The 144179-nt window shown below is 39.7% G+C and overlaps 1 protein-coding gene across 1 annotated transcript; it reads left to right on the forward strand.

The window, feature by feature from the left end:
- Window positions 1-61200: 61200 nt before the first annotated feature.
- Window positions 61201-106298, forward strand: LOC126235590 (Down syndrome cell adhesion molecule homolog). Its single transcript, XM_049944303.1, has 3 exons — window positions 61201-61449; window positions 101042-101279; window positions 106216-106298. Exons 1-3 carry the CDS (start codon window positions 61201-61203, stop codon window positions 106296-106298), a joined length of 570 nt encoding a protein of 189 aa, XP_049800260.1.
- The last annotated feature ends 37881 nt before the right edge of the window (window positions 106299-144179 follow it).

Here is a 144179-nt window from a genome sequence, read left to right on the forward strand (position 1 = left end):
AATTGCCTCCCACAGATGGCAAAAATTAAAATTCTAAAGATTAAGTGCTGAGGCATTTGCAACAAATTTCTGGGGTTTCAAGTGCTCCTGAAAAGCAATGAAGCTCACATAATACTAGGTACAGAAATCTGAGTGAAACCTGTAACTGATAGCTGTAAGAGATTTGGGGGAAATTTAAGTGTATATCAAAAGGATATGCAAATGGAAATGGGGGTGATGTATTTATTACAGTAGACAAGTAACTCAAATCTCCCCATATAGAAAGTGAAACTATGGCAAGTGTGATTGTTTGGGCAAGACTCACTAACAGGACTGGACATAACATAACTGGATCCTTCTGTTGACGACCAGACTCATCTCCCAGTGTATCCAAAAATTAAATCTCAGTTCACTTGTTTGTAGGTTCCCCATTCAAACCGCTATCATTTCTGGAGACTTTAATAATCCAACAATTAATTGAGAAAACTACAGTTTTGTTATTGCTAAGACACGCAGAGAAACATTACTAAATTCCTTAGATGAAAACTGCTTGGAACAAATAGTAAGGAATCATACTAATGATGGAAATGTATTGGATCTAATGGCAACAAAGAGACCTGACCTCTTTGAGGATGTCATCATTGAAACTGCTATCAGCGACCATAACACATCTGTGGCAACATTGGTCACCAAAATACAAAGTATGACAAGAATAAGTATAACAATGTATATGTTCAGTAAACTAAATAAAAAATCAGTAGAATCATATCTCATTGAGGAACTTGACACTGTCAGCACAGGGCAGGAGAATGTAGACGAAGTAAGGCTTAAGTTGGATGGATGGATATGGATCTAGTAGAACAGTTCTTAATGGTCTGCAGCCACTGTGAAGAAACTTATAAGGAAACAGAGATTATTCCATAGTAGTTTTAAAACAAATCAAAGGATGTAGTTAGAGATATGCTGAATAGAACATGTTTGGCTTCCAAGAGAGCAATGCTTGATGTCTTCAGTGACTACTATAGCAGTGTTTTGTCAAATGATATTTCATAAAACCGAAAGAAATTCTGGTAGTATGTAAATGCTCTTAGTGGCACTAAAGTTAGTGTCCAGTCCCTAGCAAATGACACAGGAACTGAAATTGAGGGAAACAAAGCAAAAGCTGAAATGCTTAACTCCAGTTGAAATGTTCCTTTACAAATGAAAACGCTCGAAATTACCATGCAATATCCTCCACATTGTTTTGTTGTAGAATATATTTTGAGCTCAAACAAAGTGAGATTCCTTGAACAGTGTGACCTCCTCATTGCCAACAAGCACTGAACATGGGAAACCCAACTCACACTTTTCTCACGTGACATACTGATGGCTTTGCATCAAGGCAGTCAGATAGACACAGTATTTCTTGATTTCCAAAAAGCATTTGACTCAGTACCACACCCGTGCTTAATGTGAAAAAGTACAAGCATAGTGTGTATCAAGTGAAATGTATAACTGTATTGAGGCCTTTTTGGTAGGGAGAATGTGGCATGTTATCTCAGATGGAGGGACATTGTCAGATGTAGAACTTCAGGTGTGCCCCAGGGAAGTGTATTTGGACATTTTATGTTTATGTTGTGTGTTAATGACCTTGTAGACAACATTAATAGTAACATCAGGCTTTCTGCAGATGATGCATTCATCTATAATGAAGTGCTGTCTGCAAGAAGCTGAGTAAATATTCAGTTAGATCTTTATAAGATTTCAAAGTGATGCAAAGATTGGCAACTTTTATAAATGTTTAGAAATGTAAAATGGTGCACTTCACAAAACGAAAAAACATAGTATCCTGTGGCTATAATGTCAATGTGTCACAGTTGGAATTGGTCAACTCAAACAAATATCTGGATGTAACACTTTGTAGCGGTATGAACTGGAATGATCACATCGGCTCAGTCATGAGTAAATCAGGTGGTAGACTTCAGTTTATTGGTAGAACTTTTGGTAAGTGCAGTCAGTCTACAAAGGATGCTGGTTACAAATCAACCATGTGACTGGTTCTAGAATATTGCTCACATGTTGTCAAACAGGACTAATGGGATACTGAATGTGTACAGAGAAGGGCAGCATGAATAGTGATATTTGTTTGTTCCATCGAAGGGTGTTATGGAAATACTAAAGGAACTGAACTGAAAGACTTGAAGATAGAGGTAAACTATCCCAAGAAAGTCTGTTAACAAAGTTTCAAGAACTGGCTTTAAATGATGGTTCTCAGGATATACTACAAACCCCTATGTATCACTCACATAAGGATTGTGAGGATAAGATTAGAATAACTACAGCACACACAGAGGCATTCAAACAATCATTTTTTCCTATTCTCCATACATGAATGTAAGGGGAAGATACCCTAATAAGTGGTACAATGGGACTTACCTTCTGCTATGCACCTGATGGTGATCCCAGAGTATAGATGTAGACATAAGTGTTGAGTATCTGCATACAGCATCTTCACTGCACTTATCACATTTACACATCTGTGTTGGGAAGTATCACTGTACCCTTGCGATTCTGCTTGTTCTTGTTTTGTTTTGCTATTGTGGGATGTGTACATCTTTTGTTTGTTTTTGATAGTGTGGAGGTATCTGCTGTTGCTCTGCGAGTGTTTATATTTTCCGACTAGGAAGAGAGAGAGAGCAATTGCTAATTTGTGTGTGTGTGTGTGTGTGTGTGTGTGTGTGTGTGTGCACGCACGTGCGCCCATTTTTCTTATTAGTTCTTTAGATTTATTTTAACTGTGTGTGTGTGTGTGTGTTTTGTGCATTTAAGTTACTGCTTTATTATGCTAGTGGTGGATGATGGGTGGGGATATTGATAGTTTGTGGTGTCTTTGTGGGTTGTGTATTTTTATTTATTTATTATCTATTTTGCATATAGTCACCAACTGGTGACTTTTGCAAACATCATAGTATTTTTATACAATTTTTGTACAAACTGTACAAAAACTTGTTTGCCTGAGATGTAGTGCATCACAGCTGTTACACCGGAGTTAGTAATTGGCAAGTTTCTTTTTAGATGCCCATTTGATCTTCCCCTTTTAGACATTTCTTTATAGAGTTCTTGCTTTGGTATGCTATTTTTATTCCTTGTTTCTTGAGGATGTTTCCAATTCTGTATGTCAGTTTTTTCCATATGTGAGTGTGTACTAGCTTGCCTGTTGAGTTTGTATGTTGTTCTCTTGTTGTTTAGTGATGGTGGTGTGTGTGTCTGTGTGTGTGTGTGTGTGTGTGTGTGTGTGTGTGTGGTGGGTGATGTGATCTCTGGATTTATGTAGGGTTCTGTTTTTCATTTTTATGTTTTTCTGGATTTTTTGTTCAGTTATTTTACTAGGGATTTTAAGCATCCATTATTTTTTTTGTTATCTGAATAATTATTTCTAACCCTTTATTATAGTTACATTTGCCAAGTGATACTGTTTTTAACCTGTGGATCATGTATCTAAGGGCATATACTTTGTGGGCCTTTGGGTGGTTAGATGATTGGTGTAGTATTGTGTGTGTGGCAGTGTTTTCCCTGTAAATGTTGAATGAGTATATGTTATTTTTCTTCATGATGGCTGTATCTAGAAAATTTATTTGGCCTGTTTGCTCTGTCTCTGAGGTGAACTTTATGTTTTTGTATGCTGTGTTTATCTCTGCATGTAGTGGTTCTATTTTATTTTCTGTTTCATCTACCAAGCAGAGGATCTCATGCAAGTATCTCTGCCAATTCTGTATATTGTATGTTTCTGGTACTATTTTCTGGAATATTCTTTCTTCTATTTTGTTCATGAAGACACTTGCTAACTTTCCTGAAACTGGGCATCCCATTGGAAATCCTTCTTGTTGTTGAAATTGAAGTAATTTTGGTCAGTAATGAGATGTAGGAGTGTGCTTATCTCTGTTATGTGTTCTTGTGGTAACTGATTGTAAGTCTTCTTCTATTATCTTGATTGTTTTTTTGACTGGGATTGTGGAGTACATGTTTTCTACATCAAATGAGACCAACATAGCTCTATCTGGAATATATAAGTCTTTTATGTGGTTCATTGATTCTTCTGAACTTATCACTGTTCTGTCATTTTGTCTTTTGTACTGTTGTGTGAGTATGTTTAGCATTGCCTGGCAAGGGCATTTGTCTGGCCTTTTCTGTAGTTAAGGACAGGTCGCATAGGAGTTTTTTTTTTTCCTTGTGTCCGGGGTTTTGTGGCATTAGGTTTTGTACCTGTTGTATGAGATGACAGACAAAAATCACCATAACATATGCAATATTACATCAGTCCTCTAACCTCTCAAAGGCCCAAAAAGAATCTGCCTTCAGATAAATGATCCACAGATTAAACACAGTACCACTTGATAAATGCAACTATAATAATGAGTTGACATAATTATTCAAATAGGAAAAAATAATGGATACCAAGAATCCCCAGTAACAAAACCGAACAAAAAGATCCAGCAGAACATAAAAATAATACAAAAACAAAACACCACACAAATGCAGAGACCCACATCATCCACCGGAAACACACACATCAACATCACCACAACTACACAACAAGAGAATAACATAGAAACTCAACAGACAAGTTGGTCCACACTCACATATGGAAACAAAATGACACACAAAATTGGAAACATCCTGAAGAAACAAGGAATAAAAATAGCATACCAAAGAAAGAATTCTATGCAGAAATGTCTGAAAAAACAAGAAAAGGTCAAATGGACACCTACTACAAGTCCGGCACTTACAAATTCCAGTGTAATAGCTGTGATGCTCTATACCTAGGACAGACAGGCACAACTTTTGAAATAAAATATAAGTAATGCAAAACAGCATGGAAATATGGTACCAACCATTCAACATTTACGGAACAACCGTGACAAGGAAACCACCATCCGACTGCAATAGAAAAGGACATATCAGCAACCAGATACTATTTAAATTAATAAAACTAATACGCTGAGAAGGAACAGAAGACACCACAAAGTAATGTCACAAACTAGGCAATATCTCCACCTTAGCAGTGCACCAAAGTAAAGCAATAACTTACACACACACACACACACACACACTATCTCTCTCTCTTTCCCCCCCCCCCCCCCCTCTCTCTCTCTCTCTCTCTCTCTCTCTCTCTCTCTCTCTCTCTCTCTCTAGTTGGAAAATATAAACATGCACAGACTGATAGCAGATGCCTACACCATTATCAAAACAAACAAAAGATGAATAGCAAAAGAAAACTTGCAAAATGGCAAGAGGACATTGGTGCTAACACAGAAATGTAAATGTGTTAAGTGAAGTGAAAGTCCTGTGTGCAAATACTCAAAACGTACACGAGGAAGATGAAAAAGGATGTAATAAACAACAACAAATATTGTGAGTAATGAAAAGAACAAAAACTGTTCATAGTAAAAAGTAACGCATGAGAACTGTTACTGATCAAAACAAACAAAATTATAACCAAAAAAAACCTATATATACTGAAGATTAAAATAAAGCAAAACACCTCAGGTCTTAATAAGACTCTTATTACATGTGCTACAGATATCAATTAACCTTTAAAACTTGTAAATGTATTAGTATTTGTGCTTCTGTTCTTTGTAAGTGTTCAATATCCCCTGTTAGTTGTACTTGGTACGGGTCTCACACATTGACCTATACTCCAGAATGTGTTGCAGTGATTTGTAAGCAATCTCCTTTTAGACTGATTGCATTTTCCCAGTGTTCTACCAATGAAATGAAGTCTATCACCTGCTTTACCCACAACTGAGCTACCTGATAATTCCACATTATATCCCAATGAAGTGTTATACCCATGTAGTAGTTGGAGTTATTATTTACTACAATATACAATGTGACTCATTAATATTATAGTAGTCATGGGGTACTACATTTTTTTGTTTTGTGAAGTGCACTGTTTACATTTCTGAACATCTAAAGCAAACTGCCAGTCTCTGCACCACTTTGAAATCTTATCAAGATCTGACTGAATATATATGCAGCTCCAGTCACACAGTACTTCACTATTGATGAATGCATCATCTGCAAAGAGTCTGAGGTTACTATTAATATTGTCCACAGGGTCACTAATAAACAGCATGTGTCCCAACACACTTTCCTGGGGCAGCCCCAAAGCTTTAACCCAAAACCTCGGTCATACTGTAACAATAAAGTTTGTGAAACAAGGCTAAAAAAGTTTTTCAGTTACTTAGTACAATATAAAATGCTTCACGAAAAACCCACAGTTGAATCAATTTACATATATTCTGCTTATATTGTTGGCATATATGTATCTGAGATATTCTTGTTGGTGTTGGTTTCATAGTGACCCACTCTACTAATTTCTACTGCTGCTAATATTTTTCTGCTGCTGATAGTATTACTCTGTTTTCATTTCACTTCAGCAACCCCAACTATACCTAGATTAAGCGTCCGCATTTCTATTTTCAGATTTTCTAGGTTCCGAACCACATTCAGATTTCTGAAATTCTGCTGCTTGATTTGTAGAATGTTACCATTTTACTGGTTTTTTAATCATTTTGTCATTGTTACCTCCCCATAGCAGTGATGGGAGTCCAAATGGGGGACTCAGCCACAATATTTTGCCATTGGTGAGATCATTATGACACTTTCTCAATAGCATGCCACATTTCGTACGCATACCCATTATGTGTCTGTAATGCAAAAGTTTAATTGTTTTCCGCATCCTTGCGATGTTGACCATTGCTCATTCTTCCACCTTTAAGAGCAGTTTCTCACCTAAAGATGGTGTGCCCTAAAACCTGAAAGTGCTCTTCCTCACACTTTGACAGTGCCCTTGGCAGAATTAGTGTGACTCCGTATAGCAGAAGCCTTTGGCCTCCAATGCTGTTTTCTGTCACATTAGACATATTTTGTTATGAAACAGAATTGTTGGTCAGTACTTACCTTCATTAGTTGGACTTTTTAGTACTGCTAACAGACATATGAAAATAGGCGTACATGAAATTTTCTTAGCTTTTGGAATCATTAGTTTCTGTCTTGGGGAGGAAAGATAGAATGTTAAAAAGAAAACAGAAGTCATTCAAGCCCAAAATGAAAGGTATCCATCTCACCCATTGATAGTTTCTCTAGTTTTTCTATCGCTTTTCTGCATTTAGTTCTTGTTGTGGTCTTCAGTCCAGAGACTGGTTTGATGAAACTCTCCATGCTACTCCATCCTGTGCAAGCTTCTTCATTTCCAGCTAACTACTGCACCCTACATCCTTCTGAATCTGCTTAGTGTATTCATCTCTTGGTCTCCCTCTACGATTTTTACCCTCCACGCAGCTCTCCAATGCTAACTTGGTGACCCCTTGATCCCTCAGAACATGATCCACCAACCTATCCCATCTTCTAGTCAAGTTGTACCACAAATTCCTCTTCTTGCCAATTCTACTCAGTACCTCCTCATTATTTATGTGATCTCCCATCTAATCTTTAGCATTCTTCTGTCGCACCACATTTTGGAGGCACCTATTCTCTTCTTGTCTACACCGTCTGTTATCCGTGTTTCACATCTATACACTGCTACACTCCCATACATGGCTACACTCTATGCAAATCCTTTTAGAAAAGATTTCCTGATACTTAAATCCATACTTGATGTTAACGAATTTCTCTTCTTCAGAAATGCTTTCCTTGCCGTAACAAGTCTACATTTTATATCCTCTCTACTTCAAACATGGTTAGTTATTTTACTCCCCAAATAGCAAAACTCATTTACTACTATAAGTGTCTCATTTCCTAATCTAACTTCCTCAGCACCATCTGCTTTAATTTGACTACATTCCATTATCCTTGTTTTGCTTTTGTTGATGTTCTTCTTATAGTCTCCCTTCAAGACACTGTCCATTCTGTTCCAACTGCTCTTCAAGGTCCTTTACTGTCTCTGACAGAATTATAATGTCATCGTCAAACCTCAAAGTTTTTATTTCCTCTCCATGGATTTTAATTTCTTCTCCAAATTTTTTCTGTTGTTTCCTTTACTGCTTGCTCCTATATATAGATTGAGTAACATTGGGGATAGGCTACAACCATGTCTTGCTCCCTTCCCAGCCACTGCTTCCCTTTCATATTTCTTTATTTCTTTAGTTGTTTATTGTTCCGTGGGACCAAATTAAGGAGAAGTCTCCATGGTCATGGAACGAGTCAATACATGAAATTATAACACAATAGTAGAAACAGATAAAATGAAATACAAGAAACGTATTCAGGCGACAATTCATAAGTTTAAATAAAGAAAATCAACAATGTAACACTGGAATTTGCTTAACTTTTTAGCTCTTCCAGGAGCTCCTCGACAGAATAGAAGGAGTGAGCCATGAGGAAACTCTTCAGTTTGGACATAAAAGCGTTTGGGCTACTGCTAAGATTTTTGAGTTCTTGTGGTAGCTTATTGAAAATGGATGCAGCAGAATAGTGCACTCCTTTCTGCACAAGAGTCAAGGAAGTGCATTCCACATGCAGATTTGATTTCTGCCTAGTATTAACTGAGTGAAAGCTCCTAACTCTTGGGAATAAGCTAATATTGCTAACAACAAACGACATTAAAGAAAATATGTACTGTGAGGGCAATGTCAGAATTCCCAGACTATTGAATAGGGATCGACAAGAGGTTCTTGAACTTACACCACATATAGATCCAACAGCCCGTTTTTGAGCCAAAATACCCTTTTTGAATCAGAAAAATTACCCCAAAAATTAATACCACGTGACATAAGCGTATGAAAATATGTGAAGTAGACTACTGTTCATGTTGAACTGTCACTTATTTCAGATACTGTTCTAATGGTAAATAAAGCAGCATTTAGCTTCTGAACAAGATCCTGAACATGGGCTTTCCACAACAGCTTGCTATCTAACCGAACACCTAGGAACTTGAACTGTTCCGTCTCACTTATAACATGCCCATTCTGTCTGATCAAAATATCAGTTCTTGTTGAATTGTGAGTTAGAAACTGTAAAAACTGAGTCTTACAGTGATTTAGCATCAAATTATTTTCCACAAGCCACAAACTTATTTCATGAACTACATTATTTGATAATGTTTCAATATTACACACATGATCCTTCACTACCAAGCTGGTGTCATCAGCAAACAGAAATATTTTTGAATCACCTGTAATACTAGAAGGCATATCATTTATACAGGGTGTTACAAAAAGGTACGGCCAAACTTTCAGGAAACATTCCTCACACACAAATAAAGGAAAGATGTCATGTGGACATGTGTCCGGAAATGCTTAATTTCCATGTTAGAGCTCATTTTAGTTTCGTCAGTATGTACTGTACTTCCTCGATTCACCGCCAGTTGGCCCAATCGAAGGAAGGTAATGTTGACTTCGGTGCTTGTGTTGACATGTGACTCATTGCTCTACAATACTAGCATCAAACGCATCAGTACATAGCATCAACAGGTTAGTGTTCATCACGAATGTGGTTTTGCAGTCAGTGCAATGTTTACAAATACGGAGTTGGCAGATACCCATTTGATGTATGGATTAGCACGGGGCAATAGCCATGGCACGGTACATTTGCATCGAGACAGATTTCCAGAATGAAGGTGTCTCGACAGGAAGACGTTCGAAGCAATTGACCGGCGTCTTAGGGAGCATGGAACATTCCAGCCTATGACTCACAACTGGGAAAGACCTAGAATGACGAGGACACCTGAAATGGATGAGGCAATTATTCATGCAGTTGACGATAACCCTAATGTCAGCATCAGAGAAGTTACTGCTGTACAAGGTAATGTTGACCACGTCACTGTATGGAGAGTGCTATGGGAGAACCAGTTGTTTCCTGTTGTGTCTAGACAAGACAGCCTAGACACAATGAGAGGAAGCCGAAAGGCACGCGCTTAAACTCACGCAGGCTGGCGTGAGGTCTGAAACAGGATACGCAATGAATGCTATAAAGAAAAGTACGTAGCTTCTGGAATACTTAACTTTAATCCACATTTGTAGAACATCGCTGTTGATGATACATTAATAGACTCTCAATATCAATTGAATACGGCGCCTTGCTAGGTCGTAGCAAATGTAGCTGAAGGCTATGCTAACTATCGTCTCGGCAAATGAGAGCGTATTTGTCAGTAATCCATCTCAGGCAAAGTCGGCTGTACAACTGGGGAGAGTGCCAGTACGTCTCTCTAGACCTGCCGTGTGGTGGCGCTCGGTCTGCAATTACTGACAGTGGCGACACGCGGGTCCGACGTATACTACCGGACCGTGGCCGATTTAAATGCTACCACCTAGCAAGTGTGGTGTCTGGCAATGACACCACATTTCCGTACCATGTACAGCGTATGCAGGCACTATCAGCAGCTGATTGGCCTCCATGGGTACATTTCCGCGAATAGTTCATCCAACAATGTGTCAGTCCTCATTTCAGTGCAAATGTTCTCTTTACGGATGAGGCTTCATTCGAACGTGATCAAATTGTAAATTTTCACAATCAATATGTGTGGGCTGATGAGAATCCACACACAATTGTGCAATAACGTCATCAACACAGATTTTCTGTGAACGTTTGGGCAGGCATTGTTGGTGATGTCTTGATTGTGCCCCATGTTCTTCCACCTATGCTCATTGGAGCACGTTATCATGATTTCATACAGGATACGCTACCGTTGCTGCTAGAACATGTGCCTTTACAAGTATGACACAACATGTGGTTCATGCACGATGGAGCTCCTGCACATTTCAGTCGAAGTATTCATATGCTTCTCACCAACAGATTCGGTGATTGATGGATTGGTAGAGGTGGACCAATTCCATGGCCTCCACGCTCTCCTGACCTCAACCCTCTTGACTTTCATTTATGGGGGCATTTGAAAGCTCTTGTCTATGCAACTGCGGTACCAAATGTAGAGGCTCTTCGTGCTCGTATTGTGGATGGCTGTGATACAATACGCCATTCTCCAGGGCTGCATCAGCACATCAGGGATTCCATGCGATGGAGTGTGGATGCATGTATCCTCGCTAACGGAGGACATTTGGAACATTTCGTGTAACAAAGTGTTTGAAGTCACACTGGTACTTTCTGTTGCTGTGTGTTTCCATTCCATGATTAATGTGATTTGAAGAGAAGTAATAAAATGAGCTCTAACATCGAAAGTAAGCGTTTCCGGACACATGTCCGCATAACATATTTTCTTTCTTTGTGTCTGAGGATTGTTTCCTGAAAGTTTGGCCATACCTTTTTGTAACACCCTATATAAATAAGAAACAGGGGTGGCCCCAGCACCGACCCTTGGGGAACGCCCCACTTAACAGTGCCCCATTCGGACTGAACATCACTACCTCTCTCAATATTGCAGAGAATTACCTTCTGCTTTCTGTTCCTAAAGTATGAGGCAAACCAATTGTAAGCTACTCCGCTTACTCCATAATGGTCCAACTTCTGCAGTAATATCTTGTGGTCAACACAGTCAAAAGCCTTCGTTAAATCAAAGAAAACACCTAGCGTTTACCACCTTTTATTTAATCCGTCCAAAACCTCACAGAGAAAAGAGAATATAGCATTTTCAGTTGTTAAACAATTTCTAAAACCAAACTGTACATTTGACAGCAAATTATGTGAATTTAAATGCTCCAGTAACCTTGTATATACAACCTTCTTGATAACTGTAGCAAACACAGATGGCATATAAATAGGTCTATAATTGTCAGCATTATCCCTGTCTCCCTTTTTATAAAGTGGCTTCACTACTGAGTACTTTAATCGGTCAGGAAACCGACCTTTCCTAAAGGAAAAGTTACAGATATGGCTAAGTACTGGGCTAACATACATAGAACAATACTTAAGTATTCTGCTAGATACTACATCATATCCATGAGAGTTCTTGGTCTTTAGTGATTTAATTATTAACTTGATCTCCCTCTTGTCAGTGTCATGGAGGAGCATTTCAGGTAACAGTCCTGGAACACTTTTTTCTATGAGCGCTATATGATTCCCTGTTGGGACTAGGTTTCTACTTAGTTCACCTGCTATATTCAGAAAGTGATTGTTAAATACTGTACATATATGCGACTTATCAGTAGATGGACATTCCCACTATGCACTGATTCTGTATCCTCGACCTGTTTCTGCAGACCAGCCAGTTCCTTTACGACTGACCATATGGTTTTAATTTTATCCTGAGACTTAGCTATTCTATCTGCATACCACATACTTTTTGCCTTCCTAATAACTTTTTTAAGCACCTTACAATACTGTTTGTAATGGGCTGCTGCATTTAGATTTTGACTGTTTCTAACGTTTTGATGTAATTGTCACTTTGTTCTACAGGATATTTTTATCCTCTAGTCAGCCACCCAGGCTGCTATTATATCTCTTTAAAAAAATAATGTAACTATTTATTTTGAGGGAACACTCTCCTAGTAAATTTGTTTGTCCTTTGATTTATCGTGATCTGTTACTGATTTTTAGTGGAGTTAGTTTTTACTTTTAGCTTTCAAAAAAATACAAAAGAGATATAATAAGCAAAATAATGAATTTCGTAGGTTGCCAATTTCGTATTATATCTGGTTTTATCGAGTGCCAGGCTCCCTACAAATTACTGTAAATGCAATAGCGTAGTATTACTCAGCTCCAGTTCACTATCGCAGAAAATAGACAAGTTTTAATAAAATTATTTCACTGGATTACTTCAATTAATCTCACTGAATATTTTTACATAATTTCTTCCGCACCGGCTATCAGACATTGTGCTGCGAAAAAATATTTTTAAATGTACCGCGTAATGGCGGCTAATTGTTAACAGTCAGAGATCACTGTTACTCACTCCGCAGCAGCTGGAAACATGCTAAATAATTTTCATTAAATATTCTTTTCATAAGATAAATGTGGCGTAGGTTCTTGAAATAACACACGGAGATCACTTTATACTAATATATTCTTACTAGGACACAGTTTACACCATTAAATATTTGCAATTACGTTACGACAGAAACAAATGCTAGCGCAGCACAATAGCTTGCATACCTTATTCCAGCTAACACCAGAACGAACAGAACAAAACAGACTAGACAGAAGAATGAACATTGCATTGTGTTTTATACTCTTACAGAGATGATAATACTTCTTTTAATTACTTACACATTATAATCTCATACACTAAAAATAATGTCTTTTCTGCATTTATCGATATATATTGTATATTTTTACAGTTAAATCAATGATAAATCAATGTTTGCAATTCATTTTTGAATCACATACAGTCATTTTTATTTATGTTTCACCTCGATAATGGTGAATATTGCAAAACGGACACTACCGGTACACTGCCTGTTTGTGCTAGTACCCTGTTTTGAACGTTCTAATGGAAAGCAACTTTCAAAGAGCATGAGAAAAGTCTTGAGGAAAGCATTATATTTATTGTCTACTGTATCAGCACTATAAACATCTCGCCACTCTTGTTCCTTGATAAGGTTTACAAAGGGCTCTACAGCAACTGGATCAGCTTTCCTAAAAAGTTGATAACTATATTTAACGTGTGTTGCAGCCCAAAAATCTTTTAGAGTTAAAACTTGTGCATCATGATCTGAAAGACCATTCACTTTTTTGCTAACAGAATGCCCTTCTAGTAATAAGGAATGAACAAAAATGTGGTCTATGGTCGTTCTACTGTTCCCTTGCACTCTCATTGGAAAGAATACGGTTTACATAAGATTACATGAATTAAGGAGGTCTACCAGCATCCTTTTCCTTGCACAATCACTTATACAATTAATATTGTAATCACCACATATAATTAACTTTTTGTATTTCCTATAAAGTGAACCAAGAACCTCCTCTAACTTTAGCAAAAATGTTGTTAAATCGGAGTCTGGGGATCTGTAAATAACAACAGTTTGAAGTTTAACTCCACTAAATTTAACTACACATGCACAACATTCAAACACCTTTTCAGTGCAGTACTTTGAAACATCAATTGACTCAAATGGGATACCATTTTTCACATACATGGCTACTCCCCCACACTGCAAAGAGCTCCTAGAAAAGCTGCCAGCCAATCTGTATCCTGGTAAAGGAAGCCTCTGAATTATCTCCTTATTTAAGAAGTGTTCAGTATTACCAATAATTTCAGAGTCAACATCTATAACAGTTCACTAACTTTATCTCTAATACCTTGTATATTTTGATGAAATATACTAATTCCCTCATTACTCAGATACCTAAGCTTTGTCTAAAGTGGTTTCTTTGTTAGAGAGACTTCCCTTAACCAGGAATACCTATCAGCTGACTTCAATCTAAAAAAAGTGCAGCTCTAACAGCCACTAGTACAGGAATTTTCCCATGAGTGATCCCACCACCCCCACCTATGCTGTCACCTATAAGCTTTGCCAACCTCCCCTTTCCATACCTGTTGAGGTGCAGGCCATGTCTAGTGAAACCCGTCCTGCTGATAGACTCCACCGACACCACTGAAATGTGACTTCTGTCATCAACGCATCCCCAAGTCTCATGTTATTACACTTGACGGCTGTATTAAGATGAGGCCTATAGTGACGCTGAAACAGTTCCATGAAATGCACATTCGTGTTGCCAGTCTGAGTCACCATCTATGTCATACTCCCCATACCTATCAATACTATTACCAGCCCCACCCACAATCACTACCTGATCCTCTTTAGTAAAATTGCTACATAACCTCCCTATGTTAACAGTCACCTGAGCCAATCCTGCATTAGGCTTCACAATGCTGGTGACCTGGTACTCACTCCCCAACACTTCCTGCAACTACTGGCTTACACCTCTACCATGAGAACTACCTAACAGCAGAATCTTCTTCTTTCTCTTAGACTTTGCAACTGTCCTAGCCACTGTAACTGCTGAGGTCTGCTGCATACTTCCTACACCTACAGCTACTAGAGATTCCTTGCCACTAGACTCTGACAGTTGGTCATATCTATTGCAAACACCAATAGTAAAACTATCTGAAAATCTCCTCCTCCCATCAGATCTCTTTCCAACAGCCAGCTCCCATTCCCCAACCCCCTTCTCCCTCCTCATCCTATCTAGCTCCTCCTGTGCGTTTTTCAACTGCACCTGAAGGGCACAGATCTTATGCTCCTGCTCCTCTATCAACTTACTCCTGCTACATAACCTGCAGTTCCAGGAGCGGATCTCACCAGAATGCCTCAACTCTTATAACTGCCATCTGGTTTCTGTACAAATCGTAAATAGCCTTTCGCTCCCTATATTTTACCCCTGCCACCTTCAGAATTTGAAAGATAGTATTCCAGTCAACATTGTCAAAAGCTTTCTCAAAGTCTACAAATGCTAGAGATGTAGGTTTGCCTTTCCTTAATCTTTCTTCTAAAATAAGTCACAGGGTCAGTATAGCCTCATGTGTTCCAACATTCTATGAAATCCAAACTGATCTTCCCCAAGGTTGGCTTCTACCAGTTTTTCCATTTGTCTGTAAAGAATTCATGTCAGTATTTTGCAAAACGGGATCCTTTCATTGGCGTCTTCAATTTAGGAAACAACCAGAAGTTACAAGAAGAGTATGGAGAGTAGGGAGGTTGGCAAACGGCTGTAATACCATGTTTGGCCAAGAAATTTTGAATCAAGTGGGATGAATGTGCGGGGGCATTGTTGTGATGCAGTTGCCAGTTTTTCGCTGTCCACATGTCTGGTCTTTTGCACCGAACTGCATCATGGAGTCGCTGGAGAATATCTTGATGTAACTCCTTTGTCACTGCTTGTCCTTTTGGTGTGTATTTGTGATGCACAGTTCCACTGACATTAAAGGAGACAGTCAGCATCACCTTGAGTTTGCTTCACACTTGCCGCACTTTCTTTGGCCTTAGAGACTCTGAATGCTTTCATTGGAATGACTGTCTGTTTCTGGGTCGTACATGTACTCCCAAGACTCATCTCCAGTTATCATGGTGTACAGAAATCCAGGATCAGTGTTGGTCATGTCCAGATGGTCCTGTGCAATGTCAAAACGTAGGTGTTTTTGTTCTGGTGACAACAACTTGGGCACTCACTGCATGTTCAAATAATCGTGCAAAATTGCATGTGCAGAATCTTTAGTCACTCCAACCTCTTGGGAAATCTCCCGCATGGTCAAATGACAATCTGCCATTACCAAATTTTGCACCCTCTCAACTACAGCAGCATGCCGAATAGTTTCGGGCCTGCCAGAATGCTGGTCACTCTCCGCTCATGTGTGGCCATTTTTTGAATCAGTTCAACCACTACTTAATTTTTGTTACACCCATCGCATCATCTCCAAACGCCTGCTGAATCTTACGAGTTGTTTTGCGTTGAGAATCATCAAGTCTTTGACAAAATTTGATGGAGTATCTGGGCCCTACACATTTAGTCATCTTGGGAGATCAGTAATCCAATGAACATATTGTGTAGCACCTCACTCAGTGAACGACAGGCAGCGACTGACGTGCTGGAAGGTGGGGACAAAATTCACGCATGCACACTAAGTAATGTGGTGTCGGGCTATCATCTATATTTTGCACAGGATACTTTTTAGATAGACCTCGTATGCCTCCACATCCTTACATTTGTCCTCTAGCCTTCCCTGCATAGCCATTTTGCACTTCCTGTGGATCTCATTTTTGAAACATTTGTATTTCATTCTGCCTGCTTCATTTATTGAATTTTTATATTTTCTCCTTTCACCAATTCTTTTGTTACCCAAGAATTTTTACTAGTCCTTGTCTTTTTACCTACTTGATCCTCTGCTGCCTTCACTATTTCATCTCTCTAAGCTATCCATTCTTCTTGAACTGTATTTATTTCCTCTGTTCTTGTTAGTCATTCCCTAATGCTCTCTATGAAACTCTCTACAACCTCTGGTTCTTTCAGTTTATCCAGGTTCTATCTCCTTAAATTCTTACATTTTTGCAGTTTCTTCAGTTTTAATCTGCAGTTCATAACCAGTAGATTGTGGTAAGAGTCCACATCTGCCCTGGAAATGTCTTACAATTCAAAACCTGGTTCCTAAATCTCTGTCTTACTATTATATAATCTATATGAAACCTTCCAGTGTCTCCAGATCCCTTCCACATATACAACCTTCTTTCACAATTCTTAAACCAAGTGTTAGCTATGATTAAGTTAAGCTCTGCGCACAATTCTACCAGATGGCTTCATCTTTCATTCCTTACCACCAGCTCATATTCACCTACTACTTTTCCTGCTCTTCCTTTTCCTACTATCGAATTCCAGTCCCCCGTGACTATTAAATTTTCATTTCCCTTCACTATCCAAATTATTTCTCTTATGTCATCATACATTTCTTCAATCTCTTTGTTGTTTGTGGAGCTAGTTGATGTATAAACGTGTACCACTGTGGTAGGCGTGGGCTTTGTGTCCATTTTGGCTACAATAATGTGTTCACTATGCTGTTTGTAGTAGCTTACCTGCACTCCTATTTTTTATTCATTATTAACCTGTTCCTGCATTACCCCTATTTAATTTTGTATTTATAACCCTTTATTCACCTGACCGGATGTCTTGTTCCTCCTGCCACCGAACTTCACTAATTCCCACTATATCTAACTTTAACCTATCCATTTCCCTTTTTAAATTTTCTAACTTACCTACCCAATTAAGGAATCTGACATTCCCCACTCCGATCTGTAGAACTCCAGTTTTGTTTCTCATGATAACAACATCCTCCTCAGCAGTCCCCACCCAGAGATTGACTATTTTACCTCCAGAATATTTTACCCAAGAGGATGCCATGATCATTTAACCTTGCAGTAAAGCTACATTCCCTCAGGAAGAATTACGGCTGTAGTATCCCTTTGCCTTCAGCTGTTTGCAGTACCAGTACTGGAAGGCCGTTTTGGTTAATGTTACAAGGCCAGATCAGTTAGTCATCCAGATTGTTGCCCCTGCAACTACTGAAAAGGGTGCTGCCCCTCTTCAGGAACCACACGTTTGTCTGCTCTCTCAACAGATACCTCTCCATTGTGGTTGCACCTACAGTACGGCTATCCATACCGCTGAGGCACGCAAGCCTCCCCACTAACGGCAAGGTCCATGGCTCATGGGGGCCTTTTTTTTTTTTTTTTTTTTTTTTTTTTTTTTTTTTTTTTTTTTTTAAAGTTGAGACATCTTTCTTAATTTTGCACTTTTATCATACAAAATTGACTTATGTTGCTTGTTGGCCTCCTTTTCTCTCTGTGTTATTTATTATTATTATTATTATTATTGTTATTTTACACAAATTTTCAACATCATTTACTCCCTGTAACATTGACAAGAAAATTCTGTATTCCCACAAATTCATTGAACATCCTGGAATTAATTTATTTGTTTCAGCTTTCTTCTCATTGCCTACAATGAATAAACATTGTCTGAATACAAACTGATATTTATTTAGCACCTATTTCTTCTGTTCTTTTGTTCCCTTTTATATTATTTTAGACAGCAGTTGCAGACTGTCTCACTTACAAATACCGATCACCTTTCATTCTTGTAATTTCCTTTTTGAATCATCCTTCATTTCCTTTTGGAAAGGAGAGAGTGGGCCCTTGTACAATCTAGTTCTTTTGTGAATACATTTTTATATTAGATTTGTTAAATATATTGACTTGGTGTGATGGGTCCACAGCTCACTGTACGAGCAAGTCTGTCCATCCCTGTGCTGGAGTCTTGAGGATATCTGATACTTCGTGTCTTGTTTCTTACCAGTACATTATGAAAATCACATGAAGTAATCTTTTGTGTACTGTACCGTCACTATATTTCATAAATGCAAAGCTCTCTCATTTACTACCGATCATGTGAAAATTTTTTGTTTACTGCACCATCACTATATTTCATAAATGTAAAGCTCTGCCATTTACTGCTGATGAAGACTACTTTCAGTTCAAACCATCAACTACTCTATTAGATTCTGATCACATAACTGCATCACCTGTCTACATTAGAGACGTTTAGTTCTCTCCTGTCACCTATCATACTTAAAAGAGGGTTGTAACTTGTGGTTCGTACAGAGTGGCACACATAAAACCGGACTATGTGCTGAAAGAAATATGAATGAAGAAAGTCAATGTACTTGCTGTCTTACATTTTTATTGTACAGTTTCATTATTAACTATGTAATTAACAGTTTAAGTAGCAGATTTACTTTTATTATTTTAATAACCATATTTTAGAAAGGAATTTAAAAGTCTGTGTTCAAAATGTTCTCCACCAACACCCAAGCAAAGTTGTGCTTATTTATTTATTTTTATTTATTTATTATTTATTTGTCCCGTAGATAAAATCAGTACAATGGCTTGTACAACTGATATGGGATAAGTCAATACAAATATACAGTTTACAGGAGTCTAAAACAGTAAACAAGAACACAGAAGAATGATTATTTTACATTACCTACAAATTATGTTACTTAAAGTTGCAGCTTTACAGAGAATTGTTACATGATGTGACAAAATTGACTTAACAACATTCAGCTTTGATACATTATCATGCACTAAGACAATTTTGATTCCAAATATTCCTGGATGGTATAAAAGCAGTCTTTTATTAAAAGAGATTTCACTGTCTGTTTGAATTTATTTATTTCTTGGATTTCTTGTATAAAAGTTGGAAGATGGTTATATAATTTTATTCCCATGCACTTGACACCACTGTACAGTTTTGTTGAGTGGGGAAGTATTCTTAGAGAGGTTTTTGATCTTGTGTCATAATCGTGGTAATCCATATTTTTGCTAATTTTGTCGATACTTTTTTTGGTAAAGCATAATAATTCTAGTATGTATTGGCATGGGAGGGGCAAAATATTTAGTTTCTTAAATAATGGTTTACAAGTGTCTCTTTGTTTTTTGAACATAATTGTTCTGACTATCTTCTTTTGCAGTTTGAATATCTTAATTGATTCAGAATTTTGGCCCCAGAAGATGATTCCGTAGTTAAGTACAGAGTGAAAGAGTGCATGGTACATTGTGGTTAGGGTACTTGTGTTAGTGACGTTCCTTATTGATCTAATCATGAAGCGTACTTTACGAAGTTTTGTGCTGGTAACGTCAATGTGCCTTTTCCATGTGAGTGTATCAGTAATAATGACCCCCAAAAATTTTATTTCATTTTCAAGTTTAACATTATTTTTTTCCAGTGATATAGTTGGTAGTAATGGATTTCTGTTTTGGGCAGTGTGGAAGGTTATTCCAATTGTCTTTTTTGCATTAAGAAGCAGCCTGTTACTTTGAAGCCATCGACTTATTTGATCTGTGGTACTATCTATATTAGATTGGAGAATTTGTTCGGGCGCAGATATGAGTACAGAGGTGTCATCAGCAAACAAAAGGGTTTTTTTGTCTGGTGGGCTGTGAGGAAGGCCATTTATGTAAAGTAAGAACAGCAAGGGGCCCAGGACGGAGCCTTGGGGAATGCCTTGCTTGTTGAAGCATGTTAAGGAAAACACTTTTCAGTACTCTTTGAGGAATGTTCGAAATTTCTTTACACTAGTTGTTTTTTAATGTGTCGAGTGTTCTGATATTGCTGCAGTAGACTCCAGCCTTTAGAAATCCTCAGAGGTAAAAGTCACATGGTGACAAATCGGGAGAGTGGGGTGGCCACAAGCCCTTACTAATGGTCCTTTCTTCTGTAAAATCAGTATGTATAGGAACTAAGGACAAATATGACGTATGAGAAGTTGCCCCATCTTGCTGGAAATATGCACAACATTTTTCATTTTGAGTTAACAGAGTCTAAAATTCATTGTAGAGTTGCAGGTAAACGTGTGTTGACAGTATCGTTGAACAATGGCCCGATAATTCTGTTACCAGATACAGCACACCATTCACGAATTTTTAAATCGTGTAGTGGCTTTTGCATTATGCCATGGGGATTGTCTGTAGCCCAGTGTCTTGTTTTTTGTGAATTAACATAACCCGACAGATGAAACCAAGCTTCATCCGTTGGAAAAAGAAGGAATGGATCAAGATGTCCCCCAGTGACATTTTCCAGCAACCAATTACAGTAATGTGTACGTTTACCCTTATCCACTTATTTTATTTGCTGAACAACACTCTTACGGTAATGTTCCATTTTTAAGCCATGAAGGATGCACTCACATGACCTGCGAGATATTCCACATTGCTGCGATAATCGCCATGTTGACTTGCAGGGACTTGTTTCAGTGTGTACTGTCACGTTTGCCACAACTTCAGGTGTACGTACAGTCAGTGCCTTATTTCTCTTTGAATTAACAACACTACCTGTTGAATGCCACTTTCTCACTAAATCCTGATTCATTGATTTTGCAGGAATATTACTCTCAGGGAACTTCTCATGAAAAGTGTCACGAACAACTTTAATGAATTCAGACTGCACATATTCTTCAACAATGACATGTTCTTCAATGCAGTAAGGCATGACAATGAAGTACACAGTTTATAACAATTACTTTCCATATGAACTACTCACACGTTACTGCTGATGTAAGGCAGCAAAGAAACTGACAGTAATGCTACTCATGTGCATTTGCATTCCGGTTCAGGCCGGTTTTATGTGTGCCACTCTGTAGATTAGTATATTTGCTATTACCTGTGAATTTTTGAGACTGACTAATTCCACTATTGGCTTGTGAAGTCACTCGAATTAACTACTCTTGTATGGGAAACTAAAATTACATTGGCTGGATCATTCAAACATACTTGTATCTCCAGTACTTCAACTTATTGTTATTCCCTGATACATTTTAGTGGTTTGTAATTTTAACAACACAGTGAATCATATCTAAAATATTCATATCTGAAAAACTATATCTAATATTCTATTCACTCACTGAAAATTATCTGACAAATGCAATTAAGTGGACCTAAATTAGGGATTATTTGTAGAACACAAGTAAGTGGATCTAAGTTTTGTTTCTCCCCATGAATCATGGATCTTGCTGTGGTGAAGTGTTTTTCCATGCTTCACCAATACAAATACGCTTAGATGCAGCCACATTGGAGGGCTGTCTGTGAAGGGGGTAGACTATCATGATTCCTGAAAGGGGCAGCATCATTTTCAGTATCTGCAGAGACAATGATGATTGGCTAATTGTCCTTATAACATTAATTGGAGTGGTCATGTTATATATGGGTGCTGTGAACATCTGAAATAAACAGGAAACTACAGCCATTAAGTTTCCTGAGTACATGCAGCTCTACTGTATGGTTTAATGGTGATGGAAGCCTCTTGAGTAAAATATTTTGGAGATAAAATAGCCTCCATTTGGATGTCCAGTGGGGCCTATGTGGGAGTGTGTTGTCATTAGGAGAAACACATCTGGCCTTCACAGGTTGGAGTGTGGACTGTTAGCACCATTAATTTGGTTGCAAGGTTGTAAAAGAAAAAGTCAGTACAGAGTTGACAATGCAAAATGGGGGTAATGCAAGAGTAGGTTTAATAATGAATAAGAGAAAGAGAATGTGAGTAAGCTACTGTGTGTGGCATAGTGAATGCATTAATGCAGCCACAATAGATCTAAAGCCAACACCCACCACAGTACTACAAGTTTATTTGCCTATTAGTTCTGCAGATTATTAAGAGAGTAAATAACGTAATTCATTGCTTTTGTAGGCTAAAATTGCAGAAATTACAGAAAGGTAGGGAATAAGTGGCTGTGACCTGTATTGAAGGTACCACAGGTTGTGGAAAGTTTCAGAGAGAGTGTTAGGAGTCAGTAATACAATAGGGGAAAAATGGATAGAGATGAAATAGTGAAGGCAGCAGAGTAACAAGCAAAAGAGAAGACAAAGTATAAATATTAAATTTAATTGGATAAAAGAGTAAACATAAAAAATATTAAATAAAACAGGCAAAGGGAATTACAGATGTCTAAAAAATGAGAGTGACAGAAAATGTTAAATGGCAAAGCAAGAATGGCTAGCGGATAATTGTAAAGCTGTAAAAGCATGAATTACTATGGGAGAGATAAATGCCACCCATAGGTAAATCAAAGAAACCTTTTGAGAATAGATAAACACCTTAATGAATACAGGGTGTCCATAACTCAAGTTCCAGTTTCAAAACAGTAGAAAGAGAACCATTGCTCAGAATCTCAGTATGACATCAAATATAAAATTCGTATTATTTACACATTGGGAAATGTCGGGGGGGGGGGGGGGGGGGGCGAGATACAAAAATTTTACCAGTAGATTACACTGTAATCATCTTAATGTAAATGGAACTAGCTACAAATGATAGATGAATTGCAATAGGATGGCTACGGTTTGAGTTGCATATTACACCAGCCGAAGTATTCGGTGTGCATGACTGCACTAGTTTAGCAGTTATAGGAGTTATGAGACTGGCACAAGACATGTTCAGTAGGCTGTTCACCATTTTCTGCCACAAGCTGAAATCGGGGAAAAACATGTTCCAATACAAATCAGAATGTCTTGGGAGTCATGTTCAGAATGTGTTGCACAATGCAAGCAATCAATTAAGCTATGTTCATAATTGCAGCATTGAACACAACATATTTCAGGTAACCCTACAATCATGGGTATTAAGATCAGGTGACCTGGACGGGAAGCGACAGTTGAAAATTCTAACCTTTCCAAAATGCAGCATCTGCTTCACTGTCTCTGCAATGTGCAGAGTAGCATCTTGTGTGAACATGATCGTACTCGCACACATCCATGCTCTTGAAGGGTTAGAATGACATTAGTGTGCAGTAAACTATAGCATTTACTAGTTACTGTGAAGGTAACAGGACCCGCAGGACTCATCTCAAAAAAATACGGCACTACGGTGAACGATGTTGTCATACCTGCACCACACAGTCACCTTTGCAGTACGAAGTGGTACTGGTTGATGTGCATGCAGATTTTCTGTTGCCCATATTCTGCAACTGTGTGTATCGACATGTCCTTGGAGACAGAAATGGGTTTTGTCTGTCCGCAGAATGTTCTATGGCAATTCGTTTTGCATGTTCATGCGAGCAAGAAAGTCCGTAGGTAACATTTGTCTTGCTGGCAGGTTACAATGTTTGTATTGTTGGCATGTCAGCAGGAAGCAACGCCTGAACATGGGTGATGATGTATGGATAACATTGAAGGCTGTTTTGTGAAATTTTGTACACTGTGTTTGCAAGCACGTCCGGCATTAAGTCAATTCCTTGTCCACTGCATGTTTGCACATTGCCGCTCGACCCCTCCTCCAATGCTGTGGTCTCATGTTTGACAGACATTGTATCTACTGCTTTTCTGCCTTGGCCATATTGCACTTCAAAAGTACCTGCCTTTCTGAATTTTGTGATTATTTTCTCCAGACGCTTAGCAGAAATTGGACCAATGCCTTTTCTCATACACTTCCATGTTGGGAACTTCTGTAGGACTAATGGCACACAGACACTGTTTAAAAAAAAAAAAAAAGGCGCTTTACAAGTAGCACGTAATCCTTCATGGAATCAGTCATGTTGGGCATCTCAGATGTAAACTGAGGAACAGCCATGTCCTGTGCATCAGTTTGTGTGTTTATTCTGACTTTTGCAGCACCATCCATTGTTCAGAGTTTTAATGTTCTGACTTTTACAGCACCATCTGTTGCTCAAAGTTTAAACAAATTTTCTTTTTCGTTCCATGACATTTCACCCTGAATCAATAACATACTGTTCAAATTTGACATCATTCTGAGCAGTGGTTCTCTTTCTACAGCATTTTGAAACTGGAACTTAATTATGGACACCTTTCTTTAAGAGCTCAGACAGAAAGTCTATATTTAGCCAAGAAGGGAAGATAGAAATGTGGAAGCAATATGTAGCACAGGGTGTATACAACCTGGGACAACCGGGAAATCCGGGAAAAACCTGGGAATTTTTTAGAATTCTGGGAATGTTTCATTGTTTCAGTTTTCTGTTAAATTTTTGTAATTTTGACTGGTAAGAACCGATACTCTAACAAAGGATATTACTGTATCCTGCTACTGCAGAATAATACTTCAAAAATAAAATGTAAACGAGAGAAAAAAACGAAAATAACTTATATTGCAAAGGAAATGTGCCATATACAACAATGACACACAGTGCTCATGCAAACGTCTGACAACAGCAAAATGTGTCAAAGGCTTTAGGAAGACTGTGCAGTGCTTCATAACAACAAATTGCCTCCGATGAGTCTGAGGTCACAACTGTTTACATTAGATTCGATTTAGCAGTTACGAGCGGGCTCATGCGCATGCGCAGTTGAATCGCGTTTGAGTAGTAGATTCTCCCACTTCTGGCTACAGGAGTGTGGCTGTTGGATGTGCAAGCAGTCGCAGCAAGCAGCTAGATGCTACCAGGAAAAGGGGGCGCCAAATTCATATTCTTAAGAGGGGGGGCGGGAACACTTGCTTCACAAAGCGCGTAGCATCCAGCGCAGGTTGGTCTATCGATTATTCATATGATTTTGAAACACATCCCTGTTGGTTTTTGAACATTCTTGAACACATTTTATTTCTGAATGAATCATAAGTTGATTTTTGAATGCTTACATAGTGTACATGATGTCTCTGTCAGGAGAATCTTCGTCACATCTAGAAATAAACTTTCCGCAGGCAAAAGGGGACGGGGCTATACGAGCTGAGCAGAGTAAAGCTGAACGAATGAATGCCAATCCCTGTCAGATTATATGGTTGTTTTTGCAAATGATCAGCATTGTTATGATTACAAATGAGATCCATAGATTCAGACTACCAGAATGAAAATAAACGACTAACAGCAATAATAGGCGAGAAAGATTACGTATTATCTTCTCGGTGTATCCAAGAAAGTGAAATTTTGACAGAAAATTTGTGGGGAGATCACTACACTAATAAGGAGCAGTTATACAGTCCCCAGATAGCAGCCTCTTAAGTTCTATTCTGGAAGTAATGCGGATACGTAACAACTCCTAACCAGAGAGTAATCGTGAGATAACTAAACCTGTGATTCTGGCAGGGTTAGTGAAGTTAATCAGCGAATAAATTTTGACAGTGGCAGGAATAGCTACAGAATTGATGATGACAAGATGGTAGAACGAGGAAGGAGAAGAAACAGGGACATCATGCACATTACGGAAGACTTACGATGATTCAAAATTCACATAAATATTTCGTAATACCACTTTTCCCTCTCATGCTTGAGAAACTGGTGCATATGAAAGAAATGTGAAACTATTTCCGGAAATAAAGTTTTTTGCTTGTAGTAGGCCTAATAGGCATTTGATATTGGTACTTTGTGAATTATATTCTGTCGTAATTAAAGCTTCCGGGCTAAGAGGCCGTGGTCCAATAGTAGAAATACTTCTCCCTGACTTTTCGTTGCCAGCTGCGGGCAACATCATCTGAGGTGAGTCTATGACTGGCTGGTAGGCCGTGGAGGTCCTGTTTATATAGAGCGCGTTGAGGGTGCCACCACTCGTCACGTGTTGACAACACGTGACGAGTGGTGGCGCCCGCTATGCACTCTATATAAACAGGACCTCCACGGCCTAGCAGCCAGTCGTAGACTCACCTCAGATGATGTTGCCCGCAGCTGCAACGAAACGTCAAGGAGAAGTATTTCTACTATTGGACCACGGCCTCTTAGCCCAGAAGTTTTAATTACTGAAGATGCGAGCCGTGAAAGCCTACATGCTATGATTATATTCTGTCATTTTATAAAAATAACTATTTGTGTTAAAACAGTCTCATTTATTTGGTGTGTGTTACAAAATTGCTGCAATATTAGAAAAGCCTGTTTCGTTTTATCTAGCAGACAGTGACAAAATAGACGTAAACAGATCGAGAAACCACACCAGTCTTGGGTACTTTATTTGTGTTAACAGCTTTTTCAGTATTAGATAATGACATTTTGATTTTTCATGTAGCAAAACATTTGATGAACTTTGATGAGGTAATAGATTCTTTCGCAGAAAGGAAAGCACGCCATGTAAAGCTGTAGCAAAATTAGAGAGAAAAGAATGCTAGGAGCAAAGGATTGAAGAAATGTGTATTTCCTTGCTTGTCTGTTGTCTTTATTTTATGTATCCTATATTTAATTTTATGTCACACAAAACAGCACGTTATTGGCTAATAGGCAATAAAGAGTGCAAATTTTATGAAGAGTTCTTGTTCTTCCGATTACAAATAATCACATCCGCTATTAACTGCGAGATTTTCTTATTTTATTTTTTAAAAAAGGAGGGGCAGTCTGTCAAACCGGCTGAGTGGGAGGAGGAGAGGCACCACAGGACATTTCAGTTTCCACTGTCCTGAATATAGTTTGATGGCATCCATTATAAAATATACACGTTTCAATTCCACATAGTGAAATACAGTGACGTGCGATAGAAGAATGCTGTATGAAGAGGCATGGCACTGCACGTTGGCACACTTAAGACCAAATAACATGTCTTACATTTCCTCGAACACATTTGTTTTATGTTTCAGACTTTTCTGAAAGACGTGCTCTACAAGATAAACATATTTTTGAAAATTCAATTTTTGTAGTATTGACCCGGTTAGCAAATATTGTAGATCTGGGGCTGATCTGCAGAGCAGTCTGAGTTATAGTGGGTAGTCTCCACATGACCCATGTTTACATTTAGTGATTTTGCTATTTACCCTCACGTCAACTGAAAACCAAACGTAAATCTATGGCCAGGAGCTGTCAAGTGAATTAAAATACATTCACATAATTACTGAAGGCTAATATATGTTTTTAGTTTCAGATTTTGTTTTATTTCCACCTTTCTGACAGTCAAGCATTAATCACCTTCCAGGACAATGAAGTCATTTATGTCTGTTTGCTATAGAAATTTGACTTTTATTACCTTTTTCCGCAGAGTTAGTCAATGTATTTCAAATGAAATGTTTAATTCCACAGTACTGCCTAGTTTCAACTGTTCGCTGCATTTCAAGTGCACGTTTTCATCTTCTGGCATGTACTGCATTGTGACATAATAAAGAACCAAACATAATATAATACAGTACTGATGCTCCAAGAAAATTTACATCCCGAAAGCCACAATGAAAAGCTTAATATCAGGTTGAGGTCTACGTCATTGGGAATTTGAACATATGAATGTGCACTTTAAATGTGCACATTTTAGTATGGTTCATGAAATTAAAATGCTCTTGGAGTATCCTCTGATGTCTTGTTTCTTTTATGACATAATGTATGATCTTTCAATGTTTTACACGTATGTACATACGGGATTCCTACGTCATGGTAGCTGCGCAAACGAGGTGTCACCTGTTATCTGCGCTCTCCGGCAACTGCTGAAACGAACGTATTTCTAACAGGTTGCAGGAAAATATTGCGAATGGTGGTTTGAAAAGCATTACTTTCAAAGTAAATACCCTTTTTTGTAAGTTGAACTATGTTCGAGAATGTACCATGAATTTCTTAAATCTTGGAGTGTTTGACTTTCATTTAAAAATCAACTCTTTGATGACGAACCATTTAGAATTTCGAACCCTGAAGATCAGACATTTATGTCATTAAAATTTTACTGGCACATTTGTGTAATGTATCTTGAAGGGTAACACAAGTAAAAAAGTTCAACATTATATGCGAAAACTTAGCTTCTCTTGCAGCTTATTAACCTGAGAGACAATTATTGTAAATGAAAGCTTTTCTTTTCTTGTAGCTACACTACGTATATTAATTTAAACTATTAACTTTCCATTAACTTTCCCTGTTTGTGTGTTTGTGCTACTTAACAGTGAAGTTGCTGTTGGCTGACTACATCACGTGTCCTATGCTCTGAATATCCGCTGACGAGATCACGTGACATGAGCTATGACTGGCTTAGAAAAGTGCATCGCAATCTCAATTTCTATGATTCAGAAAGTAACATGCAGAATTTGATGGAATTCCAATGTATACTTTTGTAATACGAAAATACGCAGCGTACATGTTGCTGCACATCAAAGATATTTCCAAAACTTGTCTTTTTCCCTGAGTTTCGTTTTCTAAAGTGCCGGGAAAGTCAGTGCCCGTGTATAAAACCATAACCATTCAAAGTATTGATAAGTTTTGCAGTCCCAAGGGAAAATACAATGTGACTTAACACAGAAAAAGTGTGTTTTGGCCCGGGGCAAAGTGTATTTTTAACCGGGAAATCCGGGAAAAACCCGGGAATTTTTTTCCTTGTCCACGTATACACCCTGTAGCAGGACCATACAAAGGAAACAAACTTGAAGCTGAAGAAAATATTGTGGCATGGGAAGCAGAAGTAGATGAAGATGTGATTGGAGGGATTGTACTGTGGGAAGACAGAGCATGGAAAGATGTAAGTTGAGGCAAGGCACTGCCAGGAGATGACAAGACAAATGAAATAGCCTCAGACTTCAAAACTAATTTAATAATCTTAATTCCATAAAGACAGGTGCTGACTGGTAGGAATCTTACCAAGCCATCAGTTGAATAGATCATGGCTCGAGAATACTGACAACAAATACTGGTCCTATGAGTTACTGTAGAAGTTAAAGAAAGACAAGTCTACATTTATTGGTTTAGAGAAAGCTTTTGACAGTGTTGACTGGAATACACAGTTTGAAATTCAGAAGGTGACAGAGACAAAATACAACGATTGAAAAGTAATCTACAATCTGTGCAAAAGCCAGACTTCGACAATAAACAGCTGAGCCAACGAGATGGGTACCTCAAACAATGGAAAGTCCAGCCTGTAGCACCAACAATATTATCAAAGGATGGATTGCTACTCACTGTAAAGATTGCACATTTTGTTGCAGACAGGCACAGCGGAAAGGCTGTTGCACATTGAGCTTGGGCTGAATAGTCAATGTGTAACAATCTTTTGGTTGTGCAAGTCTGTGACTATATCCATAATCTTTATGGTGAGTAGCAGTCTATCCTTTTCATAAGTTGAAACAGTGGAATATCTAGGATGGAAAATTGACAATATTATGAAAAGGATAGATTACTACTCACCATATAACAGATATGCTGAGTTGCAGATAGGCGCAACAAAAAACTGTCAAACAAGTAAGCTTTCAGCCAAAAAGGCCTTCTTCAGAATTAGACCCCCCTCACACACACACACACACACACACACACACACACACACAAATGATCACAATCTCTGGCTGTTGAGGCCTTTCCTTGGCAGCCAGAGACTGTGATTGTGTGTGTGTGTGTGTGTGTGTGTGTGTGTGTTTTGTCTAATTCTGAAGTAGGGCTTTGGCTGCATCTATCCTTTTCATAAGCCTTTCATAAGATGGGTACATCGGATAACTAGTACTGAATCAAATAGGGCAGAAAAGAAGGAATTGAACACTATTCTCTTACTGTTTTTCCTCCACTCATTTATTTGCTATTAGTTTCAAAGCAACTGTAGATTCATCTGCAAGCACTTAAGTTCTGTGATCAATGTGATATACCACACCACTTATATCCTGTTTATGTACACCAGATGTCTATGGTGTTGCATAATTAACTAGCAATCCAGTGTAAAGAAGCTAAGGTGAAATGCCTGCTGGAAAAAGTGGAGAAATTGCAAACGGAATGGTTTTCATTAGGTCAAGGTTCCAGTCCTAGTCCAGCACACAGTTTCAATCTGCTAGAAATGGTCAAATAGGCATTGCATTCATTTCAAGCTTTGTGGCATTAACTCATCAAATCTGTGGTTCACTAAACGTATCATCTCACTACAATTAAAAAGTGGTTCTTACTTTCAATAAATGTTACTGACATTAATCACAATTTCTAAAAAGGGAAGCAAAAGTGAAAACTTGAATCACTTGAATGTAACTGACAGAGTAAATTTAAGTAAAATGATTGGTATAAAGGGGGACAGATAACTTGAAGTGATTTCATGTCGTAGCCATAAGTGTATATTATGTAATGAGGGTAGTCTGACAATTTCTCAGAATAGGAAGAAACAACTTACCTCAGTGAAGCTTTTTTATTTTTCAATGGAGTCTCCTTATTCAATAGTACACTTTGTCCAGCAGTGTTCAAGTGCCTTGATTCCATCTCAAAAATTAGATTTCCCCTACCTACAAACTATCCTTGAATTTCAACTATCAGTTCTTTGTTTGAAGAGATTGTCTGTTCACTGAGGAATATTTTGAGCTTAGGGAAGAGATGGAAGTCTAATGGAGCCAAATCAGGTGAATAAGGTGAGTGTGGCAACAATTTGTATCTTAGTTCATATACTTTTGCCGTGGAAACAACACTTACGTGTGGGTGCGCATTATGTTGATAAAAGGTGACTTTCTTCCTCGTCAAACCAGAACTTTTTTTTACAGATCTTTTGCTGTAGTTGGGCCCAGAGGTTAGTGTAGTATTGTTCCATAATTGTTTGACCAGTGGGAAGATAAAGTCTATCAGCAAAATCCCTTTCACATCCCATTAAACTGATGCTGTGACCTTCTATCTGACTGTATTTTCTTTTCTTCCTGTGGTGGTGATGGTGAATCAGCATGATGTTTCCACTGATTTGACTGTTGTTTTGTCTCTGTGATACAATAGTAGACCCAAGTTTCATCTGTAGTTACAAACTGGTGCAAAAAATCTTGTTGGTTGCTTTGAAAGCAGGTCAAATGTTTTTCGGACATGTCAATTCTGATATTCCAATTCTGTGTTACGAGTCGCAGCACCCTTCTGGCAACTAATTTAGTCATATCAAGTTCCACTGTTAAAATGCGATATGTCTGTTCGTATAACATCCCTACAGCTTTAGCAATTTCTAGCACTTTCAGCTGGCAATCCTCCATTACCATTTTATGCCCTTTTGCAGTAATTTCTGGGGTTTTCTTACATCTTGATTGACCACTATGTATCATCATCTAAGCTACCCTAATCAAATTTAAATTGTGTGTCCACTTGGCAGCAACAGTTGAATTGAAGGACCAGAGTCCCCTGGTGTGTTCCAAAAACTGGCATGAATTTCCTGTGCTTTCATACGTGATCTTAATGAAATAATTAATCAGTGCTCAAATATCAATTATTTCCATCTTCTTATATCACTACTTTGGAACAAGAATGGAAAGACATCTGGAATATGGATCTCTACATAGAGCACTGATGTGCCATATGTTTACCGATAAAGGATGACACATATGTGAGAATCTACTGTTAATACATGGAAATTTAACTTAAAGGATTAAAGAGATTTCAGTTAGGGGCATTCGTATATATGTAGACTGAATGCTTGCAACCAGTCTTAAATCATTGAAGGGAAGTGAATTCAACAGAATTATATCACAAGTGGCATACAGTAAAACAAGCTTTTCAATGTGACAATTAATTTATTTATTATATTATTAGTATTCCATCATAAAGGGATATGAATTGAGTGAAGTTATAAATTAAGAGAAGATACATTTTTAATTCTCTTCCAAGCTATGTTAGTTTCCATGTTTCTGCTGTACACCTAAATGTTTTGAATATGCATGGACGGAACCAAACCTAATTCTATGGTAAAGAAATAGTAGACATTGGACTTATTTGTTGATCATAATGTAAGTTAATAATTTCCAGGTTACTGCAAAATGGTAGTCTTGTGATATATAATACCCAGGCAAGCAACAAAGGATTTTACTTATGCCAAGCTACAAACGGCATTGGTGTTGGACTTAGCAAACTAGTCTTCCTCACTGTCCATGGTTAGTATGGATCTTTTCCTCAATTCTCTGTTATGAAACAGACACTCCAGAATTTATTTTGACATGACATTATGTCTGCATGAAATATGTTTGTTCATGGCATGTGTTAGCTGTCCTGTGTCCATTTGAACACTACTGTGTGTAGATACAGATTTCTTATCATTTGATCAATGCATGTACTCTATTTTCTGTGTTAAATGTATATATCAGTTTTCTAAAGTGTAGAGACCATTTATTGGGAATAATGTTTTTAAAATTTATTTGTAGCATCTTACCGTACAAAAAGTTTTTCATGCTTTTCATTTAATTCGTGTATTAATTGCGCCTGTACCAAGTAAACAAATTTGCATAAAGAAAAGAACATTTAATTCTAAGAAAAAATTGGCTGATCCTCAGTAGTAATGTGTATTTATCTGTTAATGACACAATTTTACAGGGTGTTTCATAGGTGTAGAAGCACCCTTCCGAACCAGAACAGATGGATTGACAGAAATTTAAATTCAAGTAATATTAGGTAGAAGAAACCTGTGAGGTTGTGTTACCAACAAGGCAGATATTTTGGAAACTACCATCCTGGATGCAACTCATAATTTTCAAGTGAAGAAAGCTTCATGGGGAATATCAAGCAGAAATACATGAAAAAAATGTTTCTTTTCATTTGAAAATAGCTTATTCATTCTCAAGTTTATCGCATTTTATATTGAACAGAGCCGATTCTGGTGATAACATATAAAAGCTATACAATGTGCTCAGTGTGCTGTCCAACACACTATAATGTTGTTATCTGTTGCATTCATTCCTCATGTACATAAATGAACACATGTATCAGAGTGTGAGCTCAGTGTGTTGTCCAGTACATGATAATCTTGTAAGTATTGACTTCATCCTTCAATGAACACGTGTACCACAATGAACACATGTACCAGAATGTGAGCATGAGTGTCAACAATCCAGTCCCTGAAACATGCAAAGTTTCTGATGCTCACCACATGCAAAGTTACCTTTACATGTCCTCACAGACAGAAATCTAATGAAGTTAAATCCGAGGAATGTACCCGAAATTTCACTGCCTAAGTAAAGGCTGAAATCCAATATTTCTTCCATTGGAACATCTCTCTCGGGACAGAAGAATTCAGCAGACCAAGACCTATGCCAGTTATAGCCTGATACAAGGTTGGAAAACCTTGTCCTTGGAGCTTGGGCTGATCTACATCACAAATATTGCATGTTCTACGTAACCTTCAGTGACCACTGTCACAGTGGTGCATTATGTATTTTGTATGGCAGGTATCTTGTCGTAACAGCTCATATCACATGGATAGTACCCATTGAAATATCCTCTTATTGAGGAGTGAGGCTTGCTGAAAAAAGACATAAACTTTTCGATAACAACTGTTTATTACAAGAACCAAACTTAGTACATTCTTCTGGGAATGAATGTCTACACAAATTAAGAACAACAGTACCTTGAGGAGCAGGGAATATTAATAACGACACAGTCCCATGAGACTATGAACTCATAGGCATTGTCCAGATGAGCAGCAGGTGCAGTGCGTACAGGGTCCTACAAGGCTGGGGACTCATAAGAAGTCGACAGGTGAGGAGAAAGATGGTGTAATGACACTGTCTCGCATGGCAATGAGCTTGTGGGCATTCACAGTGAATACTTTGAAGCAATGTCCTCAGAGTGGCTGGCTGGGAGTGTAGCATTGGACATGGATCAAGATGAGGGCAGTGCAGCACCTCGCTGTCAGCAGGAGCAGCAGCACTGACCTAAGGATGCAGTGCACATTATCACATGAACACATGGCCGTGCTGACGTAAATTACTGCCTGTGACTGCAGTGCTGTGTGCTGCGACTTGCACAACAGTGTCAAAGCTGTGCCACCTGATACAGTGGCACTTGGTAGCGGCTGTACTCAGTATTGCCTCTTCTGTATACAGACAAATGCCACAGTGAGGCAGGGGCCATACATGGCCAGCAAAAGATGTACATAATTGTGGTAGCTGAAACATGTAGCAGGCAGCTGTGCATACACAACACAAATGTCTCTAAAAAAATTCTTGACACTAAAGCAAACTGCATTTTGATGTGGGGAATGACGTAGGGCAAACTGTCATTTGGAGTGAACAGCCCTTCCTCAGATTCAGTAGTAATTCTCACTATAGATGCATAATCTAAAAGGCCATAGACAAATTGTACCACAACACTCATCACTTGTGAGAATATCTTCTTATTTTAGAAGTGTGAAGAATTTATGTTTGAGACAGTATCACTCATTTATACAGGACTGCTCTAAATGGTCGTCCATTTTCAAAGTCTGCTTTTCCAAAGTATTGCATGTGCAAATATGATTGATGCTTGAGTAGAGTTGTAATTCACCAAGTTTGCACTTTGATCATCAGTTGGCATTATGAGTGCAAGCCATGACAAAATGGAAACGAAGCAAGAAAAAAGTTTTTGTGTACTGGAATATGTGAGGTGTTTATCTGTTGCAACAGTGCAGTATGCTTTGAGGAGGATATATTGAAAAGAACTTCTATTTAGACTGAGCATTGTGTGTTGGTATTGACAATTTAGGGACACAGGCTGACCCTGTAAACAGAAAAATACTGTTCGATGAAGTGTACCAAGTGTAGTTGGGGAGAGGGCGAGGGAAAGTTTCTATGCAGTTCAAAAAATGAATTCTCTGCACAAGCCTAAAACTTGGAACACAGCAAACTGTGTGGAAAATTTTGTGACAGTAGTTTCATTTCAAACCATACTGTCTGCAGCTCGTTCAACAATTAGAACCAGAAGATTATGGCCAATGACTTCAATTTTGAATCACAAAGAAGAAAACACTTGAGGATGAACATTTTTGGTTCCAAGCTGATATTCATCTATGAAGCAACCTTTCATTTATCTCGAAAGATTGAACACTGTAATGTGAGAGTGTGGGGTACTCAAAATCCTCATGAATTGTGCCATATGAACAAGATTTGCTGAAGGCTAATGTTTGCCATACAGTGTCACAGATGAAGGTGTATGGGCCGTTTTTCTTTTGTGAAGAGGCTGTGACAGGTACCTCTTACCTTGAGATATTGCAATTGTGGTTGTTTCCACAACTGATTGTCAATTCTGAGAATATCATCTTCCAACAAGATGGGGCAACAGCCACATTGGAGCATCAATGTTCGTTGCTACCTAAATAATGAACTTTCGCATCACTTTATTGAGCATAGTGGTGAAAATGACATAGTCTGTTCCCTTGGTCACCCAGGTTGCCTGATGTAATGCCTCAAAAATTTTTCATTTGCGGGTTCATGAGGATGTACCATCACTGCCAAGAACACTGGAACAGCTCAGAGGACACATCAGTGCTGCTGTGATGACCATTGACAGGACTTTCCTACATAAGGCATGGAACAAACTTGACCATTGATTAGACATGTATTGTGTGACCAGGGAGGACCTCATAAAACATTCGTGGAGTGCAAATGCAAACATGGTGAGTTTATAGTTTTGATTCATGCATAAATCGTATTTATGCATGTAATATTTTGGAAAATATATAGAGAGCTCTGAAGGCAAATGAATTATTAATAGTAGTCCTGTATTTAAACATTGCATAGGTCAGTATTAGATCCGTGTCCAATTATGATGCACTTTCCTAATTTATTAAATGCAAGAAAGATGATATGCTGTGCAAGGATGTGATACTCATGAAAAAACAAAATTGAAATGATAAGAAACAGTTTGTGTCACCAACATCATGAATATATCTAGAAAAGTAAGCAGTAAGTGGCAGAAAATGCCAGTGGTTTTACTAACATTTAAAATACCACTCCTCTTTGAATTCAGCAGAGAGGTTCTGTATTAACAGAGGTTCTATGTACCAAAGTAGTTAAGCTGCCTCAAATTCCATTGTTTCATTCATACTAAAGTGGCATGTGGAGGGACTCACTCTCTTACTGCAGATGGATGACCATGTTTTCATTTCTCCAAGAAATTCATCCAAAGGACACTGAAGTCCCTGTGCCTGGATTGCATACTCTTCATAACAAGGTTGATCTTAGTGGGGAAACGTTTGAAGATGATGTTGCTGTAACCATCAGGAACCCTATGCCTCTCTTATATTACACCCTCTCTTATATTACACACTAGTGTGTTGCAACCAGCAGCCACTATAGGGCACATGCCAATCATTCACCTACCACTGTTGTAAATTAAATTACCACATTTCTCCCCTGACCATTTCCCTTTTGTGGTGTTCTTTTGAAAACAACTTCACTGCTGGGTGGAGTTTTTGGGAGCTTCATATAAGAGAGAAAGAGAGAGGAAATAATGCCTTCTGAATGGGGGACAGTACACCCAACTTAGCACCATTAAGGGGATCATTCTCTGCCATTGACATCATGGTATGGAGACTGTTTTCAGAGAGATGTTGTCAATGATTTTCAACTTCAGTGACAACTTCACAATCTGAGAACATAATAGAGAAATCCATCACCAAAAAGAAGCTTCTGAAATGGATGCTTGGTAGATTAATTTGTGGTGGTTGTGCTTGTCATTGTTGTCTTCTTCTTCCTCAGATGGAGGATCATGGTTTAGATACCTACTCACTTCTCAGGATTTAGGTTTTCCATGATTTCCCAAATTCACTTAGTGCAAATGTCGGATTCCTTTGAAAGGGCGTGGCTGATTTCCTTCCCCATCCTTCCCTGACCCCTGTTCCCAGTTTGTACTCCATCTCTAATAACCTCATTGTAAACAGGATGTCAAACTCCAGTCTTCCTTCTTGCCCTTCTTTCTTTCTTCCTTCTTCAGATGGTGACTGGTTTGATACTGCCCTCTGTGCTAGTCTATCTAGTGCAAATATCAACAGTTCCACATACTTTGTGGGAACTTGCTTAACATAGTCCAGCCTTGCTCTCCCCTTACAACTTTTACACCCCACACTTCCCTCCATTACCGAATTGAAGATGCCTTGATGCCTCAGAATCTGTTCTGTCAACTGATTCCTTCTTTTGGTAAAGTTATGCCATCAATTTATTTTGCCTCCAGTTCAGTTCAGTAGCTTTTAATTGCACTGAAGGGAAAAAAAGTCGCAGTGCTAAGGACAACTTGTGCAACATAAACAAGACTTGGTAAAAGTGTTTTTACTTCCTGTTCAGATTTTGCGCCAGTCTCATAAGAGCGGCACTAGTAGCACAACTGTGAGGATACAAATCAGGTTTGCTTCAAATACATGCTGCAATGGCTGTGGGCATTACTTACCTTTGAGATGTGATGTGGTGAGTTGATGTTAGTCAAGAATGCTTTTAAGGTGACAAAGATGCCATTGTAAGAAGCTCACTGAGTTTGAACAAGGTTATCTAAAAGGACTACGAGAAGCTGGATGTTCCTTCTATGATGTTTCAGAAATGCTTGGCAGGTATGTAGCCACTGTACATGACTGCTGGGAGTGGTGATCGAAAGAATGTATGGTTGCAAGAACACCAGGTTCCAGATGGACACATGGCATTACAAAGAGGAAGACCATCGCGTTGTGCGTATGGCTCTGGTGCATTATACTGCATCTGCAGCAGTAATTTGAACAGCAGTTGGCACCACAGTGATACAACAAACTGTTACAAATTGGTTACTTCAATCATACCTCTGAGACAAATGCCCTGTAGCGTGCATTCCACTCGCCCCAATCCATCACCATTTTCAGCTTCAATGGTGTGGAGTAAGAGCTCACTGGAGGGCAGGGTGGAGGTCTGTCGTGTTTTCTGAGCAAAACTGGTTGTGCCTCAGTGCCAGTGATGGCCGTGTGTTGGTTAGGAGGAAGCCAGATGAGGCCCTGCAACCAAACTTTCTGCGTTCTTGACACACTGAACCTACACCTGGGGCTATGGTCAGGGGTGCAACTGCATATGACTGCAGGAGCACTCTTGTAGTTATCCCATGCAGCCTGGCAGCAAATTTCTACATCAGACTGGTGATTCAACCTGTTGTGCTGCCACTCATGAACAGCATCCTGTGGGTGTTTTCCAACAAGATAACACTTGCTCACATACCATTGTTGTAACCCAACATGCTCAACAGACTGTCAACATGTTGCCCTTGTCTGCTTGATCAACAGATCGGACCCCAGTTGAGCACATATGGGACACCATCAAACGATAACTCCAGTGTCATCCACAAACAGCATTAATTGTCCCTGTATTGATCGACCATTAATTGTCCCTGTATTGATCGACCAAGTACGACTCATGTGGAACTCCATCTCATAAACTGATATATGGCACCTTTACAACACAATGCATGTGTGTTTGCGTGCTTGCATTCAACATTCTGGCAGTTACACAGGTTATTAATGTACCAGCATTTCACATTTGCAATGGCTTATCTCGTGCTTACATTAACCTAGGTTCGTCCAGTGTTAGTGATTTAAATATGTTATCTAGGCAAATGTAGTCTCATAATTTTATTACTCTACCTTTGTTGTTTTTTGGTGTTGCAGTTTTTTCCTCATCAATCGATTTATCTAAGCTACCCAGCTAATCTTTAGTGTTCTTCTGCAGCACCACATTTCAAAAACTTTTATTACCTCTCTGTCCAAACTGTTTATTGTCCAAATATTTCTTCTGCACAAGGCTACTAACCACCCCCCCCCCCCCCCCCTCCGTCCAAGAAATGCTGTTCTTCATATTGGAAGACTGAATTTTATCCCTTCTTTACTTCAGCCATTGTTAGTTATTCTGCTGCCCAAATAATAAAACTCATCTACTGCTCCCACTGTCTCATTTCCTAATCAAATGCCCTCAGCATTGACTCATTTAATTTGACTACATTTCATCGCACTTGCTTTTCTTATCTTTCTATTGATCTTGCAACGCCTTTTCAAAATTGTATCCATTTGGTTCTGATCTTCCAAGTGTTTTTCCATCTCTGACAATATGACAATATATTACTAACAAAGTTTTTGTTATATTAAATATTTATTGATTTGGATAGTCTGTCTGCAACTCAATAAAAGCAATATATAATTTTGCAGATATGTTTAGTTTATTAGGGCATTATCAGTAGCTATGTGTAGTGGTAATGTTTAGAACAGCATTAAGAGAGGGGTAGATCAGTTCTCACCACATAGAGGAGCAGTTGAGTTACAGACAGGCACAGTGAAAAAGCTATTAAACATACAAACTTTTGGCCAAAAGCCATTTTTAGAAATAGGACGACACATACATCCACACAAGCACAGTTCACACACACATGGCCCCTGTTTCCAGCTACAGTGGCCAGCGACAGTGGTCATGCGTGTGTGAGCTGTGCTTGTGTAAATGTTTGTGTGCTTTCTACTTCTGAAGTAGGCCTTTTTAGCTGAGAGCATAAATGTTTAGTAATCTTTTCATAGCACTTATCCACAGCTCGATGCCTCCTCTATATGTTATGTAGAAATTTATTCATTTCATAATATTTGTATTCAATCATGGATTTTCCACTGTTTGATATCTTTTACAAGTGTTCATGTTGAACTGCTGGTGAAGCTGCTGTTCTGACTTTCATACAGCAGGAATAAAATATCAGTGAATAATAGATCAGAAGACAAAGAGCTTTTGAGGAGAGCTGCAGAACATCTACCAAACCACAAAGTTCTCTTTATTGTGGAAGATCATCTTGCAGGATTCTAGTCGAGATGAGAGATGCCACTTACTGATTCTTGTACAACTGTTTCCCAGCTATCATAGAAACATAAACTAAACAATACTGGATAGCTTCATTGAAGTGACTGACATCAGTGACAGAAACTAATCTTTCAGTATCACAGAAGCATTGCCTAGAGTGGGTGGACATGAACAACCTGCGTACCTGATTCACATACTTAATATTGCTGGCTACTTTGTCACATCACATGACAGTAGTTCTCCTAGTGTATCAAGCCAGAACTGTAGTGTCCAGGATGTTTAACGTTTATGGGGTAACAGGCCAATGTGAATGGCACCCCTTTCCCAGCATGCCACCCCAAGAAATTATGCCTCAAAACACATTTTTCTGACAGAACATTCAGTTGACAGAACATTCAGTTTATATTCACCCCATTTTCTTATGTTTACATTTATTTATGCATTGTGAATATTTTTTCTTTAATTATGGTGATGTATAGTAACTGTCTTAAGTACTTCAATTACAAAATTCCATAATACTATTTGCTTAATCTACACTTACTGACAATCACTAGATACACAAAAATTACATCGGTAGAGAAACATTCCACACCTATTAACTGTCCAAGTATAGAGTCCTATTGCTCACAACTGAATGCAGTCAGGCATGGAGCTGGTCTGACTTGAGAATGTTTGAGTATGACAAAGAAGATACAAATGGCAACAGTCTGATGTGTTCGTATATGCCTGCTGGGAATCTGGCTGCAGGCAATGGTGGCATGTGTGCTTCACTAGCCCATCATTGGCACATGACACAAACATTGCTGTGGTCTACTGCACGCTCACAGCCCCACATCACTTTAATCTTCTGTGGAGCCAGTGCCACAAGCATTGGCATGTGGAAAAGGAGGACCTTGCCGGCCGGATCACTGCTGATGGAAGTTCGGCACAGGCTAGGAAGCTACCCGATCCACCCAGGTGACTTGATGATGGCAGTGGAGCAAGGAAAGCTGCACAGGGATAGTGTTGGCTTCCATTGGCTCATCGGCATCAAAGAGGTGTCACCCTCAGAGGGATTGGCCATCAGTTGTCTTTGGCCAGGCAGGGTGTACAGGCGGAAGTTGCCTGGGCGATGGTGCAGTGGCCACACTGACGACCCCACACATGGAGTCTCTGTGGACCATACTGTGGCAAGAGACAGAAGCAGAAACGATGGGGGAACATCCCTGAGAGAGGCAGTGCCTGCAGGAGGACCCTTCGTCAGCGTCCACTGCAGTGGTCTGTTGCCCCAATGAGGGCATAGTTGATTCCAATTGCAGGAGAGTGATGCCCCACTGGCATCTTGTACAGTGCTTGGGAGAAGAGGCAATGCCTTATCAGCAGGTGAGTCTGCTGAGCACTTTGCCAGTTGCATCTTAAATGTACGCACTGTATGTCCTGCCTCACCATTTGATTGGGAGTGGATATGAGGTGAGTAATAGTGTTCCTGATGCAGAAACCACAGAAATAAAATGAGGCAAACTGTGAGTCATCATTGGAGATGATCACCATGGTAATCCTTTGATTGCAAAAATCTGCATTAGAGCCCACACAGCAGCTTCTGCTAAGGTGGAGTGCATGTGTCAAACATAAGGATAATTTGACAGTTCATCCACAACTTCTAACAACATGGAATTATGAAAAGGACTCAGAAAATCAGTTTGTATGTTGTCCAATAGCTGACTGGGAGTGAGCCATGGAGCAAAAGTTTGTGTGGGTGGAGGGGTGTGCCTATTGTTCGACACACTGTATCCATCCATGGGCAGATTGGTCAATCTCTTAATCAGTGTTGGGCCAGTGGACAAAATGCCTCACTAGCTGTTTCATGCGGGCGATGCCCCATTGCCCACAGTCGAGAAGTGCAAGAATCCAGGTCCAGTGGCTTTATAATGCAGACTTAAAGCGAATCTGTACCAAGGACGAGTGTTCCATCAGCCACCACCAGCTAATTATGAAGAAGGTAAAAATTGTACAGTAGTCCCCACTTCCGAGCAGGTAACCTTTCTGGCTAACCTTTTGATGCAAAATGAGATTTCTGGGGGACCATTTTATCATGCCAAGTGGTATTCCCTATGCATTTTGCTGTGGCTAGGAGCCTATCCAGTGCCTGCTGAACATGATCATTGATTTGGGAACACTAAACTTCCATTTTGTTAAATTCTGGATAAGCACGGTGGTCCATCTGTATTGGAATAACAACCAATGGGATGACAATGAATTTTCTGCTGATATGCACTCAAAAATAAATACCACTGCTGAAGTCTTTACACAGTCTTGTCATGAAGCAGAGAACAGGGGCCAGAAAGTGCCACAATGATTTGTGGTCAATGATAAGATGAAATTTCTTTCCGTAAAGGAAAATATGAAACTTGTGGGTGGTGTAGATGAGCACCAACACTTCCTTTTCCATTTGTGAATAATTGCATTGAGAAGCTCTCAACATTTTTGAGGCATGTGTCCCAGGTTGTTCAGATCCATCAGCCTCCTTGTGAGACAAAACTGCCCCAGATCTGTACCGGGACGCATCTGTGGTGAGAACTAGCTGTTTACTCACTAAGAAAGATCCTGCGACACATGGAAGATATTACCAACAACATGACGTGACTGGACACCTTGTCGCAGTCCACTAACCAAACAAAAGGAACAACTTTCTTCTGCAAGTTATTTAGGGGATTAATGTCGTCGGCCACATTGGGTGATAAACTTTGAATAGTAACTGACTTTCTCAAATATTTTTAGAGTTCTTTCAAGTTTCACAGCTTAGGAAGGTTGGCAATAGCAGCAAGATGATGCTGCATAGGACAGATGCCATCCTTTGAAAGAAGATTGTCCACATTTTGTACATCTGCCTGGAAAAACTTCGACTACTGCAGGTTGCACGTATGACTTGCTTCTTGCAGTTCACTAGAGTCCTAAAGTTGTCAAGATATTCCTGCCCTGAAGACCCTGTGATGATGATGTCATCTAGATATTTCGCACAGCAGGGTTGTCATGTATTAACTTTCCTAAAACTCACTGAAAAATAACGACGACACTCAGAATGCCAAAAGGCAAGCACGTGTAACATTATAACCCAAACAGAGTGTTGATAACCATAATCTTTTGGGAAACAGAACACCAACAATGCTGTATGCCTTTACCAAATCAATTTTTTAAAAACATTTGCCACCTTCCATTTTCATGAGGATTTTGTTGGTCTGCGGCATTGGATAAGAATCCACTCCTGACTGAGCGTTAGTGCTGGATTTGAAATCTCCAAACAAAGAAGTGCCCCTGAAGGTTTTAAAATGACAACCAATGTTGTAGCCTGGTGGCTAGAGGTGAATGGTTCAATGGTACTCAAGCCCTGCAACCTATCAAGTTCTTCCTTTACTGCTGATCTCTGATTGAAGGGGAGAGGCACAGCATTACAAAATTTAGGTACGGCTACTGGTCTGAGGGTGATGTGTGGTTTGAAACCCTTTGTTGTTGTTTTTGTTGCTGTGGTCGTCTTCAGTCCAGAGACTGGTTGATGCAGCTCTCCATGTGACTCTATCCTGTGCAAGCTTCATCATCTCCCAGTACTTATTGCAACCTACATCCTTCTGAATCTGTTTAGTGTATTCATCTCTTGGTCTCCCTCTAAGATTTTTACCCTCCACACTGCCCTCCAATACTAAATTGGTGATCCCCTGATGCCTCAGAATATGCGCTACCAACTGATCCCTTCTTCTAATCAAGATGCGCCAAAAATTTCTCTTCTCTCCAATTCTATTCAATACCTCCTCATTAGTTATGTGATCTACCCATCTAATCCTCAGCACCACATTTCGAAAGCTTCTATTCTATTCTTGTCTAAACTATTGATCGTCCACGTTTCACTTCCATACATGGCTACACTCCATACAAATACTTTCAGAAATGACTTCCTGACACTTAAATCTATATTCGATGTTAACATATTCCTCTTCTTCAGAAACGCTTTCCTTGCCATTGCCAGTCTACATTTTATATCCTCTCCACTTCGACCATCATCAGTTATTTTGCTCCCCAAATAGCAAAACTCATTTACTACTTTAAGTGTCTCATTTCCTAATCTAATTCCTGCAGCATCACCTGGTTTTATTCGACTATAGTCCATTATCCTCGTTTTCCTTTTGTTGATGTTCATCTTATATCCTTCTTTTAAGACACCGTCCATTCTGTTCAGCTGCTCTTCCAGGTTCTTTGCTGTCTCTGACAGAATTACAATGTCATCAGCAAACCTCAAAGTTTTCATTTCTTCTCCATGGATTTTAATTCCTACTCTGATTTTTTTCTTTTGTTTCCTTTACTGCTTGCTCAATATACAGATTGAATAACATTGGGGATTGGTTACAACCCTGTCTCACTCCCTTCCCAACCACTGCTTCCCTCTCATGCGCCTCGAGTCATATAACTGCCATCTGGTTTCTATACAAATTGTAAATAGCCTTTTGCTCCCTGTATTTTACCCCTGCCGCCTTCAGAATTTGAGAGTATTCCAGTCAACATTGTCAAAAGCTTTCTCTAAGTCTACAAATGTGAGAAACGTAGGTTTGCCTTTCCTTAATCTATTTTCTAAGATAAGTTGTAGGGTCAGTATTGCCTCACGTGTTCCATGATTTCTACAGAATCCAGATTGATCTTCCCCAAGGTTGGCTTCTACCAGTTTTTACATTCGTCTGTAAAGAATTCGTGTTAGTATTTTGCAGCTGTGGCTTATTAAACTGATAGTTTGGTAATTTTCACATCTGTCAACACCTGCTTTCTTTGTGACTGGAATTATTATATTCTTCTTGAAGTCTGAGGGTATTTCGCCTGTTTCATACACCTTGCTCACCAGATGGTAGAGTTCGTTAGGCCTGGCTCTCCCAAGCTGTCAGTAGTTCTAATGGAATGTTGTCTACTCCCGGGGCCTTGTTTAGACTTAGGTCTTTCAGTGCTCTGTCAAACTCTCCATTCAGTATCATATCTCCTATTTCATCTTCATCTACATTCTCTTCCATTTCTATAATATTGTCCTCAACAACATCGCCCTTGTGTAGACCCTCTATATACTCCTTCCACCTTTCTGCTTTCCTTTTTTTGCTTAAAACTGGGTTTCCATCTGAGCTCTTGATATCCATGCAAGTGGTTCTCTTTTCTCCACAGTTCTCTTTAATTTTCCTGTATGCAGTATCTGTCTTACCTCTAGTGATGTGCACCTCTACATCCTTACATTTGTCCTCTAGCCATCCCTGCTTAGCCATTTTGCACTTCCTGTCGATCTCATTTTTGAGACGTTTGTATTCCTTTTTGTCCGCTTCATTTACTGCCTCTTTTATATTTTCTCCTTACATCAATTAAATTCAGTATCTCTTCTGTTACCCAAGGATTTCTATTAGCCCTCATCTTTTTACCTACTTGATCCTCTGCTACCTTCATTATTTCATCTCTCAAAGCTACCCATTCTTCTTCTACTGTATTTCTTTCCTCCATTCTTGTCAATCGCTCCCTGATGCTCTCCCTGAAGCTCTGGAACTCTTTACCACCCCAAAACCTAACAAAAACATGGGACCCAGCTCCCAGCACAGATAATCCACTTCCTGGATCAGAATTGAGTTTGTAACAAGATGTACCATGTCTTGAATTTGAAACCAATGACCTTGAATGCGTCAGGACTAAAAATGTTATTTGACGTCACACAGTGTAATGCCAGAAATGTGACCACCCTCGTTACATGTTGATACTCAATGTTGATCATGAACTGCCCTTTAACACAATGGTCTGATTTCCATAACTGACCAAATGACAATTTGTATGGGAGAGAGCAGGTCAACCCAGATGGTATTTTTTAGGTTCATGAGGAACACGGAGGCCCCAGTGTTGACTGGGAAAGGGAGCAGTTGTTGCTAAATCAACAGCATAATGTAAATACCGCTGGTGACACTGAGCTCATGGCCATAGACTAGTGTCACACTACGCAATTCTGTGAACTCTACACCCTTGTCCGAGGCTCAGCCCCCACAGGGAGCTACAACAGCCCGTGGCCACGTGGCCTTGTTTACAGTAAATGGCACTAACGGCATACGTTTGTGGGTGGCGGTGCTGCTAGTATTCACAGAAACAGTCAGGACACAATGGCAAACGACAGCAGGAAACAGCAACATCCAATTGCAAACTGAATGATTTAGGGGAACAAATCCAGGATAATGCTGCTGATGTTGTGCGAATGAGCACACTGACACAACATCGATGGCATCTGCAAACCATTCAGGCACAGCTTGTGACACTGCAAGAGCCATAATGATAGCTAAATCCTCCACAACTGTTGGATCTTCTAAACATAATGCCTCCCGACGGACCTCTCTGTTGAGGACAGAACGAACAATGACATAACAAATCAGGGTCATGGGAGTGTTGACAGTCAGCACACATAAATTTACACTTCCTACTTAGACCTTGGAGCTTGGCTACCCATACTTGATAGAATTGTCCTTGTTTCTTTTGCCACTGGTGGAACTCCATATGGGAAACAATCATATAGGTGGCTTTGCTTAAGGTAATAAGCGCTAAGCAAGGCTCATATTACAGAAAATGACAACACTGATGGGTCTTTCAGTGGGGCAAGTTTTCGAAGCAAATGAAATGTTTCAGATGCAGTCCATGACTAGAAAAAATGTTTTTGCAATGTTCGATCCTCTACCTGAAATACTGCAGTAGGTATCGCACATATGTGTCCCAATTTTCCTTTGTCTCTTGGAAAGCTGAGGCGAGACAAAACACTTCGGTGGTGGACTGCATGGGTGCGCTGCCATACTATTAGTAAAGTAAACTGTTCATGACACATAAATAAAAGTAAACTTCTGATCTTCTACCAGATATCTTGAAATGTCATATTGCGCAGGAGAGCTTATGTAAAGTTTGGAAGGTAGGAGACGAGGTACTGGCAGAAGTAAAGCTGTGAGGACTGGGCATGAGTCATGCTTGGATAGCTCAGTTGGTAGAGCACTTGCCCACGAAAGGCAAAGCTCCCAAGTTCAAGTCTTGGTCCGGCACACAGTTTTAATCAGGCAGGAAGTTTCATATTGAAAAAATAAACTTCTTTAAAAACAACAGGTTGCAGCTAATTCAGGGCGTATATGCCTCAGGAGATTGAATAAAAATCCGGCAATTTTTTCATATAGGTGAAAACCGGAAAAAAACTGGGAATCTTTTAGAATTTCTGGAATTTTTCAGTATTTTAGTTTTTGGTTAATTTTTTAAAAAATTTTATTGGTAAGAACTGATACTCTAAGAAAGAATATTACTGTTTCTGAGTATTGCAGAATAATACTGCAGCAATAAAACATAACCAAGGGGGGAAAAACCTAAGTGGCAAAGGAAATGCTCCATTTACAACCACAAAACACAATGCACAAACAGAGAACTGTGTCAATACTTAATAATAACAAACCGCTTCCAATGAGGTCACATCACAATAGTTTACATTTGGTTCATTGCAGCTGTTTCAAGTGGGTTCATGTGCATGTGCACTTGAGTCGCATTGAGCAGTACCTTCTTCCACTTCTGGCTGCTTTAAGTGTGGCTGTTAGCCTTATCACCAGTAGCAACAAGCAGCCAGGTGCTTACCCAAGATGTCAACTCGCACTTGTGCAGAGCAGTCTGGGTTGTAGTGGGGAGGGTGTAGTCTCCAAGTGAGCTGTGTTTACGTCACATGATTTTGCTGTTTCCTTTTCGTTTCAAGCTCTCATGTTGTAGTAACACGATTCACATTTTCCGTCGCACTTCACATAGTGTAGACTGGGAACTGTCTGCTAGGCATGCCTGATGTGAACTCACTGATAACGGCCCGAGCTGCCTGAGTTGTTGTTGTTCCGTCGGCAGATGTCACAGTGGAATTCTCTCGTGCACTCTGGTGGATGGGACTTTACTTGCGGCAACTACTATCCATGACGCGCCATGCCGATGTGCGCCTCCCGCGATCTTTCTGGTGGCTACTGCACTCCTCCTCCTTTGGGGGGGGGGGGGGGTTCCGATGCCTGGCCTGGAGGTTGGGACGACCACCCCTGCTGAATGAGGCGAACTACTTGATGGAGAACCGGGTCAGCTGCCGTTTCCCTGGCGATTGTAGAACTAGTGATCGGGAAGCCATCAACAGCATGGCAGGACTTCACATCCAAATGAAAACACATAATCTTCTCTCGATCGAACTTAGGATCCAGGCCCACCGGAAGACGGGAAAGAACGTCAGCATTGGCATGCTGTCTGGTAGGGCGAAAATGAATGTCATAATGGTACTTAGAGAGGAACAAGGCCCAGTGCTGCAGTCTGTGGGCTGCTTTATCCGGAATCTCAGAGGCGGGGCCAAATAAAGATATTAATGGCTTATGGTCAGTGATTAACTGAAACTTCGTGCCATACAAGAAAGGGTGTAACTTGGGAACATCGTAGACAATGGCCAAAGCCTCTTTTTCCTCCTGGGAATAATGGGCCTGCACGGTACGAAGAGTTTTAGATGAAAACGCCAGTGGCTGCTCGGAGCCATCCGTGTTGCGATGGGCCAGGACCGCCCCCACCCCATACTGTGAAGCATCTGTAGCCAGGATCAACGGCTTATTGTGGTCAAAAGTAGCCAAACAAGGCACTGACGTGAGGAGGCCCTTCAACGAGGTGAATGCTCGCTCGCATGCAGGCGACCAATCAAAAGGAACACCCTTGCGCAGAAGGCAGTACAGGGGGCGGGCTATGGTGGAGGCCCTGGGAATGAACCGGTGGTAATAGGCAATCTTGCCTAAAAAAGCTTGTAACTGCTTCAGCGAAGCAGGCCACGGAAAATTGACGATACCTTGGACCAAACTTCCTAGCTGCTCTGGGCGCCGTACCGAGAGATGGTGTAGCCCACATAATCAATGGACGGTTGGAAGAAGTTCGACTTACGCAGGTTGCAACACAGGCCCACACACCTGAATTTGAGAAAGAGGGTTTGAAGGTTGTGCAAGTGTTCCTCCGTGCTGTGGCTTGTGACAATTACGTCGTCCAGGTAATTAATACAATAAGGGATTGTCGACGTGACATGCTCAAGATAACGTTGGAATATCGCCGGGGCACTGGATATTCCAAAGTCCAACCGCTGGTATTGGTAAAGGCCAAACAGGGTCCTCCCACCATGGCGGAGAACAATTCATCAGAACGAGGCAAGGGATAGTTGTCCACCACCAATTTGGGAATTAATGGTGGCCTTGAAATCATCAAAAAGACGTAATTTTCCTGAGGGTTTCCTGACAATAACGAGGGGCGAAGCCCACTCACTAAAAGAAATGGGAAGAACAAACCCGAGGGCTTGCAGCCGGTCTAGCTCTGCTTTTACCTGAGGGTGGAGAGCCAAGGGGATCTGCCTCGTGCGTAGAAAATGCGGGCGAGCCAACGCCTTCAATGTTAAGTGAGCTTCAAAGTCTGAAACATGCCCCAGGCCCTCCTCAAAGATATCCTTAAAGACAGAAATCAAAGATTCCAATGATTGATTGGGAACATATTCGGAGACCAAGTGTATGGCATCTGCGATAGAAAAACCGGATGCTTGAAAGGCATACAATCCAAAAAGGTTAGCGGACCTCGCATCACTAAGAACAATAAAAGTAAGAGGCCGAGTGACTGATTTGTAAGTAATGTCGGTAGTGAATTGACCCAGTAGGGGAATGAACTGTTTACCATAACCGCGTAGACGCCAGTAAACGGGCGCCAACGGGGTCGACTCAAGGTCAGAGTAAGTTTGTGCATTCAACAAGGAAACTCCCGCGCCCGTACCTACTTGCAGTTGTAATCGGTGCAACCGAACCGACACCTCGATAAAGAGTTTGTGTGCCGATGCGTCGGGAGCCTGGTCCAATGAAACTTCCTGAATGTCAACGTCCATTTCCTCTGTACCTGCTTCCTTCTATTCTTTTGACGCTGAGCTGCAAACTTTAGCAATGTGTCCTTTTTTATTACATTTGCGACAAACGGCCCAACGGCGGGGGCTTTCTGAACGATCATGATGTATATAGCATGACGCTCAGGACAGTAACAGGGGCTGGTGGCCGGAACTCTGTTTACGCGCCATACAGGAGCGGCCGTACTAGCCGGATTGTACCGCTCGCACATCGTCCACCCCGGATGCAGTGGACGCGGCCGCGCCGCCCTGAACCGCCGTGATGTTGCACCACACTTCCAACTGTTGACCTGCGGTGTGAGAGACTTAATACAATTGAGCAATGGACAGGACTTCCTCAAGGGGAGGGTCTTCAAACTGCAGGGCCCGTTGCCGGACCTCCCTATCAGGGGCCGAACGAACAATGACGTCGCGCACCATAATGTGGGCATACGACTCTCGCGACTGCTCCGTGACAAAGTGACACTTGCGACTAAGACAGTCCAGGGTAGCGGCCCATGCCCGGCAAGACTGATGGGGCTGTCTCTGGCATTGATAGAACTCAATCCTAGCCGCCACAACATGTGTGTGGTGGCGATAGTATGAAGACAGCAATGAGCACAATGCATCAAAAGACGAGGACGAGGGTTCCTGCAGCGGCGCTAGAGCTGCCGCAAAACTTGATACAGTGAGGGACATATCCAAGACAAGAAAAGAGCATGACATACCTCCGCATCGGCAACATGAAACGCCTGGAAATGCTGCCGAAGGCGATGTTCATATGTGTCCCAATCCTCCGTCGTCTTGTGAAATGGGGGAAAGGGAGGAGGGAATGGCGCTGGAGCAGACTGCGTGGAGAGCAACGCCAGAAGCACTTGTTTCATGGTTGCCATGAGCTCCGTCTGCTGCTCAACCAAAACCCACACTAAATCCTCGATGCCGTGGATAAGCTGCGGAACTGGAACAACGACGCAACACGCGAAAGAACGACCCTACTCGTCGCCAATTTTTATTGGTCAGAACTGATAGTCTAAGAAAGAATATTACTGTTTCTGAGTATTGCAGAATAATACTGCAGCAATAAAAAATAACCAAGGGGGGAAAAACCTAAGTTGCAAAAGAAATGCTCCATTTACAACCACAAAACACAATGCACAAACAGAGAACTGTGTCAATACTTAATAATAACAAACTGCTTCCAATGAGGTCACATCACAATAGTTTACATTTGGTTCATTGCAGCTGTTTCAATTGGGTTCATGTGCATGTGCACTTGAGTCGCATTGAGCAGTACCTTCTTCCACTTCTGGCTGCTTTAAAAAAAGTGTGGCTGTTAGCCTTATCACCAGTAGCAACAAGCAGCCAGGTGCTTACCCAAGATGTCAACTCGCACTTGTGCAGTCACCAAGTGAGCTGTGTTTACGTCACATGATTTTGCTGTTTCCTTTTCGTTTCAAGCTCTCATGTTGTAGTAACATGATTCACATTTTCCGTCACACTTCCATAGTGTAGACTGGGAACTGTCTGCTAGGCATGCCTGATGTGAACTGACTGGGCATGGCCCGAGCTGCCTGAGTTGTTGTTGTTGTTGTTCCGCCAGCAGAGGTCGTGGCCGAATTCTCTCATGCCCTCTGGTGGATGGGACTTTACTTGCAGCAACTACTGTCCATGACGCGCCGTGCCGATCTGCGCCCCCCGTGAAATATGTGATTGGTTTCAGATTTCTGATTCTATTTTATTTCCATGTTTTTGGCAGTCAAGCATTAATCACCTTGCAGAACAATGAAATTATTTTTGTCGTTTTGCTATGGAAACTTGACTTCTATTAATCTTTTCCACTGAGGCTTTTATTTGAAACAAAGTGTTTCATTCAATGCTATTGGCAACTTTCAATTGTTTGTTGAATTTCGAAATCACATTTTCATCTTCTGGCACATATGTCATTATGCCACAATAAAGAACCAAACATGAGATAGTCTCCAATTTACATCCCGAGAACCACACTGAAAAACTTAATATCAGGTTGGGGCCCACATCATTGAGGATCTGGACATAAGAATGTGCACTTTAATTGGAAGTATGGATTTTAGTATGATTTATGAAATTCCAATGCTCTTGGTATAGTCTGTGACACCCTGTTTCTTTTATGATGTAATGTAAGATCTCTTAATGCTTTGTATGTCTTAACATACGAGGTTCCTATGTCATCATAGTTACCCAAGCACAGTAATGCCTGTTTTCTGGTGCTCTCTGGCAACTGCTGAAACGAACCTATGTCTAACTGGTCATGGGAAAATATTGTGAATGGTGGTTTGAAAAGCGATACTTTCAGAGGTTTTTTTTTTTCCCCCGCAAGGTGAATTATGTTACTTGTGACAAGGTTAGAACGATTTCTTGAATCACAGACCATTTGACTCTTACTTAAAACTTAACACTTTGAGGACCAACCAGTTAGAAGAATTTCAAGCCTAGAAAACCAGACATTTATGTCACAATTTAAAATTTTACTTGCACATTTGTGTGATGTAAACTTAAAACTGTAACACACACAAAAAAAGCACTATACTTTGTGAAAGCTTAGGTTTTGGAGTAGCTACACTATGTGCGTTAATTTTAACCATTAACTTTCCCTATTTGTGTGTTTGTGCTACTTAACTGTGATATTGCTACTGGCTGATGACATTGCATGTCCCATGCTCTGAATAACTGTTGTCATCAGCTGATGAGATCACATAACATGAGCTATGTTTGGTTCACAAAAGCACATCGCAATCTCAACTTCAGTGCCTTGGAAACTAACATGCTGCATTTGGTGGAATTTGAAGTTACATTTTTGTAATATGAAAATATGCAGTTTAAATGTTGCTGCACATCAAAGATCTTTCCAGAACGTCTTTTTCTTTTCCGAGTTTTGTTTTCTAAAGTGCTCGAAAGTTCTACGTTAATGTACAAAACCCTAAACATTCAAAGGATCAGTTTGTTTTACATTTATGACGGAAAGAATGCTGTCACTTAACATGTAAAAAGTGTATTTTCACTGTAGAAAAAGCGTATTTTTTACTGGGAAGTCAGAGAAACACCTGGGAAATTTTTTTCTCTTGTCCACGAATACACACTGTAATTCATTACAATTTACTTTCAGTGGTAATGGTTGGAGTGTTCTGATATGTCCACAACACACAAGATCTATTTGCTGTTAATACTAGAAAGAACAGAAAATAAAATATTGGGATGAGATATACAATTCCTGTCAACAAGCAGTTATGAGTAATTTTGCAATTTTTGGCCATAGGGCAGTCATTCAAATGTTTGAAGTTGAGTGTGTTAATATCCATAAACACTGTTAACAGACATTTTTTAAATATTTATCAAAAAACAATTTTGGTGACTGAGCATACAAATATGCGAAAATGTTCCCTGGACAGACTACAGTGCGATCACCGAGCCCACAAAATTCTTCTGTGGGCTGGTTTGAAACCAATCATGCTGGTTGCCCACCCGTGGCTTGCATAAAATGTTGGAACTTATGTTCCATCAGTAAGGTAACCTCCGGCGAAAAACCCTCCTCATCTTGTTCAGCCACATAAAGGAGAGTGTCAACTTTCTTAGTGTTGCATGAAACAACCCTAATATGCCTCTCAAAACAAGGGAAGCACTATATAAAACCCCAATGGTTATTGTAGAACTGCTGCCCGTAGCTGCGTAGAAAGGACCATGGCGCAAATGGTGAACTCTTTCTTGGCCCAGTTCTTGTATCCAGGTGGCTCTTTGGCTGTACTTACTGGGAATTCAGAGCTTTCATTCCACCATTGATAACCTGACCCAGCTGGAGGCAGCTTTACACACGTATTCCTATATAAATAACACTTAGTAGTTGTTTTTAATCATAAAAACACCTATGATCCCACATGGAGACATCAGGTCCGTCAAGGAGACTCCCAGGAATTCCCACCACCCCCCTGCCCCCACCCCAACCCACTTCCATGACCTCCAACCTTGATATAGGCCCTTCCTCTCATATTGGTTCTCCAGATACTATTTTCAGAAAGTACAGTCACACATATCCAAAAGCAAGAGAAATGGCACCTCAGGGGAATGTTCTGTGTGTTACCACCTTTTCTGCCATTGTTAACACATGCTATCTTTGACTAGGAGCCCAATTCCAGCTTACTTACCCTTTGATGAGCTTATGATGTTTTGCTCTTCTTCAAATGGCTCTGAGCACTATGGGACTTAACATCTATGGTCATCGGTCCCCTAGAACTTAGAACAACTTAAACCTAACTAACCTAAGGACATCTACACCACCCAGTCATCACGAGGCAGAGAAAATCCCTGACCCCGCCGGGAATCGAACCCGGGCGCGGGAAGCGAGAATGCTACCGCACGACCACGAGCTGCGGACTGCTCTTCTTCCAACCCTGCAACACCGACAAGGCAGCTGCACTTAACCATTAAGAGATTGAAACAGTACAGAATATATGATGCCTGTTGAAAAAACCCCAAACATTAGTAATTTAGCACCAGTGGTGCGTTGGAGCAAAATGCAATTGGCGTCCCTGCGCACACCTGTGTTTAATGTGTAGCTGCCAGAAGTTGCATTGTTGTGTGTCTGTCAGTAATTGTTCAGTGCTGTAGAACATTGTGCCACACAGTTTGCAAATTTTGAGATGGTTAAGTTAGAAGAGCATCTGTATTAAATTTTGCGTGAAATGCAAGAAAACCTTTACAAAGGCACACCAAATGATGCAGGTTGCTTACAGTGATGAGTCCTTAAGCTGTACTTGGTGTTAACTGTTCACACATTAAAAATGGCTGGACAAAAGTTAAATTTTACCATCATTCAGGACTCCCTTCAACGTCTGCCAATGACACTTATGTTAGGAACATCAACAAAATTGTGGCAATTGAAGACTGACTGGCTGAGAGATTGCAGAAGAATGTAACTTTTCACTTGGATCGTTTCATGAAATCCTGACACAGCATCTTGGAATGCATCGTGTTGCCACCAAGTGCGTCCCACAGCTCATGAGCTGCAATCTGTGAAGAACTTTCAAATTGTGCAAATGAGAGCAAGATGTTCCTTAAGAGAATCATAACTGGTGATGAGACATGGATCTGTGGTTACAATGTTGAGACCGAGGTCCATTGTTCACTATGGCTCGGGATAGGTTCTCCCAGACTAAAAGAAGCTGGCACAATCCGTATCACTTCAGGCAGGGATGTTACCTTCATAGTTTTGAATGTTATTGAATTTAGCATATGGAGTACGTAAGAAGAAGAAGCCTCAAGATACAGGCTTCCCAAGATGACATTACGAACACCATTTTGAAGATGTGAATTTCAGTAAAAAATTTTAAATGCTGTATCTCTGTAACAGTTCTAGATAAATTGTTAGAGCTCTTTTTATTTAAAAGATAATTGCTTTATAATTACAATGGTATCCTCCATTTGGACATATCTGCCAAAGTTCTTTTACTGTCACCTTTTGAATTTACAATTTTTTTCCCCAAAAATGCCAATCCAGAAAAGTTGAATTTTTTTCTGTTGATTAGTACCATGTAGTACTATATTCTCTGTAAAGGATAGCTTCCACTTTTAAGTTGGACCAGTTTTATTTTAAAAAATCATTTTTTTTTAACTTTCAAGGGTAATGTATGTCTTCATTGAAGTTGTTTCTTATTAATTTCTTTGTTACAATGTTTATTTCTATTGTCTTTGTTGCAGTTATTTCTTTTCATTTTCATTGTTGGAGATATTTCTTAAACTTTGTTGTAGTTTTTTATCAGTTTTGTTGTCATGGTTTTCATTGCAGGTTTCTGTATAGTAGTTGTTCATTGCTAATTTGTTTACTGAAGAGGCTTGTAAGAAATCTGAGACTATCCAGAGTTCTGCGCTTTTGTGAGGAATTTGTCAGCTGACACAGTTGCAGTGTGTTTTGTGAAAAGGACTGTTTGAAATGTCTTTTGACGGGGGCCACAGGAAAGTGAAGTGTGCTGACTATTTGCATAACCATAAAAGAGTGATATATAAGACAAACAAAAATAAACAGACTTTGTTCAGTTTGGGAATAAGTGTTCTCATTTGAAGACTCTGTTTCAAAGTGAAGATGTTTCCAGTGACGACTTTTTGTGTTCTAAATCTTTTGTCAGAATAACAACAATGAGAGTATCTGAACAAGGTGAAGCCTCCTCCCATGGTGCAGATGATGCTGATATTGCATCAGTAGAGGAAGAATTAAATACTATGAATCAGTCAACTACAGAGGTAAGTGTTAGTCCAGTTAAGAAACTGTGGTCAGTGAAGGCAAGTCATAAGCTCTATGCATCAAGAAAGTGCAGAGAAATTACTGAAGCTATGGATGAATACACTACTGCAAAATTGACCGCACTCCTCAAAGTAGAAATTCCATCTTCAGAAGAAAATGAACCAAAGTACTCTTGCACCTCTTACCAGGAATTTTTCACAAATATCAATTAAGCTGTCGAATATTGTACATCCTGCAGTGAAAAAGTGCAAGTTTTAACTATTATTCCAGAGACATTTTCAAAGAAAACAATTTTGAACCACGTTCCATCAGTATCAAAGTACATGGACAAATCAAGAAATGTGAGGTCTGTAAAAGGAGTCTTTCGAAGGCCAGATATCCCTATTATGGTCATCCCATAGATGCAGCTCAAGTTCAAATAGTGCAGTCATTTTATCTGGAAGATAAATAGGACTGTTCTCGCCTGAGTGCCAGCAAAAAAGACACTATAACTGTAACAGATGAAGATCAAAAAGTTGTGAAAGTGAAGAGGTACGTGACTTACAGTATTAAAGAAACTTTTGCAGTTTATAAGAGCAAGTATACATCTTCACATATTGGAAGATCAAAATTTTATTCACTACGATCTAAGTGGGTTGTTCCACACCCACCTAGAGATGTCTGTTTATGTGTGTACTGTGCGAATTTTGAAGTTTGTGTTGTAACATTGAAGAAATTACTAGAGCAAGTGACATATGACACCTTGGTTAGGTGAGTGAAGTCATTGATAGTCTGTGATGTAAACCGAGAGACTTCTTTGTTTGAAGTATGTGGTGACTGCCTGGAAAGGGAGGACTGTCTTTTCAGGGACTTGGCCTGGAAGACATAGTAGATTACTCTGTAGAAATTACATATGTGACATGGGAGGAAAATAAACTAATTCAGAAAACTGTTTGTTGCCTTTGACAGTTTCATTGATGAACTTGGTAAATGGCCAGTGAAAGTAGTAACACACCAGCATCTGAAGAAATTGCAACAACTACATTTGCAGAAGTGAAAGGGTGTGTGCAGTCTGAAGAACTATGTTTAGTGCTTCACTGTGATTTTGCTGAGAACTGGTGTGTAATTCCTCCACGAAAAGTACAAGTGTATCATTGGAGTAATGACCAGGTTTCAATTTTCACAGGAGTGACATATTTTCAAAACAAGACCACAAGTAGTGCAGTTATAAGTGATGACACAGGGCATGACTCAGCACATACTTTGCTAGCAATGTGCAAAATTCTTTAACTGCAAATAGGGACACAGAAGATCATTATTATTTCTGATGATGCTCCTAGTGAGGAGGAAATGGTCTGAAGTGTGGCAAGACAATTCATGGCTCTTGGCCTGCGATAACACACCCCCACATCCATCCCTGTTGGTGGCTGACGTTTGCACAAAAAGTGAAATCATTGTGCTGCCTCATCCTCCATACACTCCAGACCTGGCCCCAAAATTGATAGCTCGGTTGAAAGGATGAAGATTTGCAACTGAGTATGTGGGAAGTTGGGGCAACCAACTGGTGCTGCAGCAGCCAATCAGGCTTGCACATTACTTACCGTAGCATGGTGTAAAGTGCCCCATGTTTATACAGCCCTCACTCATCATTTGGGAAAGGAGAGGCTAGAAACAAAGGCCAGAAAGCTGCCACCTATTGGGAGAGTCCAGCATTTTATTTAAAATATATGTTTTTCCCCTGACTTGGATCATGCCTTCCACTCAGTTTTGAAGGATGGCACAAAAAGCATCAAGATTCTTATGAAAGTCTGACAACCAAGCTGCAACAATAGATACTTTTAAAGAACACTTAATAAAATATTTAGGTGAGATCTGACATCTATCACTGGTCACAGGTTGCTGCTGTGCAGGTGGTGGGTGCTGATGATTGTGTTGTACACCACAGTGAATAACAGCAACTGTGATCTCTTATTTTAATCTAATTATTGCTGAAAAGTTTTGTTAAGCTTTCTGTGGTTGAAAAGATCCTACATACATTCTGTATAAGTATTGTGATTATTAAGTAAATATTTCATGAAATTGCTTTCTAGGGACATTCATGTTTAAATATTGCGAATAATTCATATACAATAACACACGCATACAAGGTAGCTACAATGTCACAACTGCTATGCGACTGATGTTGTCAGTAACAAAGCAGTCAGGGGCAACAAACATTGTTTATTAACATCGTTTTTTCATTTACTTTCGCTGAAGTGTTTTTAATTTTCAATTTCAATTCTTTTTGAATACCATATTTACTCGAATCTAAGCCACATTTTTTTCCCTGTTTTTGTAATCCAAAAAACCGCCTGCGGCTTAGAATCGAGTGCAAAGCAAGTGGAAGTTCTGAAAAGTGTTGGTGGGTGCCGTCACAACTAACTTCTGCTGTGGAACATATGTAGCGCTACACAGGCATGCTTTGTAGGCACAAAGATAAATACTGGCTCCAAATCCTCTGCATCAGTAAATAAATTAAGAAAAAGGTGGAAGACGAGCTTTTTTCTCCGCCCCGAGTTTCCACCACTGCATTTTCATACATTATCCAACAAAGTAAATACAAATTCCGTACTGTTCATCTTCGAATGTAGCAGCATTTCAATGTACTACGAAAATCCAACGGCGACTGGCAAGACTGTTTGGGATGTTTGTCAATATGGCCAACTCTACTTGTCAATATGGTCAACTCTACGTTCTGAATTTTTTTCCTACCTGTGAGAAGAGATGGTTGCTAATAAGGAACTTTTATGAACTGTGAATCACATGTAGTATTCTCTTCACCATACGAATAATACGAATATAAACTTTTGCCATGTATTGTTTCGTGTTTGCTGCTATCTCATTTAAATCCTATCTGCCTAATAAACTACGAAGCTAGAGTGAGACAACAGCAAACGCGGAAGAATATACATATCATGTCATGTTTATATTGGTATTATTCTTATGCCTAATAGTGATACAGTCAGAAATGAAGCACAGCAATTGACTAGGTTTCTAAATCTAAGATGACTCTAATTTCTGTGCAGAATGTAATGTACCAAAGAGGCGCCTGCAAAGATTTTCAAATGGAGAAAAATTTTTGCTAAACTCTCGTTCAGAACATCTTCTATCATACGCAGTCTATTATTTGGTTCTTGTTGATCATTATCAAAGAAAGCAGCAGTGTAAGTAACAACAAATAGCAGTCTCTTGCCATTGTTTCGCTAATGAGACGATTTCTCTTATTTATTTAATTGTAAGCAGCAGTAGTGCGCACAAAAGCAAGCCATGCCACAAGCGGCGACAGGCCGTAAACACGCACTATCAGAATGAGACAAACAATGCGTGACACAGTACAGTAATGAATTTTCAGCTTAGAGTGACGTAAACATCTATAACAAAGAAAACGGCGCTTATCAGATCAAAGAAAAATAAGCAATCAATTCAAACCAGACGAAGCACGTGAAAAAGGAAGGGTACCCGTATAAACACGGATGGAGTGCCTGACGCATAGCAATGGCTACCTGGTAAAGCTTAACTGCTAAGCTTACGACTCGAACCAAACTACTGTAGCTGTATCATCATTCATTCTACCTAAATTGTGTCTCATATTACAATGGACCAACTTTGTTTCGATTTGGAGATGCGGCCTAAAACTTTTCTCTCCCCTTGAATTTCGAGTCTCAAATTTCAGGTGCGGCTTAGATTAGGGAAAATTTTTTTTCCTTCATTTCGAGTCTCATTTTTCAGGTGCGGCTTAGATTCGAGTGTGGCTTAGATTCGAGTAAATACGGTACCAGAAACTTCCCATATTATTAAGAAAATAAATTTCCTTTGGGTTATTCCTCAAAGGAGGACACTAATGGGTCAAAAGAAAGACACAGGTTTTGCATAGACGAAGTAATAGGAATATTGCGGATGTTGATAATTCTATTGTTGTCCTGATGCATACATTTAAATGTGCACTGAACGTGATTCCAAATAATTTTGAGAGCTATAATTGTGGTTTGATGAATTTTCAGTGCAGTTTTTTTTATTGTAGATCAGGTCCACTGACTCAGCTGGTCGTTGGCCGAATTTTGACCACAGGCAATACTAATTTGTGAAAGTATCCTGGATTCATCTGCAATGTTAACAATTACATTCTTCTATCGTTATTCTCATGAAAATATTTGGCAAGTTTTTCAGTAGCAAACAATGTGCAATTAACTGGAATTGTCTCTGTTAACTACTAGGAAATATTTATCAAATTACTGTTTCAGTACCAGCAAGATTTAGTATGGCACACCAGAATGTGACAGCTTTGAAAGGTGACGCAGCAGTTCTTGATTGCACAGCTGAAGGAGATAAGCCAGTTTCAATTACTTGGTTTAGTAATGGGCACCAGTTTGACAGAAAACTATACTCACATATCATATTGAAGGAAGAGGAATCAGAAAATGGAACATCTTCAAAACTGATTGTCCGCGATCTTCAAAGGAAAGACACTACTACTTTTGAATGTGTGGCTTCAAATGAGTATGGGAGTGACCGGCTGGAAGTAAAATTGATAGTACAAGAGCCACCAGAACCACCAATAAATGCCCATGTAAATAATTTTACCAGTCGCTCACTAAAACTGAGTTGGAAAGAGCCATATGATGGAAACAGTGCCATTACATCATACATCATCCAGTATAAAAATATGTCAGGTATGTTTGTTCTGTAGTAATTCTCCATAGTTTGACACAAATGTATCTTTATTGATATGTGCTTATCTCAGAAACAGCGTAATTCCTAGCAGTGTCTACACATGTTGACAGTGCCATGGAGCCTCGATGTACCACAGATTGAGGTGGATGGACTCCAGCAGGTAGCCTCGTTGAGTGACCTCATGCCAGCACATGTATATAACATAAGAGTTCTCGCTGTAAATGATGTTGGGGCATCTAACTATAGTAATATTCTCACAGTAACGACAAAAGAGGAAGTTCCTGAGGCCCCACCAAGAGATGTCAGAGTTAAAATGAAAGATTCAGAGACTCTGCTTGTAAGTTGGAAGGTAAAAACAGTAAGCATAGTACTTAAAATTATAAGGAAAATAATATCCTTTAAACTGTGCTCCACATGTTCAGTTCATTGTATGGAAGTCACTTTTATACCATCAAAAGCTGCTGTAACACTGTTGAATCAATTGCACTTGGAGTATGACAATACTTTGCCTAGCACACAGTCACTCCAATATACACTGAAGCACCAAAGAAACTGGTATAGTCATGCAAATTCAAATACAGCGATATGTAAACAGGCACAATATGGCACTGCAGTCTGCAGTGCCTACATAAGACAACAAATGTCTGATGTCACAGCAGGGACTGCCAAGCTGAGAACACTAACTGCGCTAGGCTGACCAGATGTCTCGGCTTTCACCAAAATGTCCCGGTGTCGCAAGATAATCACTCTGGATTCATAATTGTCCCATTTTTAATCAAGAAACAAAATGCATGCAGTAACATTTCTTACTTAATTAAAAATTATGAGAATTAAATTCTCTAGTAGTAGGACGTTAGAGAAATGTATTTCACAATATTTACTGTATTAATAACCAAATACCTTCTTTTTAATGAGGAACTGCTAAAATCAATCCATTCATTCTTCTGATAAATACTACTAAGGTAAATCTTAAGATAATTTATTTACAGATTAGTAATATTTACATTTCCCATCCCAATTCACAAATTGAAGATACACTCCTTTTTGAGTTCTTCAAGTGTAGCATCGTCATGGGCCTATTATCAGCTTCAAAATATCACAGTACCTGGCAAGAAAAATAAGAGTAAGATGTAACTGCAGTAATGAAGTTAAGTGTAAACTATAAACAAAAGTGTCTTGACTTTTTCACTTTGAAATCTGATCAGCTTAGAATGTGAGCTCCTTCCAGTTCTCCGTCATCTTCAGAGCTAGAATCACAGTAATCAGTTCCACTATCACTTTCTGCACCACCTAAATCTATGATTATTTTATCTGTTTCATTGTTGATAATTTTTTTTTCTGCGTGTATTCCTGCTCATTTTTTTTAAACACGTTCTCACAATGAAATCCAGTCTTCTTTACTCATGGATTTAAATTTCTCCTCACACAAATTTTTCAGACTTTACATTGCAGAGAACGTTCCTAGAAGCTACCCAACCTTTTACAATCAACCAAATATTTTCTATTGGATTTAATTCTGGATGGTAAGGAGGAAGGTGTAAGGCAATGTGACCAACATTTTCAAGGATTTTATTGACGGAATACTCGACTGTCATTGTCTTGGTTCTTCTAACGAGCTCATAGAGAACAGACTTAACATGTCATCTGAGAATGGGATACGTTTCTTTGCTAGCCACTTTCTGATATTAAACTTCCTGGCAGATTAAAACTGTGTGCCCGACCGAGACTCGAACTTGGGACCTTTGCCTTTTGCGGGCAAGTGCTCTACCATCTGAGCTACCGAAGCACGACTCACGCCCGGTACTCACAGCTCTACTTCTGCCAGTATCTCGTCTCCTACCTTCCAAACTGCCCGAGTTCAAGTCTCGGTCGGGCACACAGTTTTAATCTGCCAGGAAGTTTCATATCAGAGCACTCTCCGCTGCAGAGTGAAAATCTCATTCTGGAAACATCCCCCAGGCTGTGGCTAAGCCATGTCTCCGCTATATCCTTTCTTTCAGGAGTGCTAGTTCTGCAAGGTTCGCAGAAGAGCTTCTGTAAAGTTTGGAAGGTAGGAGACGAGATACTGGCAGAAGTAGAGCTGTGAGTACCGGGCGTGAGTCGTGCTTCGGTAGCTCAGATGGTAGAGCACTTGCCCACGAAAGGCAAAGTTCCCGAGTTCGAGTCTCGGTCGGGCACACAGTTTTAATCTGCCAGGAAGTTTCATATCAGCGCACACTCCGCTGCAGAGTGAAAATCTCATACTTTCTGATATTGTCTGTAGTTGAGTCAGATGTTGGAGCTTTGTTTGTTTTAACATTGTGATATGGTACATTGTCGAGAACTATTACAGAGCTAGATTTTAAATTGGGAATCAGCTTTTCTGTCAACCGCTTCTCATAATTTTGTTGGTTCATTTGCTTGTGGTAATCTCCCATTGCTTGATTTGACTTCCACATAATAAGCGCATTAGGAATAAAGCCATTTTCACTGCCTGCATGAGTTATTATTAGGTGTTGTCCCTTTGATACCGGTTTGAGGAGACCATGAGCAGTATTATCATTCCATGATTTCCCAGATACCATAAAATAAAAGTTTCATCAATGTAAACAATGTCTCTGTTTTCTTCCCTACACTTTTTTTATTAGCTTCAAATATAATATTCCTTTTTCTCTAATTCGCTTCTCTCTAACAGTATCAGCCTACGTGATTTTGTTTTTTTCCCAGCAGGAATCAAACTTGAAAGTCTACTGCTTCTTTCAATTACTGTTTAATTCCTTCCTCTGTAGGCACATGTTTTTCAGCCAGATAAAAGTTGTAAACACTTCTCATAACAATGGCCTCATCAAAACTGTCAACATCTATAATTCTTTTTTGTATACATTTTTTATCTAATTTCCTTTTCTCACAATGTTCCAATAGCTTGCCTTCCCTTTTAATTTTCTGGATAGTGCTACATGAAATGCCTGTGGCCACTTCAGCTCTCAGCTGAGCTTGCTCCACCAGGATGTTCATCCTGTGAGAGGACTCAGTCTCCATAAACATTAAAACATTATTACAATGAAATGAACACACTTAGCTGCTTACAGGCGTTGACATATGTCCCGACCGAGACTCAAACTCGGGATCTCCTGCTTACATGGCAGATGCTCTATCCATCTGAGCCACTGAGGACACAGAGGATAACGCGACTGCAGGGATTTATCTCTGGCATGCCTCCCGCGAAACCCACATTCTCAACGTATTGTCCCGCACTACATTCGTCGTGCCCCTGCCCATTATTACTCGCGGCGCGTTGCCGATTCCCGTAAGAGTTCGGGCACTGTTTGTGCATTCGTACAGAAGAAGAAGATGGTCAAGTGGCCAGTGAGCCTTAACTATATATATGCTAAGATGGTATCTGTTCTTTCGGACATGTCCGAAAGAACAGATACCATGGGTGATGATGCAGCTCGTTAGAATGAAATTACAATGAAATGAACACCCTTAGCTGCTTACAGGCGTTGACATACGTCAATGGAGACAGATGAAAATGTGTGCCCCGACCGGGACTCGAACCTGGGATCTCCTGCAGACATGTCCGAAAGAACAGATACCATCTTAGTATATATATATATATATATATATATATATATATATATATATATATATATATATATATATATATATATATATATAAGGCTCACAGGCCACTTGGCCTTTTCTTCTGTGCGAATGCACAAACGGTGCCCGAACTCTTACGGGAATCGGCAACGCGCCGCGAGTAACATAGTGCGGGACAATACATTGAGAATGTGGGTTTTGCGGAGGGCGTGCCAGAGATAAATCCCTGCAGTTGCGCTATCCTCTGTGTCCTCGGTGGCTCAGATGGATAGAGCGTCTGCCATGTAAGCAGGAGATCCCGGGTTCGAGTCCCTGTCGGGCCACACATTTTCATCTGTCCCCATTGACATATGTCAACGCCTGTAAGCAGCTAAGGGTGTTCATTTCATTGTAATTTCATTTTAACGAGCTGCATGGTCACTGATGGTATCTGTTCTTTCGGACATGTCCAAAAGAACAGATACCATCTTAGTATATTAAAACATTATGTATAATCTACCGTGACCGGCTATTCAGTTTTCTGCTTTTTGGTTTTGAAATACTAATAGACATCATTTTCAGTATGAAGTCACTGCGCACTAGTAATACAAATACCGAAAAAGAACACAAAGGTGGAACTTGTACTGCACTCACAACGAATACACATGGCACACTGAGGGCAGCCAAATATATTTTGGCAGAGCTGCACACTTTTGCTCATGCACAGTGGCTATCTGGCTGTTTCAGAGTAATGGTCATGAAGCTCTCAGATACCTGGTGCGAACTGTATACAATGTCTCTGAGGTAGCGATAATAGGGGTTTGGGGTTCCCGTACAACCAGTTCACGAGTGGACCATGGATATCAGATATCAGGAACCCTGTAAAACATCAAATCTCTAACATCGCTTCAGCTGGTAAAAGATCCTGCAAGAACAGGACCAATGACAACTGAAGAGAATCGTTCAGTGTGACAGAAGTGAAACCCTTCCGCAAATTTCTGCAATTTGCAATGTTGGGCCAACAACAAATGTCAGCGTGCAAACCATTCAATGAAACATCATTGATATGGGCTTTCAAAGCTGAAGGCCCACTTATATTCCCTTGATGACTCCATGACACAGAGCTTTACGCCTTCTCTCGGCCCATCAACACTGACATTGGTGTCTTGATGACTGGTAACATGTTTCCTGGTCAGACAAGTCTTATTTCAAATTGTATTGAGTGGATGGACGTGTACAGGTATCTAAACAATCTAATGAATCCATGGATCCTACATGCCAGGGGACTGTTTAAACTGGTAGAGCTCTGTAATGGTGTGGGGCATGTGCAGTTGGAGTGTTATGGGACCCTTGATATGTCTAGATCTTACTCTGGCAGGTGACATGCCCAACTATCCTATCTGATCACCTGTACCCATTCATGTCCATGGTGCATTCTGGCAGATTTGGACCATTCCAGCAGGACAATGCGATGCCCCACACATCCAGAATTGATACAGAGTGGCTCCAGGAACATTCTTCTGAAGTTAAACTCTTTGCTGGCCACCAAACTCCCAGACATGAACATTATTGAGCATATCTGGGATGCTTTGCAACATGCCTTGTGTTCTTACAGATTTATGGTGTCAGTTCCCTCCTGCACTACTTCAGACATTATTCAAGTCCATACCACATTGTGTTGCTGCACTTCTGCATGCTCGCGGGGGCCGTACACGTATATTAGGCAGATGTACCAGTTTCTTTGGCTCTTCAGTGTATGTTGTTTTATTTTATACATATATATTTATATGGCACAATAAAACACACACACACAGAGGGAGAGAGAGAGAGAGAGAGAGAATGTCATTAAAGAACATATCCAATTGTTAACTTAATCTTGATGGACAGAATATCATTTTTCTAACCTCATTTATGTATTTGAGGTACAATGGTAATGACAGACAAGTTGTTTATAAGACTTTGAGTTGTAAGATGATGTCAGGCTAGTTAGAGCAGAATGAACTTCTTTTTAATGACAGCTTTTTTTGGTATAAAATATGAATTTTGTGTTGGGGCTTTAATATTGAGTGAGACACACTAGTTTGTAAGGCCTGACACCGTCAGGTGAAGGAAAAATAGTGGTCTGTGTTATTTGTTAAAAATTCTTAATAGTCTTGATCACACTAAAAAATTAATTAACAATTCGCTGGTTACAGGTTTTTGTTGATTAACAACCATCTTTAGATTTATGAAAATGAACAGAAAATTTCCTTACAGATATTGTGAACTTAACAATTTTGAAAAGAAAACATACATTATTTAAAGAGTATCAAAACATAAATTAATAAGAATTGTACCACACTTACTGAAGGATCAGAATCTGCGTATCATGTTGACCACAACATCATTGTTACAAATTGTAACTGAGATCTATGGCAATGAACTGGAAGTTACCTTTCAGTTAATGTGAACACTTAACAATCTTTGAAACATACACTATTTATAAAACTTTTAAAACACAAAATAAAAAGAGGAATCTGTGTGTAAATTCAATGTTGGCCGTCATTGTTGCTAAGTGTAACATGTCAGTAGCAGAACAATAGGCAAAGCATGACTCTCAGTGTTCAAAACCATCACTAAGCTTTGTTCTTTATGTGTTTGTTTACATCAACCATAGTAGAAGACTAAATTCTGAACGTGCTTGTACAAGCTTTGCTCTTTATGTGTTTGTTTACATCGACCATAGTAGAAGACTAAATTCTGAACGTGCTTGTACAAGCTTTGCTCTTTATGTGTTTGTTTACATCGACCATAGTAGAAGACTAAATTCTGAACATGCTTGTACAAGCTTTGCTCTTTATGTGTTTGTTTACATCGACCATAGTAGAAGACTAAATTCTGAACGTGCTTGTACCAGTCCACCAAAAGCGTGCACACAGATTGATCGTCTCATTGTTTTAAATATTAACAGCCACCCTTTCACCAACTTTTTAATACTGGCTTATTACACTTAGTAACAGTTATGTGCATTGTACTTCAGTACAGATTCCAGTAAGTAAAAACGTTTTTTACTATAGCAAGTTTGTTTGCATGGCCATCATTTGCAGCAAGCACAGAGATATCCATTTTGTAAGTAAAAACAGCATTATTCTTGCCGCAATGTATCAATGTACGAGGGCGGTTCAGAAAGTAACCTCCGATTGGTCACAGTGCGGGTTGTGGGGGGAGTAGCGACGCCATCTGTGCGTTCACGCACTCAACAGGTCAGTCGGCATCAAGCCGTGGTCAAGTGAACGTCGTACCTGCGCTAGTTTAGTTTTTGTGGCAGTTTGAAATGTGTGCTGCAATAGAAAACCCCACCAGATGTGAAGTGTGTGCTGTCGTAAGGTTTTTTACAGCCAAAGGATATTCTGCAGCAGCTATTCATCGTGAGCTTTGTGCCGTGTACGGACCAAGAGTTATGAGTGAAGGAGTTGTCCGTGAATGGGTACGTTTATTTAAAAGTGGACGAGAAAACGTTCATGATGAAGAGAGGAGTGCTAGACCATCATTGGTGACTGACGAACTCGTTCAGACAGTTGATGCAAAAGTTTGTGAAAATCGACGTTTCTCAATGTCGGAGTTGTCTACTGGTTTTCCACAGATTTCTAAGACTCTCTTGTACGAGATAGTGACAGCAAGATTGGGTTACCGTAAGTTCTGTGCACGATGGGTGCCCAAAATTCTTACCGACCACCACAAAACTCAAAGAATGGCCTCTGCATTAGACTTTCTGTCACGTTATGAGGACGAAGGAGAACCATTGTTAAACAGAATCGTGACCGGTGACGAAACCTGGATTAAGTACGTGAACCCTGAGACAAAAGAACAATCAAAGATGTGGGCACATTCAAATTCGCCTACCAAACCAAGAAAAGCCTCGCAAGATTTTTCTGCCAGAAAACTGATGGCAACGGTGTTTTGGGATGCCAAAGGGGTGTTGTTGGTTGAATTCATGGAACGTGGTACGACCATTAATCAAGACGTGTACTGTGAAACAATAAAAAAGTTACGACGGGCTATACAGAACAAACGCCGTGGTATGCTGACTTCCGGTATCGTTTTTTTGCACGATAACGCCCATCCTCACTCTGCTCGCAGAACAACGGCCCTTCTTGAGTCCTTCCAGTGGGACGTTATCAACCATCCACCTTACAGCCCAGACCTGGCACCAAGTGATTATCACCTCTTCATGCATTTGAAGAAATGGCTCGGGTCACAGCAGTTTGATGACGACGAAGAGCTCAAAGATGCGGTCACAGGCTGGCTCCAGGCACAAGCGGGTGATTTTTATGCAGAAGGAATTTCAAAGCTTGTGAAGAGATACGATAAGTGTCTCAATCGCTATGGAGACTATGTAGAAAAATAGTGCAAAGATGTAGTTGTAAGATGTATATATTAAAATATTTTTATTTAACTTGGTGTATTTTTTTAAATCAACCGGAGGTTACTTTCTGAACGGCCCTCGTATGTTATTTGTTCCAGGTATGTTCTCACTTGTACATTAAGGCACCTTCAGTAGATTCTAGTTTTGTCTTGGTATGCACTATTTGTAGATTATAAAACAATTCATGTCTCATTTTTTCATAAATAAATGATTACTTAACAGTTTTTCGAGGTTTTGACTTAAGTGTGAATTTTCTCTCATCTTGTCACATGCTGGATGTCACACTATAACTTCACTTAACGAAGCATAAGCACATATTCACTTTACGAAATCTTTTTGTCACGATTTTCATTTTCGTTGCACTATTTTATGTGGAGCTCTGTTATTCTTTTGTCACCAATTGAAGATATTTTACATGTGTTCACTTTATATCTCTTCCTGTTTGGTTTGTGTATCTACATGTTGCTGTCATAACAAAATATATGTTCATTTCTGTTCTTTTTATATGAGCTGTTGAGAACCAAAGTGGTCTAAGTCAAAAAAATTTAATTTTTGAGTTATACCGCTCAGTTTATTCTCAGTGAACCGAAATTAGTTGTGGAGAAGTTGTATAATGATAACTTCCACCGGAGCCACTTGAACACAACAAATGCATTCTTCTTCTCATGCCAGAGTGAAAAGCACATTTGTGGGGCAGTGGTATAAGTCAAGAGGGAAGGCCATGTGCTGTTCTGTGTTGTTTTGCGTGTTTGTTTACACTCTAAAATCAAAAAGGCATTGCAACAGTGCTAGTAAATATTAGTATCATTTTATTTCTTCAGATTTGTATTATCCAGATGTTATTTAAACAGAAATTGTCCTTATAAGATGCTGGTGACTCTGACCTGCTAAAATTCCCAGAATCTCTGAATACCTTCTCCCAATTAAATTTCACATGGTCCTATTCTGTGTCCCATGCCACTTTCCTTGATGTTAATCTTGTCCTCACCAAAGGCCAGTTACACACTTCTGTCCACTTGAAACGTACCAACAAACAACAGTACTTACATTTTGACATTTGCCATCCTTCCCATGTCAAATGTTTCCTCCCATACAGCCTTGGCATCTGAGGCAAACGAATTTGTTCGGATGCAGACTCTCCAGTCATTTACCTTCACTCCCCTTAACCCTTCTGCCTGAAGAAGGAGCCACTGGCTCCGAAAGCTTTCCAATTATAACATTCTTTTATGTGCGTGTTCTGCCGTCGTTTGGTGAGTAAATTTTTAATCTATCCAATTAAATAATTGATTGTTTTCGTTGTTGTATTAACACATTGTGCTTTGTTTGATCTATTCACAAAAGGATTAGAACATAATATACGCATTCCAAATGAGGAATTTTATTTACTGGACTTTAAGTTTATGGTGTTGGATATTTCTTTTCTATTCTCTTTTTTTTCAATTATGTATTCTGTGTCTGTGGAAGTTTTGCAAACACTGTTCTTGTTTCCTTAAAATTTATGGCACAGGTTGAGTCAAATTATAAAAAAATAAATAATAATTGTGAGACGGGAGAACACAGTTCACAGTATGTTAAGCAGGCTAAAATCACAGTAGTTGCAAGCATTTTAGGTCAAAATGTATATGAATCTAGTAGTGAACATTAGCCTTATTTCCAGGATTGAACATGAATGGTCCAGACTACTACCTTTCCAGTGGTAGTGAAGGTTCCGGCAATGAAGATTCTGATAATGGATCAGTGGACTATTTAGGATAGTGTTTGCTGTCTGATCAAACAAGTGTGAAGTACTACAGAAGAAATATTATTAATACTATGGCTTCATCTTTGGAGATTGACACCAGTCCTGAACAGCCTCCATTTCCTGCATCAGAATTAACACAGATCACTATGCCACAAGACCATCCTCACCAACCACCGAATTAGGATATCAAAGGGATGTTCCTGAAACTTAAACATTCTGCAACACAACATGAGATCCACTGCCGAGAAACGAAACCAAGGGTAAAGGATACATTGGAGTCAATGTAAATGTCAACCTCAAAATCACCAGAAACAATTAGCAACTACAAAGAAAAACCTAGGAGAATCTTATGTATTAACCAAAAGGAAACATGTTGAAGCAAAGAAATTCAGTGGGAAAGATGGTGGTTGATGTAAGAAATGTGTGATTGTTAAGTACTGGTGAGAGGTTTGCTTTGTTTGAAGCATTTTGGGGTTTGGGAAACTTCAGCAAACAGAATGCTTACCTCTGCAGACTGGTGAAACATTTTAATGTTCAACAGTGGCGACCAAGTAATGATGAAGGCAAGTGCAAGGGACCAAAATCAGTTATGTACAAATGCTTTGTGACTGTAAAACATTCTTCCCTTGATACCTTTTCCATTTATAATGATCGATCAACTTTAGCACTAAAGAAAGAAGAGGGACAAACACCTGGAGAGGATGTGGGAAGGAAGAATATTCCAAAAAACAAAATTCTCAAGGATGTTGTCAACATAGTAGTGGACCACATTGAATGTTTCCTATGTTACGAAAGTCACAACACTAGCGTACACAACCCTAATAGAAAATATCTCGGCCCCGATCTCAATGTTAAGACCATGTAAGAACTTTACAAAGAAGCTACACTGAGAAACAAGTTCCAGAAAGAAGTACAGTGAAGGAAACTTTCTGTAGTTGTATTCTCAGTGAGAGATCCAACTTGTCATTCCTTGCCCCAGTGAAAGATACCTGTGCTACATGTCTGTCCTTAAAGTTGAGACCTGTGACAGAGAAGAACCACTTAAATCACTATTAGTGCACAAACAAAATGAACATTAGAGAACAGCAGAAATAGCAGGGGAGTGTTTCACTGCGAACACGTAACTCATCTCAAGGAAATGTGAACAACATAACCATAACTTTTGATCTTCAGAAAGCACTCGCTTTCCCTAAGGTATCAACATACAAAGCTTATTATTTGAGGAAAGTGTATGTATACAACTGTGACATTCATGATTTCAAAATGGACAGTGGGTTTATGTACATATGGGATGAGACTTCCTCATAGACAGGCTCCCAAGAAGTAGGTTTCTGCCTTCTAGGGCATGTAGAACTCAATGCTCATAACGCCCATCACTGTAATAACATACAGTGCTGCAGCAACTGGGCAAAATCAGAATTCAAAACTTGCATTAATTTGGATAGAGATTGTCTGGATGATTGGTATAATGTCATTCAAAAAGCAAGGAGAAACAATCCTTTACCATTTGTAGAAAGGATATTTTTCTCAACAAACTATCTAGAGAAAAGTGTAACGTTTAGAAAGAATAACACGTAAAATGAAAAGATCAATTGGCTTCACATTCGATAGCTTCATTTCCAGAATGAATGCCCACATCTCGTTTTATACAAAGAATCTCTTGATGCAGTCCCTTTTAAAATTTTTGATATTACAACTTCAAATTGTGCTTGTGGCCACCCTTGCTTGTCTAGTGTTCAACTCATCCCTCTCAACAATGCTGTGTGACCTGTCACCAAATCAAAAAGGAGAGACATGATGGCACTTCTCCCATACATCCCTCCAGCTTTCTTCGACCAACTGACAACTGCAAGTTTGGCTCAGGAATCTAGACAGGTTGCCCCTTCAGCAGAGGAAGATGATGTAGATGGTGAAATTGAGTAAACAAACATGCTCCATTGTAAAGACACTTGAAATATCAGCATGACAAGAATTACACTTAAAGATATTTCAACATTTAGAAACAACAATTTATTTACAATCCACAGGTGAAAGCACTGCTGAACAATTAGACAGACTCAGTAGGTAGCATTCTAGTAATTAACAACAATAATGCCATTATTTTAATTCAGTTTGTGAGAGAAAAGTGCATAATGGGAGCAATAAGTGCAGAAATACATTTCCTGCATCACATTATGTTTATGTTTTATAAATAAATTGCAATTATGGAGATTAAAAAGGAAGCATATTCCTTCTTATATATTCAACTTCACCTAGACGTTTATAAGAGGCGTGGTAAAACTCTTGATTTACATCACTTTATCTTTCAGTACGAGTAAATTGCTGAGAGAAAAAGTGATACTCCAACTTTTAGGAACTATAAAAAGGAAATTAAAAAAGTGATACTCCAACTTTTAGGAACTATAATAAGGAAATAAAAAAAGTGTATAGAAAAGGTACTTATAATATTGCATTGGTACATTTCATCAAATGAATCATAAATTATTGAGAAGCATGAATTTACATTAAATGAAATGCAAAATCTCTCATTTCTTAGAATTGGGAAAAATTGGGTTATACCACTTTGGCTCCCAGCAGCTCATATCCATTTGTGTGTGGGGTGTGAGGAAGGTGGGTTAGTCATGAGAGTTGTAGAAAGTCGAGTGTGTATGTAATGCCTGTTGGAGATTGAAAGTTTTGGTGTTCATTTGATATGAGTTTTGGTTTAAATGCTTTGTGGAGGGGTTCAAAGAACAGCGAGGGGAAAGGGGTTGGGTGGTCTTATTATGATAATAATCCTCTGTTGGAGTGTTACATTATTATTTTATAAGTTAATGCAAACAGTGGGCTGTTTGTCATGTGTACTTCATCATTCAACCGGATTTTATTTCTTGCTTTGGTTTTCTGTATGTGATAATTTTCTTTCAGGGTTAGCAGGTTTTTATTGTTGATTCTAATTATTGTAATGTCTTCTATAGAGGCTGGTGAGTGACTGTGTTCTCACGGGTGTTCTGCAGATGTGGAGTGTTTAGTCCCATAGTTCCAGGATCTCATATGCTCTGTGTATCTGATGCCAAACAGATGAGAGCCTGGAAGTATGGGCAAACCATTCCACATTTGCAGAACACCTGAGAGAGCACAATCACTAGCTGATCTATGTAGAAGAAGGCATGAAAATAATTAGAATCAACAATAAAAAACACCTCATAATCCTGCAACAAAATAACCACATACAAATAAACCAAAGCAGAAAAGAAAACTGTGTTGAACAATCAAGTACACATGACAAACAACTCACTTTTTACATTAATAGATAAAATAACAGAGTAACACTCCAACAGAGGATTATTATCATAATAATACCACCCAGCCCTTTTCTACTCACTCTTCCATGAACCCCTCCACAAAACATTTAAATCAAAACTCTAATCAGCTGAACACCAAAACCTTCAACAATTCTCCTGACTAACCACACCCAACACACACATGCACACACACACACACACACACACACACACACACAGGTACAAGAAGAACAGAAATGAACAGACACCAGTTTTCAGCATATATTTCATTATGTTCATGAGATGGAAAGAGACATAAAGTGAACACACAATAGTTATGCCTGTAAGTAACAGTTTTTGGTGAAATATCTGCAACTAGTGACAGAAGAATAATAATGCTCCACAGCAATTATCACAAAGAACATGACAGTTGTGAAGAAGAAAAAGTTGTAACATGAATAAGAGCTTATGTTTCATAAATGAAATTATAATGCTATGTCTAGCATGTGACCAGATGAGAGGAAACACAGATGTCGGGTAAAAAACTGAAAAACTGCAAGTAATCACTTATTAACATGGAAAAACAAGGCCTGAATGGTTTTATAGCCTATAAATCATGCAGAAAAAAAATTGTATCACTCTAGATTTTACTGAAGATGCCTCAAAGTTAAAGGGAAAACACATCTTGGAACAAATAAAATACATTTCAGAAAGAAAAAGGCAGTTTTTAATCATAAAATGAAGCTTGTGCTCCCTCCTTTTTTAAATCTTGCTACCTTCAGGATTTCAAAGAGTGTATTCCAATGAACTTTGTCAAAAGCTTTCTCTAAATCTACAAATGCTGTAAATGTAGGTTTTCTTTCTTCACTTTATGTTCTAAGATAACTGTTTTATTGATTAGGATGGTCTTGTGTGTTCCAACATTTCCCCAAAACCCAACCTGATTTTCACAGAGATCGGCTTCTACAAGTTTTTTGATTCTTCAACAGATAATAAGTTTCAGTATTTTGGAGTTACGATTCGTTAAATTTGTGGCTCATTAATATCCTCACCTGTCACTATCTGCCTTCTTTGGAATTGGAATTACTACATTCTTCTTCAAGTATGAGGCTATTCCGCTCATCTGATGTATCACACATGCAAGCTGAAACAGAGTTGTTGGAAGGGCTTCAATAGCAATGAGAGAATGTTGTCTACTCTAGGTAATTTGTTGTGAGTTGGATCTTTTAGAGCTGTGCCAAATGCTCCTTGCAGTTTCATATTCCTCATTTCACCTTCATTTACTTCCTCTTCTCTTTCCATAATATTGTTTTCAGTTTCTTTTCCTTATATAAATCTTCCATGTGTTCCTTCCACCTTTCAGTATTCCCTTCTGTGCATAGTAGGGGCTTGCCATCTACACTTGTATATATGCAATTACTCCGCAGTTCACAATTAAATGCTCGGCAGAGAGTTCCTGGAACTACCTACAAGCTATTTCCCTGCCGTTCCATTCTTGACCAGTATGTGGGAGAAAGAAAGACTAAAATCTTTCCATGCGAGATCTGATTTCTCTTATTTTATTGTCATGATAATTCCTCCTGTAGGCACCAATAAGATAGTTTCACACTCTGGAAAGAAAGTTGGTAATGAAATTTCATGAGGAGGCCCTGCTGCATAGAAAAATGTCTTTGTTTTCATGTTTGCCACCCCAGTTCTCCCCTACTTCATGATAATACAAAATGAGCATCCGTTTTTTAAACTTTTTTGATGCTCTCTCTCAGTCCTATCTCATGCTGATCCCGCACCACACAGCAATACTCTAGAAGAGGGTGGACAAATGTCGTGTGGGCAATTTCTTCAGTAAACCTGGTGCATTTTCTGTGTGTACTGCCAATAAATGGCTGTCTTTGGTTAGTTTTCCCCACAGCATTATCTATGTCATAAGTTATTCTGTATTTCACTGAACTTACAGCCTTTAGATTTGTGTGATTTATTGTGTAACTGAAATTTAGCAGATGCATTTTATTACTTATGTAGATACCTAACGCTTTTCATTACTTAGGATCAACTGCCATTTTTCACATCAAACAGATATCTCATCTAAATTATTTTGCAATTGGTTTTGATCAGCTGATAACTTTACAAGAAGGTAAATGACAGCATCTTCTGCAGACGACCTGAAAGGTATTAGAATTATAGGCACATTAGTGAATATTGTTGAACATTGGGTGCACTATGCATTGGTTACAGTTAAAATTTGTGCATGCACCAGGACTTGAGTCTGAATCTTCTGCTTGACACCAGAGGTTACCTTGACCACCTCGGCCACCCAAGCATGCTCCCTGTAACAACCCAAACTTCCACATGTTACCACTTCCGTCTACATTCTATACTCACACAGATAATTTGTGTCCCATACAGGAAGAGATGTATGATTGAAGTCAAAGCCCAGGTATTTGGAGTTAAATACTATATTGCAGTGTCTGTGTTGCTCTAACCTACTTTACAATGCCCTTCAGACATGCACCCATATTCATGACCTATCAGTGTCTATACTCTGTGACATTTATGACAGGAAGTCACAAATCCAATTGCACAACTGAGATGATACTCCATAGGCATGCAAATTGATTATAAATTGCTTGTGAGGAACGGTGTCAAAAACCTTCTGGAATTCCAAAAATAAGCAATCAGTTTGACATCCCCTCTCAATAACAATTATTAATTCATGAGAATAAAGAACTACAGTTTTCATGCGGTCCAGAGTTGAAAACACAAAATTGATGAAAATGATGCAGAACTGATGGATTTTTAAAACTCCCCATAATACAAGCAAAAAGACATGTAGTTGGTGTATATGATTAAAAATCGCAATCCTCTCCAATACTTTGTATAAAATCTGTGTAGGTGAAGGAAGTTAAATGTTCAGTATAATGTTTATACAATAGATTGTGTTAGTGGATTTCACTAGTTCTTGAAAAATCACAGATGTGAACTAACAAGTTATAAAAAATTGAAATTGGTATCTGGATACAAGTTAATTGAGCTATTTTCATACATGTTACAACCACAAATTTACATTCAAAACACACGTTCTGGAGAGATCATCCATTGTGCTCACACAGAAAAAGCAACATGTTGGATTAAACCAAAAACATCACAGCAGCTAAGTGGTTAAACCATAAGTTTAATTGTGGACATGTGCTTTGTGACAAATCTTGTCATCATTACTGTTATTGTTTACTGCCTTTCTTACAAGCTGCACTTCATTTTCTCGCCACTGTTAAAATGTTATTTCAGGCTTGATGAAAGAAACAGAAACATGAAAAAAATAGTTTACTTCTCTAATTGACATTACAAGCTTATTAGAAGTTGGCTCAGTGAATTTTTATACACTCTGTAAAATGTAAATGTGAAAGAAAACTTGGGTGCTACAGTTTCGCTTCATGCCGTATATCACTGCTGCCAATCTTTACGATATAAAATGTGTGGTGCAAAGTATATACATGAGTAGTGTATGTAGTTGTTGCGACTGTATTATGTCAGATTAGAACACAAAAGTCTTCAAAATGTGCTATCACAAAACCCTTGTTCTATTTCCATGTGACATCTCTCTCATAGCACATTTTCAGCACTTCACAAAATGCTTTCATTCCTACCAGCACTTCACTCATTGAAGGGCCACTCCTCTCCACATATCCAATCGGTGAGCTCATTTTACTGGTGTTAGTGTGATGTCATGTTTGCATGGGCTATTGGGTGACTTAACAAGTTGCCTGCCAATAAGAGTTCACTAGGCAGAAATGGGCAAAATTTCCTCAATTATGGCCAAGCATATTTTTTGAGACACAGTGTTCGAATTTAAGAGGCTAATGATTGATAGTGTTTCTGAATACAGTACACTGGAAATATATGCAAAAAGATGAGACTGGGTTATAAGTGCCTGGGCTCCTTTTTCACATATTGGCTCGGTCTGGCATAATTTGCATCGACTGTCATGTTTTTCCATTACCGCTGCAACATAGCAGCAGTTGTATCATACTAGTGCAGTGAAGCTGAATGTTGTATGTTGTATTGGCAACTCATCAGCACTTCCTCTCTCACATCTCCCCTCTCCACAATGGCCTAAAGTATCCCCGTAACACTGCCACCACGCGTGTTGCAAACCATTTGTTTCATTATGTCACTTATAACGCGTTCAGTCACATCAGATGACAGTAGGAAGAAAACAGATAGTCAAACAAGACGTCAAGTAAGAGCTTAGAATGAAGGTAAACCTTACTAGGAATAAATGTAAAATTGGGTACACATCAAAATGTTTTTGACAACCAGTATTACATGGGACAGCTTAATTTGTCTTGTAGCTATACTGTTTGTATATTAAATTAAACCACTGACATTTCCTGTTTGTGTGCATGCACTGCTTGACAGTGGTGTTGCTATTGGGTGACTACATCACGTGTCCTACAGTCTGAACATCTGTTGACATTGGCTTGTTAGATAACGTGATATGTGCTCTGATTGGCTTACAATCTTGGTTTCATTGCTTGGGAGTCTACTGTGCTGTATATGATGGAATTCATATTCTTACTTTTATGGTCCAAAAATATGCAGTGTTCATGCTATCGAAGATCTTTCCAGAAGACAATTTTTTTTTTTTTTTTTTGCTGAGTTTCACTTTGTAAAGTGCCAGGAAGTTCTGAACTGGTGTGTAAAACCTTTACCATTCAAAGGATTGATAACTTTTACAGCTCCGAGGAAAAGTATATTGTTATGTAACACTGAAAAAGTGTATTTTCATCCTGGAAAAGTGTATTTTCATCCTGGAAAAGTGTATTTTCATCCTGGAAAAGTGTATTTTTCTTTCTGTCCATATATATACCCTGATAAACATACAAATCACTTGTATTTATGTATGGTAGTGAACCAATTGCAGAACTGTGCAACTTGTGTTTATCGATGGTAGCGAACTCATTGCAGAACTGTGCAACTTGTGTTTATCGAAGTATGTCACTATTTTCTCTGATGAATAGATTTGTATTTGCAATATCCATTGTGTTAAACTAAGCTCAAATTTTTCAGAAGTAGGTTTGGATAGTTTTCTGTAACTCCTGAAGTAGATTTTTTGTCAAGCTCTGGGCTGTGAAAGGGAGGTGTGGACATTAATAACATTACATTAAGTGAAGGATAAATGAAATTACCTTAGTGCCCCTGCCAGCATACATTGTGATGGACTCAGATAATCTGGTGTAGATAGTGCAGTGGCTTAGTGTGAAAACCTGCTGTGGATACTGCACAGGATGCATAGCATGGGCAAACCCACTGACAGAAATGCGTACCTGCGAGTGGCAGTAATCTGAGCAGGCTGATGCTTACACTGAGGTTAACTGCCATGGACGTTGCCTTGCACTTCATGCCAATTGTTGTTGCCAAATGCTAAGTTAATAACCTCCTGCACCAGCTGCATGCAGAATTTATTTCCAGGCATGTCTTTATGGTTTTGGACTTCCTGCTTCATGTAGATTGACTCACATGACAAGTTCTGTTTCTTCTCACCGCATCCTGTTTCCTGGTTATTATCGAGTCACTGTCGGCCCCTGAAGTACACTCGCTGAAAGTAAGCACTCATCACTTTATTTCTATTTGAAAAACTCTTATTCATGGAGATTCATTGTGTGGTATGCATGGGGCTTCTTTCATTCATTGTGTGAGAAGAGGTGTAGTCACAGATTTCAAATTTTAGTATGAAGCTCATAGAAAAATAACAAGAGTCCTCTGGGAGAAAAAATGTTCAGAGCAGTGTACCAGCTAAGTCTTTTGAGTTTAATTATCCAGTATGGTAGGATATCTGAGAACATTTAGTGAGATGTTACCACCAAAAAATATGCATTTATAAAGCTGTAGGACCTAAAGGAGTGATCATAGAACTACTTGAATACATAGGAGTAAAGCCACAACTGACACTCTTACATCCCTTAAATGAATGCTGGGAGATGGATGGTACCTGAATCGAGGAAGACAGTGGAGGTGATGCTGCTCCCCATAAAAGGACAAAGAAAAATCTGTGGCTATTGTAAGGGAATAAATCTTTTAAACGTTGAAAGTTAATCAAGTTATCCAATTAATGTTATCCTTGAAGTTGACCCAGTTAATGAGTGTTGAATGAGGTTTTGTGCTTGCAGCTGGATGACCTCGACATCTCAGCACAATATTTCGATTGACAGGCATTCAGTGATGCCTGATGATGGCATAACACTTGTCAGCCAAGACAATGTGGCAAGATGTTGACATCATCTGGCTGGAAGCCTAAAACCTCATGGAACTCTTATATTAATAACAGGACGCGTGTGCCCACACACACACACACACACACAAACACACACACAAATACTATGCTCTTTGTCAATGACCAAATAATTATTCTGAAGACAGGAAATGACCTTTCATTTGCAGTACATTGACTAAATTAAAAATTAAGACTCGCCATGTAAATATGTCAGCAAAAATTACAATAATGGCCTTCAACACAGGAACCACAGTTTCAGCTGTTAAGCTGTGATATTAACTGAGTACAAAAATGGCATTACTAATAAATTAAATATGTTTCAAATGATATAATGGCACAGTACACAGTCCACTGAGTAATGAGACAAGAAAGGATACAATGCTATTATACAAAATATGGCAACTCTTACTCTAACACATGAAAGTGAAACTTAGTCATTAAAGACACAAGAAGAATACGATTGACTGAAATGAAATTCTTGAGGAAAGTTGCAGGATGTATCCTTAGAAATGAAACATGAACAATACTATAAGAGAATAAATGGAATCAATTATAGACAAATAGAAAAGAGAGATGTAGGACAACTAAAGAACAGATCACTTCAATGAAGACAAAACAGGCTGTAAGCCTGCTAAGTATAGTGAAGAAATAGAAGAAGAAGAAGAAGAAGAAGAAGAGGAAGAAGGACATGAAACCCTAAGCAGCAGGAGTCTGTTTTACATTAAATGGCACATTTCATTTTTGTAAGTTCTCTTAGGTACTGAATTGGGGATAAAAGAAATTTGTGGCATAAATTTACTAAAGGAAGGGATTGGTTGACAGAATACATTCTAAGATATTGAGGGATTTTTTCTGATTTTATTTTATTTCCACATTTTTGACAGTCAAGCATTAATCACCTTGCACAACAATGGAGGTATTTTTTTCGGTTTGCTAAATATATGTTGCTTTTATTCATTTTTCTGCAGATTCAGTCAATATATCAGAAACAAAGTGTTTCATTCCACTCTGTTGGCTAGTTTCAACTGCTCACAGAATTCCAAGTGCACATTTTCATCATATGACATGTATGGAATTACGCTATATAATGGAGAACTGAGCATGAGACAATACAGTACTAGTACTACAAGAAAATTTGCATCTTGAAAAGCGCACTGAAAAGCTTAATATCAGGTTGAGGCCTACTTCGTTGTAAATCTGGACATGTGAATGCATCCTTTAAGCCAAATTATGCAGTTTAGTATGGTTTATGAAATTCTTATGATCTTGGATTATCCTCTGATGTCCTATTTCCTTTATGATGTCATGTAAGAACTCAATGCTATATGTGTACAAACATTAAACATCATTGTAGCTGCCCATGTGCAGTAATGCCTGGTTTGTGGCACTCTCTGGCAGCTGTTGATATGAACCCAAGTCCAAGAGGTTGCAGAAAAATATTGTGAATGGTTCTTTGAAACGTGTTATTTTCTAAAGAAATTTCCTTTTACACAAGGCAAATTATGTTATTTGTGAGAATGAGCAATGAATTTCTTAAATCACAGAGCATTTGACTTTCATTTAAAACCTAAGTTTGAGGACTAACCACTTGGAATAATTTTTAGACCAGAAGACCAGCCATTAATGTTTTTGTTTAAAATTTTCTGACACATGTATCTTGAAGTCTTAACACACACTAAAAAGACCAATATTATGTGTGAAAGCTTAGCTGTTCTTGTAGCTACACTATGTACATTAATTTAAGCCATTAACTGTTGTGTCTAAGTATCCTGCATACTCGGTTCACTAGACAAACAATCAAACAACTTGTATTAATGAGTTTTATTACAGAAGACATTACAGTTACTTAACTTTGATATGTTTCGCAAGCAAAGGGCAACATGCAAAATAATCAGTCAGTCTTCTTCAGAATAGACAATTATGAGTCAGTGCTACACAGAGATAGCTAACGAAGTGACTAACATTGAAGCTGCTATCGAAGTGGGCTGCCACCAGTCGGGTGCAGTGCTTATGTCCTTTTAATCTAGGAGCTGCTGCTGTCGTGTTGTCATCCTGGAGGGAGGGAGGGAGGGAGGTCAGCATATGATTGGTTGACTTCTTCTGTTTTGTGTGGCAGCACAGACTTTACGCCATGACATCCCCCCCCCCCCCTCCTCCCAAAGTGACGGACCACTGTCATATATGGAGCACAACAACAGGTGGAGGTGGGGGGAGAGGCAGCAGCATGGACGCTGTGATGGACCGGAAGCTGTGACTGCAGAGGACGTCAGACTTCCACTCTTACCCTGCCATCTGGCCTTCACTCTGGTGGAAACGTCCCCCATAAGATGCTCAGAAGGGTACGCATCCACCTCCTAAGGCCCATAAAAAGATGTAGAAGGTGCTGGCTGCTGAGGCATGGGCGGGTCCAGCTCCATCAGCAGGACCGCAGGAGTCGTCCCACGATGTTGTGATAACACTCTCCGGTGGCTGCTGTGCCCGTGCTGCCCTCAGGATCCATGAATCTGGGGGAAGATATGCAGAAGGATCACCATGCACATGACAGTGGCAAATTTCATTGTGACTTCAGCGCAGCAAACCGTCTGGGCCTGAAATGAGATACATACATGTGCCAAGTCAATGAAGGATCTCATCTTGTGCCCACTAAAAACCCTGAAAACACAATATCATGTGGCATGAAGTGATACTTGTGGTCTTCCTTTGTTGCTGGATGCTGAGGAGGGTGGAGCAGTGGCCAATGGCGGCAGCCATGAAGCAGTTCTGCCGGTGATGGTCCATCTCTTGGATGCGAATGATAGGAGGTGAGAAACAGTTGCAGTGCTTGATCCCTGGTGTGTGCAGTGTGAAGCTTGACCATCTGCTGCTTGAAGGTTCTGACAAAATGTTCCGCTTTGCAGTTTGACTGTGGCTGGAATGGTGCACAAGTTAGATGCTGTATGCCATTGCATTCACAGAATGTTTCAAATTCATTTGATTTGAACTGAGGGCCATTGCCCAACACTATGATTTCAGGCAAACCTTTGAGGCAAAAAAATAGAGGACAATGCCTGAAACATGTTACGTGACACTGTCGAGTTCATTGAACCAGCAAAAGGAAACTTGCTATAAGAGTCTACCACAATCTACCAATGAATGTTCCAAGAAGGTCCCACAAAGTCAATGTGCACACGTTGCCATGTTGATTGTGACAGGCCAACTAGAGAATTTTTGTGGCAGAGCAGACTGATTTTCCACACAGGTGTGACACTGCGACATCATCTCTTTTTCTATTTCAGTGTCTGTACCCAGACAAGTATAGTTTTTATGCACAAACTGTTTTGTATAAACTGTCCCCCAGTCTTCTTGGTGAAGTAGCTTCAACACTTCTTTTTGCAAAGCTTTGGGGAGCAACACATGTGAGTGCCCACTGTCAAAGAATCATATCCTTGCCGTACAGCGAGGCTATGCTGATGTGTAAAGTATCAGCGCACTACAGAGTTCTATATGCTATGCTATGCAATGAGCGAATGTAGTTTAGCAAAATGGTTAAATCTGGATCAGCTTCCATGGCCTGTGCAATTTTCCTATAGCTCAGAGGAAAGGATTGAAGCAGTTCAGAATTCTGAGCATCAATGTGACAACAAGATGCAGCAGAAGCATCAAAGTCTGTATCAGCACCAATTGGGAGACAAGAAAGTGCATCCATGTTGAGCTGTCAGACGATACACAATCTCATACTGGTATTAAGACAATAACAAAGCCCACCTTTGCAGTTTTTGAGCAGTTGATACAGGAACTGTCTTCCTTGGATGAAACAAGAACTGCAATGCAAATAGTGGTGGAATTGGGTGACACACTGTAGCCATTGCCTCTTTCTTTACTTGTGAATAGCTATGCTGAGCTTTTGACAACACTACTGTTGCGAAAGCAATATGCCTGTCTTTATCACCAAATCTAGATACTGCAACTCAGGTTTAAAAAAATCAAACTTGTCCAGTCCATAGTCCTGCATCAGGTAACACACAAAACAAATAATGCAAATTTCCAATGCGTTCTTCCGGTGTATGACATGCTGCAACAATATCATCCAAATACACTCCTGGAAATTGAAATAAGAACACCGTGAATTCATTGTCCCAGGAAGGGGAAACTTTATTGACACATTCCTGGGGTCAGATACATCACATGATCACACTGACAGAACCACAGGCACATAGACACAGGCAACAGAGCATGCACAATGTCGGCACTAGTACAGTGTATATCCACCTTTCGCAGCAATGCAGGCTGCTATTCTCCCATGGAGACGATCGTAGAGATGCTGGATGTAGTCCTGTGGAACGGCTTGCCATGCCATTTCCACCTGGTGCCTCAGTTGGACCAGCGTTCGTGCTGGACGTGCAGACCGCGTGAGACGACGCTTCATCCAGTCCCAAACATGCTCAATGGGGGACAGATCCGGAGATCTTGCTGGCCAGGGTAGTTGACTTACACCTTCTAGAGCACGTTGGGTGGCACGGGATACATGCGGACGTGCATTGTCCTGTTGGAACAGCAAGTTCCCTTGCCGGTCTAGGAATGGTAGAACGATGGGTTCGATGACGGTTTGGATGTACCGTGCACTATTCAGTGTCCCCTCGACGATCGCCAGTGGTGTACGGCCAGTGTAGGAGATCGCTCCCCACACCATGATGCCGGGTGTTGGCCCTGTGTGCCTCGGTCGTATGCAGTCCTGATTGTGGCGCTCACCTGCACGGCGCCAAACACGCATACGACCATCATTGGCACCAAGGCAGAAGCGACTCTCATCGCTGAAGACGACACGTCTCCATTCGTCCCTCCATTCACGCCTGTTGCGACACCACTGGAGGCGGGCTGCACGATGTTGGGGCATGAGCGGAAGACGGCCTAACGGTGTGCGGGACAGTAGCCCAGCTTCATGGAGATGGTTGCGAATGGTCCTCGCCGATACCCCAGGAGCAACAGTGTCCCTAATTTGCTGGGAAGTGGCGGTGCGGTCCCCTACGGCACTGCGTAGGATCCTACGGTCTTGGCGTGCATCCGTGCGTCGCTGCGGTCCGATCCCAGGTCGACGGGCACGTGCACCTTCCGCCGACCACTGGCGACAACATCGATGTACTGTGGAGACCTCACGCCCCACGTGTTGAGCAATTCGGCGGTACGTCCACCCGGCCTCCCGCATGCCCACTATACGCCCTCGCTCAAAGTCCGTCAACTGCACATACGGTTCACGTCCACGCTGTCGCGGCATGCTACCAGTGTTAAAGACTGCGATGGAGCTCCGTATGCCACGGCAAACTGGCTGACACTGACGGCGGCGGTGCACAAATGCTGCGCAGCTAGCGCCATTCGACGGCCAACACCGCGGTTCCTGGTGTGTCCGCTGTGCCGTGCGTGTGATCATTGCTTGTACAGCCCTCTCGCAGTGTCCGGAGCAAGTATGGTGGGTCTGACACACCGGTGTCAATGTGTTCTTTTTTCCATTTCCAGGAGTGTAGTTTGAACAGTTAGGTACTCGAGCAGTCTGCTGTTGCAAATACTGTTGGAAAATGGTAGGTGCAGAAGCACTGCCAAAAGGCAAATGCAAATATTTAAAAAAGCCCAAATGAGTGTTCACACCATACACAATTTGAGATTCTTTGTCTAGTATTATTTGAAGATATACGTCGCATGCAACAGTTTTTGAATAGTAGTGACCTGCACCTAATATGTCCATGAGATCCTCTGGGCATGGCAGTGGACAAGTACCAATCACACTTTGTGGGTTGACTGTAGACAACACAGTGGCGAATGTGACCTGAAGGTTTGGGGAGCAAAACCAGTGGACTTGCCCATTGACAATCTTGTCTGGGTGCAATAGTTCTGCTATCTTGCATTTCTTTAAGTTCAGCAGCCACTTTGTCCCATAATGCAATGGTAACAGTTCTGTTCTGCCAAAATTTCACCTGAGCATTGTCATTCGTAGTAATCTGTGCAACAACGTTGTTAGCTTCACCTACATCTTCTGTGAAGAGTTCAGAGAATTCTTTCAGCAAGCAAGCTACACTGTCTCTGGCATTGAATGCAGCCACTGACAACGTATTGTTCTGAATTTGAAAGCCAAACAAATCTAAACAAATTAAGGCCAAATATGTTCTCAAAATCGCATGATTGTGGCACAGTGAAAGTTACAGTTTGTGTATTCGTAGTAATCTGTGCCACAACATTGTTAGCTTCACCTAAATCTTCAGTAAAGAGTTCAGAGAATTCTTTCAGCAAGTGAGCTACACTGTCTCTGGAATTGAATGCAGCCACTGACAATGTATTTTTCTGAATTTGAAAGCCAAACAAATATAAATAAATTAAGGCCAAATATGTTTTCACAATCACGTGATTGTGGCACAGTGAAAGTTACAGTTTGTGTATGCAAGCTGTATGTGATAGGCAAAGTACACTTTCCAAGAATGGGGAATAATTTACTCATTATAAGCCATCAGGTGCGTCCTAGTTTTAGACAGGTGTGGGGAGCCTAATAGTTCATATATGTTATGATTCAACAATGTAACAGAGTCACCTGTGTCCAACTGAAATTTCACACGTTTTCCACTAAGATATAAATGAACAGAAAGTTTTTTGGACTGGCGTAGCACTGAAGAAACTATGCTTGCTAGTTTTGCTAATGCCTGCAGCAGGCTTTTAGTACACTGCATTGATTACATGGGCCTTGTGATTAGATTTTTGTGAGTTGGCAGAATTCTAATGTTTGTTCCATTGGAAACATACAAATTGCATGTGACCTTTATTACCACAAGCGTAAATCTACACTTGTCAGGACGGGAAATCTTGGCATTTGTCCCATGAATAGCACCGAGAGCTTGGCTTCATTCTATTTACTGATGTAGCCCCTTGTTTAGAGAACTCTTTACACGGCTTGGCACATGTGTGCTGTTGTTGCCTACTGGGCCAGTCATGAACAATGGACAACTCAACCTGACAAATTGGTGGGTGCTCAACTTTATCGCCCGCTATGGCACCTGAATCATACTGCTCTAGAATTTGCATAACATGCTGAAATGATGGTTCTGATTGTTTGAAAATCTGTTCTGTAAGTTTGACATCAGCCATATTGTACATGATCACATCATGCAACGTAACGTGAATATAAAGCAGCACTAGCACATTTGCATTTCCATTTCCTTGTCGTACCCAGCAGACCTGTTACCCATTTGCAATAAGTTTGGCCCGACCTTTTCTTTCAATGACAGAATTGGTACCTAACTTCCACCACATTCGCTTGCTGGTCATAGTAGTTAATTGGAGAACCTACTAACTGATCATTGAAAAGTTCACTCAGAGTGTCATTACGGAACAATTTCTGAATGAGGCAAAATACTGCACTTCCTACCACTGACAAAAAGTAATGTAGTTTCACAGTACCTGATACTTCGTGAACAATGATGTGGGCTTCAGACTATTGCAATCGCTTGAGCCATTCCTCTTCTTTTTCGTTAAACTGGCGAAAAGGCAGCATGGCACTCAGAGCTACAGTTGTTGCAAGCTGGTCTGTGGGGTGTGCTGCATTGGTCACTTGATTAGCCAGTAACTGCTGTATCGTGTTTGGATGGGATGCAATCTGCTGCATCTGAAACTGAAAAATGTGTTAGCTGCATTACACCTACCACTTGCAGCTAAGGTGCCTGAGCAGGTAGTGGGAGAGGTGGCTTGTTTATTTTGGAATAGGTAAAAGCAATAAACAGACAATGCAAGCAATGAAAATAAGCACACAATGAAAAGAAATTTCTGAAATGCCCACCTGAAAACACTCAATAGAAAACAGCACTATAAGAGACACTGTTAAAATACGTAAACACACCCCTGCAAAGAAAAGACAAGATAGAATCACGGCGCCAGCAAAACACAAAAGCCCATGAAAGAACACCTGCTTTCTTTGGGATTGGAATTATTATATTCTTCTTGAAGTCTGAGGGTATTTCGCCTGTCTCATGCATCTTGCTCACTAGATGGTAGAGTTTTGTTAGACCTGGCTCTCCCAAGGCTGTCAGTAGATCTAATGGAATGTTGTCTACTCCCGGGGCCATGTTTCGACTTAGGTCTTTCAGTGCTCTGTCAAACTCTTGATGCAGTATCACATCTCCTATTTCATCTTCATCTACATTCTATTCCATTTCTATAATATTGTCCTCAAGAACATTGCCCTTCTATAGACCCTCTATATACTCCTTCCACCTTTCTGCCTTCCCTTCTTTGCTTAGAACTGGGTTTCCATCTGAGCTCTTGATATTCTTGCAAGTGGTTCTCTTTTCTCCAAAAGTCTCTTTAATTTTCCTGTAGGCAGTATGTATCTTACCCCTAGGGATATGTGCCTTTACATCCTTACATTTGTCCTCTAGCCATCCCTGCTTAGCCATTTTGCACTTTCTGTCGACCTCGTTTTTGAGATGTTTGTATTCCTTTTTGCCTGCTTCATTTACTGCATTTTTATATTTTCTCCTTTCATCTATTAAATTCAATATCTCTTCTGTTACCCAAGGATTTCTATTAACCCTCGTCTTTTTACCTACTTCATCCCTCAAAGCTACCCATTCTTCTTCTACTGCATTTCTTTCCCCCATTACTGTCAATTGTTCCCTTATGCTCTCCTCGAAACTCTGTACAACCTCTGGTTCTTTCAGTTTATCCAGGTCCCATCTCCTTAAATTCCCATTTTTTGCAGTTTCTTCAGTTTTAATCTACAGTTCATAACCAATAGATTGTGGTCAGAATCCACATCTGCCCCTGTAAATGTCTTACAATTTAAAACCAGGTTCCTAAATCTCTGCCTTACCATTATATAATCTATCTGAAACCTGTCAGTATCTCCAGGATTCTTCCATGTATGCAACCTTCTCTTATGATTCTTGCACCAAGTGTTAGCTATGATTAGCTGTGCTACATAGAAATAGCTAACAAAGTGAAGTTGCTATCAAAGTGGGCTGCCACCAGTCAGGTGTGGCGCATATGTCCTTTTCATTCCCTTTCACCGAGGAGCCGCTGCTGTCCCGTTGTCGCCCTTGAGGGAGGTCAGTCAGTGTGTGGTGTGTGAGTGGCTGACTTCTTCTCACAGCCGTCCCTTCTCTTTTGTTCCCGACTAGCATGCCGGTGCTGACTTTAAGCTGTGACATTAACTTCTCCTGTTTGTGTGTTCATGCTACTTAACATTGATGTTGCTATTGGCTGACTACATCATGTGCCCTATGCTCTGAATATCTCCTGTCATTGGCATGGGGAAATCATGTGATATGAGCTATGATTAGCTAACAAAAGCGCATTGCAATCTTTATTTCAATGCTTCAGAAATTAATGTGCTGTGTTTGGTGGAATTCGAATTTATATTTCCATAAAACGAAAATATGCAGTGTATTGTAATATGAAAATGCACATCAAAGATCTTTTCAAACCGCATTCTCTTTCTGTCTGTCTCTCTCTCTCTCTCTCTCTCTCTCTCTCGCTCTCTCTCTTTTCTTCCCCTTCCGCATTGCTGCAGACAACAGTCAGGCTCAGGATTCCCAACTAACTATGTTAGTATAAAACAGATGTTGCTTCAGTTCAAAGAAATTCTGTCTGAGCTAATTAAGAGATTTATAACAAATAAATTAATAAAAGCTGCTGCTATTCCATCACGGCACATGAAATAGGTCAGAGCACTGTCACAGAAGCAAATGAAAAAAGCTTGCCAAATTTGAAAGACCACAAAATCCCCAAGATTGGTGATGTATTTTGGAAGATCGAAATGTAGTGTGGGCTTCAGTGTGAGTGCTTTTAATAGCTTCTGTGATCAAACTCTGTCTCAAAATTGGACAGAAAATTGAAAGAGATTCTGGTCTTACGTAAAGTGCACCCGCAGCAAGACAAAAGTCAATACCTTCACTTGTGCAGTACCAATGGCAATATTTCCAATGATACACCGTTGAAATGGAGTTGTTAAATACAGCTTTTCAAAATTACTTCACCAAAGAAGACAGAATAAATACTCGAGAATTCAGGTCAACTGCCAACATGGGTAGCTTAGAAGTAGGTATCTTTGCCATAGTGAGGTAGCTTGAAGCACTTAATAAAAGCAAATTTCCCAGTACAGATTGTATAACAGTAATGTTCCTCACACAGTATGCTAATACAGTAGCTCCATACTTAGAAATCATATACAATCACTCTCTTGACAAAATATTTGTACCAAAAGACAGGAAAGTTACAGAATACTCAAGAAAGTAATTCTCTGAATCACTAACATCAATTTGCAGTAGAAATTTGTATCATATACTGTCTTCGAACATTATCAAATAACTGGATGATAATCACATATTGACACACAGTCTGCATGGATTCAGAAAATATTGTTCTCGTGACAAACATTTAGCTCTTTATTCACACAAAGCAAAGAGTGCTATCGACAGGTAATCTCAAACTTATTCTTTATTTCTAGATTTCCAGAAGTCGTTGTACACCAATCCTCACAAGAGACTGCTAATCAAATTGTGGGCCTCTGGAGTATTGCTTCAGTTGTGCGACTATTCATTATTTCTTTTCAGAAGGATCATAGTGCGTAACAATCAATGAAAATCATTGAATAAAACAGAAGCAATGTCTGATGTTCCCCAAGGAAGTGTTATAGACCCTGTGCTGTTGCTAATCTACATAAATGATATAGGAAACCATTTGAACAGCCCTCTTGGATTGTTTTCAGTTGGTTCTGTCATTTACTATATAGTAGTCATCAGAAGACCAAAATCAATTGCAAAATGTCTTCGACATAACATGTGTATGATGTGAAGACTGGCAGTTGCCTCTCAATAAGGAAAAGAACAAAACAAAATCCATTACATTTTGGTTTGATGATAAATTAAATCACACAAATTTAAAGGCTGTCAATTCAACTACATATCTAGGAATTACAAAGACAAACCAAAGACGACGTTTCATTGTCAGAATGCTCAGAAAGTTCAGCAGATCTACGAAAGAGACTGCCTACACTATGCTTCTTCATCCTCTGCTAGAGTATTTCTGAAGTGTTGCCATCCTGAGGATGGAGGACATTGAAAAAGTTCAAAGAAGGCCATCTTGTTTTGTATTATCGTGAGCTAGGGGATTGTTGGTAACATGACGAGTGCAGTCTGTGACTACTGATTACTCACTGTGTAGTGATATTAGGTTGGTGCATAGGTGCATAGCATTTTTTACTATTGGTGTGTTTATTGATTGTAATTTTTTATTTGTGGTTTACTGTTGCTATTTGAATGTACAAATTGTCATTTTGAGATAGTGAGTGGAGCTGTGGATGCTAGAAAATGGAGTGCCAAGTGGAGATATCAGAACGTTTCCATTGTATTCTTCTGTTTGAGTTGAATAGAAGGGTGACAGCAACAGAAGCAGCCAGAAATATTTGGGTTGTGTATGGGGATAATGTCATTGGACCTCCACTTCACAGGACCGATGACTGAATCACTAAAGCAGGGTTATTAAACACAGTTTTTCAAAATTCCTTTACCAAAGAAGATGAAGTAAATATTCCAGCATTTGGATCAAGAACAACTGCCAACATGAGTAACTTAAAAATAGATATCCTCAGTGTAAAAGCAGACTGACGCACTTAATGAAGGCAACAAGGCAAGAAAATTGTTTTCTCATTTTAAATAGGATTGTTTTGACTTTAGTGTGCTCTCCACATCCAGAAAGATGTTCAGGGTTTGATGAAGATCATTTAAACACAAGAATCCAAAGTGATCGGCATCAGTGTACTCAAGAACTGGCAAATGTGATGAACTGTGATCATCCCATCATTGTGCAATATTTGCCTGTAATGGGGAAGGTTCAAAAATAGTGTATATGGGTAAAAATGTGAAAAAGCCATCTTTGACAGTGTGGTCATGTGCTTCACACAGGGGACAATATCACCGCAAAGGCAGCATACATAGTGGAAGTCCCGGGAAAGAGACCCAAGGGATGACCTAGACAGAGATGAAGCGACACTGCACAGTGATTCAAAGGCTGTAAATCTCCATTCAGTAATGGCCCACGATCGTATTAGGTGGAGACAGCACATCCACTCAGGAGGCACTGCCACAAGGTGGGACAATTGCTAAAGGAAAAGTTTCTAACGCAAGGGAAAGAAAGGAATGGTCGAGCCCAAATAAAGTAGCAACTGCCTGTGCAAAGACCTGCATGCTTCCACAAAATATGATGTTAAGAACCTGGTGGAACAGTGATAGTGTGGCACACAGCAGATTGCTTCCTCAAGGTGTAAGCATCATTGCCAACATTTATTGTCAGCAACTGAGACGTCTTGCAGACGCAATCCAACAACAACCAGGAAGACTGCATGTGGTATGCTACTCCATGATAACGCCTTCCTACATTCTGTTAGACGGACATAAAATGCTGTACAGGAGTTTGGTTGATAAGTCATTCCACATCCACATTATTCACCTGATCTGGCACCTTTAGATTATCATCTTTTCCTCTCTTTATGGAACATCCTTCAAGGAACTTCGTTTCCAGACAAAAACGCACTCCAGGCATGGCTGAACAAGTTCACCTTAAAATCATCTGAGTTCTGCAGTCTTTAAGTAAATTTTAAAAAAAATTAAAAAGTGTTTTTTTAAATTTTGTTACTTAGACTTGGTGGGAGATTACAGTTACTTTTATTTAGCTACCCCAATGAAATCCTACATGAAGTAGGAATGCGATTGTACTATATCTTTGACTCAGAAATTGTTATCAAGAAAATTTTCTTTCATATTAAATGCTAATGAGATAAAATATTGTAATATTTCATAATTTATGTTAATAAATGTCTTTCACAAAATAGTTCCAGTCCAAGCCAAAGTTCTCTGTGATTTTGGCTTGTGAGATTTGGGTGAGACCACTGAAAATATTTGACCGCAGTGCCTATCAGGAGAATCATCGAACTTCTTTAACATAATGTCGAACATAGCAGATTGCTTTTTCAGATATACAATATGGTTAAATTTCAGTGAAGCTGCTCAAAACTCTCTCACAAAATTCTTGTCTTTATTATATGATACTTGTATCACAATACTTTCAAAATGAAATTGTGACTGGGATTGCATACATAATACAAACGACTGTGAACAACACTTTGCTTTCAAATTATATTTTCAACATACGTTTACATCAATTCAGCAATGAACAGCAGTTAGAATCAAATCAGAAAAGGAATGCAATGCAAATCAGAATGTGAATGCTAACACCAGTCTCTCCATTGTTTCATCACTTATGTATCATATACGAATATAGTACTGTTCTTAAAAGAACAGATACCATTGATGACCGTGCAGCTTCTCTAGAGTAAATGATAATTAATTGAAACCCTCAGCTGCCAACAGGTGTTGTTGACATACTTCGAAGGGGACAGTCGAAAATGTGTGCCCAGACCGGGACTCGAACCCGGGACCTCCTGCTTATATGGCAGATGCTCTATTCATCTGAGCCACCGAGGACACAGATGAGTAGCGTGACTGCAGGGACTTATCCCTTGCACACTTCCCGTGAGACCCACATTCCCAACTGTCCACAATCTACTTATGTAATGTACCTAATAGAAATTTGCCCAGCCACTCATTACTTGCACCCACTAAGGTGACGATTCCTGTAAGAGTTCGGGCAACATGTGTGCATTCGCACAGATGGAGGTCAATGGCTGGGTAGCCGTTAACTGTATATGAATATAGTAACTGCGTTCGGGGCACCTATTTTCAATTGTCCCCATCGAGGTATATCAACAACACCTCTCGGCAGCTGAGGGTTTCAATTAATTATCACTTATGTATCAGTTGTGACGAAACATTCTCATTGCATTATGACATAGTTTGATCGTGTCTCTACAATTTAGTTTCTCCTTGCTCTTAAACAGTCTTAGCCACTGCACTTGAACAATAACTGTTAGTACTTGTACATAATTAAGAAACCATAAAAAACTGCATAAAAACTCTTGAACTTAAGAAAAGAGGTGTCACAAGTCATGGAATTGAAAGTTACCCTAATGTTGCAGGCTGTTGTAAATAGTGAAGGAGAATGTATTGTTAATGAATGAAGTCTCTGTTATGTGTAGTTGTTGTTTTCATTAAACTTCTGGAAAAATGTTACTAACTGATTCTCCAACCCAGTGCAAGAACATAAAAAACCTGGAAAGGATGTTGGTTCATGCAAGACTCAGGTACACTGAGGACTTTGGTGAGACAATGATCTGACATTGGACTAACTGCCCAAGTGGATGCCCTGAGAGATTTTATATACATTCCTGTTAATTAGACCGGAGTGTTTGATTGAATTTTTCTTAACCCTCTTGTGGTTGATGGGGCACGTACATCCCGCTAAAGTAGTATGTAGGTTTGAGCATTGGGACATATGTATCTGTTGTATCTGTCTAGTGTCATGATGTAATGAGATGTTTTTGGCACTTGGAGAAAAATACTACAGTCTACAGCATGGTTATATAGAAGGCAGTGAGTGATCAAACAGGAGGGCATGTATTTTTCGGCGGCACAGTCCATCTGTTTCATGAAAATCAAATCAGATCATCTTCTTCTCCATTCTGAGAATGTCTGAAGTAACTGTATTTTCTTATACACATAGACAATATTTTTTTTTTTTTTAAACGTTACTACACACTTTAGTAATTCAGCTGGTTTGTACATAATTTGAATGTTGTGGACGTTTATGCCCCACAAAATGTCACCAGTTGTTGAAAATATTGGTGTGTCAAAGCCATTTTCAAATGTTATGTCATAAATTTGTGTGCATTATTTCAAGTTTTACATTAACAAGAGAATAAATATGTTTTGGTACTGATTTATTATATTTTTTTCCCTATGATTGCCATCCTGATAAAAACATTTCAGAATCAAAAATTTAACTGTGAGAATCCTAGGTTCACATGAAGGCATGAATCTAGTTATGTTCATGGGACATATCTGTCCTGCCTTGCCAGTTTTCAAAGTCAGTCAGCTTAAAAAATCTTTGTTAGTGCAAAAAATAAATTTTAACCATGGAATAGTTAAATAGCATAAGCAAAGATTATAAATTATGAGACAGAATTGCAAGCTAGTACTTCACCTGAGGAGGCAAAATGTTTAGTACATCTTGGAAGCACATATAAAGGAAAAGTGTTGATCTGTTCTAGCGGTTGGAATTACTAGTTCCTTCATCAGGGTGGATACAGGGTCTAAGTGACCTGCTCTTTCTTTTTAACCTTGTTTGGCCTTATCTTTCACTCAACCTTACCCCTCTCTCTTCCCTGAAGAAGGAACTGTTTGTTCCAAAAGCTAGGATAGTGTGCCTATTTTACTTTTATATGTGTCCATCAGCAGTACTACAAATTTTGTTTCTTGAAATTGTATCATACTATTTAGTCTTTTACTCGACTGAATTTTCCTTTGATAAAATAAGATAATGTAATTCATTTACATAAAGTGATCTTGCCTTGCTGACTCCTCAGCAGCTTATTTTAGTATACACAAATCTATATTTGTAAGAGATTTTTATAGATTGTAAAATTCTGACTATCTATTCTATGTATATTTTTGAAACAATAGTATTAACTGTAGAAGATAAGAAATATACGTGCCGTAATGCAGAAATTCATGATCACAATACTAGACAAGTACAGAATTTCCCTATGATAAACAGAAGACTGCAAAACACAGCAAACAGTCCATATATTAATGGAGCAAAGTACTTCAGTGCAATGCCAAATGAATTGAAGGTAATAACTGGAGAGGCATTCAAAAAACATCTAAAATCATGGCTCATTGAGCAATGATTATGATTATATAGCCTACTGTAGAAATTAAAATATGAAGTATTATTATGTCAAATAATTTGGACTACGCTCTTAGGTTCCTATTATAAAGTAAATTTAGATTGTATACTGTTGTATTGTACTACCAATTTCTATGCATGTTTCACGCAAATAAATTACAAATAACAAAATATTCTCTGGTAAGCATGTTTTGTTGAACTTACTCTACTTTCCGTATTAATATGCAGCACATCTGAGAGAGAAAGACAGCTTTGCGAGTAAAATTATATTCACAGATGAGAGGAAAACACTTGCCGACAGAACCAAAGGAGACAAAGAATGTAAAATAAAGCTCCAGAACGTCCAGTATATCACTAATAAAACAGAACAAGTTGCAGAATTTTTAGGACGGAGCAAAGTCCACTTAAACATTGTTAATGAACTAGCATGTAAGATCCAAGAGATGTGTAGTTTTACACTAAATAATTACAAAACTGTTGGTGCACATTGTAGAAAGATACACAAAGGTGGTGGTATAGGCTTTCAAGTTATAAATAATGTTCCGTGTGAAAACATTGATTGGGTTGATGAACATGCTGTGGAGATGGCCTTTGAATGAGCAGCAGTAAAAATGAAACTAGGCAGAAAATGGCAAAATAATTGTTGGCCTTTATAGATCACGCAATAGTGATGTAGATTAAGTCTTCCACCATTTAGAATTAAATTCACGTAAACCACCAACAAACAAAAAACAGATTATAATAATTGGATTTGTGAACATACACTCTTTAAGCTACAATGTCAATTATCTGAGGGATTCTGATGTGTAACACTGCTATAACCATGTACACATAAATTTGTTACTAACCAGAATAACACATGACTCATAGTTTTCAATCACCATGTCAGTGCAAACTTAAATGAGAAGAATTTATGGTGAGAGCTATTAAGAAGTCTCTCGCGGACCACAGAGCTCTTTTCATAGAGATTAATATGGATCACAAAGTAGTTCCAAATAGTGGCTTACTCACTTATAACATAAAAATTGACCATAATAAATTTAAGGAGGACTTTCACACAAAGAATGGCAGAAGAAATACACATCAGATGATATTAATGGAAAATGGGGCCATTGGTGTGAACTACGTTTACACAAAGACTCATAAAATTCCTCCAGAAATTGACAAATTGAAAGTATAAAGAGATATGAATTTTTGATACATCCTAAGAAAGTGTAATAGCAGCAGAACACCAGAAGAAAATTGATGAATGAGCCAAAGATAGTTTGTGAGGCCTTCTTAAAACATTGTAGGGAGCCATGCAGAGAAGAAATTGTGGTAATACTAAATAAATTCAGTTAAAATGAGTAATTCATTTTTCCTAAGGAGTGTAACAGAATATGTGATAGTGAAAGTAATCGTATAACTCAAAATACAGGGTGACAATTATTGAATTATATGGGTGGGTGGGGGGATGTAAATTATTTACAAACTAGGGCATGCACACATTCAGCATGTAAATATCACTACAGATATTGGGATTTAGGTTACGACATGTTCAATATGCCTGACATCCTTGGTGATGTTGCAGCACAGATGAAATGCAAAATCCTGCATGACCCACTAAAGTGTCACAACATTGATGCTGTTGATGAACTCCTAAAAGCTGGTATCAGCTCAGCTGTGGTTTTGGGGTTATTGCTGTACACCTTGTATTTAATATAGCCCACAAAAAGGTGTCACATGTTTTCAGATTTATAGCATAGTACCCCAAAGCCAGAATGCAGTTCCCAATGTGCTCCTTCAGGACATCAAACACACTCCTGCTTTGATGCGGGCGAGCTCCATCTTGAATGAATCACATTTTATCGAAATCAGGATTACTTTGGACAATGGGGATGAAATCATCTTCCAAACACTTCATGTACCATTCGGCATTTTACCATGCTGTCAAAGAATATTGCACAAATTATTCCCTGACTGGACATTGCACACCACACAATCATCCATTGAGGGTGAAGAGACATCTCGATCATGAAATGATAATGCTCAGTCCCCCAAATGCACCGATTCTGCTTATTGATGAACCCATACAAATGAAAGTGGGCTTAGTTGCTAAAGCAAACAATATTCACATCAAAGTCCTGTTCATCAATTCTGTGGACAATAGTGTTCCATGGGCCTGGGCTTAATAGCTGATGGGTTTGAATTTTGTATGAGAAGAGGTGCAGGTCTTCAAGAACAATTTGTCGCAGTGTCTGCCAGTTGATTCCCACTTGTTGTGCAGCTCATCTGATCTGTTTCCTAGGGCAGTCTTCAATACAGCATGTCTTCTCCATTTTTTCAGGCGCTTTCATTGTTTGGATGACCGACACTGCCAACACTGTCATCGTGAATGCTACCCATTCCCTCAAACTTGTGAATCAAATTCTTGATTGTTAGCACACTTGGACCAACTGTCTTCAGCTTCAGCTCTGTCACAACCTTCCTTTGAGCGCAGTTTGGCTGTTATTGCTCGCATAGAAGGCATTCACAAGGGCTATACGTTCAGGTACGCTGTACCGTGACATTTTCATGTGCCAAATGGCCAATAACAACAAGGTCCAAGCGCATGTGCGTGCAAATTCCCATCATGCCCCGTGGCCAACGGTGCAGTTTGAACATCCAGATGCAAACTATTCAGAAGTTATGACAATTTTATTTCATATATTTCAAGAATTGTCACCCTGTAAGAACATCTAGCAGTTGCAATGACTTATCATCTATATGACAAAAAACACATTTAATAAACAGTTCAGTTGGCCAGGGGACCTTACCTGAACCTGTAAAAATTACTGAGATATGGCTCTTTAAAAAAAATGGAGTAACCATTGGCATAAATAATTACAGGCCAATTTCATTGACTCTGCGTATGGTAAGTTGCTTGAAGGATGAATCCAACACAAGATGGATCTTACTTCTGGAAATATAACTTATTAAGCAAATCACAGTGTGGGTTCCAAATAGAGTGATCCACAATGACAGCAGTAGTAACGTTTTTCCATGAACTGCTAAACAGACTGGATGAAGGAAACAAGGTCACTGGGGCTTTCTGGATTTATCTTAGACCTTTGATTCTGTAAATCATGAAGCACTATTATCCAAATTAGACATTTATGTTACAAGAGGAGTAACACTAAATTTCTTGAAGTTCTTATGTCCATGATAGAAGACAGTGTATGTTATGTTATGAGAATTAAAGCAAGACCCTGATACTCAAATCAGCATACAAAACTTTCAACTGGGGAAGTATTCTTGGGACATTTTTGTTTCTTGTGTGTGTTAATGGCATAAAACAGCTGCAAAACTCATAGCTGATGATATTTCATTTATTATCTGAGGCCATATTGTGCAGCTAGCATTCCAAAGTAATAAAGATAACATTGAACTGATCACACAGTGTCTAACAATGAATAAATGTACATTGAATAAGTCTTAAGGCTGTTATAATGAAGTTCTTGTCTAATTATAACCAACCTCATATTGAATCACTGACTGCAGTTGAAATTTCATGTAAACATAAATTTTTAGGCATTGAAATTGATGAACATCTTAAATGGAAAGGGCATATTAGCTACATCTGTAAAAAGATTAGCAGCATACTTAATTTTCTAAAAGCCTCTCAAGTATTAATAAATCTTGTCTTTAATGAGTGTACTATCGATTAATCCACTTGCATTTGTAATGTAAAACTGAAATCTGGGGTGGGACACCAACAGTCTACAAGGATGCACTTCAGGCTAATAATTATTTTTTTTTTTATTTTTTGTAAAAAAGAATTATGAAATAAGCATAATGAGTAGAGACATTTGTAATTACAATCAGTGAATCAGATGTGATTATCATAAGATACTGACATGAGTAAGAAATGAACCACAGTCACAGTCTGCTTAAAGCTGAAAGGTAATTCTATGATGGGTTACCAGTTCTATGATGGGTTACCAAATAATATGAAGCAACTTCATAGAAATCTTTTTAGGTGGAAGTTGAAAATGTTGTTAATGAAAATATGCTTATACTCACTCAAAGATTTCTGAGCTACATCGTCAGTAGTTCTACTTTTGAAGACTGCAAGATATCAGTGGTGGTACATATTTATACAACAGTAATTAATGTGCTACTTGTTGTATATAATCATTATATGTATGGTGGCATGAAATCATTGTTTTAAATGTAGAAGACTAAGAACAAGATAGTAAACTTATAAGGACAAGCCGGCCGCTGTAGTTGAGTGGTTCTAGGCACTTCAGTCCAGTGTCGCGCGGCTACTATGGTCGCAGGTTCGAATCCTACCTCAGGCATGGATGTGTGTTACGTCCTTAGGTTAGTTAGGTTTAAGTAGTTTCACATCTAGGGGACTGATGACCTCAGATGTTAAGTCCCATTGTGCATAGAGCCATCTCCATTAAGGATAAATAAAGATTATTAGTAGTATTAACATAATACAGAGACAGAAAAGTCCCATACTGCTCCTTTGCAGCATCTCTTACTATCATAACATTCTTTCTTCACTTTTATTTTTACCTATAGCCTAAAAGTTCCTTGATGTAGGAAACACAATACTCAAGAAGTATCTGTGTGTATCAATGCCTGATGTTTTGAGAAATAGGTCAGTCTTTTAGTTTAACTACCTACCTTTCTTTATTCTTTAGAGTGCAGATGGATTTTGTGAGTGATTGTTCTAATAGCTGACATCCTCAAAACATGATGAACTGCATGTAGCAAAATTATGTGGTAGCAACAGCTAGATATGTATAAAACTTTAATTGTTGTAAGTTGGTTTTGTGTGTGTGTGTGTGTTTACAAGGTAGGAAGAAATATGCATACTAGTCACACATAGGCAATTATTAATGTGAAATAAATTTCTTCCAGCCACCAGACAAGCATCTTCAGCATGGGGAAATTATGGGATATTACATTGGATACAGACTAGCAAATTCAAGTGAACCATTTCATTACAAGACATTTGAAGTGATCCCAGGCATAGAGCTGCAGAATACACTAACCAATCTTCAGAAGTTTACTGAGTACACTATTCTAGTGCAAGCATATAACAGAGTGGGGGCTGGTCCTCGGAGTAAGGAAGTAGTGGCAACCACAGATGAGGACGGTAAGTGTAGCCCAATCAAAATCCTTATAACACACATGTATGTTCTGTAAAGGGGGTAAAAATATACAGTTATTTCCAAGTGATGCTGTGCATGAGGAAATTTCACTGTTGCATGTCAAACATAGATTGTCTCCACTGTTGATAGTGTATTGTATTAACACTCGTATTTGGCCAAGGATTCTGAGAGAGACAGCCATCAGCTTCTTACAGAAGTTTACAATTTTTTTTCTGTAATTTCACCTGTGTTGCATATGTGAAAGGGTCCTGTCTCCTAACACTACTCATAATTCTAAGCTGTATGCCTATACAGCTTTTGGACCTATTATGTCAGCTAGTGGACCTTTCTCTCATTGCTCTTTGCTGTGAAGTTGCATTTTGAATACTTTTGATTAGTAAATTATCAGAAGACCTAGGTAGTCAATTTTATCCAACATTTTAATAGGCAAACTAGATATAATCATTATACACACATAAAAAAAAAAAAATTTGCATCACCTTGGTTCCGAGAGTTCCGGAACCTGTACAGAAAATTGGAATAGTGATCAACATTAACATCATTTCCACCCTTTTTATTGCTCATGAAAACCACACATTGCATGTTGTACCACCATACAGTGAGACCTTCAGAGGTGGTGTTTCATATTGCTGTACACACCGGTACCTCTTAATACCCAGTAGCTGATGCATGCCTGTACTCATCGCGGCATACTATCCACAAGTTCATCAAGGCACTGTTGTTCCAGATTGTCCCACTCCTCAACGGTGATTTGGCATAGATCTTGCAGAGTGGTTGATGGGTCACGTTGTCCATAAACAACCCTTTTCAATCTATCTCTGGCATTTTCGATAGGGTTCATGACTGGAGAACATGGTGGCCACCCTAGTCTAGCGATGTCGTTATCCTCAAGGAAGTCATTCACAAAATGATCACAATGGGGGCGCAAATTGTCATCCATAAAGTCAAATGTTTCATCAATATGCTGCCAATGTGGTTGCACTATCGGTCAGAGGATGGCATTCACGTATTGTACAGCTGTTACGACACCTTCCATGACCACTATCGGCATACGTCGGGCCCACATAATGCCACCCCAAATCAGCAGGGAACCTCCACCTTGCTGCACTAACTGGACAGTGTGTCTGAGGCATTCAGTCTGACCGGGTTGCATCCAAACACGTCTCTGCCGATAATCTGGTTTAATTCATATGCGACACTCATCAGTGAAGAGAACGTGATGCCAATCCTGAGCGGTCCATTCGGCGTGTTGTTGGACCCATCTGTACTGCGCTGCATGGTGCCATAGTTGCAAAGATGGACCTCGCCATGGATGCCAGGACTGAAGTTGCGCATCATGCAGCCTATTGCACACAGTTTAAGTCATAACATGACAGCCTGTGGCTGCACGACAAGCATTATTCAACATGGTGGTGTTGCTGTCCGGGTTCCTCCGAGCCATAATCCGTAGGTAGCAGTCATCCACTGCAGTAGTAGCACTTGGACAGCATGAGCGTGGCATGTCATCAACAGTTTCTGTCGCTTTGTATCTCATCCATGTCTGAACAACATCGCTTTGGTTCACTCCAAGACAACTGGACACTTCCTGTGCTGACAGCCCTTCCTGGCACAAAGTAGAAATGTGGACGTGATCAAACTGTGGTATTGATTGTCGATGCATGGTTGAACTACAGACAACATGAGCAATGTACCTCCTTCCTGGTGGAATGACTGGAACTGATCGGCTATCAGACCCCCTCCGTCTAATAGGCGCTGCTCATGCATGGTTGTTTACATCTTTGGGCAAGTTTAGTGACATCTCTGGACAGTCAAAGAGACTGTGTCTGTGATACAGTATCCACAGACAATATTTATCTTCAGGAGTTCTGGGAAGTGGGGTGATGCAAAACTTTTTTTGATGTGTGTATATTCAAATAATTAGATGCCTAGACAGCAGTTAATTACTATAGTGTGCAGTGTGGATATTTAATTATGTTACCGTTATGCTGCAGCACATATCACATGGATCCCCCAGAGAGGGAACTCCATAATGTGGAAAGAAGTCAAAATCCTGAAAAAAATTAAATTGTTAGTTTTGTAAATTGTGCTTGCATTTACAGAAACTAACTGTAAAATCACCTTACAAAAAATTCACACTTGATATCAGTTGTGGAATTAATTTGTTTCTGTGTGCCTTTCTCATTTCACTGTCTGTTTTGTATTTAGAAGTTAGAGTGTGCTGTAAGAGGTTAGATAATCTTGCATTTTTCTCAAATCTTTCCTTTTATGTAGATTTCAGCATCCAAATTTTGTCCAGGTTTACTGAAGACAGGACATAATAGTCATTATGGAGCCTTCCTTTTCAGAGTTGAGGCATTGTTGGTTGGTTGCTTTAACGTTCCTAGCCCTTTAGTTACAATTGGGGAGATTAAAAAGTCTACTCACCAAGTGGCAGCAGCAGAAAACACGTATGAACATTAAGGAAATGTGCAAGCTTTTATTGGCACTGCCTCATTCTTCTGTCAGAAGGGCTGAAGGGGAATTCAGGGGGGGGGGGGGGAGAAGGAAATGGACTGACGAGGTTTAGGAAATGGGAAGAGTTCTGAAAAGTCAGTCAGAACCCCACATCAGGGAAGACTCGCCAGACTGGATGAGGAGGAAGGACTGATTATTGGAGACTGCACTGAATGAGATTTGAGACCTGAGAGCTTAAAGGCGGAAGATAGGGTAATAAGCAAGACAGAGATTGCTGACAGGATATTGTGCAATAGTTAATAAGAGTGGAAAACTGGGGGTATTAAATGTTGTTGGGGGGAGGGGGGGGGGCAGGGGAGGATACACAGGTCAGAAAATAAAATAAAAGCTATGAAAAACTAAAAGAGATTGAAGAAATGAACAGTTACTGAGAAGAAACACGGTAAGATGTGTGGCGAGAAAGGAGGACATCTTGTAATACCAACTTCCACATCTACAGAGTTCTGAGAAACTGGTGTCAGGTAGAAGAATCAAGGTGGTACATGTGGTGAAACAGGTGCTGAGGTCACCACTGTCATGTTGTATAGCATGTTCTGCAACAAGAAATTGTATTTCACCAGTATACACACTGTGTTGATGTAGAAGGCCAGACATTGTACATGGAACAGGTGGTACACTGTGTGTGTAATATCACAGGTGCCTCTCCCTTTGATAGTATATGTTTTGCTAGTTAAAGGACTTAATACAGGTGTGCTGGGAGGGTGCATAGGACAAGTCCTACAGCAGGAGTGGCAACGAGGTAGGAGCGATAGCATAGACAAATGGAATGTGTTGGTGTGTTTTCTTTTCTGAAGAAGGCTTGGGCCAAAAGTTAAATGTGTAACAGCCTTTAGATTATGCCTGTCTGCAACTGTAGCAATTATCTTTTTTCTTATTCCTTCCTTCACTCCCTCTTTGTTTCTTGTACCATTTATTTTATTTTCTGAGATTTCAAGTTTTATCCTTCCCCCTGCCTTTCCAGCATATATATATAATAGAGTTATCTCTGACATAATTAGCTCTTGCTCAGTATTTTGTCAGTAATCCCTGTCTTGCTTATTACACTATCTTCCACCTTAAGGTGTCAGGTTTTCAAATCTCATAAAGTGCAATCCCCTTCTCGTCTCGTCTGGTACGTCTCCCATGATCCAGGATTCTAGATGATTTTTCTGAACTCTCCTCATTGCCTAAAGCTTGCTATTCCCTCATTGTTCCACTTTAACCCTTCTGCAGAAGGAGAAGCCAATGGCTCCAAAAGCTTGCACATTTACTTAACTTTTATATTTTATTTTATTTTTTACATTTTTTCTCCTTCTGCCACTTGGTGAATAGACTTTTTATCTATCCAGTTATATTTTCAAAATGGATTATTTTCATTGAGATATTAGCAGTGTAGTTATTTATACTCATATAATACCTTTAGCATACTTTCTTAGCATGTCTTACTTTTTTGTCTTGATAATCATTTTGCCATTGCACAATTGTTTCCTCTTTTTATACATCACATTCAAACAAAGTGTACACCTGAATCAAATTATTCATTATTTAAAATTGAAATTTATTTATATCTTTTGAAGTTTGTTCACACATTAGCAGAGTACCAATAGGTTGACATCCAAATTCCCATTTCATTATTTACATGTTATTGGGGGTAATGTGAAGTTTTTGAGTTTGATACGTAATGAAAGTAGTGCCATAGTTAAATAATTATAAGGGAAAAAATATTAAACACCAATGAAAACAAATAACAGTGAATTACATGCATTTTCCAAATCACTTCCCATGATGAATACTTGAAGTTAATCTCCAGGGAAACACTAACACTGACCAGTATACACTACATTTAGTATGTACTCCCATACCTCTTTTTAAATAAGCATCTGACACCGATGCATCTGCTTAATCCTACACATATTAATCGCTCAGTGGACAATAAAACCTGTGACAAAGTCACAACAGAACTTCTTCCAGACCAACTGACAAAACTAATCTTGTTTTTGCACATCAGTCCTCATAATATTCTCGTATGCACACTTCAGGGCTGTTGGCATACTTCCACGGCAGCATGTCATACTCCAAAGAGACACCAGTTCTGCACTCAAGCAGGTATTTCTTCTCACCTCACCTATTCAAATCGCCTCAAATGCCATCCCACACTTAAGATATATGTCTTCTCCAAATACTTCACATGCACATAAAAATAAGGAGACTGAAAATATCTGTGGATTACATTTATCCAATTTCTGCTTCTAGCATCATCCTTTGGTAAGAACTACAGAGGAATGCGGATCATTGTCTTAGAGTCGTGCCAGACAGACACTCACATAAAGCTTTTGACTACAGCCTTCATCAGCAAAAGAGGAGCACTCACCATTCATAAGTTCGAGCAAGGACACCTCATACACATGTGACTGCCAACTCCGGCAGCTTGGACTGGAATTGCATTTGAAATCAACTTGGCTAGCAATTTTTCTAGCTTAGGAATTACATACAGGCCTAAATACAACTGAGAATCAATACTAACTTTTAAATCACCACATAATATAATTTCCCTATTTATTTTCTGAATGACTATCAATTGTGTTCCCTACAGACTTGAAAATACAGATGAGATGACCTCTAAACTTTGCAACCTGTCCAATTTTGCCGTAAATTGTTCTCACATTCGAGTCCCACTAGACCTGCCCCACAGAGCTTTGGTGCTTCTGTTTATTTTAATGGTTTTTGCATCTCAAAATTCACAGCTCACCCAAAGTTCAGAAACCTGTTTGTTCCCTGAATGGGATTTTGCTAGAGACTAGATTAACTTGGTATTCAATCCAGAACCCAAAAATAGTGAATGCATCCAACCCAAGAATGTCAGTAACTGCATAGAAATTCACCACTAAAGAAGGCTAAGTTTCCTATACTTAGCTGAGAACATTGTTTGGCCCTGTAATGGGATTCACTGGTTGTCATGCATCATCACTCAGTGCTGCGGGCAGCAATACAGTAGCGCTTGTTGTTGTTCTACAACTGTGGAAAGTGCTTGTCACAGCTGGTGTCGTGGGATGCCATAATCTGCACAAGATTTATTTGGGTTGGCCTTTTCGAATCATTGGCAATGACTTGGGGGAAATATCTGCATGAAACCATGGTAAATTAAACACTTTTTTATGTCTATATTTGCCAATGACGAGGAGAGTCATCACTTATTAAGTATTGTATCCAGCACCAACAGACTACCAAAGGGCCAAGTGCTCTGTGAAACAGATGATTCAATGTTAATTAATTGTCATAAGTTGATTGATGAACATACAGTCAATTACTGGAAAGATTTTGTACACTAATGTCAAACAAAACTTGTTCTAAAGCAGTAATTTAATTAGCTTCAGCAATTTTAAACACTTAACCCAATGTTGGATCAAATAATACTACAGCCGTTGTGCTGACATGTCTGGACAAATAAAGGCATCACAGAGTAGTGAACCACTTTAAGATGTACCACACTATTTGCACCCTTGTGTGCTAAACTTAGTATGTCTGCCGCACAAGATGCATATGTTTGCTTATTTTGCTGAATATACTTGATTAAATTTCAGTGTAGCTGATACAGTGTGGGATTGTTGACTGTAGTAATCCTTCAGCAAATCACAAATTTCAGTAAAGATCAAACGCAGGATCAGAGAGTGGCCATAGTCCAGAACCAATCCATACAATTTGCTACTTTTACATCTGATTTGGAAGTTGATTGTCATTGTGGATAATCCTGTTTTTGACTTTGTAGATCTAAACAATTCTAGGGAAGTGCTTCTGAACTGTTCTCTCAGATTCTGTAGCTACGGTGTTCATATTTTTACTACTGATCTTTTCCCAGCAACCTTTCCTTCAATTGTACTTTTACTACTAGGAAGATAGTAAAAGAGCTCTCAGACAGCTAGGTCAGGTATCTGACTTGTCATGCAATGGAGAACATAAGGGTGCAGATAAATTTTAGTATGTGGGGATGATTCGACTCCCCACTAGCTCGAGTATCAATAGAGAGAACACAATAGAGATATCCGGGTTCCAGGTGAGAGTGGCACAGCCGTTGTGGCAGGCACGTGAGGTGGCATGGCCCTCTGACTAGCGTTTACCAATATACTGCAGCCCAGCAATCGCATCTAGTCTCTCGCTAGTCACTGAGGTCTTACATATGTGCTATTGGATAGCAGTGTGTTTTGATCTTGACTGATTAATGTTTTATGATTTGGTCTTTTTCCTGGATTGTGGCATATGCTTAGACAAATCGGCTACAATATGGAAATGTGTTGTTTGTTCAACTTCTGGTCTCTGTTGTCAGTCACCTTTGGAACTACCTGTTTCATTCCACCTGTCTCCTCATTACCAACAGTGCAAGTAATCTTAAAGTGTGTTTCTACCTACACAGAGTAGTAGCTCTCACTTGTTTCATTAGAACAAGTGAATGGCTGAGGGAGAGGCAATACACTATTCCTGTTGTCTTTGTAGTTGTTGTATCATGTGGATCAGCTGCTTTTTCAGTTCCATCTCCTGCTGCTGCTGTAATTCCAATTGCTGTTGCCTCAACTTTAAAAACTGAGGCACCATAAGCCATGATTGCACAGTGAATAATGTCCTTGTTTCCACTTTACTGTCCTACTGCACAGATTGCAAAAGTTCAGTATTGCTTGGCACATGAAGACTCAGTGACGGTTCGAACAAATGGGAGTTCTGTGTTGTTGGTAGTGATTAAATTCACACAGTGACTGGACAGCTGGAACCACAGCAGGGTCATTGTATGCACGCATCAGTTAAGAGTGAATACCAAAAGAGAGAAAACCTTAAAATAAGCAATAGTAGGGCATTGTATTAAATGGTGCAGCCTGAAATAATTATACAAAAGAGGCTGTACATGACCACACATTCATGTTTAAATATTGAAGTCCACCGGAGAGCATGCCCATTGTGCCCTCTGTGTGTGCCAGCCATGTACGTCAGACTCTTATGTGGATACTGCAGCTTGACAGGGAATTAAAATACTATCGGATACAAGTGGTAACAATTTTCTCTGTGTATTCAAAGATGTGCATACTTGGAAGGTGAACCATTCTGCACACACCCGTTGCACTGATGAAACACATCAGCTCACATGAGCAGCCATTTTATGGATGGGTGCATCACATTCTCTCATGCCAAAATGCGTCCTCTTTCAAACTCTATGGGGCATCCAGCATCTCTGCTCAAGTCACACTGATCCATTTATCTTCAATTTATAGAGAAAACGAGAGCCACAGGCACATTTTACCAGTAGCTGATGTTACACTGCAACATCGATGTTGAACGTGAACTTGCAGGCCGACACGGTTCAAGTGCTAATCTTTCCTGTAGAACGTACTAATGTACATGTCCTGTGAATATGAATATCATACCTCTAGTCATTCAAGGTGTTCTGTTTTTTCTTATCATGAGTGTACTTTGTGGTAAAAAAAAGCAGTAACATATTTAATACTCCTCTTTGTGATTTATGAACCAGCCATTTGCAAGGGAAGATGGAAATTTAGAGCAGTGAATCTGGGGTTATGGCAATTAATATTGGTTGCTGTGTGGCATAAAGTGTTGCATTAGCCTCAGACATGCTGTAATGTAAGATTTGTGGCATGAGATTATATATTAGCAGGAGGACAAATTTTGAGAATATTAAAAACCTACGTCTTCTCCTGCGAGAGCACTTACCATTATACGGTTTTTAGTGTAAAAATTTAATGAACGCCATTTTATCCTCTTCTCCTCTTACTTTTCTAAATTATTATAGAGGATATTTGAGTATTCAGTTAGTTTTTACCCAAGTACAATTTAATTTAAGAATTTTATATGCAGATGTGCTAGGCTGCTTGCCTATTACTGTATGGATTTTAAGCCTTCTAATTGTGTACAGGGCATCCCATTAGGAAGGCCTAATATTAATGGATATGTCAAGAATGATCATTTGAAGCATAAAGTCAGCTAAACATGAGCTTTAAAATGCACACCTTAATAGCTATGAGCACAATTTCTTCTCTGATATTGTGAAACGAATGTCTTCCACAGCAAGCTCATTGCTTTCCACATTTGAGAAGTGGAAGTATGGAGCAAAACAAGAAAAAATGTCAAGTAAACATGGGATCTAAAGTGTACAAGAGCAATGGCAGTTGTTCATCTTCGCTACTCTGAAACACATCTCTTCTGCTGAACAAGTGCTCATAGCTCTTAAGCTATGCATTTTATAGTCCATTTTTACTAGATAATATTTTCTTGATTTGGTCCATACTATATCTCCTTCCAAAACATGGAAAGCAAGGAGCATGCAGTACAAGAGATTTGTTTCAGGCTAGCAAAGACGAACTAGTGCATGTAGCTCTTAACGTATGCATTTAAAGCCTTTGTTTACTAGACTGTTTTGCTTCGAATGGTCATTCCATCCATATTCCTGAATATTCACCATTCCTCCTGGCACACTCAGTATGAGTCAGGCTACTTTTGTGAGGAGACTGCAGACATTACCAAATTAGGTGGTGATTTACATTTGAGAGCACTGGATTTCATATTCCTGTTTGACCTTTCAGGCTTATGTATTGTGATTCTCCTTAATAATTTAAAGCAGGTGCCAAAACAGCTGCTTCAGTAAGTTTTCAGCTTATTCCTTTCTCTTTGTTTCACCAACTGAAAGAGATCTAAATTTCTAATAATACGACTTTTGGCAAAACACTGACATTCAAATTTCCTTTTATGATGATTTTTGCTGTTGAGCCATTAAAATGTCATCAATATGTGTTACTGCCTACACATTAGGGAAGCCCTTAAGAATTTTCAGGTAAGCCCTTAAGAATTTTCAAACAGTGTTAAAAAATAATCAGTCCTTTTTTCTGAAAGCCCATGTATTTTCTCCATTTCAAATGACCCATAATAATAGATCTAAAAGATAAGAATTTTAAGTGAAAATAGAAGTATTCTTTTTTAAAAAAAAAAATCTCACGAGATAGATAAGGATGCTTCGCAACTGCATACTGGTCAATAAATAAAGATTAAACAATAAAGAATAAACTAGTAAGAATTAAAAGCAGTGTGTCCTATAGAAACATTGCAACACTGACCCACAGATCACCACAGAGTGACCCAGAGTTCATCCCAGAGTAACCCAGAGAGCATCCCAGAGTGCCCGAGTGGGCTACAACACTAAGAAGAATCGCTTCTCGGCTTTTGGCAAGATCAATGTGTAGAAATAAATGACCCATTTAACCATTTTAACAATTCAGCACTCTGGCCCTAAGGACCATGCGATTCCGGCTGACCGCTGTGTGATCCTCTGCCACATGCATCATTCGAGTGCTGTGTGAAGTGTGTGGGGTCAGCACCACTGCCATCTCAGCCACTGTCAGCTTTCCATTACATATCCTCAGCTGGCATAATGAAGATGAGTGCACCCTGTTTCTGTGCTCTCACCAAGGACTGGTCCCTGTCACTACCAGGAACTGAATACAAGTCTACACTTGGTGTACATACCCGCTGACTTCTCAGCTATCGAGGCAGACGGTACCCTTAGAAACTGTTTACAAGAATGTTTTATCTGTGCTATAATTCTTATTTTAGTTTGATATTGCTTCTCAAGTTTGTACCATGTATATGAAGACGACTTTTAGGTTTTACTTATACTGAGCGAGATGATAAAGTGGTAAGACTTTGGACTCATTTTCAGGAGAGCGAACAGTCATCCAGATTTGGGTTTTTATGCTCTCCATAAACTGTTTGTCGTGAATGCCAGACTGTTTCACCTGATTTCCTTCCCAAATTCGAGCTTGTGCTGTATCTCCAATAACCTCGTTGTTGATAGGACATTAAACCCAACACTTCCTGACTCTTTTTCAATAACAGTCAAGTATATATTCTTAAACTATCTTCCTGCTTCTTGCATTGTTGCAGAACTGTTGAAAATGTACATCTACATCTGCATAGGTACTCCACAAATCCCCATAAGACGTGTGTGGTGAAGGATACTCTGTACCATTAATCGTTTCTGTTCCTGTTCCACTAGCAAACAGAGTGAGGAGAAAATGACTGTCTGCATGCCTCCATTTGAGCTCTAATGTTTTGTATCTTGTCTTTGTGGTCTTTATATGTGATATATGTTGGCGGCAGTAGAATCAGATGTCAGTCAGCTTCAAATGTCAGTTCTCTAAATTTGCTCAGTAGTGTTTCTCAAAAAGAACATCACATTCCCTCCAAGGATTCCAACTTGAGTTCCCAAAGCGTCTCTGTAACACTTACATGTTGTTCAAGCCTACTGCTAAAAATCTAGCAGTCCATCTCTGAATTGCTTTGATGTCTTCCTTCAATCCAACCTGTTATAGATCCCAAACGCTCGAGCAGTACTCAAGGATAGGTTGCACCAGTGCTGTTGTATATGCGGTCTCCTTTGCAGAAGAATCACACTTTCCTAAAATTCTCCCAATAAACCAAAGTCAACCATTCACCATTCTTAGCACAGTTCGCACATGCTAGTTACATTTCATATCGCTTTGCAACGTTATGCCTAGCTATTGAATTGACTTGACTGTGGCGAGCTGGACACTACTAATGCTGTATCCAAACATTACAGGTTTGTCCCTCTTACTCATTCAACGTACATTTTTCCACATTTAGAGCTAGCTGCCATTCATCACATCAATTAGAAATTTTGTTTAAGTTGTCTTGTATCTTTCTACAGCCACTCAACTTCGACATCTTACCGTGTACCACAGCATCATCAGGAGACAATTGCATATTGGTTCCCACCCTGTCAACCAAATCTTTTATGTATATAGAGAATAATAGTTGTCCTATCACACTTTCCTGAGGCACTCCTGACAGTACCCTCATTTCTGATGAGCATTCACTGTGCAGGACAACATACTGGGTTCTATTATTTAAGAAGTCTTCGAGCCAATCACATATCTGTGAATGTATTCCATATGCTCGTACCTTTGTTGACAGCCGGCAATGGTGCCCATGTCAAAAGCTGTCTGGAAATCTACAAATGTGGGCTCTGTCTATTGCCCTTCATCCATAGATCACAGTATATCGTGTGACAGAAGGGTAAGCTGAGTTTCGCACAAGTGGTTGCCTTCTAAAATTGTGCTGATTCATGGACAAAAGCTTCTTAGGCTCAAGAAAGTTTGTTATATTCTAACTGAGAATATGTTCAAGGATTCTACAGCAAACCTAAGTTAGGGATATTGGTCTGTAATTTTGTGAATATGTTCTTTTTCCTCTCTTATACGCAGGAGTCATCTGCATGTTTTTCCAGTCACTTGGGACTTTGTGCTGTAAGTTAGGTAAGGGGTCAGTGCCGTGGAGTATTCTTTATGAAATCAGATTGGAATTCCATCCAGACCTAGTGATTTATTTGCTTTCAAATCCTTCAGTTGTTTCTCCGTGCAGGGGGTGATTATTACTACGCCCACCATACAAGTGTGTGTCTGATGGTGAAATGAGGATATGTTTGCACGATTTTCCTGTGTGAATTATTTCTTGAACGTGAAATTCAAAACTTGGGCATTCGTTTTGCTACCTTCAACTGCCTCACTGGACTGGTCAATGAGGGCTGGTCAATGAGGGACTGATTGAAGCCTTAGACCTGCTTAGCGATTTTACATAGGACCAGAATTGAAAAACAGCATCACTATACCCTTTAGTAAAAGAGCTAATGTGACTTAAAAAATGCACTGTCGCTTCTGATACGAGAGAACATTTAATAATACTAAGAATAAGAATGGGCATAATCTGGAGTCTTAGAAAACTCGGTAATGAATATTTTTATGTAAAGGAACATATTCTGTATACTATGCTGAAAAGAATCTGCTTTTCTTCGTCTATTTTCCCATTTCCTTTCTGAATCCTCTCATTTGTATACCATAAAAGATATTCAAAGAATATTTGTGTAAACTACATTTACTGCATTTGGGTGCAAAGATAAATAAGTTTTATAGTTGTACAACACACAAATACGCTAAAAATATTTCATCATCTTTTGGACTTGCACGTGGAATATGATCAATTGCCATTTCAATATTTCAGCTGACAGCTTTTCAACCATTCACTAGGTGAGTCACTTCTAAGGTTTTTAAAAGACTTCACACAATGATATGAAGTAAATGGGCATGCTTCAGTCATATATTGCTGAAAGGTGGTCAGTCATGATATTGGGACAAGAATTAATAATATCCCGAATGCATGCCCAAAAAATGTTGGAATATTTGATCCACTAGAAACTTAAAGAAGCACAATGCAACATACAGTTTTCATGAGAGAAGTGCACTTCTTTTAAATTTACTGCACAACATTGGAATTTGTACCCGTGTGACATATTGATAGCAATTTTGTACACTAATCTCACAAGAATTTGTTGGCTTTTAAAGCTGAATTGTAAGTTATTTCAAGTGAGCTGAATTCGTGGTATGAATATGATTTGACTTTTCTTTTCCAGTTAATATTTACATTTCTGTGATGTGGTTTAGAAAATTTTGCAGGGGCATTCAGGGAGCACTGAGCGAATTTTCGAGTTCTGTTGAGAAGCTTACACTTTTGTCTTAGTTTGTAGTTGCATCAATGGATTTAAATATTGTCTTGCATTGGTGCCATATTCTATATTTTTTGATTTGTTTGTTTAACTATGTCATTGCTGCTAAAATTGTTCACTCATCACTCACTTAAACATTATTTGTTTACTTAGTGTCTCTCTGTAAGAGGATACTTTTTTTTTTTTTATGAGTTGCTCCTATGCCGTTTGATGTATTGCACAATTAATTGGTTAAGCCAGTTTCACTGGAGTGTGGATCTATGCAATATGTGCTATTTCCAGGTTGTTTCATAGAACATTTGAGAACTCATAAACATTAGAGACTATTATTAAAAGCTCAAGAACATTTGAGATTCGAGAACTTCTGTATCCCCCCCTCCCGAAAAATACATCAATGTGAAACAGATAGATGTTGACCACCATGATGTGTTGGCAACCACTTCCAACACTCATTTCTCCACAACCACATCACCTATAACCACACAAACTTTATAGTGCACAAAAGGGCTACCAAGGGTAATAACAGAAATCAGCTTCAACCACAAGCTCATTAAAATGTATTGCTTTCTGTTGTGTTCCATAAAGATAAGGTTTAAACCAATTGTAACAGATACCATGTACATCATAACAGCATAATTCTATAAGTCAAGAGGTCTTAGATGATTGGACAAATTCCCTACATTGCTTTGATTAGTGTGGTGTGCTAATATTTTTTGTAATGAAAAGTAGAACAACCTTCTATAAACAGGTACAAAATGTATGATTCAATGAAACCATACTGAAATCTATGATGATGTGTCCTACCTGTTCATCAAATATGGGTGCCTAGGAAACCTACTTTCTCAGATTACTGCGCAACAATTCAAGCAAATTGTGTTAATGAATTTTTATTACAGCAAGATAAATGACAATACTTAACTTTGGGAATTTACAATGGTGTGTCGCAAGCAATAAGCAACCAACAAAAATAAGAAAATCTCTTCAGTACACAACTCCTAATACAAGTGAAACAATACAGGTCCTAGCTCGCTGCTGTAGAGCTCGTACAATGATTAGTCTTCAACTGGGCCACGGCCAGGCAGTGCGATGCTTATGTTCTCTTCACTTAGAGACTGCTGCTGTCTCAGTGTCATCCTAGAGAGGGGTCGGTCAGCGTACTATTGGCTGACGTCCTCTTCACTGCCCTCTTTGCTCTACTGTTCTTGACTGCCATGCGGGCACTTGACTTTTACACCGGAACATATCCTCTGTGTGATTTGCTCTGTATAGAAATGTAAAGAGGAGAATTAGTGAACTTGAGCATTGAAACAGCAAAGTAATGATTGTAAATGATTCTGATCACTTTCTGTATTGTTGCGCACATGATAATGAAATCAGTTGTTTCATTTTGTTGTTAATGATGAGTACTGTTGCTGGACATTAGGATCAATGGTTGGTTAGTCCATGTTTCTGAAGTTAAGGCATGATTGGTTGATTAAAAGGGATGTCAGGATTTCATAGTATAAACAGGCATTTCTATTCTTAGAGGGTGTTAATTGCTTTTCCAGTTCCTGATGCAGCACCTCTTGATGTACAATGTACAGCACTTACTTCACAAAGTATCTTGGTTATGTGGTCCTCTCCACCAGCCACAGAAATAAATGGAATTTTGAAAGGCTATAAGGTCATTTACCATTCATTAGCAGACTGGAATGGTAAGTACAATAAACATATATATACGCTTGACATTGTTTCAGTCTGTGGGTCATATGAAAATCATATTATTCTTGAAGAATCAAGTTTAGCAAGATCGCTAGCAATTCTTTTTATTACCATAACCATTTCAACGGATCTACACTGTCATCATTGGATCTTGCTTATTTGACACTACATCACTATCTGACTTTCATTATTGTAACATGCAAGTGTAGCTAATAATGTTACAATGTCTGATGATGACAGCATAGATCTATATGAGCCACTGATAGTAATGATAAGAATTGAAGTGATCTTGGCAGACTTGATTCTTCATGAATAATAAACAGATTATATATGATTTTTAGAAAAAACTCATTACTGAGACTAAATTATTTGTGATTGTTATTTGAATTTCATGACAATGAGCTGTAGCATTATACAGAAGAAATGTACAATTATCTTGTAAAATGTAACTTATAAATAAGCAATGAAAAGTGAGATGCTGAAGATGAAGAGAGTTCTGAGTCTGAACTATACATGATAGCTGAACAAATTTACATTTGAATATAAACTAGCTATATCTTTGTAGCCTCTAAGAACATCTCCTGCAGTAGGGGATGAAACATTAGGCACAGAAACATGCCTTATGATGAATTCTAATGCTCATAAATCCAATGTTGTCAATGATCTATATAGTTCACATGTGTTTGCTCCACTTGGCAAATAGGAAATTTTTTCTGTCTTATACAGTCTCACTTTCATGGTAATTTTTCTGTTGATATCATAAGCAAATCAATCTTTGAATTCCTCAAGTACATGCTTCCGACATAGATTAAGATATCTCTAAATAACATAGCTGTTGAATTTTTCTTTTGGTTTGGCACAAAAGGTAATGTATACAGCTGAGGTTGTTCTGAACAGTCCATAGTATTTTTTACCACTGTGATTAAACATTTTCCATCTGCAAAAATTACTGTTCTGTTTGCTGTACGCTTCTGTGAATAGTGGCAGCTGTACAAGAAGCAGTCTGGAAGTAGTGTTTAATATACATGCCTGCTTTCTTTTTGACCAGCCAAAGGATGAATGTATTCTCAATCTCTGCCTGTTTTTTCTATCCAATTGGAGTAAATTTCTTGTTGTAGTAAGGTAGGTGCACCAAATAAGGTCATAGTCACCAATAACAACCCCCCCCCCCCCCTTAGTTTAGAAATTTCCAATCAAATCCATTGTATGGCAGGGCAGCACCTCATCATCATTACTTGGTTAATTTGTTGCTGAGTGTCATGACCTCACTTCTTCATTCATTTTGTTAGTAAGTGAATCTTTGACTAGATATCTCCAACCACAGTGATCTTCAGCTCTTCTTAATATTTGAAGTGGTACACTGGTAATCTTCTTTGCTTGATCCAACTATTTTATTGCTGCTCTTCCTCATGGTCTTCTGCCTTTGATTTTGCCTTGGAAGATGACTTTTTCCAAATTACCCCTTTTCTAAATTATTCCTTTTCCCTCTCAAAATGTGCCCAAGGAACTGTAAGTATCTTGGGTTGACATGGGAAGATAAACTTCTTGTGATGCTAAGTGTAGTAACCAGGTAATGCATTAAAGTTATCCAGGTAACACAAATATGGCTTTATTCATAAACGTCTGAATAATAATGAAAACAAGCCTCTCACAACTCCACAGTTAACAAGACAAAAGAATCGTACCAAAGGTGCAACACAAGTGATACTCAGAACAACTGGTGTGAGCAGTACAACTACAACAACATAGTGAGAGTAAATCAGCAGCGCTCTGCGCATATATAGGCGGAAGACACCAGTAGAGAATATGCTGTGTGCATAATTCCTACAGGCAGCATCTATTCGCTGGCCTGCACTGATACAGTTGGCAGCTGTTTAAGTACACACATGTGGCAGTACTGTACTTAATGCACTCAAACACTCACATGCACTACTAGTAGGATACAGCACACCTCTCCCTCGTGGGAAGCAGGTGCCCAGGCAACAGAGGAAATGCCGGCAGCACACATCCATTGGATCCTGAGCGGTGGCAGCTGGTGTCAACGTTGGGGACGGGACCGTATGTTGTGCATATACCAGAGCATAGAGCCAGAGTGTGCTTGGATGCGGACATGGCCAATTGCGGTGGGCCCGTGCGGAACCCAACGACAACACTGAGGATGAGGGTGTCCTCGCCATCTCTGTGGCATCATCAGCAGGCAGGGCCCAGAGCGGAGGAGATGTGGTTGAACCCATCGACGATGATGGCTTATGAGGTGGTGGCAAGGAGGCTGGTGAAGGCAGCTCAACCGGAACATCAAGTTGCAGCAATGGAACTGAGGCTGAAATGGATCGGTCCCAGGAAGCTGGAATGCCAGTGCATCACATGCGGAGGAGGCAGCCAATGGGATGGGGGTACCTCTGCAGCAGGCAATGGAGGACTTGAGACAGAGGCTGGCAAGGCGGGCTGTGGCATTTGGAGCCACACCTTCAAACTGGTAGCTTCCAACAGCGAGCAGGGGTGCAGCTGATGAAAGTGGCACACAACCAGCCCATCAGTCATACAGATGTCACAAAGAACAGCATCCCCAGTGGTAGACAACAGTGGCCAGATCCACTTGAGCTGGCAACCAAACCCTTATGCCCACACTGGTGGTCCAAATGCAAAGCAGCCGGACGAATCTGACCACTGTAGATACTGGCTGGACCCAACTGCAGCAGGTGCGGTGCAAGCCGAAGAAGATGGTGGTGTGTGTTTGACTGCCAGCCATGAAGAACTTCAGCTGGGCTCTGCTTCCCCATAGGCGTGAAGCAATAGATTCTCAGAAAACAGAGAAGGGCATCATCTGTCAAAGAATACACAAGAGACTTTTCCATTTGGGACTTGGAAGTACACACTAGTCATTGCATCTCATTATTTAGTTGATGGTCGAATGGATGAGCCATAACATGATGAATGCTGTGATGGGGAAAAAACCATTGAAAGGTGAGAGAAACAAACTGGGACCCATTATCCTAAGCTAAGGTACAAGGCAGCACCTCAATAGAAAAACCCCTCAAAATGCATATGAATTGTGACATCAGCTGATGATGATGCACACCACAGAATGTAAGGAAACCAAAAATGTATCCACAACCCAGAGCCAATAGGAATTCAAGAAGGGACCCACAGAGTCTACATAAATACATTCCCATAGCTGGCATTGTGCAGGCCAGGGGGCAGAGATGACCCGGGGGCTGCCTGTTGTCGGGCACACTGCTCACGAGCCATGACAAAATGAACTCTTTTGCCATCAAGCCCTGGCCAAAAAATATATCTCATAGATAGCAGTTTCATGCAGAAAGCTCAACAGTGCCCCTCATGAAGAAGGCGTAGAACCTCGCTGTATAACATGGTAGGAATAACCTCTCTGGGAGAGAGGTCTTCCGTGGACAACAGCAAGTCACTGTCAAAAACAGAAAGGCGAAAAACAGAAAGGCAATACCATAAGGAAATAGAGTTATCAGTCCTGTTGAACAAACTGAACCACCTAGTGAAGAAATGGGTCAGCAGTAGTGGCAACTGCTATGCACGAGCTTGTAATTGGGAAACCCCAGACTGCGGTCTGCGTTTCAGTATCAAGATGGAAGCAAAGCAATTGTTCATGATCAAAGTCAGGATTGAGACCCACAGGAAGGTGGGACAAGTTATTTGCATTGGCTTGTAATAGATGTCGGTCAAAAATGGATTTTGTAATTGTAGTGAGACAAGAACAGTGTCCAGCATTGTAGGCGACAGTCAGTGAAGGAAATGTGAGAGGTGAACAAGAGTTTATGTCAGTAATAAGTTAAAACTTGGAGGAAGTTCAGAGCACTAGGTATATCAGCACACTAAGACCTCTTTGAGGCCGTACTATGAGGCGTCAGTCACCAAAACTGTGATGGTACAGAGAGAACATAGATAAACAAGGTACTGGGAGTAGCTTGGATTTCAACATTTGAAAAACACATTCACAGTCTGGTCTCCAGAAAAAAGGTACATTCCTGCACAACAAGACATGCAACAGGTAGGCCAGTGTGGCTGCCCCTAGCATGAATTTCTGGTAGTAGGCTATCTTCCCTAGGAAGGCGTGAAACTCCTTCATGGACGAGGGACGAGGCATAGACATAACAGCAGAGATGTGGTCTGGCAGAGGATGAATCCAGTCCCACAAGACGTAGAACCCCAAATAAATGAGAAGGTTGAAAAAAATTTGATTTTGTGAGGTTACACCATAAGGATGTGGACTGTAAGACAGAAAACAAAGTGCGTAAATTTTTCAAGTGATTGGCCGTGGAGGAGCCTGCAACAACAGTATCATGCAGATAATTAATGCAACCCGGAACATGCATAGTCAGTTGCTCTAAAATCATTGGAAAATAGGCAGCATGCTAGCCACACCAAAAGGAAGACATAGTTATTGATAGAGATCAAAAGGAGCATCAAAACCAGAACTCGCTGAGACTCTTTGTCACCAGGAAGCTGTAGATATGCTTCAGACAAATCGATTTTAAAAAAGCACTTGCCACCCAATATTTTTGCCAACAGTTCCTCCAGGTGCGGGAGAGGATGTGTATGCACAATCAACTGCATGTTGACAGTAGTACTGAAGCTACCACAGAGGTGAAGTTTCCCCGATCACTTCCAAATCCTCCAGGTGTGGGAGAAAGAGAATGTGTATGTACAGTCAACTGCATGTTGACAGTAGTACTGTAGTTACCACAGACGTGAAGTTTCCCCGATCACTTCCGAACAATTACTAGCAGAGATGACCATTCACTAGCCATAATAGGTCGTGCCACCCCAAGGGACAGAAATCTGTTCAATTCCGCTTTCACCTAATATTTTAGGTCAACAGGAATAGGATGCACATGACAAAAACAAGGCCGAGCTATGGATTTCAAAGAAATATGAGCAGAAAAACCCGTAGCACATCCTACACTTCCTGAAAACAATTCTGAACATCGCTCACTCTGTGTTTCCAATTGAGAATATGGTACCTGATTGGACACAAGGTGAACTCCTTCAATGATAGAAAATCCAAATGTCTTAAATGTGTCCATCCTGAACAAGTTCTCAACACCAGCATCAGCAACCATCAAAAATGTAATGGAACAAACCATTGACTTGTAAGAGGCAGTTGCCATAAATTCTCCCAACAGCACAATGTTCTGTTTGTTTTAACAGTCCAGCTTCCACATGATCAGTGTCAGTGGTGGCGAGCCTAAACTCACATAGGTTTGAGAATTCAATAAAGTCAATGCAGCACTTGTGTTGACCCGTAGGTTTGGCGAAAAACACGTACATCGATAAACAACTTCAAGAGGTCACCAGCATTGGAGTCACACAGTTTATGTCCATGTCCATATCCTGGACAGTCTTAGGTGAAAAGCACATGGAGACAATGTAGCATTCCTTCTGGCAAGCATTACAAGTACCCTGGCACTTAATACATGCTAAACATTCATGCCAAACAAAACAGAAAAGACAAGAGGGAAACAGAAAATACTAATGCTAATGCTGGTTATGTGGCAGTTATGGGTGCTTGGGCCAGCCTCAGTCTGCTCAACAGTGGGCTCACATGTTTACCGCCACCACTGCCACTTCTTGTTGCAAGCTATCTGTCATCCTAGTGGTCACATCTTGTAACACTACTGCCACATCACTCCATGATTCAGTTTGGTCAACTGCTGCCTGATAGACTTCGAAAGATTGCCAACAGGGGGTTAGCACAAAGTAAAGGCTTCTGGAGCAGTTCCTTGTCCAGAGCTAAACAGATAATTGCATTGTGCACAGTAGAGTCTGCATAAGAATCATTATGGGCATCAGTAACAAATTGACACTTGCGGCTAAGGCCGTGAAATTCAGCTGCCCAGTCCTGTATAACTGGTTTGGTTTCTTGTAGCATCGTCAGAATCCAACTCACGCCACTACAACATACATTCATTTGTGATGGTAGTTGGACAGTAAACTGCACATGTGGCAAAACTAAGAGCTGCTGGCTCTTGTAAAAGGGCGAGCAGACATAGTAATTTATACACCTTCAGTGAAATCCATGACTGAAATAAGACTTTTCCCAAATTTGATCTGTCATGCCAAAAGCCAAAAAAATTTTGTCCGAGTCTTTTTTCGTAAGCTTCCTTGGGTGAATATCGTATGTGGAAGAAGTGGGTGCATAGACTGGTGGAACGGTACCTCATCTGTTAATGGAAGCTGACAAAGTGGTCACTGCCAAAGTAAGCTGCTCAGTCAGGGCCAGTAGCATGGCATCCATTATGACTAAATCTGATGGCACTGCACTTAAAGACTGCACATTTGGAAACTGTCCCAAACTAGTCACCAGTCATGTAGTAACCACATAATACATTAAACCAATCCAAGTACCATAACTATGGCTTCATTCATAAACCTCTGGACAATAACAGAAATAAGCCTCTTGTGACTGTGTAACAAGACAAAAGAAGCACACAGAATGTGCAACATAAACAATACAGAGAACACCTGGTGTGAGTGGTTAAAACTAGAAGAACATAGTCAGAGTGAGTCAGTGCTGCTCCATGCATTTATAGGCATGGAAATGGAAAAGAGCATATTGCATTGTTGGTCAAGAGGCCCCATTCGGAGAAGTTTGGCCACCAAGTGCAAGTCTTATTGCAGTCAACACCACATTGGGTGACTTGCATCCTGATGATGAGGATGAAATGATGATGAGAACAACAGAACATCCAGTCCACGAGCGGAGAAAGTCGCCAACCTGGCCAGGAATCGAACCCGGGCCCACGTGCACAAGGGGCAAGCACATAACCAGCCAGCTAAGCAGGTGGACATTTACAGGCATGATTCGGCATTAGCTGCTGACCTGCATTGATAAAGTGGTGGTTGACTTAAGTGCACACGTGCTGCGACACTACACTCATACCACATCTCTGAGGCATCAATTTGGCTCTTGTCAATTGCTTTCTTGGTCCACATTTCACAGCCATACAAGAACACAGGCAACACTGATGTTTTTTTTTTTAATATATTTTCTGCCAGATCTTAGTTGAACCATTGTGGCTTGGCCAAGGATGATTCTTGATTTTACACTATTTCTTTATCACATTTTCCTGTATCATTGATGAGAGATCCTGAATATACACAGTCATGTACTATCTACAGATCCCTTAAGTACCTTGTTTGTTGGAGTCAATCTAAGCCATGATGATTAATATCCATTAGTTAGTTTTCACTCTGGAGACCAGATCACTAAGTTCTCCCTCATTTCATGCAATGAGTGTAGGACATCTACATCTACATTTACATTCATACCCTACAAGGTGCCGAACCATTTGTAGTGGAGGGTACCCTGTATCACTACTTGCCATTTCCTTTCCGGTTCTGCTCGCAAATAGTGTGAGAGAGAAATGACTGTCTATATGCCTCTGTACAGGCCTAATATCTCTTATCTTATCTTCATGGTTCTTCTGTGAAATTTACATTGGCAGCAGTAGAATCACTCTGCTGTCAGCTTCAAATGTCGGTACTTTAAATTTTCTGAGTAGTGTTTCTTGAAAAGGATGTCACCTATTCTCTAGGGAGTCCCATCTCCATAATACTTGCATGTTGTTTGAACCTACCATCAACAAATGGCAGACCCCTACCCCTCTGAATTGCTTTGATGTCTTTCCTTAATTCAACCTGTAGCGGATCCCGAAAACTGGAGCAGCACTCAAGGATGAGCTATGCTAGTATCATTTATCTCGTCTCTTTTACAGATGAACCACACTTTACTAAAATTTCCCCTATAAACTCAAGTCGACCATTTGCCTTCCCTACTACAATTCTTATATGCTCGTTCCATTTCATGCTGGTTTGTAACATTATGCCTAGATATTTAATCATATACCTAAAAACAAAGATGTATCTAAAAACAAAGATGATGTGACTTACCGAACGAAAGCGCTAGCAGGTCGATAGACACAAAAACAAACACAAACACACACACAAAATTCAAGCTTTCGCAACAAACTGTTGTCTCATCAGGAAAGAGGGAAGGAGAGGGAAAGACGAAAGGATGTGGGTTTTAAAGGAGAGTGTAAGGAGTCATTCCAATCCCGGGAGCGGAAAGACTTACCTTAGGGGGAAAAAAAGGACGGGTATACACTCGCACGCACACACACATCCATCCGCACATACACAGTCACAAGCAGACATATTTAAAGACAAAGAGTTTGGGCAGAGATGTCAGTCGAGGCGGAAGTGAAGAGGCAAAGATGATGTTGAATGACAGGTGAGGTATGAGTGGCGGCAACTTGAAATTAGCGGAGATTGAGGCCTGGTGGGTAACGGGAAGAGAGGATATATTGAAGAGCAAGTTCCCATCTTCGGAGTTCGGATAGGTTGGTGTTGGTGGGAAGTATCCAGATAACCCGGACGGTGTAACACTGTGCCAAGATGTGCTGGCCGTGCACCAAGGCATGTTTAGCCACAGGGTGATCCTCATTACCAACAAACACTGTCTGCCTGTGTCCATTCATGCGAATGGACAGTTTGTTGCTGGTCATTCCCACATAGAATACATCACAGTGTAGGCAGGTCAGTTGGTAAATCACGTGGGTGCTTTCACATGTGGCTCTGCCTTTGATCATGTACACCTTCCGGGTTACAGGACTGGAGTAGGTGGTGGTGGGAGGGTGCATGGGACAGGTTTTACACCGGGGGCGGTTACAAGGATAGGAGCCAGAGGGTAGGGAAGGTGGTTTGGGGATTTCATAGGGATGAACTAACAGGTTACGAAGGTTAGGTGGACAGCGGAAAGACACTCTTGGTGGAGTGGGGAGGATTTCATGAAGGATGGATCTCATTTCAGGGCAGGATTTGAGGAAGTCGTATCCCTGCTGGAGAGCCACATTCAGAGTCTGGTCCAGTCCCGGAAAGTATCCTGTCACAAGTGGGGCACTTTTGTGGTTCTTCTGTGGGGGATTCTGGGTTTGAGGGGATGAGGAAGTGGCTCTGGTTATTTGCTTCTGTACCAGGTCGGGAGGGTAGTTGCGAGATGCGAAATCTGTTGTCAGGTTGTTGGTGTAATGGTTCAGGGATTCCGGACTGGAGCAGATTCGTTTGCCACGAAGACCTAGGCTGTAGGGAAGGGACCGTTTGATGTGGAATGGGTGGCAGCTGTCATAATGCAGGTACCGTTGCTTGTTGGTGGGTTTGATGTGGACGGATGTGTGAAGCTGGCCATTGGACAGGTGGAGGTCAACGTCAAGGAAAGTGGCATGGGATTTGGAGTAGGACCAGGTGAATCTGATGGAACCAAAGGAGTTGAGGTTGGAGAGGAAATTCTGAAGTTCTTCTTCACTGTGAGTCCAGATCATGAAGATGTCATCAATAAATCTGTACCAAACTTTGGGTTGGCAGGCCTGGGTGACCAAGAAGCAACCCATGAATAGGTTGGCGTATGAGGGGCCATCCTGGTACCCATGGCTGTTCCCTTTAATTGTTGGTATGTCTGGCCTTCAAAAGTGAAGAAGTTGTGGGTCAGGATGAAGCTGGCTAAGGTGATGAGGAAAGAGGTTTTAGGTAGGGTGGCAGGTGATCGGCGTGAAAGGAAGTGCTCCATCGCAGCGAGGCCCTGGACGTGCGGAATATTTGTGTATAAGGAAGTGGCATCAATGGTTACAAGGATGGTTTCCGGGGGTAACAGATTGGGTAAGGATTCCAGGCGTTCGAGAAAGTGGTTGGTGTCTTTGATGAAGGATGGGAGACAGCATGTAATGGGTTGAAGGTGTTGATCTACGTAGGCAGAGATCCGTTCTGTGGGGGCTTGGTAACCAGCTACAATGGGGCGGCCTGGATGATTGGGTTTGTGGATTTTAGGAAGAAGGTAGAAGATAGGAGTGCGTGGTGTCGGTGGGGTCAGGAGGTTGATGGAGTCAGGTGAAAGGTTTTGCAGGGGGCCTAAGGTTCTGAGGATTCCTTGAATCTCCGCCTGGACATCGGGAATGGGGTTACCTTGGCAAACTTTGTATGTGGTGTTGTCTGAAAGCTGACGCAGTCCCTCAGCCACATACTCCCGACGATCAAGTACCACGGTCGTGGAACCCTTGTCCGCCGGAAGAATGACGATGGATCGGTCAGCCTTCAGATCACGGATAGCCTGGGCTTCAGCAGTGGTGATGTTGGGAGTAGGATCAAGGTTTTTTAAGAAGGATTGAGATGCAAGGTTGGAAGTCAGAAATTCCTGGAAGGTTTGGAGAGGGTGATTTTGAGGAAGAGGAGGTGGGTCCCGCTGCGACGGAGGACGGAACTGTTCCAGGAACATAAGCATAATAAGCATGACTACACACAAGAACTGAACACAATAAAACAAATTGCACAGGAGAATGGATATGATGCAAAGAGAGTAGACAAAATAAACCACAAAATACAAAAACAAACAGCACATAACCATGAAACACACACACATACAAACACAACTCATCACACAACAAATCGGCAGACTGTAAGCAACAAATGGCACATAATAACTTACAACAACAAAGTCACACACAGGGTGGGTAATATACTAAAGAAACAAGGACTCAACATAGCATACAGAACCAACAACACAATACAGAGCAGACTTGGAAGAATTACCACCAACACTGACAAATACAGCCAGTCTGGCATCTACCAACTTACTTGAAACTGCTGTCAATCTGTATATGTGGGCCAAACATGCAGAACCTTCAGAACCAGATATAATGAACACCTCAGAGCACTGAAAAGCAACAGCACACACTCAACATTTGCAGACCACCTGGTAGCACACAACCACCACCCAACAAACATTGAAACTGACCTTCACATCCTAAAAACTAGCAGCAGCCTATACCAAAAATTAACTATAGAAGAAAACTACCACATCCAAAAATCAATAGCCCAAGGAAAGAAAGTACTCAATGAATACACATCACTCTGCAACAAAACTCTCTTCGCCACAATAGAAGAACTATACAAGTAAAACACACACACACCCACCCACCCACCCACACACACACACACACACACACACACATACACTCTCTCTCTGCCCCAGTACTCATCACACACAGTCAAACCCACATAAACCACACACAACTAACACCAAATACAATTCAAACTCACGCGCCTCAGCCAGCAGAACACGCTACGAAACAAATGAACGCCACACAGCCACAACAACACGTAATGGCAGCGAAAACTCCGCCTATGTTTTGAGTAATCGAAAAACTGCATTACCACACGAACACAGGCAAAGAAGTAAGCCCATTTACTTCTCCAACAAAACAGGAAAACGTACCACAACTTTAAAACTGTAAGTTACTGAAAGAAAACGTGATATAGTCTTATTTCCGTTCGTAAATACATAACAAATAGAAAATAAATTACGTTTTGCTGTTTGCAGATGACATGTTGTATATTGTGTAGCATAACAGCTACCAAAACAAGAGGACAATAATATAATGTAAGGTATGTTACTTTTCGCCAATTAAGTTATAAATGCAACCTTTACATAATGTTGTAAACGACGAAAATGTTAATATGTTAACAACAAATTTACAGTTAAAAATAAAAATAAAACCCACTGATGATGGCACAGAGGTGCTGAAACATGTATGGGTGAAACAAAAGAAAAAAAGGTGTCTTGCATAAGGCGGAACTTCTCATCCCACATTCTTTTTTTTTTTTAAATCCATCCTTAACACTTTCGCATATGCAAGGGCTGAGAGTACTGCGTGTCCGGCCAGCTGACTGGAGCGAGCTTACTGTGCGCCTGGCTAGTGGGCAGCCGGCACAGCCGACAGCTGCTGTAGGCTATGGTCACTCTAGCCTGTTCATGGTTGCAGTTTCTGATAACCATGAAAGACAGATTCAAAACCAATCCAAGCTTTCTATTATAAGTTTAACAAAGTCTGAGTAAAGGTAATTTTAGAAAAATAATAAGAACTTTTCTTAATTTGAGATTGGAAAATCATGTTGATTGAGATCTGTCTGTGCCATTAACCATTAAAATCTCATTACCATCAGACAACAACCTTTCAAGACATATAGTTTTAAAGTGAGCAGTTCCTAGTGAAGGCACCCAAAACCCAGATCATGTTCTGTTCCTGACAGTGAGTGTTGCTGACAAACTGCACATATTTTGCTGCACTGTTCACCTTTTGCAACATCTGATGCATCAGTTCAGTAGGATAATTCATGCCCTTTCAGATGTGTACAAGTATGTTTGTATCATGTGTACTTTGTACTTTGCACAGAGCACAACATAATCATAGTTAACACTTGGTTAAAGAATCATGAAAGAAGGTTATATACATGGAAGAACCCTGGAGATACAAAAAGGTATCAGATAGATTATATAATGGTAAGACAGAGATTTAGGAATCGGGTTTTAAATTGTAAGACATTTCCAGGGGCAGATGTGGACTCTGACAACAATCTATTGGTTATCACCTGTAGATTAAAACTGAATAAACTGCAAAAAGGTGGGAATTTAAGGACATGGGACCTGGATAAACTGAAAGAACCAGAGGTTGTACAGAGTTTCAGGGAGAGCATAAGGGAACAGTTGACAGGAATGGGGGAAAGAAATACAGTAGAAGAAGAATGGGTAGCTTTGAGGGATGAAGTAGTGAAGGCAGCAGAGGATCAAGTAGGTAAAAAGATGAGGGCTAGTAGAAATCCTTGGGTAACAGAGGAAATATTGAATTTAATTGATGAAAGGAGAAAATATAAAAATGCAGTAAATGAAGCAGGCAAAAAGGAATACAAACGTCTCAAAAATGAGATCGACAGGAAGTGCAAAATGGCTAAGCAGGGATGGCTAGAGGACAAATGTAAGGATGTAGAAGCTTATCTCACTAGGGGTAAGATAGATACTGCCTACAGGAAAATTGGAGACCTTTGGAGATAAGAGAACGACTTGTATGAATATCAAGAGCTCAGATGGAAACCCAGTTCTAAGCAAAGATGGGAAAGCAGAAGGGTGGAAGGAGTATATAGAAGGTCTATACAAGGGCGATGTACTTGAGGACAATATTACGGAAATGGAAGAGGAGGTAGATGAAGATGAAATGGGAGATACTATACTGCGTGAAGAGTTTGACAGAGCACTGAAAGACCTGAGTCGAAACAAGGCCCCCGGAGTAGACAACATTCCATTGGAACTACTGACGGCCTTGGGAGAGCCAGTCCTCACAAAACTCTACCATCTGGTGAGCAAGATGTGCGACACAGGCAAAACACCCTCAGACTTCAAGAAGAATATAATAATTCCAATCCCAAAGAAAGCAGGTGTTGACAGATGTGAAAATTACCGAACTATCAGTTTAATAAGTCACAGCTGCAAAATACTAACATGAATTCTTTACAGACGAATGGAAAAACTAGTAGAAGCCAACCTCGGGGAAGATCAGTTTGGTTTCCGTAGAAACACTGGAACACGTGAGGCAATACTGACCTTACGACTTATCTTAGAAGAAAGATTAAGGAAAGGCAAACGTACATTTCTAGCATTTGTAGACTTAGAGAAAGCTTTTGACAATGTTGACTGGAATACTCTCTTTCAAATTATAAAGGTGGCAGGGGTAAAATACAGGGAGCGAAAGGCTATTTACAATTTGTACAGAAACCAGATGGCAGTTATAAGAGTCAAGGGACATGAAAGGGAAGCAGTGGTTGGGAAGGGAGTAAGACAGGGTTGTAGCTCTCCCCGATGTTGTTCAATCTGTATATTGAGCGAGCAGTAAAGGAAACAAAAGAAAAATTTGGAGTAGGTATTAAAATCCATGGAGAAGAAATAAAAACTTTGAGGTTCGCCAATGACATTGTATTTCTGTCAGAGACAGCAAAGGACTTGGAAGAACAGTTGAATGGAATGGACAGTGTCTTGAAAGGAGGATATAAGATGAACATCAACAAAAGCAAAACGAGGATAATGGAATGTAGTCGAATTAAGTCGGGTGATGCTGAGGGAATTAGATTAGGAAATGAGACACTTAAAGTAGTAAAGGAGTTTTGCTATTTGGGGAGCAAAATAACTGATGATGGTCAAAGTAGAGAGGATATAAAATGTAGACTGGCAATGGCAAGGAAAACGTTTCTGAAGAAGAGAAATTTGTTAACATCAAGTATAGATTTAAGTGTCAGGAAGTCATTTCTGAAAGTATTTGTATGGAGTGTAGCCATGTATGGAAGTGAAACATGGACGATAAATACACTCCTGGAAATTGAAATAAGAACACCGTGAATTCATTGTCCCAGGAAGGGGGAAACTTTATTGACACTTTCCTGGGGTCAGATACATCACATGATCACACTGACAGAACCACAGGCACATAGACACAGGCAACAGAGCATGCACAATGTCGGCACTAGTACAGTGTATATCCACCTTTCGCAGCAATGCAGGCTGCTATTCTCCAATGGAGACGATCGTAGAGATGCTGGATGTAGTCCTGTGGAACGGCTTGCCATGCCATTTCCACCTGGCGCCTCAGTTGGACCAGCGTTCGTGCTGGACGTGCAGACCGCGTGAGACGACGCTTCATCCAGTCCCAAACATGCTCAATGGGGGACAGATCCGGAGATCTTGCTGGCCAGGGTAGTTGACTTACACCTTCTAGAGCACGTTGGGTGGCACGGGATACATGCGGACGTGCATTGTCCTGTTGGAACAGCAAGTTCCCTTGCCGGTCTAGGAATGGTAGAACGATGGGTTCGATGACGGTTTGGATGTACCGTGCACTATTCAGTGTCCCCTCGACGATCACCAGTGGTGTACGGCCAGTGTAGGAGATCGCTCCCCACACCATGATGCCGGGTGTTGGCCCTGTGTGCCTCGGTCGTATGCAGTCCTGATTGTGGCGCTCACCTGCACGGCGCCAAACACGCATACGACCATCATTGGCACCAAGGCAGAAGCGACTCTCATCGCTGAAGACGACACGTCTCCATTCGTCCCTCCATTCACGCCTGTCGCGACACCACTGGAGGCGGGCTGCACGATGTTGGGGCGTGAGCGGAAGACGGCCTAACGGTGTGCGGGACCGTAGCCCAGCTTCATGGAGACGGTTGCGAATGGTCCTCGCCGATACCCCAGGAGCAACAGTGTCCCTAATTTGCTGGGAAGTGGCGGTGCGGTCCCCTACGGCACTGCGTAGGATCCTACGGTCTTGGCGTGCATCCGTGCGTCGCTGCGGTCCGGTCCCAGGTCGACGGGCACGTGCACCTTCCGCCGACCACTGGCGACAACATCGATGTACTGTGGAGACCTCACGCCCCACGTGTTGAGCAGTTCGGCGGTACGTCCACCCGGCCTCCCGCATGCCCACTATACGCCCTCGCTCAAAGTCCGTCAACTGCACATATGGTTCACGTCCACGCTGTCGCGGCATGCTACCAGTGTTAAAGACTGCGATGGAGCTCCGTATGCCACGGCAAACTGGCTGACACTGACGGCGGCGGTGCACAAATGCTGCGCAGCTAGCGCCATTCGACGACCAACACCGCGGTTCCTGGTGTGTCCGCTGTGCCGTGCGTGTGATCATTGCTTGTACAGCCCTCTCGCAGTGTCCGGAGCAAGTATGGTGGGTCTGACACACCGGTGTCAATGTGTTCTTTTTTCCATTTCCAGGAGTGTAGTTTGGACAAGAAGAGAATAGAAGCTTTCGAAATGTGGTGCTACAGAAGAATGTTGAAGATTAGATGGGTAGATCACATAACTAATGAGGAAGTATTAAATAGGATTGGGGAGAAGAGAAGTTTGTGGCACAACTTGACCAGAAGACGGGATCGGTTGGTAGGACATGTTCTGAGGCATCAAGGGATCACCAATTTATATTGGAGGGCAGCGTGGAGGGTAAAAATCGTAGAGGGAGACCAAGAGATGAATACACTAAGCAGATTCAGAAGGATGTAGGTTGCAGTAGGTACTGGGAGATGAAGAAGTTTGCACAGGATAGAGTAGCATGGAGAACTGCATCAAACCAGTCTCAGGACTGAAGACCACAACAACAACAACTTTGTACATTTACTTGGCTCTACACAACATTTTCTGTTCCATGCAGCAGTGAGTATTGTTGAGAAATTCTCCATGCTTTTGCTCCACTGTTCATTTTTTGCATCATCTGATATATCATTGCCCTTTCAGCTTTAATGCGTTTGTTTCATGAGTACTGTGTAGATTATGAAATCAAATTTAATTTCTTTGGCTGTGTGTGGTTTTCTGTTCTGGTTGACATCTGCTGTGCTGTTCACTTTTGTAACATCTGAGATGTCAGTTCATTAGAATAACTGATGTGTTGCAGATTATATATGTTTGCATTTTTGTTGTGTGTCAGTTTGGAAATCAAATTGCATCTATTAGATCATCTCATAAGCAGAAAGGGCCAAGGAACAGGTGAAAGCTGTATTGCTTTCCAACATTACAAAGGAAAGCGGATAAATACACCTTGGCAGGAATTTCAAAAAAAACATAGCCAACAGCGAGTTGCCACTCCATTGTGCATGTTTACCTGCTGCCACACTCAGATGTACATGAATGCCCTTAGCTGGCAGGCCTCCCTACCTGTTGGGTGTAAAAGAATGTCCATATCGGTTTCATTATTTTATCTGCCGGGCATACATATACTCCCATAGTCATCTAGGTATATGAACTGCAGGGTTTACATGTGTGCCCGTGGCAACAAAAGGTTTAATTTCTATACAATTCGGCAGAATGTGGACTTAATGTATGCAAATGCATTTATCCGTATAGTGTACCAAAAAACTTGTAATGTCTTATTTATTTTTCAGAAATATCACCCCCTACAGAACAAGTCGCACAAGATGAGAAGTTTACACTCAGAAACTTGGAAAGTTTCTGCAACTACAGTATAGAAGTAAGAGCATACACCGCCAAAGGTGATGGTGTGTCCAGCCAACCAATCTTCTGTAGAACACAGGAGGATGGTACGCCACATGTTAGTTCATATCAGCTAATGTACTATGCCGCTTTGCCAGCAGCTAACAGGTTCACTTCCACAAAATCTATGAAACTAGTTAGGCACATTTATATGTCTGTTTACACAATTCACAAACCCTTCTGGCTTATCCTAGAATATTGGTCTTCTTTTCTCTTTTACACTGCTTTCTTATTTGTCTCATCTCCTTCTGCACCCAAACTGTCAGCATGCCAGTGATCATCAGTTCACTACCTGTTAGTGGAAGACGACAACAAATTCAACATATTAGCTATTACTTTCATTGTCTATTTGCCTACTTGCACCTCAGTGTGTCTTCCCATAACCTAAACTCCATCCGAACAAGCCGTGAAAGGCCCAATGGAACAGACCAACCACTGTGTCATCCTCAGTCTATTGACAATATAATAGAGGGAAACATTCCACGTCGGAAAAATATATGTAAAAACAAAGATGATGTGACTTACCGAACGAAAGCGCTGGCAGGTCGACCTGCCAGCACTTTTGTTCGGTAAGTCACATTATCTTTGTTTTTACATATATCAGTCTATTGACATTATTAGATGTGGATATGGAAGGGGAACGTGGTGAGCACACCGCTCTCCCAGCCATTGTCAGCTTTTCTGACCAGAGCCGCTACTTCTCAATTGGCTTCACAAGCATGGAGGGCACCCTGCTTGCTGATAGCACTCATTGGACTGGAATTATCACCCATCTGAGTGCTAGCCAAGCCTGATAGTGTTTAGCTTAGGCAATGTGATGGTAACTGGTGTTATCAATGTGGCAAGGTCACTGGCCATTTCTTCTCATTGCACTTACACTACCACATGGCTATCCTGGGGCTTGGTCACCAATCCCAGTTGAAGGTTGCCTATCTAATGGCTTCCAGAGCAACAAAATTTTGTTTTCAGTACTTCATATAGTTACTGACCAAATTTAAAATGCTGTCATATTCCGCTCATTAACGTTTTCACTGTTACAGATGTGCTCTTTGCATTCCATGCTGAGGCGGCTTTTGTTGTGGCTGTACTGCTTGCCAAATGCTGGTGCCTGTGCTGGGAGATGGTGTTTTGGCCACTATGAATTTTTCAAGAACTTGATTTTTGCACATCTTACAATAAAGAGCTGAATTTATTTTCGTTATCCATTATACTTACTGCCCTGGATCAAATTAAGTAAAGAATTGCACAAAATATTAAAGGGTTTGAAGAGGTAAAAGCACATTGCATAAACTTTGTGTATGGTTGATTTTAGAACATACATTGCCGTGTGAAAATACAGATAAGATACTGAAATTTTATTTACAGGGTGTATACAAACTGGGACAACTGGGAAATCCTGGAGAAACCTGGATTTTCTGCTGACAGGAGAAATCTGGGAAAAACTAAGGAACTTTTTAGAATTCTAGGAATTTTTCACTGTTTTAGTTTTGAGTTAAATTCTTGTAATTTTGACTGATAAGAACTGATATTCTAACAAAGAATTTTACTGTAGCCCACTGCTGCAGAATAAAACTGCAGCAGTGAAACACAAATGAAAAAAACACCAGTATAAAACTTAAGTTGCAAAGAAAATGTGCCATTTGCAACAACAAAACACAGTGCACACACAAGCATCCACTGAAAGCAAAATGTGTCAGAGGCTTTCGGACAAAGACTGTGCAATACTTTGTAATATCAAGCTGCTTTCAATGAGTGTGGTGCCACAACTGTTTAAATTAGATTCATTTGAGCAGATACCTGTTAGCTCATGCACAAGCGCAGAACTACACGGAAAAATTTTATTGGCATGCACAAGGTGCCAGATTTTTGCATTCGCAGAGCAGTCGTAATTGTAGTGAGGAGTAGTCTCCATTTGACCTGCAGTTGTGTTTTGTAAATTTGATTTTCTCTCTTTGTTTACAGCTCTCATGTCAGATAAGAACAAAATGGATTTCCATGACTGGGAACTATCAAATAAATTAAAGTACATTCACATAATTATGGAAGGCTAAAATATGTCATTAGTTCCAGTTTTCTTATTTTAATTATATTTCCATGTTATTGACATTCAAGCATTAATCACTTTACAGAACAATGAAGTTATTTTTGTTGGTTTGCCAAGGAACTTTGGTTTTTATTAATCTTTTCTGCACAAGCAGGCAATTTATTTGGAATAAAGCATTTCATTCACACTTTTAGCTAGTTTCAATTGTTCACTGAATTTGAAATGCACATTTTCATCTTCTGGCACATATGGCATTACGCCATAATAAAGAATGGAACTAAGATAATACAGTAATGGTACTCCAAGGAAACTGGCATCTCAAAAACTGAGAAGCTTTAGCAGAATTATACGTATCTGCCTTCTGTGGAACCTGTCTTTTTTTTTTTTTTTTTTTTTTATCACAATACATGTTTCGACACTTGTCTGGTTCCTCCTCTTGGCCTGATGTTATCTCTTAATTCGTGTTGTTTATGCCTTAAATTTACAGAATGCTATTCTTCAGTAAATTTTAGGCTGGTAGCACACCGTGTTTCATCTTTCTAATCCCCCACAAGGCTTTATATTTATTCTGGGCTAGAATATAAACTGACAGTTACACAGTTTCACAAGTAACCTTATTAATTTTTATATAGTTTGAAAAAATCGCAAAAAGCTTATTGTTCTTAGTTCTGGTGTATACAAAGAACTGTTCCTCTTTATTTTTTTCAAGAAATTTGTATTTCTTCTTACTATCTTTCTGCAGTGCTGCGTGGATGTAAACTTGATGGGAATGTTAAATAACAGTATTGCTACAATGAATTAAAAAACTATTTTAAAGTCACCACATAGCAAAATATTAGGGTACTCTGTGTTCTAGAGTGTAGTTTTGAAACAAATATTGTGCCAAGGACTGCTTTCTAATTTTACATTCCTTACTTGCCCTGATTACAGTAATTCCATATGCCCTCTCCGAACAATGTGCGCAAAGGTCATGTGATGGAATTCCAAACAGAAAAGTGATGAAAGGTGTATGAGCAGAGCAAACACGAAGCACGGGCTTGCTACATTCTCATAGCTGTGCGTGCCTGTCTTCTGGCACTCTAGCAATTGTTCAAATGAACCTATTTCTAACAGATTGTGGAAAATATTGCAAATGGTGGTTTGCGAAGCATTACTAAATTAGTAGATTTCCGTTTATGCGAGATGAGTTATGTTAACTATGAGAATGTGCAATGAATTTCTTAAATCATCTTGAGGACCAGCCATTCAGAAGAATTTTGGCCCAGAAGACCAGACATTTGCCATGATTCAAAATTTTGCTGACACATTTGTGTTTGGTCTGACTTGAAGAGTGACATGTGGTTGTGGGGGGAGGGGGAGAGGAGGTTGCTATTGACTGGGTACATCAACAAGTGTCCTATGCTTTGAATATCTGTTCTCGTTTTCTGGTGAGATAACATGATGTGAGCTATGCTTGGCTGATGAAAGGGCATCACAATATCAATTTCAGTGCTTTGGAAAGTAATATGCAGTATTTGGTGGAATTGATATTTATACTTTCGTAATATAAACATATGCATTGTATATGTTGTTGCACTTAAAAGGTCTTTCCAAAATGTGTTATTTTCTTGCTGCGTTTTGTTTCCTAAAGTGCCGGGAAGTTCTATGCCGATGTATAAAACCGTTTTATTACAGCTCCAAGGTAAAGTATATATACTGTCACTTAGCATGGATAAAGTGTATTTTAAACCAGAAAAATTTGTGTTTTCACCTGGGAAAGTTTGTATGTTCTCCCGGGTAAAAGTGTATTTTTAACCGTGAATTTATTTCATTGTCCATGTATACACCCTGTATTTAAAATTGAGAGTAGAAGGTTATCTCATTTTGTTCTTGAATTTTTGGGTTTTATATCCAAATAACAGTTGCGTGTGACTCGCCCATTCTTTTTCCTGTGCATACTGATTCCTGTGATCATAGCAATCATCACATCTCATAAACGATTCAAAACACAAAAGAAAGTTTTTTTTTATTTTTTTTTTATTTATTTTTTTTTTTTAAATGATGACACCCAATGAGGCATATATGTTGTATGATAAATACTTCAAACTATTTTATTCAATGAGATATGGAAGTATCTCGTCTCCAGCAGTGAGGCTGGTGGCCCACGGTGCATTCATACGTCCATAGCACTGTAGGAAAACCCAAGCGACACGTGTAGATGTCCAGAACGTCTGGGAAATGTCGTAGAACGACATGTATACATGCCCATAACACAGAAGGGGTTAAGAAGTATAATCTTACATTAAAGCAGGGTGTATACACCCCGGAACAACCAGGACATCTGGCAAAAATGTAGAAATTTTTCAGAATTCTGTCAATTTTACATTGTTTTTCTATACAGTTAAATTTTTATAATTTTGGCTGGTAAGAGCTGATACTCTAAGAAAGACTTTGACTTTAGCTGCAGCTGCAGAATAATATTGCAGCAATAAAACATAAATGAGAGAATAACACCAAAATAGAACTTTAGTTGCAAAAAAAAAAAAGTGTCAAAAAGTTTTGGATGAAGACTACAAATTACTTTGTAACAACAAACTGCTTTTAATCAGTGTAACTTGCAGTTCACAAGACATTGTCCAAACATGGCATCATCTTGACTTCAGATGCTGTATCAAAGATGAAAAGAGCTGTCAGTTAACTTTTGCAATATGAGGCAAACATGTCATTCAAAAAGATAAAATTCATCTCAAGGAGGGAGATTATGATTTTTCTTTACGGCATGGTATGTTAACATCATAGTTACATCATTTATAAATGTGTAAAGTTTTGCTTTCATTTTGAATGGGCTGTGGATAAGGGAGAGATTAAAGTGTTGACAAGAGAGAACTCAGAAACTTACTGGAACAGTTGTATTAACTACTCCCCAAAAGTGAGACGACCTAAGGCCAATCAGTGTTGAATCCAATAACATATACTATATATTAATCCCCCCCCCCCCCCCATGAACCATGGACCTTGCCGTTGGTGGGGAGGCTTGCGTGCCTCAGTGATACAGGTGGCCATACCGTAGGTGCAACCACAATGGAAGGGTATCTGTTGAGAGGCCAGACAAACATGTGGTTCCTGAAGAGAGGCAGCAGACTTTTCAGTAGTTGCAGGGGCAACAGTCTGGATATTGACTGATCTGGCCATGTAACACTAAACAAAACAGCCTTGCTGTGCTGGTACTGCGAATGGCTGAAAGCAAGGGGAAACTACAGCCGTGATTTTAATCGAGGGCATGCAACTTTACTGTATGGTTAGGTGATGATGGCATCCTCTTGGGTAAAATATTCCGGAGGTAAAATAGTCCCCCCCTTCGGATCTCTGGGTGGGGACTACTCAAGAGGACGTCGTTATCAGGAGAAAGAAAACTGGTGTTCTACGGATCGGAGCGTGGAATGTCAGATCCCTTAATCAGGCAGGTAGGTTAGAAAATTTAAAAAGGGAAATGGATAGGTTAAAGTTAGATATAGTGGGAATTAGTGAAGTTCGGTGGCCGGAGGAACAAGACTTTTGGTCAGGTGAATACATGGTTATAAATACAAAATCAAATAGGGGTAATGCAGGAGTAGGTTTAATAATGAATAAAAAAATAGGAGTAATGGGTAAGCTACTACAAACAGCATAGTGAACGCATTACTGTGGCCAAGATAGACACAAAGCCCACACCTACTACAGTAGTACAAGTTTATATGCCAACTAGCTCTGCCGATGATGAAGAAATTGAAGAAATGTATGATGAGATAAAAGAAATTATTCAGGTAGTGAAGGGAGACGAAAATTTAATAGTCATGGGTGACTGGAATTCGAGAGTAGGAAAAGGGAGAGACGGAAACATAGTAGATGAAGAGGTATTGGGGGTAAGAAATGAAAGAGGAAGCCGTCTGGTAGAATTGTGCACAGCGCATAACTTAATCATAGTTAACACTTGGTTCAAGAATCATAATAGAAGGTTGTATACATGGAAGAATCGTGGAGATACTAGAAGGAATCAGTTAGATTATGTAATGGTAAGACAGAGATTTAGGAACCGGGTTTTAAATTGTAAGACGTTTCCATGTGCAGATACGGACTCTGACCAAAATCTATTGGTTATGAACTGTAGATTAAAACTGAATAAACTGCAAAAAGGTGGGAATTTAAGGAGATGGGACCTGGATAAACTGACTAAACCAGAGGTTGTACAGAGTTTCAGGAATGTTGACAGGAATGGGGGAAAGAAATACAGTAGAAGAAGAATGGGTAGCTCTGAGGGAAGAAGTAGTGAAGGAAGCAGAGGATCTAGTAGGTAAAAAGATGAGGGCTAGTAGAAATCCTTGGGTAACAGAAGAAATATTGAATTTAATTGATGAAAGGAGAAAATATAAAAATGCAGTAAATGAAGCAGGCAAAAAGGAATACAAATGTCTCAAAAATGAGATCGACAGGAAGTGCAAAATGGCTAAGCAGGGATGGCTAGAGGACAAATGTAAGGATGTAGAGGCTTATCTCACTAGGGGTAAGATAGATACTGCCTACAGGAAAATTAAAGAGACCTTTGGAGAAAAGAGAACCACTTGTATGAATGTCAAGAGCTCAGATGGAAACCCAGTTCTAAGCAAAGAATGGAAAGCAGAAAGGTGGAAGGAGTATATAGAGGTTCTATTCAAAGGCGATGTACTTCAGGACAATATTGTGGAAATGGAAGAGAATGTAGATGAAGATGAAATGGGAGATACGAAACTGCATGAAGAGTTTGACAGAGCACTGAAAGACCTGAGAGGAAACCGGGCCCCAGGAGTAGACAACATTGCATTAGAACTACTGACGGCCTTGGGAGAGCCAGTCCTGACAAAACTCTACCATCTTGTGAGCAAGATGTGCGACACAGGCAAAATACCCTCAGACTTCAAGAAGGATATAATAATTCCAATACCAAAGAAAGCAGGTGTTGACAGATGTGAAAATTACCAAACTATCAGTTTAATAAGTCACAGCTGCAAAATACTAACGCAAATTCTTTACAGATGAATGGAAAAACTGGTAGAAGCTGACCTTGGGGATGATCAGTTTGGATTCCGTAGAAATATTGGAACATGTGAGGCAAATACTGACCCTATGACTTATCTTAGAAGAAAGATTAAGGAAAGGCAAACCTACATTTCTAGCATTTGTAGACTTAGAGAAAGCTTCTGACAATGTTGACTGGATTACTCTCTTTCAAATTCTAAAGGTGGCAGGGGTAAAATACAGGGAGCGAAAGGCTATTTACAATTTGTATCGAAACCAGATGGCAGTTCTAAGAGTCGAGGGACATGAAAGGGAAGCAGTGGTTGGGTAGGGAGTGAGACAGGGGTGTAGCCTCTCCCCAATGTTATTCAATCTGTATATTGAGCAAGCAGTAAAGGAAACAAAAGAAAATTCAGAGTAGGTATTAAAATCCATGGAGAAGAAATAAAAACTTTGAGGTTCACCGATGACATTGTAAATCTGTCAGAGACAGCAAAGTCCTTGTAAGAGCTGTTGAACGGAATGGGCAGTGTCTTGAAAGGAGGATATAAGATGAACATCAACAAAAGCAAAACGAGGATAATGGAATGTAGTCAAATTAAGTCGGGTGATGCTGAGGGAATTAGATTAGGAAATGAGACACTTGAAGTAGTAAAGGAGTTTTGCTATTTAGGGAGCAAAATAACTGATGATGGTCGAATTAGAGAGGATATAAAATGTAGACTGGCAATCGCAAGGAAAACGTTTCTGAAGAAGAGAAATTTTTTAACATCGAGTATAGATTTAAGTGTCAGGAAGTCATTTATGAAAGTATTTGTATGGAGTGTAGCCATGTATGGAAGTGAAACATGGACCAAAAGTAGTTTGGACTAGAAGAGAATAGAAGCTTTCGAAATGTGGTGCTACAGAAGAAAGCTGAAGATTAGATGGGTGGATCACATAACTAATGATGAGGTATTGAATAGAATTGGGGAGAGCAGGAATTTGTGGCACAACTTGACTAGAAGAAGGGATCAGTTGGTAGGACATTTTCTGAGGCATCAAGGGATCACCAATTTAGTATTGGAGGGCAGCGTTGAGGGTAAAAATCGTAGAGCGAGACCAAGAGATGAATACACTAAGCACATTCCGAAGGATGTAGGTTGCAGTATGTACTGGGAGATGAAGAAGCTTGCACAGGATAGAGTAGCATGGAGAGCTGCATCAAACCAGTCTCAGGACTGAATTCAGTATTCAGTTTATTCACCATTGACCACTTACAGCGGAATAGGTCTGAACATTAAATGTACAATTAACAATAACTTTACAGTAAAGTTTTTACAATTTAATTCCTTTTCTTTTAGGAATATTCTTATATACTAATGTCAATGATTACTTCAAAATATTCTGTTACCTTATAAAATGGGTGTTTGAGTCACCAGTCATAAACCTTACGTTTGAAAATATTACTGGTCAGTGACCGAGCAGATGCTGGAAGTTTGTTGAAGAGTTTTAAACTCATTATTTTGTGTGAGTTTGCAGTCTTTGTGAGTCTGTGTCTTGGTATGTCGAAGTCCAGTTTGCCTCTGGTGTTGTGGGGATAAATGTTCTCTCTCGTCTCGAACTCATTTAAGTTGCTTTTGACATAAAGCCGTGCTGTGTAGATGTATAGATTCACAACAGTTAATATCGTGTGCTTGATAAAGAGGGGGCGGCAGTGTTCCTTGGGCTTAACTTTGCTCATTATTCTGATTAATTTTTTTTTTTTTTTTAATTTTCAGAATTTCACTGACAAAGCAAGAATGTCCCCATAACACTATGCCGTGGGAAATGTGTGACTGAAAGAGGCCAAAATATACCACCTTTAGATACTCATCAGTGACTACATCTGTCAGTCTCCAGATGAGATAACACACTCTTGCTATTCTCTTGCAGATATGGCTAATGTGTTCCTCCCAGTTTTATTTTGAATCAATGTGGAATCCTAACAATTTTATTGATTTGCTTTCAACAGCTGTAGTTAAACCCAGTTCTTGTGTTTTATCAGGATTACACAGGAGTTCATTAGAAGAAAACCAATCCATTACTAGTTCTAGTTTTTCCTGTGTTACCTGATGCAGTTCTGTTGTGTCATGGTGTGTATTGAGCAATGTTGTTTCATCTGCGTAACACACAATTGAATTTGCTCCTACATGGTAAGGTAAGTCATTAATTGCAATGATGAACAGAAAAGGACCTAGGACCGAGCCCTGAGGCACTCCAGTCTGGACTTCCTTCAGTGAGGAGCATCTATTTTTAATTGATACAAACTGTCTCCTGTTACTTAAGTATGATTCGATTACATCCAAAGATGGTTTTTGTATGCCATAAAATTCCAGTTTTGCAAGTAGGGTGTTAGATGGTATGCAGTCGAAGGCTTTGCTAAGATCACAAAGTACAACTGATACTAGATCCTTATTTTCGAATGCAGTTAACAGCTGGTTAACAACTTCAGTGACAGTAGTAGTGGTATTTTTACCACGTTGATATGAAAACTGTCTATTGGAGAGGAGATCATGCTTATCAAAATAGTTATTTAGTTGACTGTACATTACATATTCAAAAACTTTAGAGAAAAATGGGACAATAGAAACTGGTTGATAGTTTTGGGGCAGATGCTTATCTCCCTTTTTAAAGACTGGTATCACTTTAGCAGTTTTGAGCGCATCTGGGAAAACTCCAGATTCTAAACACATATTAGAAAGGTTGACAGATAAGGTGTATTATTTTTTTCATTACATAGTTAGAAAACCAATAACAGTCCATACTTTTGGAGCTGGTGAACCTTTCCACAGCGTTTACAATATCCTCTGGGGTGACAACATTCCAGTGGAAAGTATACATCCTATGGGGCACAGCACCAAGATGATCTAGTGCACAAGTGCCATTTTGCTTGATTTTGTTTTTCAACTCGCTCACTGAGGTTAGGAAGTAATTATTTACTTCTTCGGGGACCAGCAATGCATCTTGTGTATGGGTTTGTGAATTATATTGGTTGATGATATCCCATGCTGCTTTACATTTGTTTGGAGCACTTTCAATGTAATGTTCACATGCTTGTTTTTTGGCCAAGGACAGTTTGTCTTTGTAGATTTTTTTTACATTTTAGATAAGCTCTATAAGAAATACAATGTAACTCAGGTCCTTGTTTACAAGAATTTTTATATATTCTGTACAGTCTGAGCATCTCTTCCCTAGTGGGAGCTAGCTCATCAGTATACCATTTTAGCTGTTTGTTTTTCTGTTTATGCTTAGGGCTACTTTTGATTAATGGTGAGCAGGAGTACCATAACTCTTATGAGTAATTCCAGGAAGTTGTTAAACACCATTTCACCAGCACCCTCCTCAGGTTGTGTGTTGTATACAAAGTCCCAGTTAACATCAGATATTCTGTCAATAAATAAATTAATATATTCATCTTTCTGCCCTCTTACCCATGTGGCATTAGACTTGATTCTGACTGATTTGTCTGATTTCGGCAACTGATCACAGGAGAATGTTAAAGTCAATGATTCATGATCAGCTAGGGCTCCACTGGCAAGTCTGACGTCATACATATCTATAGAAAAATTTACTATAATATTATCTAAGCACGCCTTATCCCATGTTGGTGTGTAATTTGTACATTGTAAATTTAGTGATCTTAAGATATAAAAAAACTTTCTAGTAACATGTTCATAACTGTTGGCCATTTCAATGTTGAAATCGCCACAGATAATTAGTTTTATGTTAGATTTTAGTATTTTCCTCATAAGCAGCTCAAATCTTTCGAAAAATGTATTTATATCTCCTCCTGGTGATCTATATAAGCTAACGATTATGGTATTCTCTACGTTTAGCCTTATACAGCTAAATTCTCCATCTAGTTCTGCACAGTAAGAGCTAACATCTATTTTAGTAAAGACCACAACAACAACAAACAACATATATTAAACAGTGGTGATTAATGTATACCACCAAAATAAGCTTGTTTTCAGAGAATGAAAACTAGTTTCAAAAGTTGGTCTGCAATTGAAAGGGCAAGTAGCCATTCTATCAGACGAATTAAAGTTGCAACACATTTATCTCATGTCCAGTGAATAAATGCAATTTCAAAAAATCAATACATTGATGAGCTCTCAAAAACACGTTGCTATTGGTAAAAT

The sequence above is a fragment of the Schistocerca nitens genome, chromosome 2 (genome assembly GCF_023898315.1).
Source record: "Schistocerca nitens isolate TAMUIC-IGC-003100 chromosome 2, iqSchNite1.1, whole genome shotgun sequence".
NCBI classification, from domain to species: domain Eukaryota; kingdom Metazoa; phylum Arthropoda; class Insecta; order Orthoptera; family Acrididae; genus Schistocerca; species Schistocerca nitens.

Excerpts from the sequence above, each read along its gene's own strand:
- LOC126235590 (XM_049944303.1), top strand. The coding sequence starts at position 61,201 with ATGTTGACAGTGCCATGGAGCCTCGATGTACCACAGATTGAGGTGGAT. Across the intron at positions 61,450-101,041 it reads CTCTGCTTGTAAGTTGGAAG|CCACCAGACAAGCATCTTCA; the intron begins GTAAAAACAGTA and ends AATTTCTTCCAG. Across the intron at positions 101,280-106,215 it reads GGCAACCACAGATGAGGACG|CTTGGACTGGAATTGCATTT; the intron begins GTAAGTGTAGCC and ends CAACTCCGGCAG.